Source organism: Ranitomeya variabilis, chromosome 4, assembly GCF_051348905.1.
Source record: "Ranitomeya variabilis isolate aRanVar5 chromosome 4, aRanVar5.hap1, whole genome shotgun sequence".
NCBI classification, from domain to species: Eukaryota; Metazoa; Chordata; class Amphibia; order Anura; family Dendrobatidae; genus Ranitomeya; species Ranitomeya variabilis.
In genome coordinates this window covers 37,344,580-37,476,719 of record NC_135235.1, presented here as the reverse complement: position 1 = coordinate 37,476,719, position 132,140 = coordinate 37,344,580, and the positions used below count along the sequence as shown (strand labels likewise).

The 132,140-nt window shown below is 43.8% G+C and overlaps 1 protein-coding gene across 2 annotated transcripts; it reads left to right on the top strand.

Annotated features, from left to right (window-relative positions):
• Positions 1 to 69,314: 69,314 nt before the first annotated feature.
• On the top strand, positions 69,315 to 120,275 carry CPN1 (carboxypeptidase N subunit 1). 2 transcript variants are annotated; one of them, XM_077258353.1, is made up of 10 exons: positions 69,315 to 69,750; positions 79,984 to 80,180; positions 88,898 to 89,053; positions 92,911 to 93,096; positions 100,184 to 100,295; positions 103,689 to 103,828; positions 115,092 to 115,191; positions 115,282 to 115,400; positions 117,150 to 119,003; positions 119,303 to 120,275. In XM_077258353.1, exons 1-9 carry the CDS (start codon positions 69,528 to 69,530, stop codon positions 117,279 to 117,281), a joined length of 1,365 nt encoding a protein of 454 aa, XP_077114468.1. In that variant the 5' UTR covers positions 69,315 to 69,527; the 3' UTR covers positions 117,282 to 119,003; positions 119,303 to 120,275. The 2 variants fall into 2 exon arrangements, with proteins under 2 accessions (XP_077114468.1, XP_077114470.1); XM_077258355.1 differs by lacking the exons at positions 115,092 to 115,191; positions 115,282 to 115,400; positions 117,150 to 119,003; positions 119,303 to 120,275 and adding an exon at positions 106,350 to 106,623 and having other exon boundaries at positions 69,383 to 69,750.
• The last annotated feature ends 11,865 nt before the right edge of the window (positions 120,276 to 132,140 follow it).

The following is a 132,140-nucleotide window of genomic DNA, read 5'->3' as shown; positions in this document are numbered from 1 at the left end:
TTTAAATAATACAATTGTTGCTGCCTTTAGCCGCCACTAGAGGGAGCTTACTGTATGCAATACTCAGAAATCACAAAAATGATATGCAGTAAGCTTTTACGCTCCCTCTAATGGTGACTATAATTTTATCCTGCTATGTTTAAGCAGGGGATTTGTAGGTTCGTATCAACTACAACTGAAAAATATATTCTGAGATTAATCGATAGAGGATCCAGGATCTAAAATTGATATGGTGTTAAAAAGTGAGCATCAAAATAATAAATCTTGTCAATATAGGGTCACAAAACTGCTCTCTGATACAACCACCAGGGGGCGCATGAAGACATAATTTGGATCCATGAGATAGGTCCTAGCTAGGCCGATGCCCACCTAGCGCACCGTTGTCTCCTCTCCACCCTAGTACCTTTTGTAGGTATGAGTCTGTCTGCACAGGAGATATCCCAAAGAGGGGGTTTCTTTCTTCTCCATGTATTGGAGATTCTCTTTAAGAAGACTGGGAGCTGATAATTTATTAATGGATTAAAGTCAATAATAATATTATAAGTAATGGGGTAAACCAGGAATGGTGTGACTGGTGACCACCAAGTGCTCCCAGCTGACGGAGGTCTTAGATCCCCTTCCACCTACCGTACAATCATGATCTCAGCTCGTTGAGTTGCCCAGTCTGGGGTCCTAGGGCACTTTACCCCCATTGCTGTATATGGCATATCCATCGGACCACCATGTCTGCTTTTCTGGGTCAGATTTTTTGTTTGATAGTAGCAAAAGACATGTAAGCCATCTTAAGGCAGGCTGGCTATAACACAGAGCCGATGGTCTCCTGCAGCCATGGTACATACACTGGTAATGGTGAGCATTGCTTGCAGGTATCACGCGGTGCTTCTGCAGAGCCGCGCTCATCACATTTCATGAGTATACAGCCCTATGACGTATAATACGGCTGCGCTCCGTACCTTACAAATGTCCGAGTGTTTGCAGCTATGTCTGGTCTGGGAGAGACTTGAAAAGGAAATTGGTTCTAAAAACAAGAAGAAATTAGTGTTTTATGTGCTTTATAAAATGTATGTAGTTCTATATGACATGAAATAAACATATCAGGTTTCTTAGTTTTTACTTCTTTATTATGTTTGTTTTATGCACTCTGAAACATACCGCCCGTATGATCCATCTCAGCCTGAAGCGATCATGTACTTAAATTTTACCAGGTTTCTGCTTGCCAATCTGAATGATTCCAGAGATGTATCACTTGCTGTAGTTTTATCTGCTGTAGCTCTGCTAGTCCTCTCAAGCACGATCTCTTACCCCGCCGACACCGTTGCGTGACAACTTTGTACCTATACTGTGTATAGACAGAAAGTTGTCAATCAGCTATAGGGTCTGGGGCTAGCCAGAGCTCATGAATATTAAGGATTGCTGAACAGGAGCTCATCACTGAGAAGACTAGCAGAGCTGCAGCAAATAGAGAAATGTTTTATAAAAACTACAGCCCTGTAAGTGACCCAGCAATAAAATTAGGGTTTCTGCTCTTACTTTTTGTTGCTCTCAGACTTGGCAGCATAATCCTTAATTGAAAGCTGAGTAGATGGATCCAATTTTTGCAGTTTTTAATGCAAATTTGCATAGGCTGCATCTCTTTGCATACTTTTTGTTAGGGCTTGTTCACACATTGCATTTTTGTCCTGCATTTTTGCCACTTAAAAAATGCAGCGTTTTTACGGTTCCAGCAAAGTGAACGAGATTTTTGAAATCTCCTGCACATTCTGCTTATTTTTTTCCTTGCAGAGTTGAACCTTCAAAGTGTTTTTTCCTATCTGCAGTGTGCCAGTTCGTTCAGCTTTTTTACAGTTTTTTTCACTTAATCAAATTAATCGGGGGGGAAGGAAGTCCACGTGCATGAAAAACGGATGTAAAAACGGGACAAAAATAGGCGTAAAAGTATTTTGAGCAACATTTTTCCTGACAACACAAAAACATAGTGTGAATCAGTCCTTGCTTTAGTAACACTTGTGATGTCATGTAATGCAGGATTATGTAAGAAGGACTGGTGATGTCGCAGAGCGAGAAAACAAATTATCTAAGGAGGGTTGGAGAAGTCAGATTGGGTTTTATGTCGATGATTCCCTTAAAGTGACACCGTCACCAGGTTTTTGCCATCTAATCTAAGAGCAACATAATGTAAAGACTTAGACCCTGATTCCAGTGATGTGTCACTTACTAGGCTGCTTGCTGTTGTTTTGATAAAAATCTGTTTTTTTTTAGAAGGAGATTATCACTAGAGTGCTAGTAAATCCACTGGCAGGTTGCCCTCCATACTCAGGAGCTCTTTGTAAATCCCGACCCTACCACTGATTGGCTGCTTCCTGCCTATTATGCACATTGTACACAAAAAAATAGCCAATCATTGGTGTGGGCGGGGTTATATAGAGCTCAGCATTCAGAGAACTGGTAGATCTGCAGCAGAGAAAGCAGTGATTTTATCAAAATGACCTCAAGCAGCCCAATAAGTGACATATTGCTGGAATCAAGGTCTCCGCCCCTACATTATTCTTCTCTCAGTTGGGCTAGTAAAAACTTAGTGACAGATTCTCTTGAATTCTGCACTTTATCCCGCTCCTGCTGCCATCAGATTCATGTCTGTTTTTGTTTACTATTGATCTGTTTTCATGTTACGCCGTAATGAATGTTTTTCGGTCTTCTGAGCGGCTGCAGATCCCATTTTTCTAACAAGTCTTAATCATTGCTTGTAGGTGATAGTCTCTAAACCTTGCTCTTGTAATGATACATGTTGCTGCTCCTCTCAGAGATGTGATCACGAAAGATAGAAAGCTTCTGATACCGAACTCCGCTTTATCATCTCAATTCTTGGTAAACAAACGTTCACTTAAAGGTACAGTTATCTGTAAAGTATGTTGAATATTATTGAGAAACACCTCTCACCTTATGTTAGTGTAAACATGTTTGTATATTCTAAAAGCCAACAAAAATATGGTAAGCAAAAATGTAAATAACATATTGTGTAAAAGCCATCCTGCCGCGACAAGGTGTTCCCAAAGCGGGATGGACCTAACCACTAGTATTAAATCCTTACCTTGTGTCAGCTGAACTCAATGTGAATAAGGGCAGAGCAGGATAGGAACCGAATATACAGACACCTGCCCATAGGAAGCTATATAAATAAAATGCCTAGCTCAGAAAGGGCCGTCCCGATCGGGTACACCTTGAGGCAGTGGGATGGCTTTTAAGCTTTCTTTGATCAAAATAGTATTAACTAAGTACCTTATGTTTTTTACATGTACTTTAACCGTTTACTTTCTTCAGAGTATTTGCTCATTTTGTTTTTTCTTGTTATTTTTTTTGCACTTATACCAACTTATACTCCGGCTCATTTCTTTGGTTTTACTGTTTTTATTTTGTAGTTTTTCCTTTTTAGATTACACTTACATTTATAGATGGACAGTTTACATAAAAAAAAAATCTGTTAATCGATATCAAATCTATCAGCTGAAACCCTCCGGAGCTAATCACAACAGCACCTGCACTCAGCTTTTTGGGATTTGCAACAATGTATCATGACGTTGAGCTCGCAGAGCATTGCCTAGAGCTGAACACAGAACTAGGTCTACAGTTTTGCCGCCTCTTTATGATCTGCTATGATACTTTGTATCAACTCTATGAACTGTGACTCGGACTATAAGCCCAGACTGGTTTATAGCACAGAACCAGATATGTCTGGTGTCTATGTACAAACAAAACCTTCACTTTTCATTTTTCCAAAATAGATGAATGGAAACTTTTCCCTCCATTGTTCTATACTTTCCTAAATGTGACGACCCTAGCAACTTAATCATCATACCCAGGACGGAGCATGTAACCATGTAGCGTCTTAGACTGGTATAGAAGCAGGGATTATGGATCAAAGTCCCATAAGGCTCCCGGTGTGGGGCCCGACTCGTGGCGACAGGTATCGAAGTGTTTATAACCAGTTACAACCAGTCCTGCGTTATACTAGCTGCTGTAGATGACTTTGCTATTAATCCCAACCCTCAGTTACCTGATGTGTCATACGCATTGATGAATGTTCCCGTTCTTAGAGAAGTTCTACAATTTTTCACTTTACACAATGACAAAGAATGCACCAGATTTTGTTTTGGAATTCGCAGATTTGGATCTCGTCATTTCACTATTTCATTCTATTTTGTTATTGCTTTTTTTTTTTTTTTTTTGCAATACCAGACTTACCAGACTTAGCCCATGTTCGAGGATGGCGCTGTTTCTGGAAAAAAAAATCAATCAGCCTTTTTATCACAATTCCATTAACCCTGTAATGATAGGAACGTGCAGATGAGCCAGTGTCTGTGGGGCCATATAATATATTACAGGAAGACTTGATGTATAATACAAGACTACCAAGAATTATTAATTAGAATGCAGTAGGAGAAATGATCATATAAAAGATAATACACTTTTATTTAATAATCACACCCTAAAAGGGTTAACATAATAAACATATAAGGTAGGGGACAAAGATATTCTTCACTACACCCATGCACAAACAAATGGGTAAGGGGCTGGATGTTTATAATATTCCTATAGGGCCCTAAATCTTAATAATCCTGGTAGCTAAGTCGCAGAGAATGGCGCCAACGCTCAAAGAGATAAACATCTGATTAAAGTCTATGTTACCGCTTCAATATGTTTTCCTATGGAATATAACGTTCATCAAGAGGCTCGGAGGTAGTGACTGTCGATAGGACAATATAAGGGCATCCCTCTATATTGCCTATGGATATTTACTACCTCCAAGCCTCCTGATGAACGTTATAGAACATGGGGAAAACGCGTCGAGGTGGTTACATAGAACACTGGTGGACACAGACAGACAAGGGCCCCTGTGCAAGAACATTATATGGCCCTTTCCAGCTAAATTGCACATGCTTTGGAGGTAGAAATGGGCCCCCTGTCCTCTTGGGCACTGATGATATTTCCGCCCCTGACATAGACTCTAAGCAGAAATGTAGGGTGGCAATGTAGTGCCCATTGTTAGAAAACTGGGTTTGCGTCCTAGCTCATGGGTTTTCCAGCAGGACAATGACCCCAAACATACTTCAAGAATCACCCAGAAATGGATGGAAACAAAGTGCTGGAGAGTTCTGAAGAGGCAGAAATGAGTCAGGATCTAAATCCCATTGAACACCTGTGGAGAGATCATAAAATTACTGTTGGGAGAAGATGCCTTCAAATATGAGAGACCTGGAGGAGTTTACAAAAGAAGAGTGTTCCAAAACTCCAGCTGAGAGGTGTAAGCTTGTCGATAGTTCTAGGAAGCGATTGATTGCAGTTATTTATTCCAAAGGGTGTGCAGCCAAATATTAAACTTGAGGGTGCCGACAATTTTGTCTGGCCCATTTTGGGGGTTTTGTGCACAATTATGCCCAATTTGCCTTTTTTTTTCCTCTGTTTTTATGTTGATGTTCCAATACACAGGAAATAAACGTGTGTATAACAAAACATGCAATTGAAATAATTTTCTGGGATAAATACCGGTAGTTTTCTGGAACAATTTAAAGTGTGCCCACACTTTCGGCCATGACTGTATCCATAGGAAATTCACTTTGCTGTTCATATAAGGAGGGTTTTTTTTTTAGCTTTCTTTTCCTGAAGAGTTTTCCTAACTTGACAATGTCAAATAAAAAAAGTTGCAAAAAAACATATCATGAAAAAAAATTCTTCCAAAACTCCTCAAAACTGCTTTAGGAAACCAAAAATGAACCTCCTCCAAAAACTCCCTCCAAAAAGGACAATTTCCTGTAGTGGTTTCAACTTGAAAAAATGTTGGTTTATGAACACCTAGAAAAATTCTGTCTAAATGTAGCCTAACATGCCCACCATTCACATGGCACTATGCCTTTTCCATTGTAGTATCCCACTGTATTTAGTATCTTGTATTCAGGAAGGCCGGAATTGCCAAAAAAGAAGAAGGAATCAAAATTGCTGAAGAATCAACAATCTTAAATACACAGAGGATAGGATATTGATAACAAGAAGTGTAGATGGGATGAAGGACTTATTATGGAGTGTCAAGATAGAAAGCTTGAACATGGGACTGCTACTCAATACAAAGAAGACAAAGATATTGACTACTACGAAGTATGACCAGGACACATTTGAGATTGACGGCAATGTACTTGTAGTTGTGAAATACTTTAACCTACTCAGATTGATCATAACTCAAGATGCATCGATGACACTGGAGGTCAATTGGAGAACAGCCATGGGCAAATCAACAAAGAAGTCACTGGACAAGGTCTTCAAATCGAGGAACATTTGACTGACGATGAAGACATGGCTCACATATAGTCTTTTCTGTGCTTACATACGGATGTGGAACCTGGATGACAAAGAAACAAGACAGAAGAAGAATCGACATCTTCAAAATGTGGTGCTGGAGAAAGATGTTATCAATACCATGGATGGCAAGAAGAACAAATCAATTTTCAAACAAATCAAACCAGACAGGTCACTCGAAGCAAGGATCATCAAATGATGACTTGCCTACTTTGGACACATCATATGAAGACAGAAATCACTGGAGAAGGACATCATGGACATATGAATAGAGCAACACGATAGCTTGATACCTATCAAGATAACGGCAGAGAATCATATAATCATAGAAAGGTATAGATGGAAGGGACCTCCTGGGTCATCGGGTCCAACCCCCTGCTCCATTAAATCATCTCAGACAGACCCAGCCTCTGTTTGAAGACTTCCATTAAAGGAGAACTCACCACCTCTCTTGGCAGCCTGTGTTAGGAGTCGAGTTTCCTCTGCTGCACAGGGGGAATCTTGATCTGTCTGCTGCGGTCTCCCATTCTGCATCAGCCGCAGTGGAGCCTGCTCAGCGGAGACGTCGGTCCCAGCGTCTCACTGAGACTGATACTGTGCAAAGGGTTACTGCTGCTTCTCCAGGCTCTGCTATTGTACCCTGCACTGATCTGCGGCGAGCAGGCTTTTCTGGGACTAAGTCCTGCTTTGCACACACTGAGCATGCCCAGGGTAATATCTCTCAGTGGAGATCAAGGGTCACATGCTCAGGTACTGCAGCCAAATCTATTGGTCCTTCTAGAAAGGTCCTGTAGGTGCGCAGGCTCTGTGGCAGCCTCTCATTGGTCCTTCTAGGAAGGTCCTGTACGTGCTGCAACCATTTAAGGCTCGCATGGCCGCACGGCCATGCGCTAGTATTGTTCTAAGTTATGTACTTTGCGCCAGTGTGGTCATGTGTTTGTATGTGTTCAGGGACCCGGCTGAAATAAGCCCCTAGAATGCTGGCACCTCCGGCGAGGAGTTTTGTGTGCGTGCATGACCACTGACTGCTCTCATTTGGGTAGTTAGCCTTTGCCTCTGTGAAAGTCTAACGGGGCACAGAGCTTTGCTTTCTCGGCCGCTCTGTGAAGCTAACAGAGCTGGTTCATACCGCCATATAGTGCCGCCATTTACTTAGCAGCAGATTCTTTCCTGCACGGTGGATCCCAGGTTGCGAACGCACCAATCCCATCTATTAATATATTCGGTGCGTTCCGCCAACCCTAACAGTATACTAGTGCCAGGATCTGGCTAAGTAATGGAGGATGAACAGCGATTGCAGGGGTACATCTAGCTGCTGGAGGGCCGGTTGGCGTCTCTTGAGCTTGCAACCTCGGCGGTGGATGTTACTGCAATAGCTGTTCAGGCTGCTAGCGTGGCTGCAGCAGCTTTACCCACTGCCACCTCTGTTCCGACCTTATCTAACCTCCCATTGCCTGAGAGATACTCTGGGGACAGTAAGTCCTGTAGGGGTTTCGTGAGCCAGTGTGGTATACACCTCGAGCTCCTGGCTGCACGTTTTCCCACAGAGCGGGCAAAGGTGGGATTCATAATCTCTCTCTTGTCGGACAGGGCGTTGGAGTGGGCTACGCCGCTGTGGGAGCGCAACGATCATGTGGTGCGGAGTGTTTCTCGGTTTCTGGACACTCTGAAACAGGTCTTTGTAGGACCTCAAGTCACCCATGATACAGCTGTCCAACTGCTGGCTTTGACTCAGGGTTCAACCATGGTCAGCCATTTTGCGGTTCACTTCCGGACATTAGCGTCTGAGTTGGAATGGCCAGATAAAACCCTCATTCCCGTATTTTGGAGGGGGCTGGCTGACCATGTGAAGGACTCTTTGGCTACTAGGGAGATTCCCGCTACACTGGAGGAGCTCATAGCTGTATCAACTCGCATAGACCTTCGTTTTCACGAGCGAAGGTTGGAGTGAGCCCAGTGTAGGCAGAGGTTTCGGCTGGCTCCCGCCTTCGCCAGACCTCTGGAATCTCCAGTCCAGGCGTCCGAGTCACATGAGGCCATAGAGGTGACACGAGCGGGACCCAAGTCCCAGTCCGCTCGTGCACATAAGGTCTGTCATGTTTGCCGGCAGTCAGGACATCTTGCCTCCAAGTGTCCTCAGCGGTCGGGGAAACGTCAGCGTCTAGTGGCAGTTGGAGGAGGTACACTAGACACGGCGACGTTTGCCTCAAAGTTGTCCTTCAAGGGGACAATTACCTTTGGCCCATCCACTCCTATGGTAGAGCTATGCGTGGACCCTTGGGCGGAGGGTAATTTTATGTCATCCGCTTTCGCCCAGCGTCACGCAATACCCCTGGTTATGCTCGCCAAACCAGTAACCATTCGAGTGCTAAATGGGTCGACACTACCCTCTCAGATTACCCACCAATCCATTCCTATCACGCTTTCTGTGTCTCCATCACATCAGGAGATTATCTCCCTATTAGTCATTCCTGAGGGAATTGATGAAGTCCTGTTGGGGATACCATGGCTACGCTATCATTCTCCTCATATAGAGTGGTCCTCAGGGAGAATTTTGGGATGGAGTAAATTCTGCGAGGGTAGATGTCAGAGGGAGTGCGTTCAGGTTGCTACAACACAGGTACCCGCAGATCTTTCCTCTCTCCCCAAGCACTATTGGCCCTATGCAGACGTGTTCTCCAAAAGGGCTGCGGAGACCCTTCCGCCTCACCGCCCCTATGACTGTCCTATTGACCTCTTGCCTGGTGCTGAGCCTCCCCGGGGTCGAGTCTATCCGTTATCTCTCCCGGAGACGGAGGCAATGTCTCAGTACATCCAAGAGAATCTGGCAAGAGGATTTATTAGGAAGTCAGTGTCACCTGCAGGGGCTGGGTTCTTCTTCGTACAGAAGAAGACTGGAGACTTACGTCCATGCATAGACTACAGGGGTCTTAACGCCATCACCGTTAAGAACAAATACCGATTACCCCTGATATCTGAGCTTTTTGATAGGCTACGGGGAGCAAGGGTATTTACAAAATTGGATCTGCGGGGTGCTTACAACCTGATTTGCATCCGTGAGGGGGACGAATGGAAGACGGCTTTTAACACCAGGGATGGGCACTATGAATATCTGGTGATGCCCTTCGGGCTCTGTAATGCTCCAGCCGTTTTCCAAGACTTTGTGAACGACATTTTCCGGGATAAGCTCACCACCTCGGTCGTAGTCTATCTGGATGATATTCTCATCTACTCTCCAGATATTGACTCCCATCGGAGAGATGTTCGCAAAGTCTTTGACCTCTTACGGGCAAACTCCCTCTACGCCAAGTTGGAGAAGTGTGTGTTTGAGCAGGAGTCCTTGCCATTTCTTGGTTATATCATCTCTGCCCAGGGTTTGGCTATGGATCCTGCCAAGCTACAGGCTGTGATGGACTGGCAGGAACCCCATTCTCTTAAAGCGGTGCAGCGCTTTATGGGGTTCATTAACTACTATCGACAGTTCATTCCACACTTCTCAACTTTGGTAGCTCCCTTGGTTGCCCTCACCAAGAAGGGAGCAAATCCCAAGTTGTGGTCAGAGGAGGTCTCCAAGGCCTTTCTCTCGATTAAGTCACACTTCGCTAGCGCTCCCATCCTACATCGCCCCGATGTAGATAAGCCATTTATCTTGGAGGTGGATGCCTCATCCATTGGTGCTGGAGCAGTCCTTTTCCAAAAGGATGCTCAAGGTCGGAAGCATCCTTGCTTCTTCTTCTCCAAGATCTTCACACCAGCGGAGAGGAATTATTCCATCGGGGACAGGGAGTTGCTAGCCATGAAGTTGGCTTTTTCAGAGTGGAGACACCTCTTGGAGGGAGCTCGCTTTCCCTTCCAAGTGTTCACTGACCACAAGAACTTGGTATATATACAGACGGCCTAGCAGCTGAATTCTCACCAGGCTAGATAGTCCCTGTTCTTCTCCCGGTTCCATTTTACTCTCCATTTTCTCTCCGGGGAGAAGAACATTCGTGCCGACGCTCTCTCCCGCTCCGTAGTGTCATCTGAGGAGGAGGAGGAGGAGGAGCCTCGGCTTATTGTCCCTTCTGAGAGCCTGAGAACTGTGGCTCCGGTTTCGCTAGAGTCCGTGCCCCCGGGCAAGACTTTCGTACCAGCGAATTTGCGACCGGAGGTTCTCTCTTGGTCCCACTCATCCAGAGTGGGTGGACATTTTGGGACCAAGAGGACATCTGAGCTTTTGGCGAGGACGTACTGGTGGCCGCATATGGCCCGTGACGTCGGGGACTATATTCGGGCGTGTGTCTCCTGCCCCCAGAATCGGTCTCCTCGGCAACGGCCTGCTGGGTTACTTTACCCCATGCCGGTGGCAGACAGGCCCTGGGAGATGGTCGGGATGGACTTCGTGGTGGGCTTACCCAAGTCTCGTAGCTGCACCGTTATCTGGGTAGTCACCGATCATTTTTCTAAGATGGTGCATTTGGTGCCGCTTCCACGGTTACCTTCTGCACGGGCCTTGGCGGCGTTGTTCATAAAACATATTTTCCGCTTACATGGAATGCCTGATAAAATTGTCAGTGACCGGGGTCCCCAGTATGCGTCTCGGTTTTGGAGAGAGCTCTGCCGTTTACTCAGCATAGAGCTGAATCTCTCCTCTGCATATCATCCTGAGATGAATGGGTTGGTAGAGAGAACCAACCAGACTCTGGTGACATACTTGCGACATTTTGTCTCTGCTAGGCAGGATGACTGGGCATCTTTGCTACCTTGGGCGGAATTTGCCTTGAACAATGCCGTAGCCGATTCCACTGGTCAGACTCCTTTTCTCCTTAATTACGGCCAGCATCCGCGTGTCCTTGTGCCCATGCCCGTGTCATCCATCGATTCTAGGGTGGCAGACTGGGCGGTGGAGGCGCGTGACATCTGGGACTGCACACAGGATGCCATCCGGGCCTCCAAGGAGAGAATGAGGGTTTCGGCTGATACACACCGGCGCACCGCTCCGACCTTTGCTCCTGGCGACTTAGTGTGGCTCTCCGCCCATAACATCGCTCTGCGAGTTGAGTCCACTAAGTTTGCGCCTTGCTACATTGGCCCGTTCAAGGTTCTGGAACAGGTCAACCCTGTGGTCTACCGTTTGGCTATTCCTCCACGCCTTGGTATCACCGATACTTTTCACGTTTCCCTCTTAAAGCCTGTTCATTTGTCCCGGTTTTCTGAGTCATCTGCCGGGACATCGGGTTCATCCACGGATGAGTTTGAGGTGAATGCTATCGTGGGGTGCAAGGTTGTACGTGGCAAGAAATTTTATCTGGTGGACTGGAAGGGTCACGGTCCAGAGGATAGAACCTGGGAGCCTGTGAAGCACATTCGGGCTCCGCTGCTCATTGCAGCTTTTGAGCGTAACGAGGCTCAAGGAGGGGGGGTAATGTTAGGAGTCTAGTTTCCTCTGCTGCACAGGGGGAATCTCGATCCGTGTCTGCTGCGGTCTCCCATTCTGCATCGGCCGCAGTGGAGCCTGCTCAGCGGAGATGTCGGTCCCAGCGGCTCACTGAGACTGATACTGTGCAAAGGGTTACTGCTGCCTCTCCAGGCTCTGCTATTGTACCCTGCACTGATCTGCGGCGAGCAGGCTTTTCTGGGACTAAGTCCTGCTTTGCACACACTGAGCATGCCCAGGGTAAGATCTCTCAGTGGAGATCAAGGGTCACATGCTCAGGTACTGCAGCCAAATCTATTGGTCCTTCTAGGAAGGTCCTGTAGGTGCGCAGGCTCTGTGGCAGCCTCTCATTGGTCCTTCTAGGAAGGTCCTGTACGTGCTGCAGCTATTTAAGGCTCGCATGGCCGCACGGCCATGCGCTAGTATCTTCCTAAGTTATGTGCTTTGCACCAGTGTGGTCATGTGTTTGTATGTGTTCAGGAACCCGGCTGAAATAAGCCCCTAGAATGCTGGCACCTCCGGCGAGGAGTTTTGTGTGCATGCATGACCACTGACTGCTCTCATTTGGGTAGTTAGCCTGTGTCTCTGTGAAAGTCTAACAGGGCACAGAGCTTTGCTTTCTCGGCCGCTCTGTGAAGCTAACAGAGCTGGTTCATACCGCCATATAGTGCCGCCATTTACTTAGCAGCAGGTTCTTTCCTGCACGGTGGATCCCGGGTTTGCGAACACACCAATCCCATCTAATAAATATATTCGGTGCGTTCCGCCAACCCTAACAGCCTGTTCCACTCATTGATCACCCTGACTGTCAAAAAGTTTTTTTCTAATATCTAATCTGTATCATCTCCCTTTCAGTTTCATTCCATTTAATGCCATCACAGTGATGAAAAGCCAATAATTAGTATATCATCCCCCTGTGTCATCCCCTTAGTCAGATTAATTATTTTTTATTTTAGAATTTTTATTTCTTTCATTCTTTGCAGTTAGGATTAGGGTTGGGCTTAGGGTTAGGATTGGGCTTAGGGTTAGGGATCGGTTTAAGGTTACAGTTGGGTTTAGGGTTTGGGTTGGGCTTAAGGTTAGAGTTGGGGTTAAGGTTTTTTCAAAAGATAAAAAAAAATTATGTTGATATAATGACTAGTGTTGAGTGCAAGTGCTCACCACCTGGGTTTGCATTGGGTGCTCGGGTATGCACCGAGTATCTCAGGTGATTGGGTGACATGTTTAAATGTCTGACCCCTATGTTTTGCGGCTGTTAGACAGCTAGAAAAACATGCAGTGATTGCCTGCCATACACGTGCAATCCCTGCATGTTTTTTTGGGTGTCTAACAGCCGGGAAACAGTCGGGGCTGGGACTCGAGTATGACACTCGAGCACCCGCGATACTTGCTGCGTACGCGAGCACCCAATGCAAACTCGAGTAGCGAGCTGATGGAATATTAAATATTATTAAATATATGATGACCTAATGTTATCAAATTCGGTGTAGTTTATTTGATTTCAAAATGCACACTATACCCCTGGATAAAATTTTTGTGGGGTGTAGTTTCCAAAATGGGGTCAGTTGTGGAGGGATTTATGCTGTTTGAGCCCTGCAAATGCGACATGTCGCCCGCAATCTATTTCAGTCAATTTGTGTTCCAAAATACAAATATTGTTCCTTCCATTCCAAGCCCTGCCATTTGCCAAACAGAACATTTTGACTACATGTAGGGTATCGCCACTAGAGATGGCCAAACCCGACCAGTAAACTTCGGGGTCTGTACCGAACACCTACTGTTTGGACACGGACCCCGAACACGGACTTCACCAGGAAGTCTGTGTTAGGCTATGTGCACACGTTGCAGATTTTGCTGCGGATCTGCAGCTGCGGGTCCGCAGTAGCTTTCCATGCGTTTACAGTACAATGTAAACCTATGGAAAACGCAATCCGCAGTGCCCATGCTGCGGAAAAAACCCGCGCGGAATCGCTGCGGGTTACATTTCGCAGCATGTCAATTCTTTGTGCGGATTCCGCAGTGATTTACACCTGCTCCATAGGAAGGTGTAAAACCGCAGGTGGTATCCTCACAAAATCCACGGTAAATCCGCAGTAAATCCGCAGGTAAAACGCAGTGCCTTTTACCTGTGGATTTCTCAAATCCGCTGTGGAAAAATCCGCAGAGCTCAAAACTATGTGTGCACATACCCTTACTGTTTGAGCTCGGCACCTTGAACACTGGGTGTTTCTTGCGCTGTCATGTTCATGACGGCGCGACAAACACTGCCTCTGATTGGCGATAAAATCACTACTGCCAATCAGAGACCCGCTGTTCTTGCGCTGTCAAGTGACAGCGTGAGCCCCCAAATGTGATCAGATTTTAAAAGTTTACCCCCGGTCACTTATGTTGGCTGATGGGATACATCTGCTGCCGCTAGTAACAGCAAGAGTAGGTGGCGGCTAACGGGAGTATTCATCAGCCGGCGCCTGCACTCTAAATAAATAATTTTTTAAAAATAGCATGAATTCCCTTGTATTTTTGATAACCAGCCAGGCAAAACTGACAGCTGCGGGCTGCAACCCTCAGCTGTCAACTTTAGCAAGGTTGGTTATCAAGAATAGAGGGGTCCCCATATCACTTTTTAAACTTATTGAAATAAATAATTTTAAAAAAATGGCATGTGATCCCCTCCATTTTTGACAACCAGCAAATCTAAAGCAGACAGCTGGGGGTTGGTATTCTCAGGCTGGTAAGGGGCCATGGATATTGTTACCCCAACCTAAAAATAGCAGCCCCCAGATGCCCAGAAAAGGCGTATCTATGTGCCACTGACACAGGGCAAGTGGGATGAGCCGGGCAAAGCACCAGAATTCGTGCATCTAATAACCTTTTCTGGGTGGCTGAGGGCTGCTATTTTTAGACTGGGAGGGCCAATATTCATTGACCCTTGCCAGCCTGAAAATACCAGCCCCCAGATATTAAATAATTAAAAAAAATGGCGTGGGGACCACTCTATTCTTGATAACCAACTTTGCTAAAGCTGACAGCTGAGGGTTGCAGCTCGAAGCTGTCAGTTTTGCTTTGCTGGTTATCAAAATACAGGGGAACCCTCACACCTTTTTTTTAATTATAATTTATTTAGAGCGCTGGCTGATGAATACTCCCATCAGCCGCCACCTGCTCTCGCTGTTATTAGTGGCAGCAGGTGTAGGCTGATAGGAGTAGTAGTCGCATCTGCCGACGCAAGTGACTGGAGGAAAACTTTTTACCTCCAATCACAGCTGCGGGCTCACGGTGTCATTTGATAGTGTGGAAACTGCAGCTCTCTGACTGGCGGTAATGATTTTAATGCCGATCAGAAGCAGTGTTTGCCGTGCTGTCATGCACATGACAGCGTGGAAAAGACTGGATGTTCGGGCCCCCTATTCAAGTGAATGGGGTCCTGTCTCGGGTTCAGGCACTGTTCTAGTGCACGGACAGAACTTTTTTGACTGTTCGGCCAAACCAGCCAGATTTGAACATCCAGTGGTTTGCCCATCAGTAATCGTCATACTCATAAGAAAGTGAATAATAAACTGTGGGGTTCACTTTTTAGTGTTACCTCTTGCAAAAATTCGAAATTTCTGACTAAAGCAAGATTTTTGTGAAAAAAGTGAACTTTTTTAATATGACGACCTAATGTTATCAAATTCTGTGTTGTACCTGTGGGTTCAAAATACTTACTATACCCGGGTATAAATGTATAAAATCTCTTAGGGGTGTAGTTTCCAATATGAGGTCACTTGTAGGGGAGTGTTCACTGTTTAGGCACATCAGGGGCTCTACAAACGCGACATAGTGTCGGCTCCCAATTCCAGCTATTTTTACGGTCAAAAAGTCAAAAGGTGCGGCTTCCATTTCGAGCCCTGCTTTGTGCCCAAATAGTAGTTTTTTTTTTATTGATGTACTCAGGAGAAATTGAACAACAAATTTGGGACTTAATTTTCTCCTGCTACCCTTGTCAAAGTAAAAAAAATTGGGTGTAAAGTGACATTTTTGTTAAAAAAAAAAAAAGTAAAATGTTCATTTTTTCCTTCCACATTCCAATAATTCCTGTGAAGGACATGAAGGGTTAATATACTTCTTGAGGCCGGCGTCACACTCAGCGTATGAAAATACGGTCCGTTTTTTACGGCCGTAATACGCAGAAATGTTCCCAAAATAGTGATCCGTATGTCATCCGTAGGCAGGGTGTGGCAGCATATTTTGCGCATGTCATCCTCCGTATGTAATCCGTATGGCATCCATACTGCAATATTTTCTCGCAGGCTTGCAAAACTGACATCTAATGGATTTATGTGCTCAAATATTCGTTAAAACATATTTACAGTATCTATATATATATATATATATATATATATATATATATATATATATGTCATTGAGACACATATATATATATATATACACTCACTGGCCACTTTATTAGGTACACCTGTCCAACTTCTTGTTAACACTTAATTTCTAATCAGCCAATCACATGGCGGCAACTCAGTGCATTTAGGCATGTAGACATGGTCAAGACAATCTCCTGCAGTTCAAACCGAGCATCAGTATGGGGAAGAAAGGTGATTTGAGTGCCTTTGAACGTGGCATGGTTGTTGGTGCCAGAAGGGCTGGTCTGAGTATTTCAGAAACTGCTGATCTACTGGGATTTTCACGCACAACCATCTCTAGGGTTTACAGAGAATGGTCCGAAAAAGAAAAAAAATCCAGTGAGCGGCAGTTCTGTGGGCGGAAATGCCTTGTTGATGCCAGAGGTCAGAGGAGAATGGGCAGACTGGTTCGAGCTGATAGAAAGGCAACAGTGACTCAAATCGCCACCCGTTACAACCAAGGTAGGCCTAAGAGCATCTCTGAACGCACAGTGCGTCGAACTTTGAGGCAGATGGGCTACAGCAGCAGAAGACCACACCGGGTACCACTCCTTTCAGCTAAGAACAGGAAACTGAGGCTACAATTTGTACAAGCTCATCGAAATTGGACAGTAGAAGATTGGAAAAACGTTGCTTGGTCTGATGAGTCTCGATTTCTGCTGCGACATTCGGATGGTAGGGTCAGAATTTGGCGTAAACAACATGAAAGCATGGATCCATCCTGCCTTGTATGGAGCATCTTTGGGATGTGCAGCCGACAAATCTGCGGCAACTGTGTGATGCCATCATGTCAATATGGACCAAAATCTCTGAGGAATGCTTCCAGCACCTTGTTGAATCTATGCCACGAAGAATTGAGGCAGTTCTGAAGGCAAAAGGGGGTCCAACCCGTTACTAGCATGGTGTACCTAATAAGGTGGCCGGTGAGTGTACGTGTATATATATATATATATATATATATATATATATATATACTGTATTTATATTTAATTCAGCGCTAGATAGCATAAAAGCCGGTAATTCAATTGCCGGCTTTTGCTTTCTCCTTCCCAAACCCGACATGATATGAGACATGGTTTACATACAGTAAACCATCTCATATCCCTTTTTTTTGGCATATTCCACACTACTAATGTTAGTAGTGTGTATGTGCAAAATTTGTGCGCTCTAGCTATTAGATTAAAGGGTTAAATCACGGAAAAAATTGGCGTGGGCTCCCGCGCAATTTTCTCCGCCAGAGTGGTAAAGCCAGTGACTGAGGGCAGATATTAATAGCCTAGAGAGGGTCCATGGCTATTGGCCCCCCTGGCTAAAAACATCCCAGCCACCCCAGAAAAGGCACATCTGGAAGATGCGCCTATTCTGGCACTTGGCCACTCTCTTCCCACTCCCGTGTAGCGGTGGGATATGGGGTAATGAAGGGTTAATGTCACCTTGCTATTGTAAGGTGACATTAAGCCAGGTTAATACTGGAGAGGCGTCAATTATGACACCTATCCATTATTAATCCAATAGTACGAAATGGTTAATAAAACACACACACATTATTACAAAGTACTTTAATGAAATAAAGACACAGGGTGTTGTAATATTTTATTATTCTCTTAATCCTCCTGAAGACCCTCGTTCTGTAAAAAAGGAAAAATAAAAAATCAACAATATCCCATACCTTCCGTCGTTCTTTCACGTCCCACGATGTAAATCCATCTGAAGGGGTTAAATCATTTTACATCCAGGAGCTCTGCTAAAGCAGCTGTGCTCGTGGTTGTAAAAATACGGGGAATGAATGGAATGCAGGGGAATGTCCTGTAGTTACCTTGATTCGCGGTGATGCACCCTCTGCTGGATGTCCTCATATGAACTCGAGCCTGGGAATTTTTCAGTAAAATACGGCAGATAAGAGCAGGGCCATAGAGAATCATTGTACCGTATGCAATCCGTATTTTCTGCACCTCTCATACGTCCGTAAAACTCGCTAGTGTGACGCCGGCCTGAATATGGTTTTGAGCACCTAGAGGGGTGCAGTTTTTAGAATGTTGCAAAGTTTGAGAATGTTCTGTCATATAGACCCTCCAAAGTCACTTCAAATGTAATGTGGTCCATAAAAGAAAATGGTTTTGTAAATTTTGTTGGAAAAATGAGAAATTGCTGGTCAACTTAGAACAACTTCTAACTTCCTAACTAAAAAAAAAGATGTTTAAAAAAATTATGCAGATGTAAATTAGACATGTAGGAAATGTTATTTATTAATCATTTGTGTGGTATAGCTATCTGATTTAAGGGCATAAAAATGTAAAGTTTGAAAATGGCCACATGTTCAATTTTTTTTGTCGCATTTTAGATATTTTCATAAATATACACAAATCATATTGAGCAAATTTTATTGTGTCCTACTGTCTCAACGGAGTTAGATTGATTGCTAACGAGAGGGGAAAAAAAAAAGTGAGATCTAAGGGCTAGCCTTCTATAAATGTAGACATACTTTGGGGATGCATTCGTGCACTATTATTCGTGTACATTTATTGAAAGTACTTTTTTCTAAGTACTCGGCAGTTATAACATGGCAGTTAGACAGGGCAGGAGACAGGTAAGACAATCTAAATCTAGTCCCTATTCATTTGAAACAGAACAAATACTCACCATATGTATTTGTATAATCTATATCCTGGCTGCTGCGTTCACTCACATTCACCGCCCTTGCATAAACTCTTTACACTCCATCCATATCGGCCCCTCTGTACTTGCCTCTCCTATGTATAGCACTCATGCTCTGTTCACATTGCTTAACAGCGCAGATCCATTCAGTCCCACCATCCAACACAAGAGACGCTCTCACAAATCACAACCATCTGCTCACTCTTTCTATGCTCCTTCTCCTAGTTGCTGGAGACATCTCTCCCAACCCCGGCTCCCCATGTTATAGCCAGTCAAACCTCCCAATTGCTACACCCAGAAACCCCTCTAACCTTATTAATATTCCATGCATGCCTTCTGTCTCTTTCAATTGTGCCCTTTGGAATTCTCGCTCTGTGTGTAATAAACTCTCCTTCATCCTTCATCCATGACTTCTTCCTTTCTGATTCTCTTAATCTCCTGGCTCTTAATGAAACCTGGATCCAGCAGTCAGACACCACCGCTGCTGCTGCTCTTTCATATGGTGGACTACACTTTTCTCATACCCCAAGATCAGACAACTGAGCAGGTGGAGGCGTTGGTCTGCTCCTTTCACCCAAATGTACCTTCCAAGTTACCCCCAAGTACCCTCACTTGTATTCCCTTCCTTTGAGGTCCATGCTGTCAGACTCTACGTCCCCTTCTCCATGCAAGTGGCGGTGGTGTATCGTTCTCCCGGCCCCTCTCATCAGTTCCTGGATCACTTTGCCACCTGGCTTCCACACTTTCTCTCCTGTGACACCCCCACCCTTATCATAGGTGATTTCAACATCCCCATTGCTTCTCCCCTCTCCCCATCTGCTTCTCACCTTTTATCTCTAACCTCCTCTTTCGGCCTCTCGCAGCATACTAACTCTCCAATGCATGAAGATGGAAACTCCCTTGACTTGGTCTTCTCTCGGCTTTGCTCAGTGGACAATTTCACAAACTCCCCTCTCCCGCTCTCTGACCACAACCTTCTTTCATTCTCTATCAAGAACTGCCATCCTGCTCAGGTCACCCCCACTTTCCACACTTATAGAAACATACAGGACATTAAAACCCAGAAACTTATGAAGAACTTGCAGTCCTCATTGGCCCCAATCTCCCTCCATCTCATGTCCTGATTCTGCTCTGAAGCATTACAATGAAACCCTGCAAAGTGCCCTGGATGAAGCTGCACCTTATATACATAGAACAACTCAGCACAGACGGCGACAACCGTGGCACACGCTGCAAACACATTTCCTGCAGTGGTGCTCCAGGTGCGCCGAACGTCTGTGGAGAAAATCTAATCTACCTGAAGATATCATCCATTATAAGTTCCTGCTAAAAACATACAACTCTGCCTTTCACCTCTCCAAACAAACCTATTTCAACACCCTCACTGTCAAATAACCCTAAACGTCTCTGACACTTTCCAGTCCCTACTCAACCGAAGAGAGCAGGCCCCAACCATGGATCTCTGTGATGACGATCTGGCCAATTACTTCAAAGAAAAAATTGACCACATTCGACAGGGAATTATCTCCCAATCCCTTCATACCATGCACTGTCCTCCCTCCCCCACTGTTCACTCTCTGACTTTGAACCAGTTACAGAAGAAGAAGTAATCAGGCTCCTTGCATCTTCTCATCTGACCACTTGCACCACTGACCCCATTCCGTCACATCTCCTCCAGTCCCTTTCCCCGGCTGTCACTTCTCACCTAACAAAAATATTCAACCTTTCTCTCACTTCCGGTATTTTTCCCTCCTCATTTAAGCATGCCATCATACATCCATTACTTAAAAAACCATCCCTCGACCAAAACTGTGCCGCTAATTATAGACCTGTCTCTAATCTTCCCTTCATCTCTAAACTCCTCGAACACCTGGTCCACTCCCGTCTTACCCGCTATCAGATAACTCTCTTCTCGACCCTCTTCAATCTGGCTTCCGCTCTTTACACTCTACTGAAACTGTCCTCACTAAAGTCTCTAATGACCTACTAACAGCTAAATCTAATGGTCACTACTCTATGCTAATTCTCTTGGATCTCTCCGCAGCATTCAATACTGTGGATCATCAGCTCCTCCTCACTATGCTCCGCTCCATCGGCCTCAAGGACACCGTTCTCTCCTGGTTCTCCTCCTATCTCTCTGACCGCTCCTTCACTGTATGTTTTGCTGGTTCCTCCTCCTCTCACCTTCCCCTTACTGTTGGGGTTCCTCAAGGATCAGTCCTAGGCCCCCTTCTCTTCTCTTTGTATACTGCCCCTATTGGACAAACAATCAGTAGATTTGGTTTCCAGTACCATCTCTATGCTGACGACACCAATATACACTTCTGCTCCTGATATCACGCCTGCCTTTTTAGAAAACACCAGTGATTGTCTTACCGCTGTCTCTAACATCATGTCCTCCCTCTATCTGAAACTGAACCTGTCAAAAACTGAACTCCTCGTGTTCTCTCCCTCTACTAACCTACCTTTGCCTGACATTGCCATCTCCGTGTGTGGTTCCACCATTACTCCCAAGCAACATGCCCGCTGCCTTGGGGTCATCCTTGATTCCGAGCTTTCATTCACCCCCCACATCCAATCACTGGCTCGCTCTTCCTATCTGCATCTCAAAAACATTTCTAGAATTCGCCCTTTTCTTACTTTCCAAACTGCAAAAACTCTTACTGTTTCACTCATTCATTCTCGTCTGGACTATTGTAACTCTCTACTAATCGGCCTCCCTCTTACCAAACTCTCCCCGTTCCAATCTGTCCTGAATGCTGCTGCCAGGATCATATTCCTCACCAACCATTACACCGATGCCTCTAGCTTGTGCCAGTCATTACACTGGCTACCCATCCACTCCAGAATCCAGTACAAAACTATTGCCCTCATCCACAAAGCACTCCATGGCTCAGCACCACCCTACATCTCCTCTCTGGTCTCAGTCTACCACCCTACCCGTGCCCTCCACTCCGCTAATGACCTCAGGTTAGCATCCTCAATAATCAGAACCTCCCACTCCCGTCTCCAAGACTTTATACGTGCTGCGCCGATTCTTTGGAATGCACTACCCAGGTTAATACGATTAATCCCCAATCCCCACAGTTTTAAGCGTGCCCTAAAAACTCATTTGTTCAGACTGGCCTACCGCCTCAACGCATTAACCTAACGATCCCTGTGTGGCCTATTAAAAAAAACAAACAACAAACCATAATCAGGTTCCTCGCATCATGTTCTCATACACTTTATGCAGTTAATAGCCCTCTATGTCTGTACTGCTACATACTTAGGCAGTTAACTGGTTCATGCAGCTTTACATGAACACCCGAGCCTTACACTATGGCTGGTCCAAATAACTAAAGCAATTGTTACCATCCACCTCTCGTGTCTCCCCTTTTCCTCATAGTTTGTAAGCTTGCGAGCAGGGCCCTCATTCCTTCTGGTATCTGTTTTGAACTGTGATTTCTGTTATGCTGTAATGTCTATTGTCTGTACAAGTCCCCTCTATAATTTGTAAAGCGCTGCTGAATATGTTGGCGCTACATAAATAAAAAATATTATTATTATTATTATTATATTATTAATTTTACCACTAACATGAAGTACAATATATGCTGAAAAAAAAAAAAATCTGAGAATCACTGGGATACAAGAGTTCCAGAGTTATTACTACATAAAGTGACACTGGTCAGGTTTCAAAAATTTGGCCTACACCTTAAGATGCATCCTTATAGCCATGCCCCTGAAACTGGCATGAGTGCCACGGTGCATTCAAAGGTCAGAATCTGTAGATCTCTAAGTTTCTTCCCCTCTCTCCTTTACACTTTTGCTGATGTACTCTATTCCTTGTGGTTAGTGAATTTGCAAATGTGTCTTTTTTTTTTTCTCTTTACCTAAGCAAAAATTGTAAGGAAGTGGCCATCTGTGCTGTGCTAATCCCAGCATGGTCATGGATGGCAACACATGAAAACAAAGACTATAAACAAGGTGGTGTGCCACTCAAAGGGCACTCGGCAGCGGGCATCCTGATCATTCAGCGTGCTACGTATTTATTTTTTTTATTTTTTCATCGTTAAATTAAACTGTTAATTACATATGGACATAAAAACATTGTAAATATTTAAGTGAAATGTTGCAATGTAACAACCACTGTAATTGTTGCCCTAAACTGCAGCGCATGTCTAAGGCTACGTTCACATTTGCGGTCTGCGCCGCAGCGTCGGGCGCCGCAGCGTCGCCGCATGCGTCATGCGCCCCTATATTTAACATGGGGGCGCATGGACATGCGTCGCACTTGCGTTTTGCGCTGCATGCGTCACTGCGGCGCCCGTGTCCGGGCGCAGAGGTCGCAGCAAGTTGCATTTTTGCTGCTTCCAAAATCAATGAAAAAAAGGACGCATGCGGCGCAAAACGCAGCGTTGTGCATGCGTTTTGCTGCGTTTTTGTTTGCGTTGTGCGTTGCGGCACCGACGCTGCGGCGCACAACGCAAATGTGAACGTAGCCTAATATCACACATCACGGTATCGCCACCTCTTGGTCACAAGTGATCTTGCAGTATTGGTAAAATTTCTAACTTTTTAAACTTTTTACTTAAGGGGAAGGACCCTTGTGGTTAATATTCTGCAGCCTCTGAAGGATTTCCCAAAAGCGGATATCACAGTTGAATCTTACAAAGAATTTTAAAGACCTTTTATAATTAGAAGACATGAAGCCCAAAATACTGTCACATTTCCGCTTTCAGTTGCATCATGTATGTCACAATCATTGTGACATTTTGTCCTTGATCTTGTGTCCTGACATCTGGTGAACTCTTTTTTTAAACATATGTAGATCAGCAAAAATACTACTGCTAATCAAACTTAGGCGCAGGTATGGGGGCATGGTGGTCTCTTATGGGAACATGGCACTGTGGCGGGTCTGTTATAGAAGCTCTGTGGCTGATACCTTATAGAGGCTCTGCGGTAGGTGATGGTACGTAGGCAGTGTGACTGGCTGTTAATTTGACACCATGGCAAACCATGATATGGGGGCAGTGTGACTGTTATAAAGGCACTATGGCAGATCTGTTATAAGGCTCTATGACTGGCTGTTAATAGGACACTGTGGCAAATGATGACATGGGGGCACTGTGACAGGCTATGTTCTATGGCACTGTGGTAGGCTGTGTTACAAAGGCAGTGTGGCACTGGCTATTTTATGGAGGCACTGTGCCTGGCTATGTTATGGGAGCACTGTGCCTGACTATCCTATGGGAGCACTGTGCCTGGCTATGTTATGGGGCACTGTGGCAGGCTGTGTTAAAGAGGCTTTGTGGCAAGCTATGTTACAGAGGCACTGTGGCTGGCTATGTTATGCTGGCAGTGTCTTACGGGGCACTTGTTGACTATGTTTTCGAAGCACTTTAGTAGGCTGTATTACAGGCCACTATAGCAGCCTATGTTGTAGGAGCACTGTGCCTGGCTATGTTATGGGAGCACTGTGCCTGACTGTGTTATGGGAGCACTGTGGCTGGCTATGTTATGGGAGCACTTTGCCTGGCTATGTTATGGGAGCACTTTGCCTGGCTATGTTATGGGAGCACTGAGCCTGGCTATGTTATGGGAGCACTGTGCCTGACTATCCTATGGGAGCACTGTGCCTGGCTATGTTATGGGGCACTGTGCCTACTTATGTTATGAGGACACTGTGCCTGGCTGTGTTATGGGAGCACTGTGCCTAGCTGTATTAAGGGAGCGGTGTGCCTAGCTATGTTATGTTAGCAATGTGCCTGGCTATGTTATGGGAGCACTGTGCCTAGCTATGTTATGGGAGCACTGTGCCTAGCTATATTATGGGAGAACTGTGCCTAGCTATGTTATGGTGGCACTGTGCCTGACTATGTTATGGGAGCACTGTGTCTGGCTATGTTATGGGAGCACTGTGCCTAGCTATGTTATGGGAGCACTGTGCCTAGCTATGTTATGGGAGAACTGTGCCTAGCTATGTTATGGGAGCACTGTGCCTAGCTATGATATGGGAGAACTGTGCCTAGCTATTTTATAGGGGCACTGTGCCTGACTATGTTATGGGAACACTGTGTCTGGCTATGTTATGGGAGCACTGTGCCTAGCTATGTTATGGGAGCACTGTGCCTGGCTATGTTATGGGAGCACTGTGCCAAGCTATGTTATGGGAGCACTGTGCCTAGCTATGTTATGGGAGCACTGAGCTGTGCCTGTCTATGTTATGGGAGCTGTTGTGAATTTGCTTTTTGGCTCCCTCTAGTGGTTACTGGTTTTTTGACTCTGGTTTTTCTGTCATTCCTTTTATCCGCACCTGGGTCGTTAGTTAGGGGTGTTGCTATATAAGCTCCCTGGACCTTCAGTTCAATGCCTGGCAACGTAGTTATCAGAGCTAATCTGCTGTGCTCTTGTCTACTGATCCTGGTTCCGGTTATATCAGCTAAGTCTGCTATTTTGCTTTTTGCTATTTGTTTTGTTTTGTATTTTTGTCCAGCTTGTTCCAAATCTGTATCCTGATCTTTGCTGGAAGCTCTAGGGGGCTGGTATTCTCCCCCCGGACCGTTAGACGGTTCGGGGGTTCTTGAATTTCCAGTGTGGATTTTGATAGGGTTTTTGTTGACCATATAAGTTACCTTTCTTTATTCTGCTATTAGTAAGCGGGCCTCTCTGTGCTAAACCTGGTTCATTTCTGTGTTTGTCATTTCCTCTTACCTCACCGTTATTATTTGTGGGGGGCTTCTATCCTGCTTTGGGGTCCCTTTCTCTGGAGGCGAGAGAGGTCTTTGTTTTCTTCTACTAGGGGTAGTTAGATTCTCCGGCTGGCGCGTGTCATCTAGAATCAACGTAGGAATGATCCCTGGCTACTTCTAGTGTTGGCGTTAGGAGTAGATATATGGTCAACCCAGTTACCACTGCCCTATGAGCTGGATTTTTGTATCTTGCAGACTTCCACGTTCCTCTGAGACCCTCGCCATTGGGGTCATAACAGTTTGCCAGGCCAGTATTATATGTTTAATGCATTGCAAAAGAGGGATTACAAGAAAGAAGATTCTGAGTTTTTTTTTTTGTTTTTTTTTCCTCTCTTTCTCCTTCCCCTTTACCTCAGAGTGGCTATGCTTGCTGCAGACATGAATGTCCAGACCTTGATTACAAGTGTGGACCAGCTGGCTACTCGTGTGCAGGGCATACAAGATTATGTTATCAGAAATCCTAGGTCAGAACCTAAGATACCGATTCCTGAACTGTTTTCCGGAGACAGGTTTAAGTTTAGGAATTTCATGAATAATTGCAAATTGTTTTTGTCCCTGAGACCCTGTTCATCTGGAGACTCCGCTCAGCAAGTAAAAATTGTTATTTCGTTCTTACGGGGCGACCCTCAAGATTGGGCTTTTTCGCTGGCGCCTGGAGATCCGGCATTGGCTGATATTGATGCGTTTTTTCTGGCGCTCGGTTTACTTTATGAGGAACCCAATCTTGAGATTCAGGCAGAAAAGGCCTTGCTGGCTATGTCTCAGGGGCAAGACGAGGCTGAAGTGTATTGCCAAAAATTTCGGAAATGGTCCGTGCTGACACATTGGAACGAGTGTGCACTGGCCGCTAATTTTAGAAATGGCCTTTCTGATGCCATTAAGAATGTTATGGTGGGTTTTCCCATTCCCACAGGTCTGAATGATACTATGGCACTGGCTATTCAAATTGACCGGCGGTTGCGGGAGCGCAAAACCGCAAATTCCCTCATGGTGTTGTCTGAACAGACACCTAATTCGGTGCAATGTGATAGAAAAACCGCAAATTCCCTCATGGTGTTGTCTGAACAGACACCTGATTTAATGCAATGTGATAGAATCCTGACTAGAAATGAGCGGAAAATTCATAGACGCCGGAATGGCTTGTGTTACTACTGTGGTGATTCTACACATGTTATCTCAGCATGCTCTAAACGTATAGCTAAGGTTGTTAGTCCGGTCACCGTTGGTAATTTGCAACCTAAATTTATTCTGTCTGTAACTTTGATTTGCTCACTGTCATCTTATCCTGTCATGGCGTTTGTAGATTCAGGTGCTGCCCTGAGTCTTATGGATCTGTCATTTGCTAAGCACTGTGGTTTTATTCTTGAACCATTAGAAAATCCTATTCCTCTTAGGGGTATTGATGCTACGCCATTGGCAGCAAATAAACCGCAGTATTGGACACAGGTTACCATGTGCATGACTCCTGAACACCGCGAGGTGATACGTTTTCTTGTTTTACATAAAATGCATGATTTGGTTGTTTTAGGGCTGCCATGGTTACAGACCCATAATCCCGTCCTGGACTGGAAGGCTATGTCGGTGTCAAGTTGGGGCTGTCGTGGTATTCATGGGGATTCCCTGCCTGTGTCTATTGCTTCTTCTACGCCTTCGGAAGTTCCGGAGTATTTGTCTGATTATCAGGATGTCTTTAGCGAGTCCAGGTCCAGTGCATTGCCTCCTCATAGGGACTGTGACTGTGCTATAGATTTGATCCCAGGCAGTAAATTTCCTAAGGGAAGACTGTTTAATCTGTCGGTACCTGAACATACCGCTATGCGTTCGTATATCAAGGAGTCTCTGGAGAAAGGACATATTCGTCCTTCTTCTTCCCCTCTTGGGGCGGGATTCTTTTTTGTGGCTAAAAAGGACAGATCTTTGAGGCCTTGTATTGATTATCGGCTTTTAAATAAGATCACTGTCAAATTTCAGTATCCTTTGCCGCTGTTGTCTGACTTGTTTGCCCGGATTAAAGGTGCCAAGTGGTTCACCAAGATAGACCTTCGTGGTGCGTACAACCTTGTGCGCATTAAGCAAGGTGATGAATGGAAAACCGCATTCAATACGCCCGAAGGTCATTTTGAGTACTTGGTGATGCCTTTTGGGCTCTCCAATGCGCCTTCAGTTTTTCAGTCCTTTATGCATGACATTTTCCGGAAGTATCTGGATAAATTTTTGATAGTTTATCTGGATGATATTTTGGTTTTTTCAGATAATTGGGACTCGCATGTGGAGCAGGTCAGGTTGGTCTTTAAAATTTTGCGTGAAAATTCTTTGTTTGTCAAGGGCTCAAAGTGTCTCTTTGGTGTACAGAAGGTTCCCTTTTTGGGGTTCATTTTTTCCCCTTCTGCTGTGGAGATGGACCCAGTCAAGGTCCGAGCTATTCTTGATTGGACTCAGCCCTCGTCAGTTAAGAGTCTTCAGAAGTTCTTGGGTTTCGCTAACTTCTACCGTCGTTTTATCGCAAATTTTTCTAGCATTGTGAAACCTTTGACGGATATGACCAAGAAGGGCTCCGATGTAGCTAACTGGGCTCCTGCTGCCGTGGAGGCTTTCCAGGAGTTAAAACGCCGGTTTACTTCGGCGCCTGTTTTGTGCCAGCCCGATGTCTCACTTCCCTTTCAGGTTGAGGTGGATGCTTCAGAGATTGGAGCAGGGGCCGTTTTGTCGCAGAGAGGCCCTGGTTGCTCTGTTATGAAACCTTGTGCCTTTTTCTCTAGGAAATTTTCGCCTGCCGAGCGAAATTATGATGTGGGCAATCGGGAGTTGTTGGCCATGAAATGGGCATTTGAGGAGTGGCGTCATTGGCTCGAGGGTGCTAAGCATCGTGTGGTGGTCTTGACTGATCACAAAAATCTGATGTATCTCGAGTCTGCTAAACGCCTTAATCCGAGACAGGCCCGCTGGTCATTGTTTTTCTCCCGCTTTGATTTTGTTGTCTCGTATTTACCAGGTTCAAAGAATGTGAAGGCCGATGCTCTTTCTAGGAGCTTTGTGCCTGATGCTCCTGGAGTCGCTGATCCTGTTGGTATTCTTAAGGATGGAGTTATCTTGTCAGCTATTTCTCCGGATCTGCGACGTGTGTTGCAGAGATTTCAGGCTGATAGGCCTGAGTCTTGTCCACCTGACAGACTGTTTGTCCCGGATAAGTGGACCAGCAGAGTCATTTCCGAGGTTCATTCCTCGGTGTTGGCAGGTCACCCGGGAATTTTTGGCACCAGAGATCTGGTGGCCAGGTCCTTTTGGTGGCCTTCCTTGTCAAGGGATGTGCGGTCATTTGTGCAGTCCTGTGGTACTTGTGCTCGAGCTAAGCCTTGCTGTTCTCGTGCCAGCGGGTTGCTCTTGCCCTTGCCTGTCCCGAAGAGACCTTGGACACATATCTCCATGGATTTCATTTCTGATCTTCCGGTGTCTCAGGGCATGTCTGTCATCTGGGTGATATGTGATCGCTTCTCCAAGATGGTCCATTTGGTTCCTTTGCCTAAGCTGCCTTCCTCTTCCGATCTGGTTCCTGTGTTTTTCCAGAACGTGGTTCGTTTGCACGGCATCCCTGAGAATATTGTGTCAGACAGAGGATCCCAGTTCGTTTCTAGGTTCTGGCGATCCTTTTGTAGTAGGATGGGCATTGATTTGTCGTTTTCATCTGCTTTCCATCCTCAGACTAATGGACAGACGGAGCGAACCAATCAGACTTTGGAGGCTTATTTGAGGTGCTTTGTCTCTGCTGATCAGGACGATTGGGTGACATTCTTGCCGTTGGCTGAGTTTGCCCTTAATAATCGGGCTAGTTCCGCCACCTTGGTTTCGCCTTTTTTCTGCAACTCTGGTTTCCATCCTCGCTTTTCTTCGGGTCATGTGGAGCCTTCTGACTGTCCTGGGGTGGATTCTGTGGTGGATAGGTTGCAGCGGATCTGGAATCATGTGGTGGACAACTTGAAGTTGTCACAGGAGAGGGCTCAGCGCTTTGCCAACCGCCGCCGCGGTGTGGGTCCCCGACTACGCGTTGGGGATTTGGTGTGGCTTTCTTCTCGCTTTATTCCTATGAAGGTCTCCTCTCCAAAATTTAAACCTCGCTTCATTGGTCCTTACAAGATATTGGAAATCCTTAATCCTGTATCTTTTCGTCTGGATCTTCCTGTGTCGTTTGCTATTCACAATGTATTTCATAGGTCCTTGTTGCGGCGGTACGTTGTGCCTGTAGTTCCTTCTGCTGAGCCTCCTGCTCCGGTGTTGGTTGAGGGCGAGTTGGAGTACGTGGTGGAGAAGATCTTGGATTCGCGCCTCTCCAGGCGGAGGCTTCAGTACCTGGTCAAGTGGAAGGGCTATGGTCAGGAGGATAATTCCTGGGTGGTCGCCTCTGATGTTCATGCGGCCGATTTAGTTCGTGCCTTTCATGCCGCTCATCCTGATCGCCCTGGTGGTCGTGGTGAGGGTTCGGTGACCCCTCACTAAGGGGGGGGTACTGTTGTGAATTTGCTTTTTGGCTCCCTCTAGTGGTTACTGGTTTTTTGACTCTGGTTTTTCTGTCATTCCTTTTATCCGCACCTGGGTCGTTAGTTAGGGGTGTTGCTATATAAGCTCCCTGGACCTTCAGTTCAATGCCTGGCAACGTAGTTATCAGAGCTAATCTGCTGTGCTCTTGTCTACTGATCCTGGTTCCGGTTATATCAGCTAAGTCTGCTATTTTGCTTTTTGCTATTTGCTTTGTTTTGTATTTTTGTCCAGCTTGTTCCAAATCTGTATCCTGATCTTTGCTGGAAGCTCTAGGGGGCTGGTATTCTCCCCCCGGACCGTTAGACGGTTCGGGGGTTCTTGAATTTCCAGTGTGGATTTTGATAGGGTTTTTGTTGACCATATAAGTTACCTTTCTTTATTCTGCTATTAGTAAGCGGGCCTCTCTGTGCTAAACCTGGTTCATTTCTGTGTTTGTCATTTCCTCTTACCTCACCGTTATTATTTGTGGGGGGCTTCTATCCTGCTTTGGGGTCCCTTTCTCTGGAGGCGAGAGAGGTCTTTGTTTTCTTCTACTAGGGGTAGTTAGATTCTCCGGCTGGCGCGTGTCATCTAGAATCAACGTAGGAATGATCCCTGGCTACTTCTAGTGTTGGCGTTAGGAGTAGATATATGGTCAACCCAGTTACCACTGCCCTATGAGCTGGATTTTTGTATCTTGCAGACTTCCACGTTCCTCTGAGACCCTCGCCATTGGGGTCATAACAGGGAGCACTGAGCCTGGCTATGATATGGGAGCACTGTGCCTGGCTATGTCATGGGAGCACTGTGCCTGACTATGTTATGGGAGCACTGTGCCTGGCTATGTTATGGGAGAACTGTGCCTGGCTATGTTAGGGGAGCACTGTGCCTGACTATGTTATGGGAGCACTGTGCCTGACTATGTTATGGGAGCACTGAGCCTGGCTATGTTATGGGAGAACTGTGCCTGGCTATGTTATGGGAGCACTGTGTTGTGATCCTAATGGCAGAGGATCTCAGGGTCTACAGCAAAGTCTGCAAACATAAAAACTAGCTCTTAGGGAGGTGGTAACTGAGCTGACCACATACCTGATCCTAGCCCACAACTAATAGCAGCCGGGGAACGTACCTACGTTGGTTCTAGACGTCTCGCGCCAGCCGGAGATCTAACTAACCCTTTCAGAGAAAATACAGACCTCACTTGCCTCAAGAGAAAGGTACCCCAAAGTAGATACAGGCCCCCAACAAATAATAACGGTGAGGTAAGAGGAAAGGACAAACGTAAGTATGAACTAGATTCAGCAAAGAGAGGCCCACTAAATAATAGCAGAAATATAGAAAGCGGACTTATGTGGTCAGCGAAAAACCCTACAAAAATATCCACGCTGAATATCCAAGAACCCCCGTACCGACTAACGGTATGGGGGGAGAATATCAGCCCCCTTAGAGCTTCCAGCAAAATCAGGAATCACATTATGAACAAGCTGGACAAAAAACAGAATAATACAAATAACAAAAAAACAAGAAAGCAGGACTTAGCTTATGTTGCAAAAATCAGGACCAGTAGACAAGAGCAACCAGACAAGGACTGATTACATGGATGCCAGGCAATGGACTAAGACTCCAGGAAGTTTAAATAGAAACACCCAGAGTGTTAACGAACCAGGTGACTACCAACCTGGGGAAAGAGTATACAAGAGCCATACCGCGAGTGACCACAAGAGGGAGCCCAAAAGTATAGTTCATAACAGTACCCCCCCCCCTTTAAGGAGGGGTCACCGAACCCTCACTACGACCACCAGGGCGATCAGGATGGGCAGCGTGAAAGGCACGAACCAAATCGGCCGCATGAACATCAGAGGCGACCACCCAGGAATTATCCTCCTGACCATAGCCCTTCCATTTGACCAGATACTGAAGCCTCCGTCTAGAGAGACGAGAATCTAAGATCTTCTCCACCACATACTCCAACTCGCCCTCAACCAAGACCGGAGCAGGAGGGTCAACAGCAGGAACCACAGGCACAATGTACCGCCGCAACAAAGACCTATGGAACACATTGTGAATGGCAAACGACACAGGAAGATCCAAACGAAAAGACACCGGATTAAGGACTTCCAAAATTCTATAAGGACCAATAAAGCGAGGCTTAAACTTAGGAGAGGAAACCTTCAGAGGGACAAACCGAGAAGACAACCAAACCAAATCCCCAACACGAAGTCGGGGTCCCACACCGCGGCGGCGGTTGGCAAAACGCTGAGCCTTCTCCTGTGACAACTTCAAGTTGTCCACCACATGATTCCAAGTCCGCTGCAACCTATCAACCACGGAATCCACCCCAGGACAGTCAGAAGGCTCAACATGACCCGAGGAGAAACGAGGATGAAAACCAGAGTTGCAGAAAAATGGCGAAACCAAAGTAGCGGAACTAGCCCGATTATTGAGGGCAAACTCAGCCAATGGCAAGAAGGTCACCCAATCATCCTGATCCGCAGAAACAAAACATCTCAAATAAGCCTCCAGCGTCTGATTAGTTCGCTCCGTTTGGCCATTAGTCTGAGGATGAAAGGCAGACGAGAACGACAGATCAATGCCCATCTTAGCACAAAAAGATCGCCAGAATCTGGACACAAACTGGGATCCTCTGTCAGACACGATATTCTCAGGAATGCCGTGCAAACGAACCACATTCTGAAAAAACAAAGGAACCAGATCGGAAGAGGAAGGCAACTTAGGCAAGGGCACCAAATGGACCATCTTGGAAAAACGATCACACACCACCCAGATGACAGACATTCCCTGAGACACCGGAAGATCTGAAATGAAATCCATGGAAATGTGTGTCCAAGGCCTCTTCGGGACGGGCAAGGGCAAAAGCAACCCGCTGGCACGAGAACAGCAAGGCTTAGCCCGAGCACAAGTCCCACAGGACTGCACAAAAGAACGCACATCCTGTGACAAGGAAGGCCACCAAAAGGACCTAGCCACCAAATCTCTGGTACCAAAATTCCCAGGATGCCCTGCCAACACCGAGGAATGAACCTCGGAAATAACTCTGCTGGTCCATTTATCAGGAACAAACAGTCTATCAGGTGGACAAGAGTCAGGTCTACCAGCCTGAAATCTCTGCAACACACATCGCAAATCAGGAGAAATGGCCGACAAAATCACTCCCTCTTTAAGAATACCAGCCGGCTCTGAGACTCCAGGAGAGTCAGGCACAAAGCTCCTAGAGAGAGCATCAGCCTTCACATTTTTCGAACCAGGCAGGTATGAGACCACAAAGTCAAAACGGGAGAAAAACAATGACCAACGAGCCTGTCTAGGATTCAGGCGTTTAGCAGACTCAAGATACATCAGATTTTTGTGATCAGTCAAGACCACCACACGATGCTTAGCTCCCTCGAGCCAATGACGCCACTCCTCAAATGCCCACTTCATGGCCAACAACTCCCGATTACCAACATCATAGTTCCGCTCAGCCGGCGAAAACTTCCTGGAAAAGAAAGCACATGGTTTCATCACAGAGCAACCAGAGCCTCTCTGCGACAAAACAGCTCCTGCACCGATCTCAGAAGCATCCACTTCAACCTGAAAGGGAAGTGAGACATCAGGCTGGCACAAAACAGGCGCCGAAGTAAACCGGCGCTTCAGCTCCCGGAAGGCCTCAATGGCCGCAGGAGCCCAATTAGCGACATCAGAACCTTTCTTGGTCATATCCGTCAGAGGTTTAACAACGCTAGAAAAGTTAGCAATAAAACGACGGTAGAAATTAGCAAAACACAAAAACTTCTGAAGACTCTTAACAGACGTGGGTTGAGTCCAATCATGAATAGCTCGGACCTTGACTGGGTCCATCTCCACAGCAGAAGGGGAAAAAATAAAACCCAAAAAGGAAACCTTCTGCACTCCAAAGAGACACTTTGAGCCCTTCACAAACAAAGCATTATCACGCAAAACCTGAAACACCATCCTGACCTGCTTTACATGAGAATCCCAATCATCAGAAAAAACTAAAATGTCATCCAGATAAACAATCATAAATTTATCTAGATACTTCCGGAAGATGTCATGCATAAAGGATTGAAACACTGAAGGAGCATTAGAGAGCCCAAAAGGCATCACCAAGTACTCAAAATGACCTTCGGGCGTATTAAATGCAGTTTTCCATTCATCTCCCTGCCTAATGCGCACAAGGTTGTACGCACCACGAAGATCTATCTTGGTGAACCAACAGGCACCCTTAGTCCGAGCAAACAAGTCCGACAATAGTGGCAGAGGGTATTGAAATTTAACCGTGATTTTATTCAGAAGCCGATAGTCTATACAAGGTCTCAAAGATCCGTCTTTCTTGGCCACAAAAAAGAATCCCGCACCAAGAGGGGAAGAGGATTGACGAATATGTCCTTTCTCCAAAGACTCCTTTATATAAGAACGCATCGCGGCATGCTCAGGTACCGACAGATTAACCCCTTCCCGACATTTGACGTACTATCCCGTCGAGGTGGGGTGGGCCCGTATGACCGCCGACGGGATAGTACGTCATCACCGATCAGCGGCGCTCACGGGGGGAGCGCGGCCGATCGCAGCCGGGTGTCAGCTGCATATCGCAGCTGACATCCGGCACTATGTGCCAGGAGCGGTCACGGACCGCCCCCGGCACATTAACCCCCGGCACACCGTGATCAAACATGATCGCGGTGTACCGGCGGTATAGGGAAGCATCGCGCAGGGAGGGGGCTCCCTGCGGGCTTCCCTGAGACCCCCGGAGCAACGCGATGTGATCGCGTTGCTCTGAGGGTCTCCTACCTCCCTCCTCGCCGCAGGTCCCGGATCCAAGATGGCCGCGGCATCCGGGTCCTGCAGGGAGGGAGGTGGCTTACCGAGTGTCTGCTCAGAGCAGACACTTGGTAAGCCTGCAGCCCTGCACAGCAGATCGCAGATCTGGCAGAGTGCTGTGCACACTGCCAGATCAATGATCTGTGATGTCCCCCCTGGGACAAAGTAAAAAAGTTAAAAAAAATTCCCCACATGTGTGTAAAAAAAAAATAAAAAAAATATCCTAAATAAAGAAAAGAAAAAATATATTATTCCCATAAATACATTTCTTTAGCTAAATAAAATAAAAAAAACAATAAAAGTACACATATTTAGCATCGCCGCGTCCGTAACGACCCAACCTATAAAACTGCCCCACTAGTTAACCCCTTCAGTAAACACCGTAAGGAAAAAAAAAAAAAACGAGGCAAAAAACAACGCTTTATTATCATACCGCCAAACAAAAAGTGGAATAACACGCGATCAAAAAGACTGATATAAATAACCATGGTACCGCTGAAAACGTCATCTTGTCCCGCAAAAAACGAGCCACCATACAGCATCATCAGCAAAAAAATAAAAAAGTTATAGTCCTGAGAATAAAGCAATACCAAAATAATTATTTTTTCTATAAAATAGTTTTTATCGTATAAAAGCGCCAAAACATAAAAAAATTATATAAATGAGGTATCGCTGTAATCGTACTGGCCCGACGAATAAAACTGCTTTATCAATTTTACCAAACGCGGAACGGTATAAACGCCTCCCCAAAAAGAAATTCATGAATAGCTGGTTTTTGATCACTCTGCCTCACAAAAATCGGAATAAAAAGCGATCAAAAAATGTCACGTGTCCGAAAATGTTACCAATAAAAACGTCAACGCATCCCGCAAAAAACAAGATCTCACATGACTCTGTGGACTCAAATATGGAAAAATTACAGCTCTCAAAATGTGGTAACGCAAAAAATATTTTTTGCAATGAAAAGCGTCTTTCAGTGTGTGACGGCTGCCAATCATAAAAATCCGCTAAAAAACCCGCTATAAAAGTAAATCAAACCCCCCTTTATCACCCCCTTAGTTAGGGAAAAATAAAAAAATTAAAAAATGTATTTATTTCCATTTTCCCATTAGGGTTAGGGTTAGGGCTAGAGTTAGGACTAGAGTTAGGGCTAGGGTTATTGCTAGGGTTAGGGCTAGGGTTGGGGCTAGGGTTGGGGCTACAGTTAGGGTTGGGGCTAAAGATAGGGTTAGGGTTTGGATTACATTTACGGTTGGGAATAGGGTTGGGTGTGTCTGGGTTAGAGGAGTGGTTAGGGTTACTGTTGGGATTAGGGTAAGGGGTGTGTTTGGATTAGGGTTTCAGTTATAATTGGGGGGTTTCCACTGTTTAGGCACATCAGGGGCTCTCCAAACGGGACATGGCATCCGATCTGAATTCCAGCCAATTCTGCGTTGAAAAGGGAAAACAGTGCTCCTTCCCTTCAGAGCTCTCCCGTGTGCACAAAGAGGGGTTTACCCCAACATATGGGGTATCAGCGTACTCAGGACAAATTGCACATCATCTTTTGGGGTCCAATTTATCCTGCTACCCTTGGGAAAATACAAAACTGGGGGCCAAAAAATAAGTTTTGTGGGAAAAAAAAGATTTTTTATTTTCACGGCTCTGCGTTATAAACTGTAGTGAAACACTTGGGGGTTCAAAGTTCTCACAACACATCTAGATAAGTTCCTTGGGGGGTCTAGTTTCCAATATGGGGTCACTTGTGGGGGGTTTGTACTGTTTGGGTACATCAGGGGCTCTGCAAATGCAACGTGACGCCTGCAGACCAATCCATTTAAGTCAGCATTCCAAATGGCGCTCCTTCCCTTCTGAGCTCTGTCATGCGCCCAAACAGTGATTCCCCCCCACATATGGGGTATCAGCGTACTCAGGACAAATTGAACAACAACTTTTGGGGTCCAATTTATCCTGATACCCTTGTGAAAATACAAAACTGGGGGCTAAAAAATCATTTTTGTGAAAAAAAAAAGAAATTTTATTTTCACGGCTCTGCGTTATAAACTGTAGTGAAACACTTGGGGGTTCAAAGTTCTCACAACACATCTAGATAAGTTCCTTGGGGGGTCTAGTTTCCAATATGGGGTCACTTGTGGGGGGTTTGTACTGTTTGGGTACATCAGGGGCTCTGCAAATGCAACGTGACGCCTGCAGACCAATCCATTTAAGTCTGCATTCCAAATGGCGCTCCTTCCCTTCCAAGCTCTGTCATGCGCCCAAACAGTGATTCCCCCCCACATATGGGGTATCAGCGTACTCAGGACAAATTGGACAACAACGTTTGGGGTCCAATTTATCCTGATACCCTTGTGAAAATACAAAACTGGGGGCTAAAAATCATTTTTGTGAAAAAAAAAAAGAAATTTTATTTTCACGGCTCTGCGTTATAAACTGTAGTGAAACACTTGGGGGTTCAAAGCTATCAAAACACATCTAGATAAGTTCCTTAGGGGGTCTACTTTCCAAAATGGTGTCACTTGTGGGGGTTTTTAATGTTTAGGCACATCAGGGGCTCTCCAAACGCAACATGGCATCCCATCTTAATTCCAGTCAATTTTGCATTGAAAAGTAAAATAGCGCTCCTTCCCTTCCGAGCTCTGCTATGCACCCAAACAGTGGTTTACCCCCACATATGGGGTATCGTCGTACTCAGGACAAATTGCACAACAACTTTTGTGGTCTAATTTCTTCTCTTACCCTTGGGGAAATAAAAAAATGGGGGCAAAAAGATCATTTTTGTGAAAAAATATGATTTTTTATTTTTACGGCTCTGCATTATAAACTTCTGTGAAGCACTTGTTGGGTCAAAGTGCTCACCACACATCTAGATAAGATCCTTAGGGGGTCTACTTTCCAAAATGGTGTCACTTGTGGGGGTTTCAATGTTTAGGCACATCAGGGGCTCTCCAAATGCAACATGGCGTCCCATCTCAATTCCAGTCAATTTTGCATTGAAAAGTCAAATGGCGCTCCTTCCCTTCCGAGCTCTGCCCTGCGCCCAAACAATGGTTTACACCCACATATGGGGTATCAGTGTACTCAGGACAAATTGCACAACAATTTTTGGGGTCCAATTTCTTCTCTTACCCTTGGGAAAATAAAAAATTGGGGGCGAAAAATCATTTTTGTGAAAAAATATGATTTTTTATTTTTACGGCTCTGCATTATAAACTTCTGTGAAGCACTTGTTGGGTCAAAGTGCTCACCACACATCTAGATAAGATCCTTAGGGGGTCTACTTTCCAAAATGGTGTCACTTGTGGGGGGTTTCAATGTTTAGGCACATCAGGGGCTCTCCAAATGCAACATGGCGTCCCATCTCAATTCCAGTCAATTTTGCATTGAAAAGTCAAATGGCGCTCCTTTCCTTCCGAGCTCTGCCATGCGCCCAAACAGTGGTTTACCCCCACATTTGGGGTATCAGCGTACTCAGGACAAATTGTACAACAAATTTTGGGGTCTATTTTCTCCTGTTACCCTTGGTAAAATAAAACAAATTGGAGCTGAAATAAATTTTGTGTGAAAAAAAGTTAAATGTTTATTTTTATTTAAACATTCCAAAAATTCCTGTGAAACACCTGAAGGGTTAATAAACTTCTTGAAAGTGGTTTTGAGTACCTTGAGGGGTGCAGTTTTTAGAATGGTGTCACACTTGGGTATTTTCTATCATATAGAACCCTCAAAATGACTTCAAATGAGATGTGGTCCCTAAAAAAAAATGGTGTTGTAAAAATGAGAAATTGCTGGTCAACTTTTAACCCTTATAACTCCGTCACAAAAAAAAATTTTGGTTCCAAAATTGTGCTGATGTAAAGTAGACATGTGGGAAATGTTACTTATTAAGTATTTTGCGTGACATATGTCTGTGATTCAAGGGCATAAAAATTCAAAGTTGGAAAATTGCAAAATTTTCAAAATTTTCGCCAAATATTCGTTTTTTTCACAAATAAATGCAAGTTATATCGAAGAAATTTTACCACTATCATGAAGTACAATATGTCTCGAGAAAACAATGTCAGAATCGCCAAGATCCGTTGAAGCGTTCCAGAGTTATAACCTCATAAAGGGACAGTGGTCAGAATTGTAAAAATTGGCCCGGTCATTAACGTGCAAACCACCCTTGGGGGTGAAGGGGTTAAATAATCGTCCCTTAGGAAACTTACTACCAGGAATCAAATCTATAGCGCAGTCACAGTCCCTATGAGGAGGAAGAGCACTGGACCTGGACTCACTGAACACATCCTGATAGTCAAGCAAATACTCAGGAACTTCTGAAGGAGTAGAGGAAGCAATAGACACCGACGGGGAATTGCAATGAATTCCCTGACAACCCCAACTTGACACAGACATAGCCCTCCAATCCAGAACAGGATTATGAGCCTGTAACCATGGCAGACCCAAAACGACCAAATCATGCATCTTATGCAGAACAAGAAAACGAATCACCTCCCGATGTTCAGGAGTCATGCACATGGTCACTTGTGTCCAAAACTGCGGTTTATTCTCCGCCAATGGCGTAGCATCAATTCCTCTAAGAGGAATAGGATTTTCTAAAGGCTCCAGGACAAAACCACAGCGCCTGGCAAACGACAAGTCCATAAGACTCAGGGCAGCGCCTGAGTCCACAAACGCCATAACAGGGTAGGAAGACAATGAGCAAATTAAAGTCACAGACAAAATAAATTTAGGCTGCAAGTTACCAACGGCGACAGGACTAACAAACTTTGTTAGGCGTTTAGAGCATGCTGATATAACATGTGTAGAATCACCACAGTAAAAACACAACCCATTCTGACGTCTATGATTTTGCCGTTCAGTTCTAGTCTGAATTCTATCACATTGCATTAAATCAGGCGTCTATTCAGACAACACCGCCAAAGGATTAGCGGATTTGCGCTCCCGCAAACGCCGATCAATCTGAATGGCCAGCGTCATAGAATCATTCAGATTTGTAGGAATGGGAAAGCCCACCATCACATTCTTAATGGTTTCAGAAAGGCCATTTCTGAAATTTGCGGCCAGAGCACACTCATTCCACTGAGTAAGCACGGACCATTTCCGAAATTTTTGGCAATACGCTTCGGCTTCATCCTGGCCCTGAGAAATAGCCAGCAAAGCCTTCTCTGCCTGAATTTCAAGATTGGGCTCCTCATAAAGCAATCCGAGCGCCAGAAAAAACGCATCAATATTCGCCAATGCCGGATCTCCTGGCACCAATGAGAAAGCCCAATCCTGAGGGTCGCCCCGCAAGAAGGAGATAACAATTTTAACTTGCTGAGCTGAATCTCCAGACGAACGAGGTCTCAAAGATAGAAACAATTTACAATTATTCCTAAAATTCCTAAATTTAAATCGATCTCCAGAGAACAGCTCAGGAATAGGAATCTTAGGTTCTGACATAGGACTACTGGTAACAAAATCCTGAATGCCCTGCACACGAGCAGCAAGCTGATCCACACTAGTAATCAGAGTTTGCACATTCATGTCTGCAGCAGAGTTTCAAGCCATTCAGAGATAAAGGGGAAGGAAGAAAAAAAAAAAAAAAAAACTCAGAACTTCTTTTCTTTTAATCCCACTTCTGCAATGCATTAACTATTCACTGGCCTGGCATACTGTTGTGATCCTAATGGCAGAGGATCTCCGGGTCTACAGCAAAGTCTGCAAACATAAAAACTAGCTCTTAGGGAGGTGGTAACTGAGCTGACCACATACCTGATCCTAGCCCACAACTAATAGCAGCCGGGGAACGTACCTACGTTGGTTCTAGACGTTTCGCGCCAGCCGGAGATCTAACTAACCCTTTCAGAGAAAATACAGACCTCACGATACTGCCCTGACTGGCGTATGGGTCCCGATGACCAGAGGTTGCTAGGCAACCCCCATATGTACTTATGCTGGCTAACAGATGTAAATCACTCAGCTGCAGCAATAAAAACTAAATTTCCAAGCACTAAAAAATACTCGGAGGACCCCCGAGCGTGCTCGGAAAATCGTACTGACCCGGAGAATCAAGTTACCAGGTCATTTTTACCATACATTTAATGCCATAAAAGCAAAGCAAAAAAACCCCCAAAACAATAACAGAAATATTATAACTGAAACGCCTAATGGAAATAAAAAGGCCCTCATATGGTTTGACCCATGGAAAAAAAGTTGTGTCTATTGGAAGAAAAGAAGGAAAGTGTTAAGTTGGGCCACTTTGAGAAGTAGTTAAACGCAGCCATTTGTGGAAGACTTGCCCGCTTTGCCAGTGGGGCAGGAGATCTCTACTCTGGAATGACAAAAGTAAAAAAATATGAATTTGAAAAATAATGAATTAAAATGAAAAAATATTCAACCCCTCCTCACGCAACCCAACATGTGACTATCGTACTACCCTCAGCCTCCGCTTACTATCTCATACAGTGACTGTAAGTGTCAGATCGTTGAGTTCAGTAGGTGACATCAGGAATAAATAATTCTCTCGAACAAACAACGACTATTGAGAAATATTTGTTCCCTTTTAGTTGGATGAGCGTTGATGTTTGCTAGTGGCAATCTGGTGTGTTCAGCTGCCATCTACTGCTTCCTGGCAGTAACGTCAGTGTCTTACTACTATCTATTATTCAGCCTGAATGCCCGGGACTCGCACTTCCAATGACAGAGGATAACTCATCACGACCTGCTTATTTGTGCACAGCTTCATTCCTATATTTTTAGCAATATTTCATCCATTATGTGTATTTGGATCTGCCTGGTTTATTTGCATATGATATAGCATCACATACAGTATAAGTCAAAAGTTTGGACATCTGTTAATGCAATGTTTCTCCTTGTTCTTACTGAAATGTGCACATTGTAGAATCAGACTGAAGGCAGCGTGACAAAGTCACTAGTAAAGTGCTGGAGGGGAGATATGTGTCACTACGCTTAATGGCATCAGTGATATAAAACCCAGAGTTCTTTCCTCCAGCATACTAAGTGAGTTTAGTTAACCTATATAATGGGCTGGCTTTTATATGCACATCCATAGAGCATATTGTGGTCTGGGGCTTAAATAGCTGGGTTCCATAGGCAGTCTTGGTTCAGCATGGCTGGAGAGAGGATCTCCAGTGGTTTGTGTTCTGAGGAGAAAAAGACTGAACCTGTTTTGCTCCAGAGCCTTTCCCCGCAAATGTATGGACTGTGTACAGCATTTTTGTTGTGTTTGTTTTTTTCCTTTTTTTTGCCTGAAGGGCTGTGGTTTACTTTCCCCTTCTTGCTGGTTTATGCCGCCATATAATAAACCAACTGAAGATTTAAGAGAGTGTTTTCTACCTCCATGTACCGCTGAGTGAGTTGAACTATCACACATGGTGGAGTATTCGGGCAGGGATCCAGTAATATGAATAGAGGCTGTGGACACTCTGTATGTCCTGGGTAAAATCCGTCATCCTTTTGAAGTATCTGGTCCAGGTCCAAAAGCAGCATCAGCTGGCAAGTCAACAGCAGCAAATGGCGCAACAGGAAACAAATAAAGTGTTGGCACAGCAGCTCCAGCGACAGCAACAGGAGGTGCCAATGCAGCAAATGAAACTCCTTGCGGATGGCACTCGTATCTCCTCCCCAACTCCAGGTGATAACTCGTACATCCGGAAAGCGGTAAGACGAGCCATGAAAAAATTACCTCCGGGGATGATGTGGAAACTTTTCTGACTGTTTTCGAGAGGGTGGCTGAACGGGAGAAACTTCCGCCAGGGCAGTGGAAGGATGTGTTGGCCCCATATTTGTCAGGTGAACCTCAAAAGGCTAATTATGATTTAGCACTCCAGAATGCCAAAGAACATGCCAAATTAAAGAATGTAGTCTTGGCACGCCTGGGAGGAACTATGTCCGCTAGAGCTTAGCGAGACCTGTTGTGAATTTGCTTTTTGGCTCCCTCTAGTGGTTACTAGTTTTTTGACTCTGGTTTTTCTGTCATTCCTTTTATCCGCACCTGGGTCGTTAGTTAGGGGTGTTGCTATATAAGCTCCCTGGACCTTCAGTTCTATGCCTGGCAACGTAGTTATCAGAGCTAATCTGCTGTGCTCTTGTCTACTGATCCTGGTCCCGGTTATATCAGCTAAGTCTGCTATTTTGCTTTTTGCTATTTGTTTTGTTTTGTATTTTTGTCCAGCTTGTTCCTAATCTGTATCCTGATCTTTGCTGGAAGCTCTAGGGGGCTGGTGTTCTCCCCCCGGACCATTAGACGGTTCGGGGGTTCTTGAATTTCCAGTGTGGATTTTGATAGGGTTTTTGTTGACCATATAAGTTACCTTTCTTTATTCTGCTATTAGTAAGCGGGCCTCTCTGTGCTAAACCTGGTTCATTTCTGTGTTTGTCATTTCCTCTTACCTCACCGTTATTATTTGTGGGGGGCTTCTATCCTGCTTTGGGGTCCCTTTCTCTGGAGGCAAGAGAGGTCTTTGTTTTCTTCTACTAGGGGTAGTTAGATTCTCCGGCTGGTGCGTGTCATCTAGAATCAACGTAGGAATGATCCCCGGCTATTTCTAGTGTTGGCGTTAGGAGTAGATATATGGTCAACCCAGTTACCACTGCCCTATGAGCTGGATTTTTGTATCTAGCAGACTTCCACGTTCCTCTGAGACCCTCGCCATTGGGGTCATAACAGTTTGCCAGGCCTGTATTATATGTGTTATGCATTGCAAAAGAGGGATTACAAGAAAGAAGATTCTGAGTTTTTTTTTTCTCTCTCTCATTTTTTTTTTCTTCTTCCCCTTTACCTCAGAGTGGCTTAAGCTTGCTGCAGACATGAATGTCCAGACCTTGATTACAAGTGTGGACCAGCTGGCTACTCGTGTGCAGGGCTTACAAGACTATGTTATCAGAAGTCCTAGGTCAGAACCTAAGATACCGATTCCTGAACTGTTTTCCGGAGACAGGTTTAAGTTTAGGAATTTCATGAATAATTGCAAATTGTTTTTGTCCCTGAGACCCTGTTCATCTGGAGACTCCGCTCAGCAAGTAAAAATTGTTATTTCGTTCTTACGGGGCGACCCTCAAGATTGGGCTTTTTCGCTGGCGCCTGGAGATCCGGCATTGGCCGATATTGATGCGTTTTTTCTGGCGCTCGGTTTACTTTATGAGGAACCCAATCTTGAGATTCAGGCAGAGAAAGCCTTGCTGGCTATGTCTCAGGGGCAGGACGAGGCTGAAGTGTACTGCCAAAAATTTCGGAAATGGTCCGTGCTGACACATTGGAACGAGTGTGCACTGGCCGCTAATTTTAGAAATGGCCTTTCTGATGCCATTAAGAATGTTATGGTGGGTTTTCCCATTCCCACAGGTCTGAATGATACTATGGCACTGGCTATTCAAATTGACCGGCGGTTGCGGGAGCGCAAAACCGCAAATTCCCTCATGGTGTTGTCTGAACAGACACCTAATTCGGTGCAATGTGATAGAAAAACCGCAAATTCCCTCATGGTGTTGTCTGAACAGACACCTGATTTAATGCAATGTGATAGAATCCTGTCTAGAAATGAGCGGAAAATTCATAGACGCCGGAATGGCTTGTGTTACTACTGTGGTGATTCTACACATGTTATCTCAGCATGCTCTAAACGTATAGCTAAGGTTGTTAGTCCGGTCACCGTTGGTAATTTGCAACCTAAATTTATTCTGTCTGTAACTTTGATTTGCTCACTGTCATCTTATCCTGTCATGGCGTTTGTAGATTCAGGTGCTGCCCTGAGTCTTATGGATCTCTCATTTGCTAAGCACTGTGGTTTTATTCTTGAACCATTAGAAAATCCTATTCCTCTTAGGGGTATTGATGCTACGCCATTGGCAGAAAATAAACCGCAGTATTGGACACAGGTTACCATGTGCATGACTCCTGAACACCGCGAGGTGATACGTTTTCTTGTTTTACATAAAATGCATGATTTGGTTGTTTTAGGGCTGCCATGGTTACAGACCCATAATCCCGTCCTGGACTGGAAGGCTATGTCAGTCTCAAGTTGGGGCTGTCGTGGTATTCATGGGGATTCCCTGCCTGTGTCTATTGCTTCTTCTACGCCTTCGGAAGTTCCGGAGTATTTGTCTGATTATCAGGATGTCTTTAGCGAGTCCAGGTCCAGTGCATTGCCTCCTCATAGGGACTGTGACTGTGCTATAGATTTGATCCCAGGCAGTAAATTTCCTAAGGGAAGACTGTTTAATCTGTCGGTACCTGAACATACCGCTATGCGTTCGTATATCAAGGAGTCTCTGGAGAAAGGACATATTCGTCCTTCTTCTTCCCCTCTTGGGGCGGGATTCTTTTTTGTGGCTAAAAAGGACGGATCTTTGAGGCCTTGTATTGATTATCGGCTTTTAAATAAGATCACTGTCAAATTTCAGTATCCTTTGCCACTGTTGTCTGACTTGTTTGCCCGGATTAAAGGTGCCAAGTGGTTCACCAAGATAGACCTTCGTGGTGCGTACAACCTTGTGCGCATTAAGCAAGGTGATGAATGGAAAACCGCATTCAATACGCCCGAAGGTCATTTTGAGTACTTGGTGATGCCTTTTGGGCTCTCCAATGCGCCTTCAGTTTTTCAGTCCTTTATGCATGACATTTTCCGGAAGTATCTGGATAAATTTTTGATAGTTTATCTGGATGATATTTTGTTTTTTTCTGATAATTGGGACTCGCATGTGGAGCAGGTCAGGTTGGTCTTTAAAATTTTGCGTGAAAATTCTTTGTTTGTCAAGGGCTCAAAGTGTCTCTTTGGTGTACAGAAGGTTCCCTTTTTGGGGTTCATTTTTTCCCCTTCTGCTGTGGAGATGGACCCAGTCAAGGTCCGAGCTATTCTTGATTGGACTCAGCCCTCGTCAGTTAAGAGTCTTCAGAAGTTCTTGGGTTTCGCTAACTTCTACCGTCGTTTTATCGCAAATTTTTCTAGCATTGTGAAACCTTTGACGGATATGACCAAGAAGGGCTCCGATGTAGCTAACTGGGCTCCTGCTGCCGTGGAGGCTTTCCAGGAGTTAAAACGCCGGTTTACTTCGGCGCCTGTTTTGTGCCAGCCCGATATCTCACTTCCCTTTCAGGTTGAGGTGGATGCTTCAGAGATTGGAGCAGGGGCCGTTTTGTCGCAGAGAGGCCCTGGTTGCTCTGTTATGAAACCTTGTGCCTTTTTCTCTAGGAAATTTTCGCCTGCCGAGCGAAATTATGATGTGGGCAATCGGGAGTTGTTGGCCATGAAATGGGCATTTGAGGAGTGGCGTCATTGGCTCGAGGGTGCTAAGCATCGTGTGGTGGTCTTGACTGATCACAAAAATCTGATGTATCTCGAGTCTGCTAAACGCCTTAATCCGAGACAGGCCCGCTGGTCATTGTTTTTCTCCCGCTTTGATTTTGTTGTCTCGTATTTACCTGGTTCAAAGAATGTGAAGGCCGATGCTCTTTCTAGGAGCTTTGTGCCTGATGCTCCTGGAGTCGCTGATCCTGTTGGTATCCTTAAGGATGGAGTTATCTTGTCAGCTATTTCTCCGGATCTGCGACGTGTGTTGCAGAGATTTCAGGCTGATAGGCCTGAGTCTTGTCCACCTGACAGACTGTTTGTCCCGGATAAATGGACCAGCAGAGTCATTTCCGAGGTTCATTCCTCAGTGTTGGCAGGTCACCCGGGAATTTTTGGCACCAGAGATCTGGTGGCCAGGTCCTTTTGGTGGCCTTCCTTGTCAAGGGATGTGCGGTCATTTGTGCAGTCCTGTGGTACTTGTGCTCGAGCTAAGCCTTGCTGTTCTCGTGCCAGCGGGTTGCTCTTGCCCTTGCCTGTCCCGAAGAGACCTTGGACACATATCTCCATGGATTTCATTTCTGATCTTCCGGTGTCTCAGGGCATGTCTGTCATCTGGGTGATATGTGATCGCTTCTCCAAGATGGTCCATTTGGTTCCTTTGCCTAAGCTGCCTTCCTCTTCCGATCTGGTTCCTGTGTTTTTCCAGAACGTGGTTCGTTTGCACGGCATCCCTGAGAATATTGTGTCAGACAGAGGATCCCAGTTCGTTTCTAGGTTCTGGCGATCCTTTTGTAATAGGATGGGCATTGATTTGTCGTTTTCATCTGCTTTCCATCCTCAGACTAATGGACAGACGGAGCGAACCAACCAGACTTTGGAGGCTTATTTGAGGTGCTTTGTCTCTGCTGATCAGGACGATTGGGTGACATTCTTGCCGTTGGCTGAGTTTGCCCTTAATAATCGGGCTAGTTCCGCCACCTTGGTTTCGCCTTTTTTCTGCAACTCTGGTTTCCATCCTCGCTTTTCTTCGGGTCATGTGGAGCCTTCTGACTGTCCTGGGGTGGATTCTGTGGTGGATAGGTTGCAGCGGATCTGGAATCATGTGGTGGACAACTTGAAGTTGTCACAGGAGAGGGCTCAGCGCTTTGCCAACCGCCGCCGCGGTGTGGGTCCCCGACTACGCGTTGGGGATTTGGTGTGGCTTTCTTCTCGCTTTATTCCTATGAAGGTCTCCTCTCCAAAATTTAAACCTCGCTTCATTGGTCCTTACAAGATATTGGAAATCCTTAATCCTGTATCTTTTCGTCTGGATCTTCCTGTGTCGTTTGCTATTCACAATGTATTTCATAGGTCCTTGTTGCGGCGGTACGTTGTGCCTGTAGTTCCTTCTGCTGAGCCGCCTGCTCCGGTGTTGGTTGAGGGCGAGTTGGAGTACGTGGTGGAGAAGATCTTGGATTCGCGCCTCTCCAGGCGGAGGCTTCAGTACCTGGTCAAGTGGAAGGGCTATGGTCAGGAGGATAATTCCTGGGTGGTCGCCTCTGATGTTCATGCGGCCGATTTGGTTCGTGCCTTTCATGCCGCTCATCCTGATCGCCCTGGTGGTCGTGGTGAGGGTTCGGTGACCCCTCACTAAGGGGGGGGTACTGTTGTGAATTTGCTTTTTGGCTCCCTCTAGTGGTTACTAGTTTTTTGACTCTGGTTTTTCTGTCATTCCTTTTATCCGCACCTGGGTCGTTAGTTAGGGGTGTTGCTATATAAGCTCCCTGGACCTTCAGTTCTATGCCTGGCAACGTAGTTATCAGAGCTAATCTGCTGTGCTCTTGTCTACTGATCCTGGTCCCGGTTATATCAGCTAAGTCTGCTATTTTGCTTTTTGCTATTTGTTTTGTTTTGTATTTTTGTCCAGCTTGTTCCTAATCTGTATCCTGATCTTTGCTGGAAGCTCTAGGGGGCTGGTGTTCTCCCCCCGGACCGTTAGACGGTTCGGGGGTTCTTGAATTTCCAGTGTGGATTTTGATAGGGTTTTTGTTGACCATATAAGTTACCTTTCTTTATTCTGCTATTAGTAAGCGGGCCTCTCTGTGCTAAACCTGGTTCATTTCTGTGTTTGTCATTTCCTCTTACCTCACCGTTATTATTTGTGGGGGGCTTCTATCCTGCTTTGGGGTCCCTTTCTCTGGAGGCAAGAGAGGTCTTTGTTTTCTTCTACTAGGGGTAGTTAGATTCTCCGGCTGGTGCGTGTCATCTAGAATCAACGTAGGAATGATCCCCGGCTATTTCTAGTGTTGGCGTTAGGAGTAGATATATGGTCAACCCAGTTACCACTGCCCTATGAGCTGGATTTTTGTATCTAGCAGACTTCCACGTTCCTCTGAGACCCTCGCCATTGGGGTCATAACAGAGACCACCGCTGGGTGTATGCTGGCGACAAACCCCCTCGCAGATGTTTGATTTGTTGCACCTGGTACAAAAGTGGTTGCAGCCAAAGACGGAAGTCTCCTGCCCAGATGGTCAAGCGAGATAGACAGGTTTATCCACTCCCTTCCAAGGCCAATACAGATCTGGGTTGTCCAGGGTGACCCTCGGAATGCGGATGACCTGGTTTGCCTGGTGGAGAGATACCAGGTTGTTGAGAAATCCCTCGAGAAACCAGACATCTCCACTTCCCCGTTCTGGGATAACCAAAGGGGGTGGACTCACCACAGAGGGAGGTGTTATCTGCAGCATGCGCAAGTGCTAATCCAGCATTTCGGCATGCCCGAAAAATGCTTAAGTCTTCACGAATACATGTCACGCGGCTGTTGAACAGCCACTACACATAATAAATAATAATAATAATCTATATAGCGTCAACATATTCCACAGCACTTTACAAATTATAGAGGGGATTTGTACAGACAATAGACATGACGATGTGAGGAACCTGATAAAGGTTTAAGGTTTTTTTTTTGTTTGTTTTTTTGAATGGGCCACACAGGGATAGTTAGGTTAATGCGCTGAGGCGGTAGGCCAGTCTGAACAAATGCGTTTTTAGGGCACCCTTAAAACGGTGGGGATTGGGGATTAATCTTATTAACCTGGGTAGTGCATTCCAAAGAATTAGCGAAACACGTGAAAAGTCTTGGAGACAGGAGTGGGAGGTTCTGATTATTGAGGATGTTAACCTCAGGTCGTTAGCAGAACGGAGAGCACGGGTAGGGTGGTAGACTGAGACCAGGGAGGAGATGTAGGGTGGTGCTGAGCCATGGAGTGCTTTGAGGATGAGTATAATAGTTTTGTACTGGATTCTTGAGTGGATGGGTAACCAGTGTAATGACTGGCACAGGGTAGAGGCATCTCTACACATGCAGGGATTGCATAACACAGGATTCACCAGTGGCATTAGGTATTGTCACAGCTCACCTTCTAAACAGCTGATAACACAGGACCCACCACTCACAATAGGTGATGTCTCAAATAACAGCCAACAAACTCCAGCCATGCAGCGTAAGCTATTCTGACAATGAGTGCTAGCCAGGACCCAGATTATATAGGGGATGGGAGATACTAACAGTGCACAGCTGAGAGCCTTAATGCAGGAAAGCATTGCAAGAACTCTTAGGGTACTTTCACACTAGCGTTTTTTGAAATCCGTCGCAATGCGTCGTTTTGCCGAAAAAACGCATCCTGCAAAAGTGTTTGCAGGATGCGTTTTTTCCCCATAGCCTAATATTAGACGACGCATTGCGACGGATTTACACACGTCGCACCCGTCGTGCGACGGGTGCGTCGTGCAGTAGCGGACCGTCGGGGGCAAAAAAACGTTGCTTGCAACGTTTTTTGCTCCGTCGTAAACGTCTTTTCCGACCGCGCATGCGCGACCGGAACTCTGCCCCCACCTCCCCGCACCTCACAATGGGGCAGCGGATGCGCAGGAAAAATGCATCCGCTGCCCCCGTTGTGCGGCGGAGACCACGCCCGACGCTAGTGTGAAAGAAGCCTTAGCTGAGCAGCTAATAGAAACCTGCACCATTTAATATGAAGGTGAAGTGGTCGTAATCAGTGCAGGAGTAGGAGAAATCAGACGCTGTTGTCTTCTGGCTCCTCTCTGTCGTTTTAAACCGGTGACATATCCAATTGCAAAATTATTTACCCCCCAATGCAAAATGGATTTGTTTGCAAAATATACAAACTTTCCACTTATTGCAAATAAACCAAAAGAATGACAAACTCAGTGGGGGTTTAATCATTTTGATTGATACTGTATAAAGTCAAAATTATTTTATTATTTGAGCAGTGGTGCCAGTGATTGTTTGATATTCACTTTTAGGCTATGAGCACATTTTTTTTGCTGAAATTTTGGAGCAGAAACTCCAAGGTTTTGAGGAGCTTTGAGTTTTTGTGGAGCATCTCGAAAGTTCTCCCTCAGTTTCTGCTCCAAAAACAGTGGTGGTTTTGAGGCACTTTTGCAATAGTGTTCAAAGAGGAAAAAAAAATCTGCTTGAAAAAAGATATTATGTGCACATACCCTAAATCCTCAAAAATGTAAAACTCAAAAATGTGCTATTTCTGCTCCAAAAATTCAGTAAAAAGACTAGTATGCACATACCATTTGACGATTTTTTACCATTGTGGTAGATGATTGACTCCAAAGTCAGCTCCACATGGGGTTGTGTTCTTTCAGACCCTTGGAGAGGATCCTTTGGTGGGTTTTTCTGGTCCTGGTTTTCAACTTTGCACTGCTTTTAGATGGGGTGCTATAATGGTAGATTCACTCTGGCTATGGGGAACAGCCCTGGATCAGAACTATGAACCTGAGCCTTCATAGCCATATTTGTTGACTATGTTACATATTGTTCGGCTCTCGATGTGTTGCGGAGAAATGATAGAGATGGAGGTGATGGTATTAGAACCTGGTCTTGTTGGTTTTGCAGTGATAACTGGTGGCTAGGGTCATGATGAGCGAGCGTGCACAGATAAGGCTCGAGTGCTAATTGAACATTTCGGGGTGCTCGAAAAATATGCTTGAGTCGCCGCGGTTGCATGTTGCGCCGCTGTTTGACAGCCACAACACATGCAGGAATTGCCTTGTTTGTTAGGCCATCCCTACATGTGTTGTGGCTGTCGAACAGTGGCGTGACATGCTGCCATGGCGACTCGGGCATATTTTTCGAGCACACCGATTTTTCGAGCACAGATAACACCTTATCCGAGCATGCTCGCTCATCACTAAGGGGCAGTGATCTACCACCTAGCAGGTGCCCAGCTATTCCCCATCGATAGGGCAGTCTTCTGTCCAACAGATCTTTTTGTTGTAAGTAGCGTTTTTGGACTTAGCAGATGCTAACCAGAGTTTAAATATAAACTTTCACAGAAAACCGATGGAACGTGTCCATATTACATTACTGCATACAAAACAAAGCTGAGCGCGGGAGCCAAGTGCTGTGAGTCACCAATGCACCCCCTCTCCTTGCGGGGCTGCATCCCTCCCTCCCCCATCCATTCTGCCAGCTCATTTATAATAGTCATTTTCTCTACAGGTTACAAAATTCTAACACATTCTCTAAATGCTGATGTGTACGGAATAATCCAGCCCGGGCTCGTGAAAGCTTTGGTTATTAAGACTCAGAAGTAAGGTATGATGTATCTTAAAGAGCAAGTCACATCACATATTACAAGTAGTAGGATGCAGCATAAACTTCATGCCCTTTTTAGAATGGGAGGGTTTCCCCCTGTGTTCATGATCGCCCCCTGCTGAGTAGTCAACTTTATTGGTTAGGGGACTGGAGGAAAGGCGGTGACTACTGCTCAGAACATATTTCTGGTTCTCGGAAGCAGTTGTCACTTTTCAGTTTCTTTTTACTATTGCAATCTTGTTTTATTGTTAACAAGATGTTTTTATAAAACAAAAATCAATTAAATTATTTTATTAATAACACAAATAATAAAATATTTGTATAATATTTTATTAAGTTACTCCCAAAATAAAGTGTTACGAGAGCAGGAAGTGGCTAATTGTATTCCTTAAAGGAGTTTACCATCGCTAGGATATACCTTCGTATTTTGATCGATGGTGGTGATCTGGCCTTTGGGACACTCAACATGGGGTTATGACTTCATTTTATGAACCCTTTTACTCTTCTTGAAGATATGGTATTTGCTGTAGGCTATTGCCTGTCCATGAAATAGTATCTTATTGGTGGAGAATTGCACTATAGAAACCATCAGAAGGAGGTGAGGTTATGAGTAGACAGAGGTTGAAGGTTTCAAGAAGCAGATGAGGCCAAGGTCAAGATCATATAGCAGCTGAGATGTCACCATCCAGCAAAACTGTCAAGGATAAACACGTGAGGTCTCTGGGGAATTGTCAATGACTGTATGTCCAGCTTCTGTGTGAAGACTTCCATTGAAGGAGAACTCAGCACCTCTCATGGAAGCCTCTTCCACTCATTGATCATCCTCACTGTTAAAACTTTTTTCTAATATCTAACTGGACACAGTATTCCAGATGAGGCCTGTCCAAGGAGGAGTAGAAGGGGATAATTACTTGCCATGATCTAGACTCTATGCTTCTCATAATACATCCTAGAACTGTGTTTGTCTTTTTTTGCTGCTGCATCACACTGTTGACTCATGTGCAGTCTGTGATCTATTAGTATACCCAAGTTTTTTCACATGTGCTGTGTTAGGTGTCAAGTTCCTGCCGCTGCACAGGGGGAATCTCGAACCACGTCCGCTGCGGTCTCCCATTCTTCTCCTGCCGCAGTGGAGCCTGCTCAGCAGAGACGTCGGTCCCAGCATCTGGCTCAGGCAGATACTGTGCGCTTGTTTACTGCTGCCCTTCCAGGCTCAGCCATTGTAACCAGCACTGTTCAGCAGTGAGCAGATGCTCCGGGGACTAAGTCCTGCTTTTCCTCTACTGAGCATGCCCAAGGGAAGACCTCTCATTGGAGGTCAGGGGTCACATGCTCAGGTCCTGTAGCAGCTCCTATTGGACCACTAGGAAGGTCCCAAAGAGCTTCCTCTATTAAAGGTTTGCATGGCCGCACGGCCATGCGCTAGTATAAACTTGATAATGTGTGTGTGTGTCATGTGGGTACTGGGTAGACTACAGCTGATTACCTGGGCCCCTGCGATATCCCTCAGACTAGGGAAAACCCTGTCTGTCCCTCTCCCAGAATTTACACTGATGGTGTGCTTGTCTGGGCCGCCAGGCCTGACCCTGACTCCTGTTTCAGTCCTATGCTGAAACCTCCACCCGCCACCCAGTGATTAGACCACACACCAACCTCCATAGAAAGCACAGACAGGGAAAACTAAAAAAACGCACCACGCCGCATACTCACAGGAAAACACTATAATGTGCACAGGGCAAAACAAATACAAATATAGGAAGGAGAAATATGACAAAGGATAATACACCACCAGATACGATATTTCTTCTCCTAGACCACCACTCCAGACCGAGATCACCAGGCACAAGACACAAGCTATAATCGGCGACGCCCAAAGTCCAGAAAGACTATTTAAAGGCCACGGGCGTGACCCAGCCTCCAACCCGATTACCAGCTAGATTAACCCCGGACAACCTGGATAAAATCTAGCCGGCGCCACTGAGCGTATAGTGGACGAATGTGGAATTACCGATGTCTGTCGGACGCCCTAGTGTGAATAGCGTCCGACATGACAGTGTGTAGATGAATGACTGTCGCTCCTTAATCATTCCCCTTCCTAGTGTTGTTTACTGCTCGCGAATGGAGGATGCTATCTAGTACCCGACAGTGCTACCTGCACACCTAGCACACGTTACAGTGCCTTTTGCAGTGCCCGCTTATACGGCACCACCGTGCACAATCAGTGCGCTTTCCTGACAGCCTGTCAGTGTAGGGTGGGAATTCCCGCTTGGACTCTGCATCTGACTCGATGCGTCTTCAGGCGCGGGCTCAAAAGCCACCGAGGGTCAGAGCGAGTCCAATCACCAGATTAGTGGGGGAGATTCATAGGGATCCCACTAGTGTCTTGCAGCTGCACCCTGTGTCTGTTAACAGGGCGCAGCATACTTTGGCGGCTCTGTGAAGCAACAGAGTTCACTACTATTCACACGGGGTGAAGTCTAACCCACGTGTGAACAAGTGTCCATCCGCCATTACTCAGCAGCAGGTACCATCTCTGCACGGTGGACACCTCATATCTACCTCTTCATTATATGGTGTGTTCCGCTAGCCCTAACATGCTGTTGCTTAGTTCTATTCCTCCCATTCTGTAGATGTATTTTTTAGAGTTGATCCAACTCCTTTATCAGATACCATGCAGCAAGAGATAGATAATAATGTAGAGGTGTGACTTGAAGCTTCTGGTCTCTCAACTTTCCATATGCCACTTATAACACTGATGTCTTCCATTGTGGCAGAGGGTAGTTTTGAGCCCCCCAGTTTCCATAGCCGTGGTACCACTGGGCAATAGGCAGAGTGAGGTCAATAGTGAGCTCTTTCCATGTTACAGCTGACTGCAGCGGACAAAGAGTTGATGAAGCTGCAGACATGAAGCAATTATTAAGTGTTTTTCCCAAAATTGCAAGTTATCCCCTATTCATAGGGCAGAAGAAATCATCAGAGATCCCAAGAGTAGGGCTCCTGAACCCAGAAATCCCACCTTGTGTCTGATGTTTTCAAAAACGATATCACATTCCCCACCTGTGTGGCAACTGTACATACGACGTATATCAAGTTCTGCCAATAAATAAAAGAAATGTGTTTGTTAAAGGGAATTTTCCAAAATCACAAGTTATCCTATATCCGTAGGACAGGTGGGACCTCAGCGATCCCAAGAACGATGATCCAAAATCCGAGAACGTGCCCAATCTTCAATGAAGCGGAGGTGCCATGCTCAACCACAAGTTGATTCATTGACTATGGGACTGCCAGAAATATTTCTCCAGCAGTTCCGTAGAAAATGAATGTGACAGAGGTCGCGCATGACACTTCCACTCTATTAAAGATAGCTCTTTGCAGAGTCTTGTTCTTGAATTCCTGACCGCCGTTACTAGGATCACTTCAGTGGGCCATTTCCAATTGGCGGAGAGCCCAGTTACAACAAGCGTTTCTCGCTTTAGCAGACCCAGTATGTGTAGTTATTACATTGACAGCTATTCACTTGAAATCTGCTGCTTTCCCAAGAGCCTCAAATTAAAGGAATTGTCTGTGAGTAAACAAACCCTTTCAGAGGCTAAATTATATTATTACTGTAAATAATATTCACTCCTATTCCCCCCAAATAGGAGCCTTCACTTTAACAACTCCAAATCAGTTTCCGTATTTTTCCAGGAACAGCGCCACCCTGGTTTTGTCTGGAATTGCAGCTGACTTGAAGACTGTAATACCAGACACATCCTGTGGAAAGACGTGGCGCTACATAAAGGAAAAAAAAAAACCTATGTATTTTTTTTCCTTATTTCACACCAATCACTTTAATATTTTTAAATTGTCTAAGTGATCAGAATCCAAAAGTGGACAAATTATTTATTGCTACAACCATGCCAAAATAATCCTCGAGAGTAAATTGCTGGCTCAGACTGATGATAATTAGCTATAAAGTTGACAATCTAATTGGGGCCTGCCGTCAATTAATTCACGGGATTTTCAGAGACACACGCCCATTGTTAGGAAATGGTCTCTTGGATCGGTTCATTAACCTGTTGGCTCATTTATACACCATAGTGAGTTTGTTTTCTTTTTTTTTTTGTTCTTTCTGTTGAGTAAAATGCTGGTGATGCTCATCAGTTCATTGAAGGATGATTGTTGTTGTATACTTTTAGCTGTATGGGTATTGCTGGTTTTAGTAATTAATTGACGCGAAGAACAAAGACCCAACACTGCTGGACAGAGATCAAAGCCAAAAACTTCTGGGAAATGAGGTTCAAAGAGCCCATCAGCTGAACACCAAAGAGAGCAGGAGGCCGGAGCTTTTCTGTCCTTCAGTCCCAAACCTAGCGTGTGTATGTAGTCCTTCCGTAGTAGGATTCGCTTCTCTGTTTTCTCTTTTCCTTGTGCACATGAGCTAAGATTAGGTCAAAAGGTTTCTCCAACAATGTCCCCATCCAACCTCCTGCTATGGAATCTCCAAGGAGAGTAATCCATGAAAATATCTGAAGATTTAGGTTGAATGCCAGTCATACCTTGAATATATTTCCCAAGTGAAGAGGTTCTTCACATTAGACATTCCTTTTTTAAAAAAAAAGAAAAGTCCCAAAATGATAAGCTGGAATCAGAAGGAGCCGCTATAGGGATCCCCAGTGACTAATTGGGGGAAAACCATGTAGAAAGTGTCCATTCCCTCTGCAGTGCCTCTGAAGAAATGAAGGATCACATAATTACCATTCCAATTCTTAATGCACGGTCCACGTAATGCATTGTGCTGGGTCCTCTTTCTGTTCTGAATTAAGCCTTAAAGGGGAACTTGTCACCTGTCATTAATGCATTTTTTTCCACCTGGTGTAAATGCCGTTGTTCTCCCGAATCTGACGCTGTTTTTCTTTTGTTCATACTCATCTCCACTCCTGAGATATGGCCAACTCTTCACTGTATATAGCTCTAGTCTATTTAGTCAAGTGGGTGTGGCCCTCAAGAAGATACCCACTAAAGTAGAGTTGAGGTCCAGAAAGAGATTGCCGTATCTCGGGAACAGAGAGGTGTAGGAAGAAAAAAAAAGAAAAATCACACCAGAATCAGGAGAACAGCGGCATTTACACCAAGTAAAAAAAATAAATATGGTACCTATTTATTGCAAGTGACAGGTCCTCTTTAAGTCAGGGGATTAAACTCACATTGATGGCGGTGCAAAATTTGTGCCCATGTATAGCTTCTAATGGTGGCAATTATGGCATCGTCTTGGCATAGGAGATCCCTGAAGCATCAGTGCCGGATGCAAGTTTTTATCTGCAGCCCTTGAATATGTGTAATCAAAGAACATGTACACCATCACATATGAGTCCGTGTATAGACTACATCCAAGGACGCTCAGGACTATGTGATCATTTCACCTCTTGCAGACAAATAGAAGATGGAGATTGCCTATCACCATCATGGATACTTGTATAGCGGATACAAAATTTTGGAAGAATTATGCTATAGAGTAGATGTATTGGATCTTGGAAGTTGGGGCATAAATGAAGTGGGCCGATGCAGGTTTTGTAGTCGCTCACTATAGACTAGTTGGGCCCAAAAGGTCTCTTGTGAGGACTGATATTAGTATAGACCCAAAGTAGTTGGGGGCCTTTTTGGAGGTTTTACATTAGGGCTCCTGAACTTCTAGTTACGCCACTGCTGGGACGTCATACGCAGACTAAGGTTGGACCATCATCAACGTGTCTATGTTACGTCACGGCTAGGACAACATAAGCTGAGTAAGGTAGGACCATCATCAATGTGTCCATTTTATGCCATGGCTAGGACAACATAAGCGGAGTAAGGTAGGACCATCATCAATGTGTCCATTTTACACCACAGCTAGGACAACATAAGCGGAGTAAGGTAGGACCATCATCAATGTGTCCATTTTATGCCACGGCTAGGACAACATAAGCGGAGTAAGGTAGGACCATCATCAATGTGTCCATTTTACGCCACGGCTAGGACATCATAAGCGGACTAAGGTTGGACCATCATCAATGTGTCCATTTTACACCACAGCTAGGACAACATAAGCGGAGTAAGGTAGGACCATCATCAATGTGTCCATTTTACACCACAGCTAGGACATCATAAGCGGAATAAGGTAGGACCATCATCAATGTGTCCATTTTACGCCACGGCTAGGACAACATAAGCGGAGTAAGGTTGGACCATCATCAATGTGTCCATTTTACACCACGGCTAGGACAACATAAGCGGAGTAAGGTAGGACCATCATCAATGTGTCCATTTTACGCCACGGCTAGGACATCATAAGCGGACTAAGGTTGGACCATCATCAATGTGTCCATTTGACTATCTTGCAGAATCTCTTGTGAAATGGAAGATCCAACTAAAAATTAAATCTTAGACCAAGCCGGCAAAGTTGTAAAATTACAAAATAACAATCCTATAAGCTTCTTTGCCTTTTCATTAAATAATAAGATGAAATCATAGAAATTCAATGTTGTGAACAAACCTACATGAACCCACACAACACAGTTCCTGTAGGCTAACCCTGGTGCTGGAACTTGCTTCTCTCATTTTCCATTGTACATTGCACCTGCTATAATATGCATTGCGAAAAAAGGCCCATGTCTCTGGAACCATATGGCAGCAGAAATAAAATAGGAGCGAAAAGTGGCCACATATGACTTGGTGACAAGTCCTCTTTAAATAAAGTGATTTGCAGTTTGTCTACTATCTATCAAATGGATCAAGTTTTCTGAAAGTACAGAGATCATTGAATACCCAACCACTTCCTAAGTAAATTATCAGTTTTGCTTGCATTTTCTAGTCTTTAATTTCATAGCTGTAATATCATCATTTGCCACAGGAGGCTCCACTGTTCCATGTTAAGACCCTTCATACAAAGCTGCTTATGATGATACTCATTTTGTTACATTGCCAGTTACATTGTTCTTCTTTTTGTGTTTTGGGAAATACTAATTATAAATGAAACTCTTGTTACAATATTTACCCTGCACAACAGTGGCTACCAATCTGTAGTCCGCCAGCTGTTGTGAGACTACAATACGAAGCATGCTGGGAGTTGTAGTTTTGCAGCAGATGGAAAGGAACTGGTGTAGGACCATTTCTGTAGTGGGTCTAAATAAGCAAACTTGCATTCTATCACTGCTATCTCCAGACCTGTAGAGAGGGGCACTGAATGCACTAATGTAGACAATGTTGGGTGAGGCTTCATCTTTCCTCAAGAAGTCATGGTTCCGAGGCCCACCTTCCATCTATATGTGGGCTTGTCCATTTTTAAGTGATAAGTGACAGGTCTCCATGAGGTTGTCTTCTGCTGGACCTTTGGGTTTGTTATTGTGTCAGACCCTACGCTCATTGTAGGATACTCTTTTACCCTCTCATGTTTTAGGAGAAACTGGTGCTTAGAAGACCAATTCCCAACACGGGTCCACTGACGAAACCACTGACTGAAATCGTCCAGTCTACTTGACAGACTACTTTTGTCATATTCCTAACCACAGGAAGATTGGAAAGAAAGTATGATCCAAGGCAAGAGCAAAATGAGATTCCCTCCTGGTGGTTATTTATATTGTTTCTCCATCTGGGTACCATTAACGTGCTGCGTGTTGGTCCTTCTTATCTGGTCCTTCTGGGCTTCTTTCTCCTCCTGTTTTGGGCAATGTAGACATCCCTGTAGTGGATAAGTAGAGTACAGTTTCAGACTACAAGCCTTCTTCTTTCATGGACGCCATAGCAGTCATCTGGACAATTTCTATGACATTTACGCCCTTCGGTACTATGTATGGAACAGGCCAAAATTGTTTTTGAACCTTTGTGAACACTTTGCATTTCGTGTGAGCTAGAACTCCAAAATTTCCTTTATGTTATACTAGCATCCACCCAATGAAGCAAAAAAAAAAGATCTCCAGAAATGCACAGGGTACCAGCCTACTGAGCTATATTTCAACAGGGAAAAAATGGACCATGGACATCTGGCACCTGTGCATCTGCTCAACTAGGTCAGTAATTTTTTTCAGTAGAAGTGTTAAGTAAAGGTCATCTATTACTGTCCTAAATATAGGACAGAAGTGGCGAACCTTACAGCCCACTTTCTGGCAGATGCCCTCATGATGTATTCACCTGGTAACAGATCTGCTTCTGCAATGCCTTATGGACAGCAGTGCTGTAGTGAGTTCTGGCCAGGGCTCATTGTCCAGGTGGGTGGTCAAGCGGGCATTTTATCATTGTGTATGCTGAGCGGACAAGTTCATCTGAGGTCTCCAGGCTCTGCCAGTGCGGTTGTAGTGCAATATTTTCTCAGTAGCATCATTGTTCAAAAGCCAAGAAGAAGGTTGTGTCAGAAAGTTAAACTCATCAAGGTTTCCTGGAAAGGAGGACTGTATCGGCAGCAATGTTCACAGTATCCTTCAAATATTGCCAGCCATGTAATTACTGCCAGCATTATCAGAAATGACACAGCTGCAATGGTGGGACAAGTTCTCTTGGTACACATGGCTGGATTATTTTTTTTCCAAAGTGTCCCACTGCCCTTTCAGGACTTCAGAATGATAGATGTTAGATTGATCCTCAATCATAGTACCCGGATGCACTTTTTACTCAAAAAGTTTATTTATTTATTTTTTATCCATAGATTGTGACCCAATGGTGCACTTGGGAATTTTACTTTTGGATGAAGGTCATCTTGTTGGTCTATCCCATTCTAACAATAACCTGTGGAGGCCAAGAGAAAAAGATGTAGGACACAGCCAGCAATACTCATAATTCAGATAGCTAACCCTAAAATTAATTTGGGTCTCAGACCAGACCTCCTTGTCCCAACCCCTAAACCCAAACATAAATACAGAACATGGGCATTTACATACCACTCACTGCTCTCATGTCCTGTTTGGTGTTAGGATCCAGGGTGATGGCGCCTGGAAGAGAAAGGACCTTGGTCCAGAGACAATGTTATATTTTGGATTATGCAAATCAAATCTAATAAATATTGGTTACATTTCTTGAAAAAGAGTGCCTGGTGAATACAGACCCCTCCGGGTGGACCACTGTCATTATGTCTGCCCAGGTACATTTTCTAATATTTGTGATTGCTCTGCTGTTGTATGTGTCCTAATACTTTTGGACTATCTCCTGATATTACACATTCCACAGTTGGGAACCCTAGGAATAAACAACGCTGTGGTCTGTAGCAGTAAATGCCGTCAGCGCCGTTCCACTTATTATCTGAGCTAACAAAACACATGAATCATGCTGAGCTGAGGTGCTGCTCTGAATTATCCTAGAACTAAATGCCACTAAGTTAAAATGGTAAATTGTAAATTTCCTAACTTTTGTAATATGCCCCTGGATTGGAACATCCATAATAATTGTTTCTAATTTTCGCCTATTCAGTGAACCTGCTCGGTAGTTCTGTTATAACTAGGTGTACTCTATGAGTAGATGTGTAGCCACTAAGCTCTGTGTCTCAATACTGTCTGTAATCTATTGTATAACTACCAAGCTTTGTGCCCCAAATCCTAAGTGTAACTGACAAGCTCTCTACTTCAATTCTGAGGTGCAGCTGCCAAGCGTCATGACTCAACTGTGTGACCTCCAAGCTCTGTGCCTCAACTAAGAAGTGTGCCCTAACTCTGATGGGTAACTAACAAGTTCTGTGCCTCCATTGTGATATGTAACTGCCAACTTATGTGCCTCAACTCCATTGTGTAATCTCCACGCTCTGTCCTTCAATTCTGATTTGTAGCTACAGAGCTCTGTGTTTCAACTCCGATGTATAAGCTCCAAGCTTTGTTCCGCAAGTAACATGTGCAATTGACAAGCTTTATGCCTAAACACTGGCTTGTAACTGCCAAGCTCTATACCTTAGTTTTCAATTGTAGCTGCCAAGCATTGTGCCTCAAATAATGTGTAACCATTTTGTATCTTATCTTTGATGTGTAACCACCAAGCACTGAGTCTCAGCTAAAATGTGTAAGTTCCTAGTTGCATTGTGCCTCAAATAATGTGTAACCATTTTGTATCTTATCTTTGATGTGTAACCACCAAGCACTGAGTCTCAGCTAAAATGTGTAAGTTCCTAGTTCTGTGCCTCAACTGTGATGTGTAATCACCAAGCTCTGTGCCTCAGTTCTGATGTGTAACCACCAACCTCTGTGCCCCAACTCTGATGTTTAACCACCAAGCTCTGTGCCTCAGTTCTGATGTGTAACCACCAAGCTCTGTGCCTCAACTTTGAAGTGTAACCATCAAGCTCTGAACCTCAACTGTGATGCATAACCAAGCTCTGTGTCTTAACTCTGATGTTTAACCACCAAGTTCTGTGCCTCAACTCTGATGTTTAACCACCAAGCTCTATGCCTCAACTCTGATGTGTAGCCGCCAAGGTCCTTTCCACAACTCTGATGTGCAGCCATCAAGTTCTCAACTAATATATATTTAGAATTTAGAGTCCTCAGTAGTTGATACCTTTTAATGGTTAACTGAAAAGATGGTAACAAATTGCAAGCTTTCGAGACTACACAGGTCTCTTCATCAGGCATAGTAACCACCAAGCTCTGTGCCTTTAATCTGTTGTATTAACCACCAAGCTCTGTGCCTTTGTTCTGTTGTATTAACCACCATGCTCTGTGCCTCAACTCTGATGTATAACCACCAAGCTCCTCTGTGCCTTGATTCTGATGTATAACTACCAAACTCTGTGCCTTTATTCTGATGTAAAACCACCAAACTCTGTGCCTTTATTCTGTTGTATTAACCACCATGCTCTGTGCCTCAACTCATGTATAACCACCAAGCTCTGTGACTTTATTCTGCTGTATTAACCACCAAGCTCTGTGCCTTCAATCTGGTGTATTAACCACCAAGCTCTGTGCCTCAACTCTGATGTATAACCACCAAGCTCTGTGCCTTTATTCTGATGTATAACCACCAAGCTCTGTGCCTCAACTCTGATGTATAACCACCAAGCTCTGTGCCTTTATTCTGTTGTATTAGCCACCAAGCTCTGTGCCTTTATTCTGTTGTATTAACCACCAAGCTCTGTGCCTTTATTCTGTTGTATTAACCACCAAGCTCTGTGCCTTTATTGTTGTATTAGCCACCAAGCTCTGTGCCTTTTTTCTGTTGTATTAGCCACCAAGCTCTGTGCCTTTATTCTGTTGTATTAACCACCAAGCTCTGTGCCTTTATTCTGTTGTATTAGCCACCAAGCTATGTGCCTTTATTCTGTTGTATTAACCACCAAGCTCTGTGCCTTTATTCTGTTATATTAGCCACCAAGCTCTGTGCCTTTATTCTGTTGTATTAACCACCAAGCTCTGTGCCTTTATTCTGTTGTATTAGCCACCAAGCTCTGTGCCTTTATTCTTTTGTATTAGCCACCAAGCTCTGTGCCTTTATTCTGTTGTATTAACCACCAAGCTCTGTGCCTTTATTCTGTTGTATTAGCCACCAAGCTCTGTGCCTTTATTCTGTTGTATTAGCCACCAAGCACTGTGCCTTTATGCTGTTGTATTAACCACCAAGCTCTGTGCCTTTATTCTGTTGTATTAACCACCAAGCTCTGTGCCTTTATTCTGTTGTATTAACCACCAAGCTCTGTGCCTTTATTCTGTTGTATTAACCACCAAGCTCTGTGCCTTTATTCTGTTGTATTAGCCACCAAGCTCTATGCCTTTATTCTGTTGTATTAACCACCAAGCTCTGTGCCCTTATTCTGTTATATTAGCCACCAAGCTCTGTGCCTTTATTCTGTTGTATTAACCACCAAGCTCTGTGCCTTTATTCTGTTGTATTAACCACCAAGCTCTGTGCCTTTATTGTTGTATTAGCCACCAAGCTCTGTGCCTTTATTCTGTTATACTAGCCACCAAGCTCTGTGCCTTTATTCTGTTGTATTAACCACCAAGCTCTGTGCCTTTATGCTGTTGTATTAGCCACCAAGCTCTGTGCCTTTATTCTGTTGTATTAACCACCAAGCTCTGTGCCTTTATTCTGTTGTATTAGCCACCAAGCTCTGTGCCCTTATTCTGTTATATTAGCCACCAAGCTCTGTGCCTTTATTCTGTTGTATTAACCACCAAGCTCTGTGCCTTTATTCTGTTGTATTAACCACCAAGCTCTGTGCCTTTATTCTGTTATATTAGCCACCAAGCTCTGTGCCTTTATTCTGTTATACTAGCCACCAAGCTCTGTGCCTTTATTCTGTTATACTAGCCACCAAGCTCTGTGCCTTTATTCTGTTGTATTAACCACCAAGCTCTGTGCCTTTATGCTGTTGTATTAGCCACCAAGCTCTGTGCCTTTATTCTGTTGTATTAACCACCAAGCTCTGTGCCTTTATTCTGTTGTATTAGCCACCAAGCTCTGTGCCCTTATTCTGTTATATTAGCCACCAAGCTCTGTGCCTTTATTCTGTTGTATTAACCACCAAGCCCTGTGCCTTTATTCTGTTGTATTAACCACCAAGCCCTGTGCCTTTATTCTGTTGTATTAACCACCAAGCTCTGTGCCTTTATTCTGTTGTATTAACCACCAAGCTCTGTGCCTTTATTCTGTTATATTAGCCACCAAGCTCTGTGCCATTATTCTGTTGTATTAACCACCAAGCTCTGTGCCATTATTCTGTTGTATTAACCACCAAGCTCTGTGCCTTTATGCTGTTGTGTAACCGGCAAGCCGCGTGCTCTGTGCCTTGCTGCTGTATGTAATTTCCAAGATTGTGCCCTCATTAAGAGACTGACTGCTCACGAGATGCCTCATACTTTGTACACATCTATTCCAGTTGAATTATGAAATCACTGTGCCATCTTTGAGAGGAACCAAATTAAATGTCATAGACCACACACCCAGGACTGAAATACTAGACTTCATTAAGCATTTATAGGAGACATGGATTTCCCTACATGAAGGGGTTATGTAATTTCCGAGGAAGAACTGGAAAATTAAAAAAAAATGCAGATTTTCACAGCTTGCGCTATGTGGCAAATTTTTGGCCTTTTGCAGAACTGTTTATACCTGGTACCCTATATGTGGGAACAAAACAAAGCTATTAAGGTACTTTGAAATACCATGATGTGTAACATTCTGTCCAGCCATAGGAACGGAATGCTGAATTACACCAGAACATCATTGGGACACAGGATATGTAGGTCAAGGTAGGAGAACATGATGTGTGTCACTTCCCCTTACAGAACATATGTTTGTGGTTTAGGAAAAAACCCACAGATCACAAATGAAGTTCAGTATGATCGATGTCACAAAATCACAACAAAACAAACCCATCACAGATGTTATACCACATAAAAAAATGATCATGCATGCACCCTAAAGCAACAAACACAATAAATGTAAGAGATAAAAGAATATTTTTCTGATAACACCCTTTTTATATAAAGCTAGAAATACCCTTTAAAGGCTACATTCATCAGTAAAGATCTTCTGACCTTGAAGGCTAAGATAAGTTCACATTCAGCAGATTTATTGCACAAAGAGATGATCACTAGGGTTGAGCGAAACGGGTCGTTCATTTTCATAAGTCGCCGACTTTTGGCAAAGTCGGCGTCTCATGAAACCCGATCCGATCCCAGTGTGGGTCGGCCACGTGGAACGCGAACTTGGCGCCAAAGTCGCGTTTCGAATGACGCCTTCCCCGCCATTTTTTTGAGCCAATTAATTGTGGGCAGCGTGATGACATAGGTTCCGGCTCCTGCGGCATCATAGTGCTATGTTACGTTTTCGGACGTAGTAATTTCCGGAGTCAAAAAATAACATATGCCTTGCACGGAGGAGAGAGAGAGAGAGAGAGAGAGAGAGAGAGAGAGAGAGAGAGAGAGAGAGAGAGAGAGAGAGAGAGAGAGAGAGAGAGAGAGAGAGAGAGAGAGAGAGAGAGAGAGAGAGAGAGAGAGAGAGAGAGAGAGAGAGAGAGAGAGAGAGAGAGAGAGAGAGAGAGAGAGAGAGAGAGAGAGAGAGAGAGAGAGAGAAAAAAAAATAATTTCATTGACAAACATTGGGTTTCGTGTTCCAGTAGAATCGGCCGATTCCATACGATCCGACATCCGAGAAGGTCGGGTTTCACAAAACCCACCTCGATCCTAAAAAAGCTAAGGTCGCTCAACCCTAATGATCACTGCTTTATTCACTCAGGGAACTTTAGGACTTCCAGAATGGTGGGGAACCCTATATTCAGACTGTCAGAGATCATATATACTGTATATTACCCATCCCATGAATAAGTGATACATTTATTTAGTGCATATTTGTCAACTTTAGGTGGTTGGCATCCTGGAGAAGTCCAGCTGAGCATTAAAAGTTTTCATAATCAATTGTGCCCCTTTTTAATCCATTGCCCCTCCACGCCAATTCTCTTGCTGAAACCTGGGAGGTTTCAGCAGTACCCCAGTGATTTTCTGTCTCTTCCAGGAGATCACTCCTTTTTTTGGGACATTTGAGGAGATTTGGCAAATATGATTTAGTAGAAAAAATCCTTTAAAGCTTGAACTCAGGAGTAAACAAAAAATGCCCTTCATGCTCACCCCTTCGTTCAATCTATTGTTGTTTTTAGTTGGAAAAAATAAAACACCCACAAAAACTGCATGTCATGATTGCTTTTTTTTTTTTCTTCTTTGTTCCTACCCTTGGTCTATGCTCAGTATAACAGTATTTCCTTGACTTGGACTTACTGAAGCTCCAAACTGAAACCAAACATTGCGCAAAAGTTTGTGACTTGCAAAAATTGTTTCATGACTTCGCTCCTGTTTAAATTTCTCTCCATTTCCAAGATCTCCATTTTCTGTCAGCAAATGAAAATATTTACACTCTGAAGTTAGAAATTGGCACAAATCTAATATTTATTCATTACATTTTTTCCATTCTAGACAACTCTCTGTGAGTTAAACAGCCCGATTCCTATTTTACCAACAACCACTGATACATTGTTACAAAACTATCAGGACACCATAGATTGCTGCTATTATAAAAGGAGGGGAAAAAAAAATCTATTGTTCTATCAGTTGTGTTCCAGTTTTTTGTGTCCCATGATGTAAACAGACGAGTTTCGATCACTTTACAGCAAGCAGACATCTGAACAATTGAATTGAATCATAAAGTTTTTTAGAAAGTTGCAGAACTTTCAGGCTATGTGCACACGTCAGGATTTCTTGCAGAAATTTCCTGAACAAAACCGGACATTTTCTGCAAGAAATCCGCATGCGTTTTTCTCGCTTTTTTTGCGGATTTTTTGTGTTTTTTTCCGGAGGTTCCCAATGCAATAATATAGTGGGAAATCCGCAAAAAATCTGCAAAATTAATGAACATGCTTCGTTTTTTACCGCGATGCGTTTGTTTTGCTTAAAAAAAACGCAACATATGCACGAAAATTGCAGAATGCATTATAAATGATGGGATGCATATGTTTGCATTTTTTAAGCGTTTTTAGCACATTTTTATAGTGAAAAAACCCCCAAAAACCTTGAAAATTCCTGAAGGTGTGCACATAGCCTTAAGTGTGCAATGAAATATCCCTTGTGGCATCATCTCTGTCATACGAGGAGCAGATTCAATCTAATGGGATCCAAGGCATTTTTGCTGCTCCTATGAAAATTACCATGGGTCTTGGATAATTGTTCTCTGAGTATTTGTGACTGCTCGGAGATTTCGTTTTTGTTGACTCAGCTGAATGATTTACAGCTGGTAGCCAGCCTGAGTACATGTGGGGTTGCCTGGTTGCTAGGTAAATCGTGCACTTGCGGCGACGAAAACTAAATCTCCGAGCAGTTATAAATACTCGGAGACCACCCAAGCGTGCTTGGGAAAACCCGAGCAATGAGTTTATTCGCTCATCACTACTGACGAGTGATGGTAGCAACTCTTTCCACTACTAGACAAGTTATTGGGGAACTCACAGTGAGCGTATGGTATATACACCTCCAACTCCAATGAATGGAATATATATATATCCCCCAATAGGATTACTGCCAGCTCCACAATAATCAAAGGGACCACTACTAGCTGCTACCACCAATCATTTATACAGGCTGATTGGATACCCGTTATAGGTAGCGTATGGCTTCAGGGGTGCGGTTTACAGAGCAAGAGGAGCAAAGCTATTCAATTTTATATATTTAATACAAAAAGTTAGACACCGTTTATAAAAAAATATACAAAGATGATACAAAATGGGAACAAAACGATACAGTATAAACAATCACATAAAATAAAAGGGATGACAAATGAAAAGTACTAAACCTGTGTCACAGAAATGGCTCAGAGCTTAGCGGAGGGAGGTACTGCTTTTTAGGAAAATGGACAGAACCAGAGCAAGTTGTCTTCCAGGACTGACAAATGACAAAAACCCGAACTCTGCTTTTTATTAGATCGAGGTTATGCCCACATACCTCCCTTGATAAGCTCTTCTGAGGGGCTGGTCGTAGGATGTGTTAGGTCTTTTAGAAGTTTATGAGATCCTTAACTTTCAGGATATCTTCACATCTGGAGGTTCCAGGCAGGAGATATTGTTGTCATGATTCCTATCACGATTGTACCATTCTATAGAGATGAAACATGGCATGGATAGCATCATCCATCTGGCTGATATTAAGTTGGATGTGTTCGGCTGGCTTTAATGTGATGTGAGTGAATGCCTTATGTTCATACCTCTGCTACAATGCTGAAAATATACTTCCCGTAAATATCGTATCGATGCAAACCCCAATATTCATCACTGACCACTGGCTCTAGAGTGTCTGAGATAATTCCTTTGAAAAGAGGAAGCCGCTGTAAATCTCAACATATGAGTAAACGAATCCTAGACTTGTTGGCTGGTTCTCAGCAGATTCCTTGTTGTAAAAACTCATTCGTGGCAGAAGGTCCTACATCAATGGAGGTTGAATTGTCAGCTCTTACTTCCCCAGTAATAATTAATCCCATGATATGTCAATTTTCCAGAGATGTCTTTATGGATTTTATAATTTTTCTCTACAACATTTTGTATACTTTTTTTGTGTGCTGTCTTTTAGCTGTATTTTTGTAATGTTGCTGAAATACAGATGGTAAAAAAAAAATTATAATACGTCCATGTGAACATTTGGTGAAACTGATGTATAGGAAATAAAACGTCTCCATGATACAGTAATATGAATGAGCCCTTATGCTACTTTTCTTTCCTATAACAGTCAATGGGAGAAAAAGAGGTGCTTAAAAATAATTGTCGCTGTTTATTGCTCCTAAAATCTGAAGACGTGGATGTAAAACATGTGTTAAACACGATTACATAGTAGCAAACAGTCAGATACAGTGTGGTAAACCATACCGACAGTGAAAACGTGACGGTTTAATCATTTAGCCTCGCTAGTTAATTAACTGTTTGCACACTGGTTAATAAATGAGCAGAGGTCAGTGGTGCTTGGTCTACCTGGTGGGGGCCACAGAGAGGAGGAGGAGGAGAGCAGAGGGGAAGGAGGGGGTTTCCACAATCTACTGCTGTAAGTCACTCTGTAGGATGCTGTCTAGGGAGGAGTTCTGCAAAAGTCACTTTTTTCCCCCTTAGTCCACCTCACACACTTCCATCCACTGGGCTGCAGTCTGCAGTGGGCTGGCACTAGTCTATGAAATAGGAGCAGGCTGGGTGCAGTTCACACTGGTAGAGGGGCAGGACAGGAGCGCTCTGTTCCCTATCCTATGGAAACTTCAGGGAGAAAGCTGAAAGAATGAGTGTGAAGTTGTGCGCTGTCCTTCTCCTTGTCCTCCTGTGTAAGGTGGCAGTGCCAGTCAGCTTCCATTACCACCGCTACCAGGAGCTGATCCAGGCTCTGTATGACGTTCACCATGCCTGCCCTTATATCACCAAGATCTACAGTATTGGCAGAAGCCACCAAGGGAGGCACCTATATGTCATCGAGTTCAGCGACAACCCGGGCACCCACGAACTGCGTGAGTATCGGGGCATGGGGACGTCTGGTCGCGACTTACTGTATATTGTGAGATATAACTTGTATTTTTTAGATCAGATTCAAGAAAATGTAAGTAATATGTCATCGTAATATACTATGTTATAACAATAATGATGATAATAATAAGAGTTAATAAGAAGAATATACCATGTAATACACAATGATAATATACCATATATTCTATTATTATTACTCATGTGTGCTACAACTAATCATATGACTGTCAGGAGCAGAAATCAATTTTTAAGGAAACTAATAATAAAATATCTATCTACAATCTATTATCTATTTATTATCTATCCGTCTATTATCTATCTATCATCTATCTATTCTCTGTCTGTTATCTATAGAAAAATATATGGGCCCTTTGCAGCCCAAGAGCTAATAAAAAATTCTAAATTGCACCTACTTTGGAGGTATAAATGGACCCCCTTACCTCTTGGTTCCCTGTTTGGCGGCACGGGTTGCACCAACAATATGTCTGTCTGTCTGTCTATCTATCTATCATCTATCTATTATCTATCTATTTATTATCTATCTTTGTATATATACTGTATTTCTATCTATTATCTATTTATCTTTTATCTATCTATCTATCTATCTATCTATTATCTATCTCTTTCTATCTATCTTTTATCTATTTATCTTCTATCTTTCTATTATCTATCTATCTATTATCTATTTATCTTCTATCTATTTATCTTCTATCTATCTATTATCTATCTATCTATCTATCTATCTATCATCTATCTGTTATCTATCTATCTATCTATCTATCTATCTATCTATCTATCTATCTATCTATCTATCTATCTATCTATCTATCTCTGCCTATAGTATGCCATTCACATGAGATGACTGGGTCGATCTCATGTGCATCCTGAGCTGCTGACGGAGGGTTCTTTGGGCAGACAGCTATCTTTCCCAATCCCACATACATGAGTGCCCGGGTTAGCTGAGTGTTCATATGTTCATCAGATCCGGAAGAATTTGGTGGGTTTTGCTGCCTTCCATCTAATATATGGAGGCTGTTAGTGAATCTGCAGATCTCTCTGATAGTTATTTATTGGTGCAGCCTTTGGCACTTTCTTACCCTTCACCCATCTGCTCGTATCTTGAATACATTTTGAGGTAAAGTTTCACCTTACGAGACACTTCACAAACTTTACTTCCTGCAAATTTTTAGGCCCCTAATTCATCAAGACCGGTGATTGGTATGTCGATCTCAATGAACAGCCCCTGGAATAAGATACACCATACTGATTAAGCATCCTGGACCTCATAAGGAACTTGGCACATCTTTCAGCTGCCGCGTGCCACCTAAATATATGTACGTCAGTCATAGGCATGCATTATAATGCACTATAAATGAAAATTTGGCAGCATTGTAAGCAGTTTTACACCAGAAGAGTGGCGTACACTGCACCTTCTATTCTAATTGAATTATTCCTATATAAGGCTTTGTTCACACATTGCGTTTTTGCAGCAGTTTTTTTTTAATGATTTTTTTTTTTCTGCAAATTTTCAGCTGTGTTTCACAGTACCGGCAAAGTTTATGAGATTTCAGAACTCTCATGCACACACCTTGATTTTTTAACTGACTGTTTTGTCAAAGAGCTGTGTGTCACTTTTTTCAGCATTTTTGCAGCATTTTTCACCCATTGAAAGCACTGGGTAGTGCAGAAAATGCTGCAAAAACTCTGGAAAAAACGTAGGTACCGGATTTTGCTGCGTTTTTGGTGTCAAAACCTGATGAAGGTTGACGTTGCTTCTTTACTGCAAAGAGAGCAGGTTTTGCATGTGTGAAAAAATACATCAAAGATGCAATGTGTGAACATAGACTAAGAAGGAGAGAATTATGTCATTGACAAAAAATAAGCAGAGGGGACAATGAAACCCCTGTGCCTGCCCCATATAGACCCTGGGTGACAGCAGAAGCCTCCAAATGAGATGTCACCTGTTACCTAACATGTAGGCTTTATGTAACGACACCGTATGTTGTCGGGATGGGGTGCACAGAAGTGTTACACGCTGTCCATCTACATTGATCGCAGTGTGGATTGTTTACATTCTGACATGGACAATTGTCCCATATAATTGCTCGCATTGTGCTCTGGATTGCCCAGAGGCTTATCGCTTCAGCTGTTTTATTACATGTCCCGCGTATCAGCATGGCCTGCACAGGTTCCACATTGTAAAACGTTTCATAGCAGCAATTAGCAATTGCCGAGAATGCAGAGAATCAGATATTATATAATTATATGATATGATACATAAGTATAAGTTCCATTATATATATATATATATATATATATATATATATATATATATATATACAGTATATATATGTCTGTATACAGTTGTGGCCAAAAGTTTTGAGTCGGACACAAATTTGAGTTTTCACAAAGTTTGTTGCTTCGGTGTTCTTAGATCTTGTAGTCAGATGTTTTTCTAATTATTGAAGGACAATTATCAGCATTTCTTAAGTTTTTAAAACTTTTATTGATCATTTATGCAAAGACTCAATATTTAAAGTGTTGACCCTTATTTTCAAGACTTCTGCCCTTCGCTATGGCAGCTGGATATCACCATCAGGGCCAAATCCTAACTGATGACAACTAGTGTTGAACGATACCTTCCGATATGCAAAGGTATCGGTATCGGATTGGATCGGCCGATACCCAAAAAGTATCTGATATCGCCGATACCGATACCCGATACCAATGCATATCAATGGGACACAAAATATCGGAATGGTTCCCAGGGTCTGAAGGAGAGGAAACTCTCCTTCAGGCCCTGGGATCCATATTCATGTATAAAATAAAGAATAAAAATAAAAAATATTGATATACTCACCCCTCGGACGGCCCCTGGCTCTCACCGGTCCAAGAGTCTGCCTCCGTTCCTAAGAATGCTGAGTAAAGGACCTTCGATGACGTCGCGGCTTGTGATTGGTCGCGTGACCGCTCATGTGACCGCTCACGTGACCAATCACAAGCCGTGACGTCATCGCAGGTCCTAAACTCGCTGCATTCTTAGGAACGGAGGCTGCCAGTTACACCGCTAAGGTCCAGGCTCCGCCGGAGGGGTGAGTATATCCATATTTTTTATTTTTATTCTTTATTTTTTACATCAATATGGATCCCAGGGCCTGAAGGAGAGTCTCCTCTCCTCCAGACCCTGGGAACCATACACTGGGAACTTCCGATTCCGATTTCCGATATCACAAAAATATCAGAACTCGGTATCGGAATTCCGATACCGCAAATATCGGCCGATACCCGATACTTGCGGTATCGGAATGCTAAACACTAATGACAAACCATTCTTACCTAATTATTCCTTGGAGTTTATCACAATTTCTGTTTTTTGATTGTCCACTCACTTTTTGCAAATTGACCATAGGTTGTCAACGGGATTGAGATCTGAAAATTGCAGCCATAGACCCCAAATTTTAATGGTTTGTTCACCGAGCCACTTAGTTATCATTTTTGACTCGTAACATGGTCTCCCTCATTCCGGAAAAAAACACTGTGCATCACCAAACTGCTCCTGCATGGCTGGGAGAACTTGCTCTTGCATGATCTGTACATTTCATTCTTTTATTCATGGCAGTGTTATTAAATAACATTGTGAGTGAGCCCCCTCAATGGATGAAAAGCCCCCACATATCAATTATCTCAGGATGTTTTATTGATGGCAGGACACAGGACTCATGGCACCTTTTCTTCTCCGTGCAATCATTTTTTCATATGTTCCAAACAGCCTTGATCAAAGAAAATAACTTTACCCCAGTCCTCTACAGTCCAACAAAGATATTTTAGGCAGGTGTGGAAGAAATGCTGCAAAGTAAGACCAAATCATATCAAATCAAACCGATCAAATAAATCAATATTTGGTGTGAGCAACCTTTGCCTTCAAAACAGCATCAATTCTTCTAGGATCACTTGCACTAAAACTGGGATTTTGTAGGATCCTAGTCAGGTATGAGTAACAATTATATGAAAAAGGTGATAATGATCATGATTTTCATTAGTAGGCTAAACCATCGTCATTAACTGATACAGAAACAGCCGTGTAGGAGGCTTAAAACTGGATAAGAAACAGCCAAACTCTGCTGCAAAGGTCGGGTTGTGTAAAACAATTTCAAGTCACAGGTTACACTAATGCAAAACTGAGTACAGCAACCAGACACAACGTGGTTACACAAGTGTTATGACCCCAGTGGACAGGGTCTCAGAGGAACGTGTAAGTCTGCAAGATACAAAAATCCAGCTCATAGGGCTGTGGCAACTGGGTTGACCAAATAGCTACTCCTAACGCCAACACTAGAAGTAGCCGGGGATCATGCCTACGGTGATCGCTAGATGACTCGCGCCAGCCGGAGAATCTAACTACCCCTAGGAGAAGAAAACAAAGACCTCTCTTGCCTCCAGAGAAAGGGACCCCAAAGCAAGATACAAGCCCCCCACAAATAATAACGGTGAGGTAAGAGGAAATGACAAACACAGAAATGAACCAGGTTCAGCAAAGAGAGGCCAGCTTACTAATAGCAGAATATAGCAAGATAACTTATCTGGTCAACAAAAACCCTATAAAAATCCACGCTGGAGATTCAAGAACCCCCGAACCGTCTAACGGTCCGGGGGGAGAACACCAGCCCCCTAGAGCTTCCAGCAAAGGTCAGGATACAGATAGGAACAAGCTGGACAAAAATACCAAACAAAACAAAAGCAAAAAGCAAAGAAGCAGACTTAGCTTGAAAAACAGGAACCAGGATCAGAGGACAAGAGCACAACAGATTAGCTCTGATTTCAACGATGCCAGGCATTGAACTGAAGGTCCAGGGAGCTTATATAGCAACGCCCCTGAACTAACGGCCCAGGTGAGGATATAGAAAAAGACAGACGCTCCAGAGTCAAATCACTAATGACCACTAGAGGGAGCAAAAAGCAAAATCACAACACACAAGGTAGTTATACTGCATCAGCAAGGTCTTCCTCAGGCAGAGATTCCAGAACAGGCTGGGGTGTCAAGATGTGATGTTCAAGTTCTTTTGAAGAAGCAGTAAGAAATGGACAATGTTGAGGATTGTAGACACGGTGGTTGGCCAAGGAAAAAGAGTGCCGCAGATGAGAGACACATCATTCTTACTGTCCTTTGAAATCGGAAGATGTGCGGCAGTGCTATCAGTTCAGTACTGGACAGCAACCATTGGGACCCAGTTGCACCCATCTACTGTTCAGAGAAGATGTTTTTGGAACAACCTCCTGTTGAGTTCCTTCAAAAACTGTGTGCAAGTTTAACTAGAAGTGATGCTTTCATGCTGTTTTGTAAGCATTCTTAGTTTGCAGCATTTTTTCCACACCTGCCTAAAAATTCTATACAGAAATGTATATACAGGTGCTTCTCACTAGATTAGAATATCATCAAAAAGTTAATTTATTTCAGTTCTTTAATACAAAAAGTGAAACTCATATATTATATAGAGTCATTACAAACAGAGTGATCTATTTCACTTGCTTATTTCTATTAATGTTGATGATTATGGCTTACAGACAATGAAAACCCAAAAGTCATTATCTCAGTAAATTAGAATACTTTATAACACCAACTTGAAAAATGATTTTAAAATCCGAAATGTTGGCCTACTGAAATGTATGTTCAGTAAATGCACTCAATACTTGGTCGGGGCTCCTCTTCCATCAATTACTGCATCAATGCGGTGTGGCATGGAGGCGATCAGCCTGTGGCACTGCTGAGGGGTTATGGAAGCCCAGGTTGCTTTGATAGCAGCCTTCAGCTTGTCTGCATTGTTGGGTCTGGTGTCTCTCATCTTCCTCTTACAATACCAAGGTCAGGCGAGTTTGCTGCCAATCAAGCACAGTGATACTATTGTTTTTACACCAGGTATTGGTACTTTTGGCAGTGTGGACAGGGGCCAAGTCCTGCTGGAGAATGAAATATCCATCTCCAAAAAGCATGTCGACAGAGGGAAGCATGAAGTGCTCTAAAATGTCCTGGTAGACGGCTGCGCTGACTTTGGTTTTGATAAAACACAGTGGACCTACACCAGCAGATGAAATGGCTCCCCAAACCATCCCTGATTGTGGAAACTTCACACTAGACCTCCAGCAGCTTGGATTGTGGCCTCTGCACTCTTCCTCCAGACTCTGGGATCTCGATTTGCAAATGAAATGCAAAATTTACCTTCATCTGAAAACAACACCTTGGGCCACTGACAACAGTCCAGTTCTTTTTCTCCTTGGCCCAGGTAAGACGCTCCTGGTATTGTCTATTGGTCATGATGAGTGGCTGACACAAGGAATGCGACACTTGCAGCCCATGTCCTGGATACGTCTGTTTGTGGTGGCTCTTGAAGCAATGACTCCAGCAGCAGTCCACTTCTTGTGAATCTCCACAAATTTTTAAATGGCCTTTTCTTAACAATCCTTTCAAGGCTGTGGTTATCCTGGTTGCTTGTGCACCTTTTTCTACCACAGCTTGGATACAGCACTCTGTGAGCAGCCAGCTTCTTTAGCAATGACCTTTTGTGGCTTACCCTCCTTGTGGAGTGTGGCAATGACTGCCTTCTGGACATCTGTCAGGTCAGCAGTCTTCTCCATGATTGTGGAGACTAAGGGACCTTTATAAACGCTTAGGAAGCCTTTGCAGGTGTTTTTTTTTAATTTATTATTCTTATTTCCTGAGATAATGACCTTTGGGTTTTCATTGGCTGTAAGCCATAATCATCAACATTAACAGAAATAAACACATGAAATAGATCATGCTGTTTGTAATGAATCTATATAATATGAGTTTCACTTTTTCACGGTAGTACATGAAGATTTACCTTCCCAGTAGGCGCTCTGCTAAGTTGTTAGAAATATTAATAATGACTAGCTCGTCAATTGTTCGAACATTGTAAATAAAGCTCTGGAGTATTATAGAGGATGCAACTCAGGATCAGTACAGGATCAGTAATGTAATGTATGTACACAGTGACTGCACCAGCAGAATAGTGAGTGCAGCTCTGGAGTATAATACAGGATGTAACTCAGGATCAGTGCAGGATCAGTAATGTAATGTATGTACACAGTGACTGCACCACCAGAATAGTGAGTGTAGCTCTGGGGTATAATACAGGATGTAACTCAGGATCAGTAATGTAATGTATGTACACAGTGACTGCACCAGCAGAATAGTGAGTGTAGCTCTGGAGTATAATACAGGATGTAAATCAGGATCAGTGCAGGATCAGTAATGTAATGTATGTACACAGTGACTGCACCAGCAGAATAGTGAGTGTAGCTCTGGAGTATAATACAGGATGTAACTCAGGATCAGTAATGTAATGTATGTACACAGTGACTGCACCAGCAGAATAGTGAGTGTAGCTCTGGGGTATAATACAGGATGTAACTCAGGATCAGTACAGGATCAGTAATGTAATATATGTACACAGTGACCCCACCAACAGAATAGTGAGTGTAGCTCTGGAGTATAATACAGGATGTAACTCAGGATCAGTGCAGGATCAGTAATGTAATGTATGTACACAGTGACTGCACCAGCAGAATAGTGAGTGTCAGTGGCGTAACTACAAAGTTATGGGCCCCGGTGCGAACTTCCAAATGGGCCCCCCCCCTACCTCCGTGACGCCCCCCCACCCCCTTCCCCTAGATACGCCTCGGACTGTTGCAGGAATCTCCTGCACTGCAACATGGTGTTGGGTGCCAGCACAGCCCGCACAGTGGTATATCCAGCACAGCCCGCACAGTGGTATATCCAGCACAGCCCGCACAGTGGTATATCCAGCACAGCCCGCACAGTGGTATATCCAGCACAGCCCGCACAGTGGTATATCCAGCACAGCCCGCACAGTGGTATATCCAGCACAGCCCGCACAGTGGTATATACAGCACAGCCCGCACAGTGGTATGTACAGCACAACCCGCACAGTGGTATATACAGCACAGCCCGCACAGTGGTATATACAGCACAGCCCGCACAGGGGTAAATACAGCACAGCCCGCACAGGGGTATATACAGCACAGCCCGCACAGGGGTATATACAGCACAGCCCGCACAGGGGTATATACAGCACAGCCCGCACAGGGGTATATACAGCACAGCCCGCACAGGGATATATACAGCAGAGCCCGCACAGGGGTATATACAGCACAGCCCGCACAGTGGTACATACAGCACAGCCGGCACAGGGGTACATACAGCACAGCCGGCACAGGGGTATATACAGCACAGCCAGCACAGGGGTATATACAGCACAGCCCGCACAGTGGTATATACAGCACAGCCAGCACAGGGGTATATAGAGCACAGCCCGCACAGGGGTATATACAGCACAGCCAGCACAGGGATACATACAGCAGAGCCCGCACAGGGGTATATAGAGCACAGCCCGCACAGGGGTATATACAGCACAGCCCGCACAGGGGTATATAGAGCACAGCCCGCACAGGGGTATATACAGCAGAGCCCACACAGGGGTATATACAGCAGAGCCCGCACAGGGGTATATGCAGCACAGCCAGCACAGGGGTATATAGAGCACAGCCAGCACAGGGGTATATACAGCACAGCCCGCACAGGGGTATATAGAGCACAGCCCGCACAGGGGTATATACAGCAGAGCCCACACAGGGGTATATACAGCAGAGCCCGCACAGGGGTATATGCAGCACAGCCAGCACAGGGGTATATAGAGCACAGCCAGCACAGGGGTATATAGAGCACAGCCCGCATCTCATCTCTCCCCCCCCCCCCCCCCCGATAATGGCCCCACAGTCCGGTGAAAAAGAAAAAAAAAAACTCTCCTCACCTTTCCTTTTGCCCGCGCTGCTCCTGGTGGCTGCAGTCTGCCCAGGACACTGCAGGTGCGCGATGATATGACATCATCGCGCACCCGCAGTGTACTGTCAGAGGCAGAGCGGGGAATGATGGGAGAGGGGGCGTCAGGTGACGCTCTCCTCCATCATTGCATTGAACTATACCGGTGTCATAGACGCCGGTATAGTTAAATGCGGCGGCGGCGGCGGGGGGGGGGGGGGAGGAACAGTGCAGCGGCCCACTACTGGCATCGGCTCTTCTGGCATTTGCCAGAAGTGCCCGATGTCCAGCCCGGCCCTGCCCTGACCTGCCGGCCCGGGGCCCCTGACCTGCGGGGCCCGGTCGCAATGGCGACCGCTGCGACCGCGGTCGTTACGCCCCTGGTGAGTGTAGCTCTGGAGTATAATACAGGATGTAACTCAGGATCAGTGCAGGATCAGTAATGTAATGTATGTACACAGTGACTGCACCAGCAGAATAGTGAGTGCAGCTCTGGGGTATAATACAGGATGTAACTCAGGATCAGTAATGTAATGTATGTACACAGTGACTGCACCAGCAGAATAGTGAGTGCAGCTCTGGGGTATAATACAGGATGTAACCCAGGATCAGTAATGTAATGTATGTACACAGTGACTGCACCAGCAGAATAGTGAGTGTAGCTCTGGGGTATAATATAGGATGTAACTTGGGATCAATAATGCAATGTATGTACACAGTGACTGCACCAGCAGAATAGTGAGTGTAGCTCTCGAGTATCATACAGGATGTACCGTAACTCAGGATCAGTAATGTAATGTATGTACACAGTGACTGCACCAGCAGAATAGTGAGTGTAGCTCTGGGGTATAATACAGGATGTAACTCGGGATCAGTAATGTAATGTATGTACACAGTGACTGCACCAGCAGAATAGTGATTGCAGCTCTGGAGTATTATAGAGGATGTAACTCAGGATTAGTACAGGACAAGTAATTTAATTTTACTACACACTGACTACGCCAGGAGAATATTGAGTTCAGCTCTGCAGTACAATATAGGATGTATATTTTATGCAATGTAATATTTTAAAAAAGTGACTCAACTTTCTATGTATATTACATCTATATATATAATTGTCTAAGGGGTACTTCCGTCTGTCTGTTGCGGAAATCCCGGGTCGCTGATTGGTCGCGGCCGACTGGCCGATGCGTTAGAATCGGGCCACCATCTAGTATTTTTATAAAAGCGATTGTGCCAATTATTTTTTCTTTATCCAAGCTAATAGAGCAGCTCCTTCCCCAATGCATTTGTCTAGATATAACCCATTATGTTAGCTCCTCAGATTCTTAAATATAAAAAATATCTTCCATTTTCTTTATAGTGGAGCCGGAATTTAAGTATATTGCAAACATGCATGGAAATGAGATCCTGGGAAGGGAGCTGCTCATTCAGCTTTCCGAATTTCTATGTGAGGAATATCGAAATGGCAATCAGAGGATCATTGACCTAATCCAGAAGACAAGGATACATATCATGCCTTCTATGAATCCAGATGGATATGAAGTAGCAGCCAACCAGGTATGGATTACAGATCTCTACCTCTCATCCATGACAGAATGTTTCCCTTTGCTTTTATCCTGCTGGGTATTGTGGAAAATGAAAAAATTCTGGTTGCAAAATACTTCAAAGGAGCAGCGGAAGTAATATCTGTCACTTGGTGTAAAATGTGTCAGCACAGGTTGTCATCAATCAAGTCAAAGTGTCCTCCAGGTGTTGAGCAGGCTGTCAAACAATATGTCCTTCTTTGTTCCTATACCGCCAGTGCAAATTAAAAACTGTGATGCCCCCCAGGACTTTTCTTCTGTTCCGCAGTCCTGTTTCAATATCTAATATCAGGGGCAACACCATAGGGTTGGAAAGTGGGAAGAAGCTAGACAAAGACCGATTGAAGCATTGGAAGGACACACAAAATCCATGCACATATTGGCTGTAGTGTGCTTTATCCCCCTAGGATACCAGATCATACTAAATCTGGCAAAATCAGCCGAGCACCCTGATGTACATATGCGGAGGTCCGGTTGATAGTGGGTCTTTATAGAGGAAGAAAGTATGCAGTATGTCCTCCCCCAGAAGTAAGGAGTGCCAACCGTAGGGCAAGTAAGCAGAATTTGTATTGCAGCTTTAGATGTGAATGGAAAATAATCCAAGATATGACTCAAGATCAAATAAAGTGTAACCATCCTTAAAAGATAAAGATTTCCCGATGCAGAAGTGTATCTCAATAGCTATCTAACTATCTACGGTAGTTCTTTAGTTCTAGGCTATATTAACAGAAGTCTAGATCACATGAAGTACCGTAATTATCCCCCTCTACTCCTCCTTGGCCTGATCATCTGGAGTACTGCGTTCAGTTCTGGGCACCACATTTTAAAAAAGACATTAAAAAACTGGAGCAAGTTCAGAGGAGAGCGACCAGGATGGTGAGCGGACTGCAAAGTATGTCCTACGAGGAACAATTAAAGGATCTGGGAATGTTTAGCTTGCAAAAAAAAGAAGGTTAAGAAGAGACTTAATAGCGGTCTACAAATATCTGGAGGGCTGTCACAGTGTAGAGGGATCATCATTATTTTCATTTACACATGGAAACAGAAGCAATAGAATGAAACTAAAAGAGAAAAGATACAGATTAGATATTAGAAAAAAATTTTTGACAGTGAGGGTGATCAATGAGTGTAACAGGCTGCCATGAGAGGTGGTGAGTTCTCCTTCAATGGAAGTCTTCAGGCAGAGCCTGGACAGACATCTGTCTGAGATGGTTTAGTGAATCCTGTATTGAGCAGGGGGTTGGACACAATGACCCTGGAGGTCCCTTCCAACTCTAACATTCTATGATTCTAGTTTAAAGGGGTATTCTCAAGTTTGAAAGTTATCCCCTATCCAGTAAATAGGGACTAATTTCCCAAATTGCTGGGGTCCCACCGCTGCAACCACCACAAATCCTAAAAACCGGGGCCGTGAAGACACTTGGCTGAATGGAGCAGTGGTCAAACAAGTAAACTGCTGCTCCATTTATTCTTATGGGAGTTCCGAACAGCAGCCGAATGCAGTGTTTGACTATCTCTATCGGACCCCCCCTCTGGTTCTCAGGATCGCCATGGATAAGTGATAACTTCCCAACCTGAGACTATCCCTTTAAGCAATGCTACATCTGTATGCATATTTTTTATATCGTATCAATGAATTTGCATGGTGGGTTTAGCATTTAATAATAATTTCAGTAGTCAATGTTTGACTTTCATAGCTGAAATTAAAGGGAAGGTTTAGTAATATGTCAAAAGACAGTTCTCTGCCACAGCACTAATCTTATTCCTAGTTTCCCATAGACTACAATTGAATTGTAATTTATTGCAATGAATGGTAGATTCTGGTGATTGATGAAGGGGGGTACTGTTTGGAGGAACGCCTCAGCCTCTTCATTTTAGTTATTGGTAGTGGTCTCAGGGCACCCAACCCCACCATTGTCATCTTATAGCAACCCACATGGTGGCATGACGTAAAGAAGCCAATGAAAGAATCTATGTGTCATGTACCATCTCCTCAGGCCCTGTTATAGGCCTCATTTATCAAAACAGTAAGAGTCTTTTTGTTGCCCATAGCAACCAATCAGAGCTCAGGTTTCATTTTCCCAGAGCAGTTTCAGAAATTAAAGCTGATTTCTGATTGGTTGCTAAGGGAAACAAGGATACATGATAATTTGGGCCTGTCTGTTTTTCCTGAAGTGTTCCTTTAATACTCCTCCGTCTTCACGGCACTTGCCATCTTCTTACCCCTTGTGCATGCAACAGATACAGAGAATAAGGACATGATTCCATAACGAGAATACAAAAAGCAAATCCAGTGTCTTAGCGATGGAATAAATCACTCCATGTTTATGAATAGCAATAAAAAGTCTCAAAATAGCGATGTCTATTCTGCCATACATGGTATAATTGTGTGTTAATACGCACGGCATAGGGAACATATTAGGATTTAATGTGGAAATTCCATTGGCGGAAGACGTACTAATGTATTTCTCTGCTACCAGAAACCTCGCTCCAGCCGTATTGTTTTCCATGGGATGGAATATTTTACTTGCTAGGATTGTGACAAAAATGAGTCCAGCGCAGTATTTTACCATAAAACTAAGTGCCATAAAATTCTTTTGGATTATCAAATTCAGCATTTGATAATCCAGGCAGTATAACCTAACTCTCACAGTAAAATTGTAATTTCGGCATGCGCTGAACCTAATGGGTGCAAACTATAAAGTATTCTGGATGATCAGATGGATGTTAACAAACTACTGAAAAGATAAAAAAAAAAAAGCGAAAATTGCCTGAAAACGTTAACAAAAATGTTTTAGTACAATACTATACCAATTTATATACATCCTTTCATGTTCCATGACATATATATATATCTGCACTGATGGACACAGATCACAAAGGGCCCCTGAACAATATATGGGCCCATTGCAGTCTAATTTCTCATCATAATGCACAATCACACCTGCTTTGGAGGTGGAAATAGGCCCTCTTGCCCCTTGGTCCATTGTGCGACTGCACAGGTTGCACAAATGATATGTCCGCTCCTTATACCTGTCTTGGAGCAAGTCGGGATGTGTAGAACGGGCCCAGGAGAGGACAGGTGCCGTCCATAGTATACATCTATTATCTGCCTCTAACAGGAGCAACGTGGGTCAGCTTCAATTGCCATTGTTTAACACCGTAAATGCCGCTGTTGATCTAAGTCGTATCATCCTGGTGGTGCATCAGATTGGTTGCCCACTGGCCCCCATGACTTTCCAGGATTGCAGTGGCCCCTTGCGCTGCCACCTTGGTGCTCCTGTGAGACTGAACCACAGGCTGGGCTTCATTGGAGACAGTGATTTGTGCTATTTACTGAAATACTAAAATATTGTAGTATATGTATCCAGAAAAAAGGGGAAGTACAAGACCAAAGGTAAAAATTAAGATATTTTATTCAAAATAGGTTAAAATTAAGGGAATCAAACAAGGCAGAGTGAGCTCCAAGCAACCCACAAAATAATTAGTAGTAAAAATAACCACATACAAAGTCAAAGAGACAATATACCTCAAGTAGGTCAATATACCTCAAGTAGGACCCCCCAGGAAGAAGTGACAAGTGAAATGCGCATTGGGGTTTTCTCCTCCTAGCAATTCCCCCAACGCAGGTAAAAGACAGCATGGTGTTACTGCCTTTGTATTCTAGACTCTGGTGTTTAATAAGGCTATGATGTATTCAGACTGATTTAACAATTATGCACTCGTATAAGTCATTTCTAGTCTCTGTAGGATATTTTCCTTCCGACATTATGCATTTGGATATGTTTACAGGTCATGCACTTGCACTTTAGCACCACATGGACCTTTTTTGTGATTCATTCTAACATTCCAGGGCTTGCTGTTGCACCTGTTTTTTTATGTCTAAAAACCACTAAACACTTTGACCTACTTGAGGTATACCGTCTCTTTGACTTTGTATGTGGTTATTTTTACTACTGCGGTAATTATTTTGTGGGTTGCTTGGAGCTCACTCTGCCTTGTTTGATTCCCTTATGTATACTGTTGATCCTTAATTTTAACCTATTTTGAATAAAATATCTTAATTTTACCTTTGGTCTTGTATTTCCCCTTTTTTCTGGATATATCTATTTTAGGAAGTGTACCAAATTATAGTTTTTCTCCTTTCATTTTGGGTATTTTATTGTAGTATATTGTACAAGCGATCAAACTATTTCAAGTTCTCAATTTGGACTGAAAGTGTAAAAGAAAATAAAGTTTTTAAAAATATAAAAACCATAAAAATGTGAATAATCTCGGTTTTCCTCAATAATAAAAAAAGAGCTGTACATTTGGTGCTACAGCTATTGTAGGAGTCCTTTTATGGAAATATTAAATTATTTAACATATAAGACGAACAGTGTAAAGAAAAATGATGGACATACCAACATGTTTGTTTTTTTGGTTCCTGGGCTTCACCACAAAAATGCAATAGAAAGCTATGAAAACATTGTATATGGCCCAAAATAGTATCAATAACTCAGTTATAAAACTTCATTGAACCGAAAAATAAAAAAGAAAGTTAAGATGATTTGCAAAGTTCTGAATTTTTTGTAAGCCACTAAAATAATGTACGACAACTTCACATGCATTGGTGAATTTGTACCAACCTGGAGAATGCTGCCAGGTAATTTTTACAGCACAATGAACAATGTAAAGGTAAAAGCCCAAAACTACTGTGTAATTTTATTTATTTTTCACCTCACTTTTTTTCTTCAGTACATTATATGGTAAAGTGAGTGGTGAGGAACTCGCCATGCAAAAGATAAAGCCCTCATGCAGCTATGTCTGCAGGAAAATCGAAACATTTGGGTTCTTGGAGGAAAAAATGAAAAGCAAAAGTGAAAATTGCTTGCACTCATTGGCTGATGTAGCATTAATGAGGTCAGATAGGAGTATTGGAAATTCTGTATAATTGGATGTCTTGTTTTTAGTGGCAAAACTAGAGTCTGATGGCCCCAGTGCAAGATTTGGACTGCCCCCCCGATATATCTGTATTCCATCCTTGTACATATGTCCCTTATCTTGGACCCCATACTGGTGTGTATATATATATCCCCCATCCTCGTATATCGACAGTATATATCCCATTCTGCTGCTGGGCTTTAAGGTATAGAAAAAAGTAAACCATTATACTCATCAGATGTGAACATAGAAGTCACGGGGCTCCATAGCAGAAGAATAATAGGCCTTCACATAGTGTAATGCACTTCTCATAGACCTTCATGTAGTATAATTTACTCCTCATAGTCCTCCAAATAATATAATGCTCCTTCCATAATCCTTCATACAGTATAATGCGCCCCCCCATAGTCCTCCAAACAATATAATGCACAGCCCATAGTTATCCATGTAGTATAATACACAGCCCATAGCCTTCCATATAGTATAATGCACAGCCCATCCTGGTATGTGTTCCTCATCCTGGTATATGGACCCCATTCTATTATATGGCCCCTATCCTAGTATATGGCCCTCATCTTGGTATATGGCCACCATGCTGGTATATGGCTCTAATCCTTGTATATGGCCCCATCCTGGTATAAGGCCCCCATCCTGGTATATTGCCCCATCCTGGCATATGGCCCTCATCCTGGTATATAGCCCCCATCCTGATATATGGCCCCATTCTGTTATATGACCCCCATCCTGGTATATGGTCCCATTCTGTTATATGGCCCCATCCTGGTATATGGCCCCCATCCTGGTATATGGCCCCCATCCTGGTATATGGCCCTCATCCTGATATATGGCCCCCATTCTGTTATATGGCCCCCATCCTGGTATATAGCCAACATCCTGGTATATGGTCCCATCCTGGTATATGGCCCCCATCCTGGTATATAGCCCCCATCCTGGTATATAGCCCCCATCCTGGTATATGGTCCCATCCTGGTATATGGCCCCCATCCTGGTATATAGCCCCCATCCTGGTATATGGTCCCATCTGGTATATGGCCCCCATCCTGGTATATAGCCCCCATCCTGGTATATGGTCCCATCCTGGTATATGGCCCCCATCCTGGTATATAGCCCCCATCCTGGTATATGGTCCCATCTGGTATATGTCCCCATCCTGGTATATGGCCCCCTTCCTGGTATATAGCCCCATCCTGATATATGGCCCCCATTCTGTTATATGGCCCCTATCCTGGTATATAGCCCTCATCCTGATATATGGCCCCCATTCTGTTATATGGCCCCTATCCTGGTATATAGCCAACATCCTGGTATATGGTCCCATCCTGGTATATGGCCCCCATCCTGGTATATAGCCCCCATCCTGGTATATGGTTCCATCCTGGTATATGGCCCCCATCCTGGTATATAGCCCCCATCCTGGTATATGGCCCCCATCCTGGTATATAGCCCCATCCTGATATATGGCCCCCATTCTGTTATATGGCTCCATCCTGGTATATGGCCCCCATCTTGGTATATGGCCCCCATCCTGGTATATGGCCCTCATCCTGATATATGGCCCCCATTCTGTTATATGGCCCCCATCCTGGTATATAGCCAACATCCTGGTATATGGTCCCATCCTGGTATATGGCCCCCATCCTGGTATATAGCCCCCATCCTGGTATATGGTCCCATCCTGGTATATGGCCCCCATCCTGGTATATAGCCCCCATCCTGGTATATGGTCCCATCTGGTATATGGCCCCCATCCTGGTATATAGCCCCCATCCTGGTATATGGTCCCATCTGGTATATGGCCCCGATCCTGGTATATAGCCCCCATCCTGGTATATAGCCCCCATCCTGGTATATGGTCCCATCCTGGTATATGGCCCCCATCCTGGTTTATGGCCATCATCCTGGTATATGGCCCTGCTATTGTTCAGTACACAGAAAAAAATAAACTCACCTTCCCAGCGCTGCCACGCTGCACGGCCTTCCCTTCTGAAGCCGGCAGCTGACTTTGGTGTGCGATGGGTGCACATGACAGTACTGCCATGTGTCCCTGGTCATGTGCACACCGACGTCAGCTGCTGGCCTCTGATTGGTTGGCAGCATGTATTGCACAGGATCTGTTTGCCGCAATACACTACACGGACGCACATTCAGCTGAAGTAGGGGCTGGCCTCAGTGGGCCCCCTCATCCTCCGAACTGTAGTCATTACACCCTTGCTTGTTTCTTTCTGTTTCTGTGCTTGTGAAATTTTTCAGCTGACTCTTGTTTCAACAAACTTTGCATCATTCAATAGCACAGGCAAATATGAAACTTTGTAACATACAGTATTTTAGTGGAGAAATCTGATTCCTTTTCCACTTCACAACGTTCTTGTCGTTTCTGTTAACATTGGGGTCTATAGTTAAAAAAATACCATCTAAATTGTATCACCTAGAGCAACTGCGTACTTTACGGATAGAGCATGAAATGGTCCTTTGGGATAGGGGGCCAGCTCTGGTTGGTCTAATTTCCTTTTTTGTTTCATGCAAAGCATATTTGCCAACTTGAGTTGGCGTTCCGAGAGGTCCCTGAGTGTTTTCCTAAAAGTCCTTGTCCCTAACCGTACACCTCTTCCAGGTTCTGAATATGTAATTGGATTTCATGGCTCCATATTATGACAGAGCAAAATCCCAGAGTTATTCACAAGAAACCTTCCAGAAGCAATGTTCTTTTGGAAAGTTTCAGGAGGTGCACAGAGCATTTGCAAAGTCTTTTGGGTGTCTTGAAAGTCTCCCCTTTTTCTCAGCACACCTCGAACATTTTGGAAAATTGGCATGTACAGTATGGAAAACTAGTGCAAGAGGAAGTGTGTTTTAAATTTTTTGCTAAATACTTCATCATTATGGGAACACCGTTATTTTTGCTATAGTTCCCCCTTTCTTTGTTTTGGTAGAGGTAGGGCATGAAGTGTTTTTGGTAGAAAAATCATCACAAATGCCAAAAAAAGCTTGAAAACGCTAAAATTCTTCTTATTGTGACCTAAATAGGACATTTTGCTACATGCATACCTACTGTGTATTGTCAGACTCATCAGTAAACTAGTTTGAGACTTCTTATTCTTTCTTGGTGACGGGGTAAGAGGCGTTTTCTCCCCTGATGAGAAGGATCTCTGTAATTCTATATATAGAAGCATCGCTTAACTCCTTAGGTCACTGCTTCCTGGTGTCTTCCTGTTCTTTTTATGTCTTGCAGCATAAAACTTCAATCTGCAGCATTAAAATTGCAACACCAAGAAGGAAAAGTTGTAGAATTATGGTATTCATGGACACGTTAATGAGCTGCAAATTATGAAATAATGGAAACATAATTTCAAAATATCTTGATTTATTCAGTACGGACTCTAAGCACCACATGTAGAGTTCCCCGCACTTACAAGTCTTGGCTGCTATAAATGAGGTTATAAATGGTTGTCTAAGGAATGTTCTGCCACTAGGGAAAATCATCAACATCAGCTGCTGGCAGCTCCCTTTGCAATTGGCAACCAATGACGTCCTGGATGTGCTTGATACGAGACAAGTCTGGAGACGCTGCAGGCCGTGGAAACACATTTATGCCACGCAGGCTGCTCACAGTATTGATTCTGTAATTTCAGTAATTCCACAATTTTACCTTTTTTGGTTTTCCGATATCAGAGTTGAGGAGTGTATATAAAAACCTCTATACCCATCGAAAAATATTTGATGCCATCTATTAAACAACTGTCTTCTTCACAGGGGCCAGACACTAATGGATATCTAACTGGGAGAAATAACTTCAATGATGTAGATTTGAACCGAAATTTTCCTGATCTTAATATGGTCTTCTCTTACAATGAAAAACATGGAGGGCCTTGTGACCACTTACCACTTCCTGACAATTGGAAGGAACAGGTAGGTTTGTATTTCATACATGCTTAGCAGGGATGTAACTACAGGTGGTGCCGATATTGCAGACACACCTGTAAGAGGCCTGATCTGATAGGAGGACTCTAGTATTAGGCTAGGTCTACCCGAAGACTTTGATCGTGTGTAGTGTTGAGGAAAATGATCCTAGTATTGTGCAAAACATTGATACTCGGTGGAAGCCAGACCAGGGCAGTTTGAACTTCCGCGGCTGGCTTTCTGCGCAGCTCTTGTAATTACTAGACTTCTGGTCTCTGGTCTTTCCAGAGTCCAAGTCACATAATTGTAAGGTGCCCAAGCGAGGTGGTCATGGGCGAGCTTCTGTTCCCACTCGCTTTGGCATCCTACAGACAACTCGTGTCCCAGTCCTGGTATGCTGCTGTGTGTGAGGTGCATCACACTTACTTTAGGGCTGCAGACCTCTTCTTCTGACTCCAGGAATCCCTCTTCTGGAACCAGGGCAGCAATTACCGTAACCAGGAGACACAAGAATCATAAAAACAACCAAAATTTTTACTTGGTGAATGGCAGTATTTTTAGCATTTACAGACAGATGTAGAGGTTAAGGCCCTACGGATTGTCATCTTTCCCACAGGTACCGGAGAAACTTCAGCCCTGGTTCTTGGTATAGGTAGAATGTCCCTCTCAGTGGCTTCTCTAACCCTAGGGAATCTTCTCCACAACTAACAGTATATTTGGATTGCAATACCTTCCATCCCATGTAGTCTGAGCCTATCTTTTCCTGTAGCTTCACAGCTGAGTGCACCCCAGGCCCCCGACATCCATCTCGAGGTTGCCCTAGTTCACTAGACAGAATCACACAGAAGGGTATTTTCAGCAAATCCACTGCCCCGAGTATTAGGCCCATGCTGTCCCTAGCAGCCCCTGACTTTGGCCTGCTGCTTCCCTCACTGCTCTCCACACACTGATTAACTCTGTAAAATCCTGGACTTGCCACTATCTCTCAGCTCCGGCTCCCAAACTGGTCATTATAGTTAACCCTGTCTAAGCTAATTGCAGCCCCAGTGGGTATCATCCTTTTATAACATATATTGTAGGTCCACTGTGATTTATCAAGACCAAAGTCAGCGCAGCCGTCTACCAGGAAATTTTAGAGCAGTTCACACTTCCCTCTGCCGACAACCTTTTTGGAGATGGAAATTTCATTTTCCAGCAGGACTTGGCACCTGTCCACACTGCCAAAAGTGCCAATACCTGGTTTATAAACAACAGTATCACTGTGCTTGATTGGCCAGCAAACTCACCTGACCTTAACCCCATAGAGAAAGATGAGAGAGACCAGACCCAACAATGCAGAAAACTGCGGTCAAAGCAACCTGGGCTTCCATAACACCTCAGCAGTGGCACAGGCTGATCGCCTCCATGCCACGCCGCACTGATGCAGTAATTGATGCAGAAGGAGCCCCGACCAAGTATTGAGTGCATTTACTGAACATACATTTCAGTAGGCCAGCATTTTGGATTTTAAAATCATTTTTCAAGCTGGTGTTATAAAGTATTTTAATTTATTGAGATAATGACTTTTGGGTTTTCATTGGCTGTAAGCCATAATCATCAACATTAACAGAAATAAACACGTGAAATAGATCACTCTGTTTGTAATGACTCTATATAATATACGAGTTTCACTTTTTGTATTGAAGAACTGAAATAAATTACCGTATTTTCGGGTGTATAAGACGACTGGGTGTATGAAATGACCCCCAACATTTTCATATAAAATATGGAGTTTGGGATATACTCGCCGTATAAGACGGGGGGTCATCTTATACGCCTGGTGTCGTCTTATACGGCGTGTGCGGTCCGGATGGTTCCCAGGGTCTGGAGGAGAGGAGACTCTCCTTCAGGCCCTGGGATCCATATTCATGTAAAAAAAAAGAATAAAAATAAAAAATATGGATATACTTACCTTCCGACGGCCCCGGCTCTCAGCGGTGCAAGCGGCGGCCTCCGGTCCTTCGCGCAATGCATCCTTGGGAACGGAGGCCGCCGCTTGCACCGCTGAGAGTTGGGGGCCATCAGAAAGTAAGTATATTCATATCTTTTATTTTTATTCTTTTTTTTTTTTCATGAATATGGATCCCAGGGCCTGAAGGAGAGTCTCCTCTTCTCCAGACCCTGCGAACCATCCAGGACCGCTCCCTGCGCACGCCGTACCTGGCGTATAAGACGACCCCCGACTTTTGAGAAGATTTTTAGGGGTTAAAAAGTCGTCTTATACGCCGGAAAATACGGTAACTTTTTGATATGATATTTGATATTCTAATTTTGACAGAAGCAGCTGTATGTTTTTTTCCCTAAATAGCAACCCCCTCTGAAAAACGACTCCTTTTTCTAAACTTACACAACCCCAACCTCACCTCCTCCCACTCCTCTCAACTCTCTTTCCAAGGAATAAGTTGTGCAGTTTCAATATTTTCATCTCTTTATCACCAAACATAAGACAGTGGTAAGGATTTAGACAGTTGGTCTGCCGACTGTATGACTTTATCTGCCTTTGTACTTAATAAATCAGTTTATTTATTTAGTTGCTGCTTGCCAAATGTACCGGTCATTATCTTAACAGTTTAATGAGAAGGATTTGGCAAGATGACATTGCTTGCGAGGAAAAAGCAAGTGATGAAGCAGAAAATATTCGATCAAATGGAGGCATCATCCAGACGTATTTTTCCATACACGAATTCTTTTCATGTATTTTGCAGATGGAACATGTAACCATTATACTCTTTGGGGCTGTTCCCATTTCCTCAGTTTTTACAAATCGAGTGATCCTCAAAAGAAAATGGAGACTTGTGCATTTTTGATCAAACTCGCCAATGCAAATCTATGGATCTGTTTAAAGCGCGAATGCCATCTGTGCGCTGTCCATTTTTAACTTTGGTAGGAGAAGCTTTGCAATTTTTTCATTAGCATATGAGAAAATCACTGATGATATTCTCATGGTAAAAAGTGAAACACTGACGAAAATATGATCCGAAATTGGTCTGTTTTTTTGCGTACAAGAAAAATTAATGACGTCTGAATGAAGCCTAAGTCTTTAAGGCCATGCTCACCCTACTGGTTGATATAGACGCGTGGCCACCAGTCTGCAGCTTTCTGGCAGCTGGACGTTATAGTTTTACAACATAAAGTATTATGAAGATAGAAGTAATACTGTAGTTATTACCAACATTTACAGCAATCAATTATTCACAGAATGGGCAATGACTTGCGTATATATGGGGGTTTGAACACTGGGACCCCAACTGATTCAAAGGACAGGGATAGCCGAGTACATCACATACATATCAGAGCCCTTTTTTCCAGATCTGTGGGCGTCCCAGATGTCTATCTGCCACTGATGCAACAAATCCCCCCACATATCCTTTGGAAAGGTGATAGCTTTAAATGTTGAACATAACCCTTTAACTACAAATAAATAAATTATTTATTTCAGTCCCGTACATGTAACAAAATAACCAAAATGAAGGGATATAAAGGGATACAATTAGTTATTACCCTTCAATAAGATAGGTGATAACTGCTAGGTCAGTCAGGGTCACCAGGCTGAGGCCCCCGTGTCCCTTTTTGGAATGGAGTAGTGGTGCAACGTGGTCCATTCAAAGTGTATGGGACTGATGGAGAGAGCCAAGTGGTTGGCCATCTTCACCAGTCCTTTGGACTGTGAATGGAGTGGCAGAATGCATTCAATTCTAATAGTAGACACCCAATCTGGAGATCGATGGGGGTCCCAGCAGTCAGCCCTTCCACCAAAGTAGCTGTTAATACCTAGTTGTATATTAGTCCTCCTGTTATGCTTATTAATTGATATCTATTTTTTCCAGGTGGAACCAGAGACACTGGCCCTAATCTATTGGATGGATGAGATTAATTTTGTCCTTTCAGCAAATCTGCACGGAGGAGCCGTGGTGGCGAACTATCCATTTGATAAAACCAAGGACATTCGGAACAGAGGTTACCGCCGCATGACAAGCTATACCGCTACCCCTGATGACAAGCTGTTCAGATCGGTAATTAATCTAATGCTGGTCACAAATGTTCTAGAAGCATCTGGATGACATGAGGCCCCGCTCATATCCCGCACATGCACAAAATTATCCCATCTGAATACCAACAGGACCTGCAGTCAACTAATATTAAGATTAAAAAATAGATTTAAAAAGTCCAAACTTACAGCGTCAGCCCTGATAGAGGTTTACAATAAAAAGCTTTAAATATGTGATTGTATGTCAAAGGGCTTGTCAAGTTTGGATTACAGGGAGAGTGTCATTAGAATGTAACTTATTATTTAACTCAAGTTTTTATGTTAAATGTATATTTAAAAAATCTTGATTTTTTTTTATTTTCCTTATCACTATTTCCATTTCAGTAAGCCAAATATTAGTCTTCATGCCTGAAAAAAAACCCTTCTTTAGAAGTCGATTTTTAAAAAAATTTTTGGCATTTTAAATGCAATAGGAAACCTTTGCACATAAGAAATGAGCTAAAATTCTGCAGAAATGCTGCCGGAAGCTGGTGTCTGGCTATGCATCACATCTGCAGCAGGTCATAACAGCCAGAGGGCTTCTACTAAGTACTTAAGACACTTGTTATTAAGGGGTTGAATATTTCTGAGACTGCAGTAGCCAGTAGCATTTTGAAATGATTTTGGAGAAACCTTTTGTTATATTATTTGGATTCAGGTATTTACATTGTTGTGTTTTTATTGGTTTATTGCAAACAGCAGGACGTTTGTAAATTTTGCTAAACAAAATAATTTGCAATGGATTTTGAATAATTTTGATTGCAACTGTATGATTGTTTATTGTCATTGAATCAATCACTCATAGACTCATATTTGCAAAACTTGCTAGACATTAGCTTACTCAGAAGTCAATAACAAGAGCGCCACCATCTGCTTTTCCAAGTAAAGTGGTTGATCCTTCCTGACATCTGGTTTGGGGTTATTGAGTGTTTTTGGGCACATATGGTTTGGGGATTGACCTTTATGTACTCCTAGTGTGTAGTACGTGACATTTCTAGGCACATATGGGACTATGGTTGACCTGCACACTATATTTCAAAGATTAAACAAAGCAGTCTGAATAGTGGACTGTGAATAAAGCAACTGTATTGTATGAGTAGCGATTAGTAAAAAAAATGTGTAATTTTTTGGGGGAATGATCCATAAAAGATAAAGTGATCACAAGTGACCCCAGCAATTATCAGGGCAACCTAGCAGTAAGTGTTCAATTCTTCTACAACACCCCCACAGGAGAAATAGAGTATTGCACGGTGCATGGTCATCCAGAGAAAAGAGAGAGATGCTTTTTGTAACTATTCTCCACTATGCTTAATTAATAAAAGTTACACAAGTAACACAATATTTCAGATTTTTTTTTTTTAAAGCAAATGCCACTTGTAAAGAAAAAAGAATAAATGTTAATATTGGATAAAACAGGAATAAATATAAACAGTATAAAATAATAAAGAGGATCGACTGAACCTCAAGGGAAACAATAACGCACAGTTATCATTGTATCCATACATTTAGAAGAGGACTAACATAGGGACAGTAATATGTTGAGGTTGCATAGTTGGTCTGTGGAAACATAGGGAGGAAATTAACATGACTGGTTTTTGTGGCACACGCATATAGCACCATATGTGCACCACAAAGTCTACTTTTCAGGAGGTGTAAATGTTCCTTTACATACTTTACCTACTTTAATAATGTCAATTCTGATCATTTTGTTTATTGCTGAAGATTATCACCTTGCGTGTAAAGACTTTCAGTTGTCGAAATCACAGAGCTTCATCTAATGCTAAAACTTTTGTAAGATCTGCAAATTGGTGCGGTCACTCGATGGATTGGCCATGATATTAGGATTATGATTTCATCGCAAACACACATTGTGACTTTTTCAAAATCATTAGTGAATAGTCGTGCAAGATCTTGACCAACTGTAGACGTTTAACAAATGTGTAAAGTAAGTGTTTTGAAATTGAGGTTGCCTAATATTTATTTGCATAGGCATGCCACATTTCTGACTCCTAAATGTACCTCTTAAAATGGATCTCAGCATCATGTAAAGGGTTGGAGGCACGCTGCTTTGCACGAGGACCCCCCTCCTAACTTTACCAACTCTTCTAGGAGTCCAAGAGGTCTCTTCTTTTTCTGGGAGCCTCATGGATGTTCTGAGAACCTTGGCACATAAAGCAACCCCAACAATTGACTCTTTAAGAGACATGTTACAGGAGGTTGTTTCTTCTTCTCAGGGTGGTTTTAAGACTTTTGTGTAATATTTGTTTTTTTTTTATGTATACTGTGAAGGTAACTGATGGCATATAGGGGGTTATATATGGATGATGCAGCAAACAAAATTAGATTAGATTAGTGGGGGGTCTCACAATCAGTACCCCCTCGACTTAGCTGTTTAAAGAGGCTGTGGCACACATCAGACATTCAAGTTCTTGCAGCGCTCCTCTACTTGTTTCAACGCAAAAAAAAATGCTGATTGGAGGTGGACTACTGTCTATCTAGTATTGTTGACAGCAAATTTTTAAAGGATGAAATAACTCATCTATTTCTTCTACAGACACATCTTGTGGAGATGATATGAGTTGTCCAGCATGTGTGGGTCAAAACTCTGGTACCTGTACCTTCAAAATTGGGGGTCCCCTGACTTTTTTCACATAGGATGATACTGCTGCTATAATCAGGCAGAGAAAGAATTAAGCAATGGCAGCGCATGTGCAGTGCTTTCTCCACCTATCCCCCACTTATGGTATACCCTATGGATATAGAAACTAATTAAGCCGTAAACTTGCCAAACCCTTCATAATGGTCACAAAAACACATGTTTTCTATATGTATCATATCTATTGTGTTTTTTTCTGACTGGGCATGTGCTGTGCTTTGGTTTATCTATTTGGTCACTTGTGTTATGGTCTCAAGATATATATTGACCTTTGTTTTTTTGGGGGGGAGACATGGTTGATATCTGGTCACTTGTGTTGTCGTTGACATCTCCAGACATACGTTGGCCTTTGCTTTGTTTTTACTTTGGTTACTTACACAGGGGTCAACAGTTCCATACATATGTTGTCAGTGGGTCATTTTTTTTCCACACGGATGATCTCTGGTCACTTGTGTTGTGTTTGACATCTACAGACATATATTGGCCTTTGTTTTGTTTTTTTGGGCCACATGGATGATCTCTGGTATTTTTGTGTTGTGTTTGACATCTCCAGACATATATATTATTTTGTTTTTTGGCCACATGGTTGATGTCTACCAACTTGTGAAATGGTTTTCTCGAGTTTAACGTGTTGTGCTATGGTTGATCCCTATTTTATACTAGATGGTGGCCCAATTCTAACGCATCGGGTATTCTAGAATATGCATGTCCACGTAGGATATTGCACAGCCCACGTAATATATTGCCCAGTTAAGTAGTATATTGCCCAGTGACGTAGTATATTGCTCATTTACGTAGTATATTGCCCAGCCACGTAGTATATTGCTCATTTACGTAGTATATTGCCCAGTACGTAGTATATTGCCCAGTGACGTAGTATATAGCACAGTCACGTAGTATATTGCAGAGCGACGTAGTATATTTCCCAGTTACGTAGTATATTGCCCAGTGATGTGGTATACAGCACAGAGCCATGTAGTATATTGCACAGCGACGTAGTATACAGCACAGCTCACATAGTATATTGCCCAGCCACGTAGTATATTGCCCAGCCACGTAGTATATTGGCCAGTCACGTAGTATATTGCCCAGCAACGTAGTATATTGCCCAGCCACGTATGTCACAGGTTAAAAATTAAAAAATAAACATATACTCACCTTCCGAGGGCCCCTTGTAGTTCTGTCACCTGTATGCGTTGCAGGCGGCAGCTTCCGGTCCTAGGGTGTGATGACGTCGCGGTCACATGACTGTGACGTCATGGCAGGTCCTTCTCGCATACAATCCTTGCCACCAGAACCTGCCGCTTGCATGGAGCGGTCACCGGAGCGTCGCGAGGAGCGGGAAAGGCGGTGGAAGGTGAGTATATAATGATTTTTTATTTTTTTATTATTTTTAACATTAGATGTTTTTACTATTGAAGCTGCATAGGCAGCATCAATAGTAAAAAGTTGGTTAATAGCGGCAGTAACGAAGTGAGTTACCCGCGGCATAACGCGGTCCGATACCGCTGGCATTAACCCTGTGTGAGCGGTAACTGCGGGGAGTATGGAGCGGGCGCCAGGCACTGACTGCATGGGAGTAGGGAGGGACTAATCAGACTGTGGCCGTTGCTGATTGGTCGCGGCAGCCATGACAGGCAGCTGGCGAGACCAATCAGCGACTTGGATTCCATGACAGGCAGAGGCCGCGACCAATGAATATCCGTGACAGACAAGCAGACAGAAGGACAGACAGACGGAAGTGACCCTTAGACAATTATATAGTAGATATGTTGTATTCCAGTTTGTATCGCTAGACACATTTTTTTTTTCAGTGGTTGACGCCTATGTACATATGGTGAATACTGGATATTTTTCCAGATATACCGTATTTTGTATTACAGTTGATGCATATGCACAGTGTCAGGCTGGGGTGGCTACAGCCCACCGGTAACATTGACTCCAAGGGCCCACTTTAAAGTTTCATGCAAATGTTACACAATATGTATAATGTTCATAAATTTCCCTATGCTTCTATATCATAGTCAACTAGGCAGTTTACTGAGTGAGTGATAAAATGCTGTCTGTACGCGGCCAAATATATTATCCCAACTACTGCTCATGTTGGAGGGTTAGTGACTTACTCCTGCACATGGGCCCACCGGGGAATTCACCTGTACTCCTTTGGGCCAGTCCGGGCTGCATCTGGACATAGGTTCTACAGTGGTTTATCCTTCTTGGTATATGCCAATTTATTACTGCCTGAGGGTAAGCAAAACATTATGAAGTAGTCCACGAATATGCTTTTCCGAGTATTCTGTCTCAATTCATAAGACCCGATTTCAAACACTCTAATAGAAAATTCTGAGTTAATATCGGGGTCTTCATCCCTTGCCATGGTGAGTAGTGGTTAAAAGAGGGCCACTAACGCTGGAGAATCCATCCCATTCTCCGTTACGTAGACAGCCCATTGCTTTAAAAATCTAATGCTGATCACTGGTGGTCACTATATAATTGTCTAAGGGTCACTTCCGTCTGTCTGTCACGGATATTCATTGGTCGCGGCCTCTGTCTGTCATGGAATCCAAGTCGCTGATTGGTCTCGCCAGCTGCCTGTCATGGCTGCCGCGACCAATCAGCGACGGCCACAGTCCGATTAGTCCCTCCCTACTCCCCTGCAGTCAGTGCCCGGCGCCCGCTCCATACTCCCCACAGTCACCGCTCACACAGGGTTAATGCCAGCGGTAACGGACCGCGTTATGCCGCGGGTAACTCACTCCGTTAACGTCGCTATTAACCCTGTGTGACCAACTTTTTACTATTGATGCTGCCTATGCAGCTTCAATAGTAAAAACATCTAATGTTAAAAATAATAATAAAAAAAAAAATCATTATATAATCACCTTCCGCCGCCTTTCCCGCTCCTCGCGACGCTCCGGTGACCATGCAAGCGGCAGGTTCTGGTGCTAAGGATGGTATGCGAGAAGGACCTGCCATGACGTCACGGTCATGTGACCGCGACATCATCACAGGTCCTGCGCGCCTGCACGAGAAGGACCTGCCATGACGTCACGGTCATGGGACCGGAAGCTGCCGCCTGCACCGCACACAGGCGACAGAACTACAAGGGGCCCTTGAAAGGTGAGTATATGTTTATTTTTTATTTTTTAACCTGTGACATACGTGGCTGGGCAATATACTACGTAGCTGGGCAATATACTACGTGACTGGCCAATATACTACGTGGCTGGGCAATATACTACGTGGCTCTGTGCTGTATACTACATCGCTGGGCAATATACTACGTGGCTCTGTGCTGTATGCTACATCGCTGTGCAATATACTATGTGGCTCTGTGCTGTATACTACATCGCTGGGCAATATACTACGTGGCTCTGTGCTGTATGCTACATCGCTGTGCAATATACTATGTGGCTCTGTGCTGTATACTACATCGCTGGGCAATATACTATGTGGCTCTGTGCTGTATACTACATCGCTGTGCAATATACTACGTGGCTCTGTGCTGTATACTACATCGCTGTGCAATATACTATGTGGCTCTGTGCTGTATACTACATCGCTGGGCAATATACTACGTGGCTCTGTGCTGTATACTACGTGGCTCTGTGCAATATACTAGGTAACTGGGCAATATACTACGTGGCTGGGCAATATACTACGTCACTGGGCAATATACTACGTAACTGGGCAATATACTACGTGGCTGGGCAATATACTACGTGGCTGGGCAATATACTATGTCTATGTGGGCTGTGCAATATACTACGTGGACATGCATATTCTAGAATAACCGATGCGTTAGAATCGGGCCACCATCTAGTTGTATATACCCTTCTAACAATTTGGGGTAGTAAATGGACATTCATTTAAAGGGATTGTCCAGGACTGTGATATTGATGCATTATCCTTCCGTGTCCTCTGGAAGTACACAGTATATGGAGACATAACATTACATCTCCATGCAATGTGTAGTGACCAATCTTGTATAGTGCAACGTGGCAACCATTTACGATACATCAATAATAGCTGAGCTGCTACCCGAGAACGCCAGTACATAGGGTACGGAGCTGTGATGTTCTGCCTCCATACACTGTGTACTTCCAGCGGACACATAAGGGCATTGTAACAGATGATCGGAGGGGGTGCCGAGTGTTGGACCTTTATCAATCTACCATTGATGACCTAACATTAGCATAGGATAACCATATCATAATCATCGACCTGGCCCTAAGTAGCTAATGTCACGGAGACACGGACGCGTGAAAGAGGCCTAAAGCCCCTAGAGTTCTTATGAGTATTACATTGGAATATTTTTTTCAATTCTCTGTTTTTTTTGTAGGTTTATTACTGCTTTGGAAATATGTTATATTTTATAAGTTGATGTTTGACTGTTTTTTGTCTTCTCTTTCTACAGCTTGCAATGGCGTACTCGTACTCCCATGGCTGGATGCACCACGGGTGGAACTGTGGAGACTATTTCCCCAATGGAATCACTAATGGAGCTTCTTGGTATTCTCTTTCCAAAGGTGAGAACTAATTATCCCAAGTGCTCAGATCTTCTTATCCTGTGACTATATCTCATCATAGTTCTCAGAAGACCTTACCGAATTGGTGAATTGAAATGGTTCCTGTCTCGTTAAAAATGAGTTCTGATCCATGAGCAGCATGATATAGAATAACATATTCACTGTAAATAGTATTATTTTAATTTAATTTAGATCTCTGCTTAGGAGTCCAGTGGGCGGTCCAATTTGATGACTGACGGCCTATTTTATTAAAGGGGTTTTCCATTTTCAGAAAAAAACTCTTTCCCTTGGCTACAATTCTTTAAAAAAAAGTTTTACTCATCCTACCTAGTTCCAGCGCTGAGTCTCCACCGTCTGCTCCTGGTGTTTGTTATTGTCTGCAACGCTGCAGCCAATAAGAGAACTCAACTGCTTTGCCCAAGTTGAAAGGCACAAGCCTCTCAGAGCTGCTGAAGTCACAGATTGCCTGCAGCGCTGTTGTCATGATGACAGCCCTGCAAACAGCAAGGGACTCAGGTCTCAGTGGCAGAGACTCAGAGCTGGACCTGGGGAGAGTGAGTAAAGCCCAGTTTGTTTGGTTTTTTTTTTTTTTACAAACAAACTGTATTTGGGGAACTTGGGTTTCCCAAAACCTGAAAACCCTTTAACCCTTTAAGAACCAGGGGTATTTCCGCTTTGCTCTGTGGATCGAAAACGTGAAGCTTTATATCATCAAACTTCACTGTTTGAAGTCATTGACGGTTGAGCGGAACAAATATATATATATCTCCATATATACCGTACATCTCTGTGTTTCACCAATACTCAGATGGAGATCCCAGGGCTGTGGACATTTAACCAGAGCAATATACAAGTGCTTCTCACAAAATTAGAATATCATCAAAAAGTTAATTTATTTCAGTTCTTCAATATAAAAAGTGAAACTCATATATTATATAGAGTCATTACAAACAGAGTGATCTATTTCAAGTGTTTATTTCTGTTAATGTTGATGATTATGGCTTACAGCCAATGAAAACCCGAAAGTCATTATCTCAGTAAATTAGAATACTTTATAACACCAGCTTGAAAAATGATTTTAAAATCCGAAATATTGGCCTACTGAAATGTATGTTCAGTAAATGCACTCAATACTTGGTCGGGGCTCCTTTGGCATCAATTACTGCATCAATGCGGCGTGGCATGGAGGCGATCAGCCTGTGGCACTGCTGAGGGGTTATGGAAGCCCAGGTTGCTTTGATAGCAGCCTTCAGCTCGTCTGCATTGTTGGGTCTGTGGTCTCTCATCTTCCTCTTGACAATAATCCATAGATTCTCTATGGGGTTAAGGTCAGGCAAGTTTGCTGGCCAATCAAGCACAATGATACTGTTAATAATAATTTTTATTTATATAGCGCCAACATATTCCGCAGCGCTTTACAAATTATAGAGGGGACTTGTACAGACAATAGACATTACAGCATAACAGAAATCACAGTTCAAAATAGATACCAGGGGGAATGAGGGGGAAAGTCCTGCTGGAGAATTAAATTTCCATCTCCAAAAAGCTTGTCGGCAGAGGGAAACATGAAGTGCTGTAAAATTTCCTGGTAGACGGCTGCGCTGACTTTGCTCTTGATAAAACACAGAGGACCTACACCAGCAGATGACATGGCTCCCCAAACCATCACTGATTGTGGAGACTTCACACTAGACCTCCAGCAGCTTGAATTGTGGCCTCTGCACTCTTCCTCCAGACTCTGGGACCTCGATTTCCAAATGAAATGCAAAATTTACTTTCATCTGAAAACAACACCTTGGACCACTGAGCAACAGTCCAGTTGTTTTTCTCCTTGGCCCAGGTAAGACGCTTCTGGCATTGTCTATTGGTCATGAGTGGCTGACACAAGGAATGTGACACTTGTAGCCCATGCCCTGGATATGTCTGTGTGTGGTGACTCTTGAAGCAATGACTCCAGCAGCAGTCCACTCCTTGTGAATCTCCCCAAATTTTTGAATGGTCTTTTCTTAACAATCCTTTCAAGGCTGCGATTATCCCGGTTGCTTGTGCACCTTTTTCTACCACACTTTTTCCTTCCACTCAACTTTCCATTAATATGCTTGGATACAGCACTGTGTGAACAGCCGTCTTCTTTATCAATGACCTTTTGTGGCTTCCCCTCCTTGTGGAATGTGTCAATGACGCCTTCTGGACATCTGTCAAGTCAGCAGTCTTCCCCATGACTGAAACAGATGAAGGGACCTTTTCTAAATACTTAGGAAGCCTTTGCAGGTGTTTTTGTTAATTATTCTAATTTCCTGAGATAATGACGTTTGGGTTTTCATTGGCTGTAAGCCGTAATCATCAACATTAACAGAAATAAACACATGAAATAGATCACTCTGTTTGTAATGACTCTATATAATATATGAGTTTCTAATTATTGAGAAGCACCTGTATATTCATGCATTTGGGTTTCTCCTTCAGTCCCCTTGCTCCAGTGTATAACATCTGATCCTCCACTGTGCCATCTGCCTTTACTAACATGTGGCAGAGTGGCCAGTGGTGCGGAGCTCACTGATACCAGTGCGGTCCTCTAATAGAAGCCAGCGGGGTAACAAGTCTGTTTATGACATTTCTTAGTCCTAAATATTCCCCCATCGCCTGTGAGTGATACTTTTCAGAAGTGGAAGGAACTGCAGCAACTCAGCCACGAAGTTGAGACGCCGTAAGATTACAGAGCCGGGGGGCGAGTGCTGAGGAGGAGCAGAGCGCAGAAAAGTCACCAACGCTCTGCTGACTCCATAACTACAGAGTCCAGACCTCCTCTGATATAACATCAGCACAAACACTGTCGGGAGCTTCATGGCCAAGCAGCTGCATGCAGCCATACATCACCAAGCACAATGCCAAGTGTTGGATGGAGTGGTGTAAAACCGCCACCCCTGGACTCTGGAGGAGACGTGTTCTGTGCAGTGATGAATAAACGAATCAACTCTGGCAGTCTGATGGACGAGTCTCAGTATGGCGTGGTTAGGGGGGTTTGGTGTGGAAGAACATGAACGAAAATGGAGATTTTGAGTCCGGCTCCCTCCTCCAACATCAGTGTCTGACCTTACAAAATCTTGAAGAAATTATCGTAGAGTGGAAGCTGTTATAGCTGGAAGTGGGAGTCTGACTCCATATTAAAAGTATTTTGTCAGTAAATTTTTGCTATTTAATATCATAGCAGCAAGAGAGCAAGAGAGCCTGATTCCAGGGATGTGTCACTTACTAGGCTGTGTGTTGTACAATCAGTGTTTTATCAGCAGGAGATTATCACTGCCTGACTAGATCTCACATGCACAGCAGTCAGGCTAATCTATGTGACATTCCTGCTTTGCCTGAGTTCTGCTTTGTTCTTGTATTGTACAGGTATGCAAGATTTCAATTACCTTTACAAGAATTGCTTTGAAATTACACTGGAGTTGAGCTGCAACAAGTTTCCACGTGAGGAGGAGCTGGAAAGGGAATGGTTTGGAAACCGGGAAGCTCTGATCTCATTCATAGAACAGGTAATAATTGCTGGAAATTGGGACGTGTGCTGCCGTAACTGACGTCAGTGGTGAAGAACAGCAGCATCACAAAGGTGTCCTAGTGCTATTAACCCCAATAATCTGGTGTACCCTGTGACGGAACCTAGCAGAGTTTACTCAACCTCCCTGCAGCGCCTCCGCAGGACAAAATAAGCATTGCACAATTCTCATAAAATTCAATGGGATGTGAGTGTAACGCTTAGACATGACAGGTCCTCCAGAAAGACTCGCATTGTAGCCGCTCTCCACTTTGGCTAATAAATGAGGGTCTGGAATGAGGAAGCCCCTTTCATGAATCCAGAATAGTGTCCAGAATAGAATAATATCTAAACTCAGGTTTTCAAGCCAGACAGCTAAGTAATAATGTATTAGAGGAAGCTATTTTTCATCTATGGCAAATAATTTAGTGCCCCTCCACCACAAAGGAAAGTCCGCTTCTGCATTTTTGATGTCTGAGTGTCCCGACCTGACCATGGGTTTATTCTCCTGGTTACCACTATACACTTGTTATCTTCCGGTCATTTTTGACCGGACCTAATAAAGTCTTGATTTTTAGCTAATTTAAGTGTTTTAATTGAATAATTTTTGCAGTATTATATTGTATGTGAACCTGGTTGTTTCTAAACATTTGAAAAATGGAAAGAAAAACTTACTTTTTATTTTTTTGTGTATCAAAACATTTAACATGGCTTTATTGGAATATTTATGCATATTGCATATTTGGCACATAACTATACTGGAAGGTAATCCATCAGCAGTATTGTAATGAGAAAATGTATGTATGTGTAAATCTGCATGGACCAAAAGGACCTAAATAAATTGATAAATAGTAGTAGATGTAATATATAGTCCAAAATGAGATTATAGCTCCTTTATTTTTACTCATAAAATGGCTGGAGATCACTATAAAAGGCTATCGGTCATTTTTGACCGAAGAGTACAAGTGTATAAAAAATTGGGGAGCAAAAAGTAAACATAAAAAAAATATATATCAATACGCATAGTAAGAACCCCTCAAATGAGGATAAGTCAATCAACCACAAGTTTCAGAACCACATCTTGAATTTAAAAAATATTAAAGTTCAAAATCAGTCATTTTTGACTGAAGACAACAGCAGGGTTTTAAAGGAGTTTTCACTACTATGATATTCATGATCCATCATACCAGTGGGGAAGCTGATCTGCAGCACCAGTATGACGGGACGGTGGTTGTTATGATCCCAGTGGCTGAGGATCCGAAAACCTGACCTGCTAAGTACTAAACAATAGACCAGCTCTGGGGGGGTGGTAACTGGACTGACCGCATACCTGATCCTAACCACACACAACTATAGGTAGCCGTGGACCGTGCCTAAAATCCTAGACGTCTCTTCACGGCCTGAGAAACTGACTACTCCTAGAGAGAAAGCAAGACCTCCCTTGCCTCATAGAAATGACCCCAAAGATATAGAAAAGCCCCCCACAGATAATAACGGTGAGTTAAGGGGAAAGTACAAACACAGAGATGAATCAGATTTAGCAAAGGAGGCCCGCTAATACTAGATAGCAGAAAATAGAAAGGGATCTATGCGGTCAGTAAAAAACCCTCTAAAAATCCACTCAGAGAATGCGCGAGCCCCTCACACCAACTAACGGTGTGAGGGGAGCAAGTCTGAACCCCAGAGCTACCAGCAAGCAGAAAATCACATGTTAGCAAGCTGGATTAAACTCATCATACACAGAGCACATATTGATAACTGATGAGTAAAAAACTGAAAAGCAAAACTTAGCTTGTCTTGGAAAGACTGAGACCAAACGTAGTCAGATGAAATCAAAATAGGTCTGAACACATTGACAGCAGGCAACAAGTGAAGTTGCAGCTGAGCTAAATAGAAAACCTCACTGGAGGATAACGAGACAGCTGATCCAGGAGCCCAAAGACAAACTCACACAGTACCAGTTGTGACCACAAGAGGGAGCCCACTAACAGAGTTCACAACAGGTGGTGATCCAAGTCTTTATCCAGCTGATCTATGGGAGTGCCGGCTGTCGGACCCCCCCAATCTGATATTGATGACCTATCCTAACAATAGGGCACCAATATCATAAGCCTGGTTGACCCCTTTAATGACTGACTATATCATCAGGACCTCAGCTGTAAGTTGGGTGCACACATTTTAGTGGGATACTGGCAGAATACATCCTAATCCTTGTTAATATCGATTTGCATGGAAGGATGTTAAGTTTTGCTGCTCAGCACACCTTTGAACGCTTCCTCCTTGCAGACTCTATCTGCTTCTACAATGATATATATATATATATATATATCTAGGCCATATGGCGGAGCTTGTATAGCAGCACACAAATGCTGAATAGGGGCGCAGGGCAGGACTACTAAAGATTACAAAAACATTCTGCTCCGCTGAGTGTAGGCGAAAGCTCCAGGGTAATTTAGGGTTATGCAGGTCACCATATCCAGACACTCATGTGCGTGCCATAAATGAGCTGCTTTCATCCACAGACCCCTAACTTAAGGATATACCTAAAATACAAAACTGAAGTAACCTGGGAGAGGAAATGGAGAGAGGAAGAACCGAACACTAAGGCTACACACCATGGCTCCTGCTCGCCTGAGGCCACGCTCACTGCACACACTACGCACTTTGTTGGGTGTCCAGCTTCACCGTTAATATGATGTTTCCCGGCAAACATAGAACAGACACCGTTCAGTGATATATTTTGTGTTACAGGCCCCCAAAACTCGACAGCCTTTAGTTGTTGTAGCCATATAGGAGAGGAATAATTGTCCCTGTGTTCTTTGGGCCAAGCAGGAATTGGGGCATTTAAAAAAACACAGAGCGCTTTGTCCAAGGCTGGCCGATGTGTTTGTACATCTCGTTTTAAAAGCACGTAATTAAATGTGACACTTTGATTAGCAAATCATTTACTCTAAGGGTAAGATTCTAAAGAAACGTTCCACGAGCCCCCCGGCCAAGTCCGATCCCCCTACAAACGACTGTATGTACATTGACAAGATGAAAATCATTCTCCTTAGATGCTCATCTTGTACCAGTAAGGGCCATGTGCGACCAGAAAATGGTCAATGGTCTAAATCAAGTTTTTATGGTCTCATATTTTTAGATTATTTTTTTTTTAAATATTCTATATTAAATTCTAACTTAAAAGTGGGTCAATTCAGAAATCAGTGTGCAGAGATCAGTAGAAGGAAACGGTTATTTTGCCTGCGCCCACGTTTGCATGGGGAGGTAAGCATGGCCGGTGACGTCATATCTAATGATGCCTGTGGGAACACATGTGTGATCCACAGGTTTTGTGATGCCATCCTACACCCCCTTCCCTCTGTGATACACACAAGTATAAACTAGGACTAAATATTACCACCCTATTAATGACACTATTGGACAAGGTCCAAACAATACCGCCACACCATAACCTTTATCCTAACCAGTGACTGAATAATATCACCATATAACCACTACACAAAGATTGATATTACCGCCCTACAGTGACCATATAGTGGTATAGAGGCGGCAGTGACTACTGTACAGGTAAATCCAGGACAACATCCTTGATTGTAGACATTCACTCATTGTTTTCCTTCTGGCCCAGACCACCATGGCTGCTTCTTCCAGCTACAACTTGTCTGCAGAGTTTGTTGCTCAGAAATATCAGTCACCTTAATGTTTCAGCATCCTCCCTAGCTTTTCTCAACCTAGATAAACATCCAATCCTACTTACCGTAGATCCCCAATTCTGTCTTGTTACTGCCTTTGCCCTCAAATACTGTACTTCTGAAATAATGGTAGCATAACTATAATTACCTTACAAAAATGATGGTTACATTGACTGTGCCCTTTAAAACCATAGTGCCCCAGACAGTAATAGTGCACTAAACTATAAATGTGCCCCAAGAAATAATAGTGCCCCCATAGTTGCGGATTTCAGCTTTCAGCAGAATCATCAGTACACATAGACATTGTGGATGTTTCATAATTAATATATCCCCATATCAATCAGCATGTTTGCACCAGTAAAATAGCAATACCTCTTCTCACCTCTGGTGTTGGTGCTGTTCTCGCGGGGTCGGTACTTGTTCTCCCTAGGCTTCCATAAGATTGGGCGCATGGCTCACATGACATAACAACCAGTTCTGGCTTCACTCTTACCAGTCATATCTGGCGTCAGGAGGAAGCGAGCTGCCAGCCGCCGCTCTGACAGCCGCCGCTCTGACAGCCGCCGCTCTGACTTCCTCTTGATGTCCGATTCGTCCGAAGGCATGAAGAGTTTCTGGCTGCCGGTAGTTACCGCTAGGGGGAGCTTACTGCATACAGATTTATCATTGCGTGCAATGGGAGCCACATACACAACATGACTTTTTGCTTCTGTTATTTTCTATGTGATACATTTGGTATTGCAGTTCAGCTTCAGACACTGAAGTGGTTGGGCTGCAAAACCCGGCTCAATCAATGAATAAGGGTGGCGTTGGTTCCTGAAAATAAAAGCAGTCCATTTCCTAATTTCATACAACCCCATGCCTAATATGAATAGAAGGTCATATATATATATATATATATATATATATATATATATATATATATATATATATATATATTGTAACAAAACACTCCGGGATCGCCTTTGCTGGGGTCGAAGGTCACGTGGTTTGTACATTAAACTCTGAGGCGACAGCAGGTTTCCAAGTAGACTGACCTCAGGTCAGGTTTATTAAAGTGAAAGCAAATACAGAAAACAATACATAAAAATAAATCCTTGCCTGTCCGGCGCTAAGTATACAAATACGTTCCTATCTAACAACTGGGGGGCTTCTCCCACCCAGCTAACATTACACAGGTCACGAGCACAGCTCTCACTCACGTTGTCTCACACAGACAGGCATTCTGTGTGCCCCAGGCTGACACCTGAAACCTCCAGCTGGTCAGCCTTTATTCCTGCACTTATTAACCCCTCAGTATCCTGAAGATACTGAGCGGCCTAATTCACATAGGACAAATACCTGGGCGAGATATACCTGCCCCCGACTACCAGACCGACATGACTCTTACATATCCTCCCCCCCTGCTCAGACCACTCAGGTCGAGCAAGAATACTCTCGAAACAGTGTACTCGGGACAGGGCATCAGCATTCCCCATCTGCACCCCGGGGCGGTGCTCCACCGTGAATGAGTAAGCCTGCAGAGCAAGGAACCACCGGGTTACCCGACTATTACGGTCCTTGTGGAGATGCATCCACTTAAGAGGGGCATGGTCCGTGACCAGCCTAAACTTCCTACCTGCCAGGTAATATTTGAGGGAGTCGAGAGCCCATTTGATGGCTAGGCACTCTTTTTCAATCACGGCATACCTCTGCTCATGTACATTCAGTTTCCGACTGAGGTAGAGGACCGGGTGTTCGACTCCGTCCCTTACCTGGGAAAGTACAGCTCCGATACCAGTATCAGAAGCATCCGTTTGCACCACAAACTCGCTGCTGAAATCAGGAGTCACTAGTACGGGCTGAGAGCACAAAGCCCGTTTCAGACTGTGGAAGGCCTCTTCAGCCGCTGAGGTCCATTTTACCATGACGGAATCCCTCCCTTTGGTAAGATCCGTCAAGGGGGTAGCCATGGCCGCAAAGTTGGGTATGAACCGGCGATAATAGCCGGCAATGCCCAGGAAAGCTTGAACTTGTTTCTTGTTCACTGGTTGCGGCCAGCCCTGAATTGCCTGTATTTTGTCGATCTGGGGTTTAACCACTCCTTTGCCAATCACGTAGCCCAAGTATCGGGCTTCTTCAAGGCCGATGTGACATTTCTTAGGATTCGCCGTTAAGCCTGCGTCTCTCAGGTCATCAATCACCGCCTGTACCTTCCGGAGGTGAGCTTCCCAGTCCACGCTGTAAATTATGATGTCATCTAGGTAGGCAGAGGCGTACTGCCTGTGGGGCCTTAAGACTCGATCCATCAATCTCTGGAACGTTGCTGGGGCTCCGTGAAGTCCAAACGGCATGTAGATATACTGGAACAGCCCTTCCGGTGTAGCAAATGCCGTCTTCTCTCTGGCCGCCTCGGCCAGAGGGATCTGCCAGTACCCCTTTGTTAGATCCAGGGTCGTAATATATCGAGCTTTACCCAGCCGATCGATCAACTCATCGACCCAGGGCATAGGGTAGGCATCAAATTTAGAAACCGCATTCAGTTTCCGAAAGTCATTGCAAAACCGTATAGAGCCATCCGGCTTAGGTATCAACACGATTGGACTGGACCAGGCGCTGTGCGACTCTTCAATGACTCCTAAGTCCAACATGGCCTTCACCTCCCGGGAGACGGCTTCACGGCGTGCTTCCGGAATCCGGTATGGCTTCACATGAACTGTGACACCAGGGTCTGTGACAATCTCATGTTTCACTAGCCTAGTCTGGCCAGGTTTTTCCGAGAAAAACTGTTGGTTCTGTAACAAAAACTGCTTAACCTCAGATTTTTGTCGTTCAGAGAGAGTCTCGGCAATCTGCACCTCCGGTATGGTAGGTGAGCAAACCGGACGGGGCAGATCCGCTGTTAGGGCAGCGCGGTCTTTCCAGGGTTTTATCAGATTCACATGATAAATCTGCTCTGGTTTTCTCTTACCAGGCTGATGCACTTTATAGATCACTTCTCCAACTCGTTCCATGACCTCAAAGGGGCCCTGCCATTTCGCCAGAAATTTACTATCCACCGTAGGGATTAGGATCAACACCCTATCCCCGGGTGCAAACGTACGGACCTTGGCGCCTCTATCATAACTTTGCCTCTGGGCTCCCTGGGCCTGTAACATATGTTCCCTAACAAGGGGCATGACAGCAGCAATCCGGTCCTGCATTTGCGTTACATGGTCTATCACCGTTTTAAAGGGAGTGACTTGACCTTCCCAGGTTTCTTTTGCGACGTCCAACAGTCCACGGGGACGACGGGCATATAATAACTCGAAAGGCGAGAATCCTGTGGAAGACTGGGGAACTTCCCTAATGGTAAACAGCAAATAGTGTAACAAGTAATCCCAGTTCTTCTCATCTTTGTCTATCGCCTTCCGGAGCATCTGTTTTAAGGTTTTATTGAACCGCTCAACCAGGCCATCTGTTTGAGGGTGATAGACAGACGTACGCAACTGGTCTATTTGTAAGAGCCTGCAGAGCTCCTTCATCACCCTTGACATAAAGGGAGTCCCCTGGTCGGTGAGTATCTGTTTTGGAATTCCCACCCGACTAAACACTTGTACCAACTCTTTGGCGATCGTTTTGGTAGCAGTGTTACGCAAAGGGATGGCTTCTGGGTAACGAGTGGCATAGTCCATGATGACGAGGATATGTTGATGCCCACGTGCGGACCGGGGAAGGGGCCCAACCAAATCCATCCCATTTCTCTCAAACGGGACCCCAATAATAGGGAGGGGTACCAAAGGGCTACAGAACCGAGGTTTAGGTGCCGAGATTTGGCACTCTGGACAGGACTCACAATAGTTACGCACATCATTGTGTATTCCGGGCCACACAAAACAATGCAATATCCTTTCTGTGGTTTTTTGTACCCCCAGATGTCCCCCCATTATATGTCCGTGGGCCAGGTCCAGTACCTTCCGCCGATAAGGTTTGGGTACCACTAACTGTTGCACAGTGTCTTCCCCTTTTTTTTCTACCTGGTAGAGTAAATCATTCTCAAGAACCATGTACGGGTACGCTAGCCTAGTGTCAGGTTCTACGGGTACGCTATCTGTCACTTTTACATTTTTCCTAGCCTGAGTCAGGGTAGGATCTTTCATTTGTTCGCTGTGGAAGTCATCCAACTGAACTCCCAAATCGGGTAGGCAGGGTGCTGGATGGCTGTCTGCCTCCGCCTCTCGCTGAGTTTCCTCAGTTTCCCCCGCCATAACTGAGAAGGGGAACTGAAGGTTAGATTCAATAACCTCCCCAGCAACATCTTCCTGTGGGGTCTCGCCTAGGAACTCGGGACCTCCAGATGGCATGGGGGAAGGTTCACAGCTACCGTGAAGGAGCAACTGATTCTCCCACAACTGCCAGAAATGAGGAAAATCCCTGCCCAGGATTATATCATGTAACAATGCGGGAACGAGTCCCACTTTGTGTTGCACAGACCCATAGGGAGTGGAGATACATATGACCGCTGTAGGATATGAGCAGGTGTCACCATGCACACACGTTACAGAAAATTTATCAGACGGACCAGATGGAAGTGCCACCAGACTGGCTTTCACCAGAGTCACCACACTTCCAGAGTCTAGCAATGCCACAACATTTTTCCCATCTACAGACAATTCACGCAGGTGTTTCGCTGTATCATTTTGACCCACATTCACACTTACTAGCCGTGTAACCAAAGACATGCATTTCTTAGAGTCCGTAACGTCGCACTGCATGGGTTCAGTGGTAACAGGACAGTTCGCAGAAACATGGCCCTTCTCATGGCAACGGAAACACCTAACAGGCCCCCTATTGAAACCAGAGTCCGACACCCTTGATCTCGGGGTGCGAGCAGTCCCGTGTTCCTCCCCCACAGTTTTTGGCAATTTTCCTTCCCCCGCAGTCCCTGGAACAGTCTTACCGGTTCCACGAGGAGGAGGTACAGTTCGGGTAGTAGCGGTATCATCAGGAAGTCCTTCCGCCACGGAATAACGCTCCACCAAGTCCACCAATTGATCCGCTGTCGCGGGATTTCCTTGGCTCACCCACTTTTTCAGCTCCGGTGGTAGTACTCTCAGGTACTTGTCCAGAACGATCCGCTGGATTATCTCCGGAGTTGTCAGTACCTCGGGTTGCAGCCATTTCTTTATCAAGTAGATCAGGTCGAACATCTGCGATCGCGGCGGTTTATCTGGCTGATAGGTCCACTGATGTACCCTCTGTGCACGGACAGCCGTCGTCACACCCAGCCGGGCCAGGACCTCAGCTTTCAGCCTCTCAAAGTCCTGAGCGACTTCCGGGTCCAAGTCATGGTAAGCTTTTTGGGCCTCACCGGAGAGAAACGGAGCAATTAGATCGGCCCATCGTTCCTTCGGCCACTTCTCTCTCAACGCTGTCCGCTCAAACGTTGTCAGGTACGCCTCGACGTCATCTTCTGCGGTCAGCTTTTGCCAGTACCGACTCACATGGATTCTCCTGGACTCTGCTTCTGGGTTAGCCTCAGGCATGCTCACCAAGCGCTGCGCCACCTGTTGGAGAAGCTGGCGGTCTGCAGTCGTCACGTCCACCAACTCCTTCAGCTGTGCGGCCATCAAGCGGTTAGCTTCCTGCTGTACGGCAGCGGACTGTACTAGGGCTTTCACCACGTCTTCCATACTGTCGCCTGTGCCACGGAGTGCCCGCGTTCTCCACCACAATGTAACAAAACACTCCGGGATCGCCTTTGCTGGGGTCAAAGGTCACGTGGTTTGTGCATTAAACTCTGAGGCAACAGCAGGTTTCCAAGTAGACTGACCTCAGGTCAGGTTTATTAAAGTGAAAGCAAATACAGAAAACAAAACATAAAAATAAATCCTTGCCTGTCCGGCGCTAACTATACAAATACGTTCCTATCTAACAACTGGGGGGCTTCTCCCACCCAGCTAACATTACACAGGTCACGAGCACAGCTCTCACTCACGTTTGCCTCACACAGACAGGCATTCTGTGTGCCCCAGGCTGACACCTGAAACCTCCAGCTGGTCAGCCTTTATTCCTGCACTTATTAACCCCTCGGTATCCTGAAGATACTGAGCGGCCTAATTCACATAGGACAAATACCTGGGCGAGATATACCTGCCCCCGACTACCAGACCGACATGACTCTTACAATATATATATATATATATATATATATATATATATATATATATATATATATATATATATATATATATCAGTTACCCATAATTCTTTTGAACATTCTTACACTCTAAGAAACAATTCTTTAAATAAATACTATTCCACAGGGTCATTTTGGAAGCTATTTCTTTCCTGAACTCGGAGTGCCCCCTTTTAGGTTACAAGCTTTATAATATGCCGAGAAGTACAAGTACAATTACATATTTAATGAAGCAAATTCAAAATGGTTTTATTATGAATATTGTTTCAATAAGGATGATCTTTTCCCCATCCCTACTCTCCACGTTTATCTGATCAAACCTTCTCCTATGCCCTTTTCTCTCCTTCCCCTTCCCCTCTACCTTTCCTAACTTTTCCTTCCGCATTCTTTTCGTCTTGCATTAAAGGGAATCTGTCAACCCAAAAATCGTATATGAGCTAAGGCCGCCGGCATCAGGGGCTTATCTATAGCATTCTGTAATGCTGTAGATAAGCCCCCCGATGTATCCTGAGAGATGAGAAAAACAAGTTATATTATACTCACCCAGGGGCGGGCCCGGTCCGGTTCTGGTCCGATGGGCATCGCGGTCCGGTCCGGGGCCTCCCATCTTCTTACGATGATGTACTCTTCTTGTCTTCACGCTGCGGCTCCTGCGCAGGCGTACTTTGTCTACCCGGTTGAGGGCAAAGTACTGCAGTGCGCTGGGCCTCTCTGACCTTTCCCGGCGCCTGCGCACTGCAGTACTTTGCTCTGCCCTCAACAGGGTAGATAAAGTACGCCTGCGCCGGAGCCGCGGCAGGAAGACAGGAGGCGCCAGACCTGGACCGCGATGCCCATCTGACCGGACCGCAGTGGGACCACCCCTGGGTGAATATAATCTAACTTGTTTTTCTTATCTTTCATGATACATCGGGGGCTTATCTACAGCATTCCAGAATGCTGTAGATAAGCCCCTGATGCCGGTGGCCTTAGCTTATAGGCAAATTTTAGGGTGACAGATTCCCTTTAACCTTTTTTTCTCTGTTGATTCTTCTTTGAATATATCTTATTACTTGTTTAATGGAACCAGTTTTCGATCACTCTGTTATGTTTTATTACTCACCTTATTGACCATAACTATAATCCCCTTCCCAGAAATTGTTAAAATATCCCCCCAAATAGAAAGAATATTGTTGAAGATCAGTTATGATAATAAAACAACTACAAAAACAAGGTGCATGGCCACTTTTTGTAAACCTTGGAAAACATTGAATTATAGCAAATACAATGTGAAGCTTCCCTGCTGACAAGTCAGAGAATTATTACGGCACGGCTCGTTTCACATGTCGTTCTACAAGCCACAGTGTCGCGGTCACCCGGTTGAAAATGACCGTCAGCTACAATGGACTACAGTTGTTGGTATTTTTGCCTAGGTTCACAAAGGAATTAAAGGGATGGTGACAGATGAGAATAATAATGGCATAGCCAATGCTGTGATCTCAGTTGCAGGAATTAACCATAACATATTTTCAAGTAAGTAGAGACTCAGTTTTTTTTTTAATTCTTTGCCCTAAATCCAATTCTTAATGAAAATGACCAATGTATAATTGTATTTTTTTGTAGGTAAGGAAGGAGATTATTTCCGCCTTTTATTACCAGACACTTACACAATAACAGTGTCAGCACATGGCTACCATGCAAAGACCACAACTATAGTAGTTGGTCCAGATGAGCCCACCCTGGTGAGTTTTAGCAGGGGAACAGCTATGGAAGGTGCAATGATTGAAGTCTTACCTGGTCTCTGAAGTCTAAGAGGGCTCAGAGGTCTTCTGCCACATTGGAAGACATTAGTATCAGAAACTGGACATGGTGGAGGTCCATTTTGCAGATTTTTTAATTGGGGCTCCGGAGCTTCGCAGGTCCTTGGGGTTACATGGGTGCTCCGGAGCTTCGCAGGTCCTTGGGGGCTCCGGAGCTTCACCTTTTTAACCCTATGATGATGCAGCATTTTTCTAATTTTTAAACATTCATCCCTTCCCTTCTTCCAAAAGGCATAACATCTGAATTTTTCCGTATCAGGGTTTGTTTTGCAGGATGAGTTGCAGTTTTAAATCACACCATTCATTCATTTTAGCACATAATATACTGAAAAATGTTATTAGAAAATTCCAAGTGGGGCGAAACGGTGACAAACCATTTAGTTTATTTGGGTTTCGTTTATATGTCGTTCAGTATTCGGTAAAAATGACTTGTCAACATGATTCCTCACATTAGTGCAATTACAGAGATACCAAACATATACATATTTATTATTATTATTATTATTATTATTATTATTATTATTATTAGACTTAAAAACATTTTGAACTTTGAAAAAAACAAATTTTAATTAAAAAAATCAATTTTTTATCCTCTTGTCGATAGGCCTGTAGGAGGGCTTGTTTTCTGTGTGCTGAGCAGTAGTTTTCATAAGTACCGTATATTTTGGAATCAAAATATCATATCCACCCCAGAATTGTATCAGTAAAAACATGAGCTCAGGGCACAAAAAATAAGCTCTCACACGTTCCCATATCCTAAAAATTTTAAATGTTGCCGGTCTCGGAATATGGCACCATAAGCAAAAAAAAATTTTTAACTTCTGATTATTTTCTGCCATTTAAATAAAAGCAAAATAAAATGCATGATTGATATCTGCGTAATCGTCCTGACCTGGAGAATCATACTGCCGGCTCAGTTTTGCCATATAGCGAACATGGTAAATAAAAAAAACTAAAAATAAATGTGGAATCGCACTTTGTTTGCAATTGCTTGGAATTTTTTTAATGAACATTTTTTTTCCAGTGCATGACATGATTAAAATGAATGGTGTCACTCAAAAGTACAATTCATCCCACTAAAAAACAAGCCCTCATATGGCTATGTGGGCAGGAAAAATAAAAAAGTTTAAGCTCTTGGATGAAAAAACAAAAATGAAAAAACGGAACTTGGCCGTGGTATGAAGGTGAAGTCGAGCATTGGGCCAAGCTGTTCTTTCAATGTCAATGACGCTTGCTGAAACATTTAATAATGGTGCCAACAGTGGAGACTGCCAATGAATAAGCTAGTAAAGTTCTCAAAAATGTAATTTGCCCCCAATTTTTTTTACTAATGAGATATGTCCATGGATAATATAATGGAATTAAAGGGAACATGGACATCAGATTGCCAATGAACCATCACTTGACCATAATTTTCAGCCTCAAGAAGATGAATGTTCAGCCAGAAACACATTAGTTCACTAGAGTGGGGAAGATTGGTCGATGTCAAGATGTTTTTGATAAGATGTACTTGAATATCCAAAGAAAACCACTTTAGAATCCAACGTCAGTTGAAAGTCTGCCCGGGGTGTCAGTCTGTAGGATCTTGGTGGATCCCAAAAAATTGACAAAAATAGTCCCATCTATTTTCTGTTCCTACATACTTGACTAATCTTCCTTTTATATCCTCAGGTTAATTTCCAGTTAAAGAAGGAGAAAGTGTCCTCAAGCTCAAAGGAAAAGCTGTCTTCAAGAAGCTTAAACTCCAAGAACCATATAAGAAAGGTCGCTCCAAGATCTGCCAATAGAAGGAAAGGAAGTTGAATGCATCTCATGGATACGGAGTGGGGGTGGGGGGCTTCAGTCTGACTTTGTCACAAAACATATTTCCAGTTGTCACCAAATTTCACAATACAAACTGCATATATTATTGACTTCTTAGACCAGGTAAGACTGGTGTATTTACTTTGAAAATTCATGTCAGAAGGGCAGTATAATTCTGATATTAAATTGAACATTTTGTAAGTCCAGCTAAAGAGTGAGAGAGCTCTTGGGTCCAAATTTATTCCGTCTTCGCCTGCCCTGCCTGCCTAACTGTTGCAGCTTGTCTTGAGTAGTGTGATATCTCAGCAGCAGGGAGGAGAGGCACTGAGGAGCTGTCAATCAGATAACGATGGGTGGGACAGCAGCAGCACGGAAGAACAATACTGAGAATCTGCTGGGTGGAACAGATGCATAAAGGAGGGCCGCTGCAGGGAGATGCAACTGCAGGTAGGAGGGACGCTGCAGGAATGAGCAGCTGCAGGAAGGAGAGACACTGCAGGAAGGAGCAGCTGCAGGAAGGAGGGACACTGCAGGAAGGAGCAGCTGCAGGAAGGAGGGACACTGCAGGAAGGAGCAACTGCAGGAAGGAGGGAGACTGCAGGAAGGAGCAGCTGCAGGAAGGAGCAGCTGCAGGAAGGAGCAGCTGCAGGAAGGAGGGACACTGCAGGAAAGAGCAGCTGCAGGAAGGAGAGATACTGCAGGAAGGAGCAGCTGCAGGAAGGAGCAGCTGGAGGAAGGAGCAGCTGCAGGAGGGAGGGAGACTGCAGGAAGGAGCAGCTGCAGGAAGTAGGGACACTACAGGAAGGAGCAGCTGCAGGAAGGAGGGACACTGCAGGAAGGAGCAGCTGCAGGAAGGAGGGACACCGCAGGAAGGAGCAGCTACAGGAAGGAGCAGCTGCAGGAAGGAGCTGCAGCAGGAAGGAGGGATACTAAGCTTCAGTTAATCAGGCTAGGTTGGTGGATACTGAATTTTCATTAAAAAAATTATACAGCCATTTTGAAATAGATCTATAATGAGCGCACACCAGCCTCATCAGGTCTAAGAGATCTTTTTAATAATGTATGCAATTTGCGTTGTGAAATGTGGTGATAGGTCCGCATTAAAAGGAATTAAGGAGCAAGTAGAAAACATTTAAACCTACAACAGAAACTCTAAAATGATGCAGTATTAAAGTATTTTATAATATGTATTTATGTCAGAAGAAATATTACAAGATAGGTTTAATGATTCCAAAATGACATCACATCATCAATAGAGAAGAAATATTCCCAGTCTGTGCATATCACGCAGCTTATAGTATCACAAGGAATTGTAAGGGTAGTCATCGAGTCTTCCTCCTCTGCCAAGTTAGCTGGGTAACAGATTCCAAAATAAACGTTACATACACTTGCCAATTTCGGCAAAACTCACCAATCATCTAATGTGTCACAAAAGAAGGATCAGGCAAGTTAATCTAATCCTTTGTTCAATTAGAAGCACATGCACGCTTAGCCAAACTGAGCGTGCATCCCCTCCAGAAGAAGTACAATAATCTTAACTCCAACCTCATGGGCCACAATGCAAAATATGCTGCAACTATCACAGGTCTTTAATATTGGTTTTCTCATATGGGCCAAAGGAACTTTTTGGGCCCCCTAATCATCAGGGTTTGGGTACGATTGCAACCTCTGAACCTATTATTGTCACGCCCCTGAGATTCCCGGTACTTGCCCCTCATCAGTGTAAGGCTACATTCACATTAGCGTTGTGCGGCGCAGCGTCGGCGACGCAACGCACAACGCATGCAAAACGCATGCACAACGCAGCGTTTTATGAGGCATGCATTCATTTTTTGCATGATTTTTGGCGCAGAAAAAACTGCATCATGCAGCGTCCTCTGCGCCCTGACAGTTGCGCCAAAATGACGCATGCGTCACAAACCGCAAGACAACGCATGTCCATGCACCCCCTATGTTAAATATAGGGGCGCATGACGCATGCGTCGCCGCGGCTGCGCCGCACAACGCTAATGTGAACGTAGCCTAAAGCAGATGTTTCAGATATAGCTAATGTACGGCAAGTACTGGTTCTTCTTATAGAGACCAGAGTATGGACTTCACATAGAAAGTTATGTTAACTGGTAGTCATTAATTCACATTATTCATCTGCTATGAATAGTAAAAACAAAACAGCAGTTTAATAATGTGAGTCAATATACTAAAGGTGTGATCCAAGCAGAAAATTCCAATTTCGGATGAAGATGGGTCAATTAAATTTTTTTTAATACTTTTTCAGATATTTCAGCTCTACTGCTCATTCTTCCTTCACATTGACTTTTGCACATGCTCATTAGATGCTTCAATATAAAAGATAGGGTCTGAGTCAGGGTATTGCTGCTAATGTGTATGTGTTACTTCCTGAAACAACAGGAAGTTGGCATGTAAATAAGCCCCAGTGGCCAATGTGAAAATTTCAAGTTTTCTAATTTTCATTTGTCATACAGTTACGGAAAAATAGCCTGACAAAAAAAAAATGATTTAAACAATAGGTCATTTTTTTTATTACGGTTTCCCCAAAAAAACTTTTCCAAAAACTTGGCAGAAGATGAAAATTCAAGGTCGTTTGGAGATTTTTTTTCTAAGGAGCAAACACTTTTGGTGCATATTTATTTAGTTTTTACAAGGAGGCATTTGTTGGGTGCTGGGGGGATCAGAGTATTAATTACAGTATTTAATTACAAGGCTAGGGTTTGCCCCAGTGATGGAGCTTAGCTATGCCCCTGGGTCCTAATACTATTTATTGGAAATAATCGCAGGATATCATTCATTTATACGGTGCTGAACCTTAATCCATTGCATTTCCACATTCACTTGCATCTTCCATTACACAGATACAGACGGGTAATGAACCTTTTGCATGACTTTTTGAGTTTTTTTTGTATACAGGAACCGCTATGCAACATGTGCAGATCATTCCATATGTGTATAAATAAAAGTATATTGTTTTTTATTTAATTTCTAGTCTGTAGTCATATTTTAAAGATATTGTCTCAACTTTTTATATGGGTGAAATTGCAAAGTGCTTGCAAAAACAAGCAGCTTATGAGTGGTGGCCGGACTTCTAGGCACAAAGTGCAAGACTTATAAGGGCTTTGCTATAGAGCTTACAAGTGCGTAACCCAAAAACTGTCCAGATCACTAGATTGGGCATCTTCAGGTTAGCAGTCATTACAAATTGTGAATTGCAGATCTTCCATTAAGCCTGTGTGTTTTTTTCCTCATATTAAATGGACTTTATTTCCTTTGGTGCTGAAGAGGTTAATGAGACTCTCTGTATGCTGGCTAGAGATATGCAGCTGCATCTCACAACTGTTCCTGACCTGCTCATTTTCTCCCTCTAAAAATCCTGACCAGACCTTCTCATCCATGCCTGTGAAAGTTTACTTCCTGACTTGCTGGAGTTGGTGTGTTGAAGTTGGAGTTTGCAGTTGCTGCTGGAGATTGTTGTATGCTGATTTTGGGTGTATGCTTTCTCCATTATACTATTCCCATTTGGTTTGTACCTTCCTATCTTTCCCTTTATTTCTGTATACCCTTGGTGGGTGTTTTTGTATGTAAGTTACATTTTGTTATCCCTGTTTGTCTAAAGCTGGAGTTACACTAAACGACTTACCAACGATCACGACCAGCGATACGACCTGGCCGTGATCGTTGGTAAGTCGTTGTGTGGTCGCTGGGAAGCTGTCACACAGACAGCTCTCTCCAGCGACCAACGATCAGGGGAACGACTTCGGCATCGTTGAAACTGTCTTCAACGATGCCGAAGTCCCCCTGCAGCACCCGGGTAACCAGGGTAAACAACGGGTTACTAAGTGCAGGGCCACACTTAGTAACCCGATATTTACCCTGGTTACCATTGTAAAAGTAAAAAAAAAAACAGCACATACTCACATTCTGATGTCTGTCACGTCCCCTGACGTCCACAGGGTTAAAACTGCTTTCGGCAAGAGCGCTGCTAATATGCACGCGCTGCTGCCGAGAGCTTCCCTGCACTGACTGTGTCAGCGCCGGCAGTAACAGCGGTGACGTCACCGCTGTGCTCTGCTTTACGGCCGGCGCTGACACAGTCAGTGCAGGGAAGCTCTTGGCAGCAGCACGTGCATATTAGCAGCGCTCTTGCCGAAAGCAGTTTTAACCCTGTGGACGCCGGGGGACGTGACAGACATCAGAATGTGAGTATGTGCTGTTTTTTTTTTTACTTTTACAATGGTAACCAGGGTAAATAACGGGTTACTAAGCGCGGCCCTGCGCTTAGTAACCCGATATTTACCCTGGTTACAAGTGAACACATCGCTGGATCGGCGTTACACACGAAGATCCAGCGATGACAGCGGGTGATCAGCGACCAAAAAAAGGTCCTGATCATTCCCCAACGACCAACGATCTCCCAGCAGGGGCCTGATCGTTGGTCGCTGTCACACATAACGAGATAGTTAGCGGGATCGTTGCTACGTCACCAAAAGCATGACGTTGCAACGATAAAGTTAAAGATATTGTTATGTGTGACTCAGCCTTAAGATCGGAGACTCAGACCTCTCTAACTTCAAGAGGAGAGGGATAGTTAGGGTGCCAGTTCCAGGGACAGTTGAGGCCCCTTACCAAAGACCGTCATCGCATGAGAGGTGTGCTCCTGAAGAACGAAGATTTAAGCAATGCTTTAGGGTATGTGTCCACGTTCAGGATTGCATCAGGATTTGGTCAGGATTTTCCATCAGTATTTGTAAGCCAAAACCAGGAGTGGAACAATCAGAGGAAAAGTATAATAGAACCATATGCACCACTTCTGCATTTATCACCCACTCCTGGTTTTGGCTTACAAATACTGATGAAAAATCCTGACCAAATCCTGATGCAATCCTGAACGTGGACACATACCCATACCCTTATCGGTATAATATCTTTGCCTCCCCATCCTGAAGCTAAAAGGCTCCGTATTGGTACCAGTGGTAGACCCTTTTCTCCTTAAAACTGTCACTGGAGTGGGTAGGAAAATTACCTCCATTAACAGCTTTTAACATCCTGATGTCCTATTAGGGCATATTCATGTCATAGAGGGGGTCTTCCTGCTCCAGACCCCACTTATTCATTTGAATGGCCACCACGTAATTTTGGATAGACTCAACTTACGTAGCCACTATCAGTTTTTGCTGTTTTTATTTTCCTACATTGGGGCTTCTTGGGCCCACCAGAGGAAATTATTTTTGAGGTCCCCCATAATTTCGACTTAACATTTCCACTTTGTATTGAATGTTTTCTGTTATTGGACACATCTTCAGTAGGGCTAAATATGTTATTTCCGAGTTACGTTCAGCTCAGCATAGGTTGTAGCTCTCGGGGCATGATGAGAGTTGTAGTTTCACAACCGCTGAATTTCTTCAGGAGACCACTTTTCCATAGTCTCTAAATAGACAGGCGTTGTAGTCGTGTCCTGGATTGTGAAGATGATGCCTTTGCCTTCAGTGTGTATTTTAAGTGTGTTTTATATAGAAAGGGACAATTTTACAGTGCTGAGATCCCTATAATTAAGTGAGTTCTTGCATAAGATGCTCAGTCATTCACATTGTAGATATTTTGAAATACTCCGGTGAGTATAAGTGATTCAGCCATATCCATCGCACATAGGTGCATAAAATCAAGAATGCAACCTTGTCGTCAACTCCATAGAAGTATGGGTTAAACATAGCAGGGTTCTAGGATGCCACTTTTGCTGTAATTGCCGAGCAGTGGCAGATAAACATCTCTTGGACGATCTTGCGGCGCTCTTTTTTTAGTGCTTTTTTTATGTGCGGATCAAAAAAACGCTGCATTTTATAGTACCAGCAAAATGAATGAGACTTCTGAAATCTCAAGCACATGACGCTTTTTTCCCCTTACGTATTTTAACCATCACTGCATTTTTTTAAAAAAAATCTGCAGAATTTTTTAACGAAAACGCAAGTAAAAGCACATTAAAAATGCCGATATTTTACACTGCGTTTTTCATGCCAAGAGTTACATTTTTAGAAAAAAAAACACTGTAAAAGCTTAAGGTGTGAACATGCCGTTACTGCAATGCTGCAAACTGTCTCTAGAAGTGACAACAGTGCAAGGACTGTGCATCAGGATCTTTTCGGAAATGGGTTTCCATGGGTGAGCAGCTGTGCGCAAGCCTAAGATCACCATGCACAATGCCAAGCGGCTGCTGGAAAGTTGTATAGCTCATCGTCACTGGGCTGTCAGAAGGAACATGTTCTGTGCATTGATGAATCTTGGATCACCATCTTGCAGTCTGAATAATGTTGAGAGAATGTTTAATTTGGGTTTGGTGAAAGGTTAGAGAACCCTAACAATATAAAGTGCCAATATAATGAATACTGTAACATTTTGTAGGGGCGAACAATGGCACAGTGCTGCTTTTGTGAGCATAGCTCCTTATTTCAATTTGGTGAAGGCCTTTTCCTGTTCCAGCATGTCTGTGACGAGTGCAAGGTCCATAAACACATAGGGTGATTGTTACTCAACTGTCAGAGTTCCAGCACCAAACATTGCTCATCTTCTCTTGCCGATCTGGTCTCCTCTTCTGCCCAATGGTTTACTATGGCAACGCGATGTTCTCCTATGATATCATGCTGCTGAGTAATTTAACCCAACTCTCTTCAGTATTCTGGCAGTTGGTGTCCTGCCGCTTCTTTGTTCTGGGACATCTGTGGTACTTTAACCTCAATATTTCCATCTCTCCTACATCAACCAGCACTGTTCTAGATCGGCCTCACTAGTCATCGCTGTTCCAGCTCTGCTACACCAGTCATCGATATCCCATCTCCATAACATCAGTCATCTCTGTTCCAGCTTGGCTACACCAGTCATCGATATTCCACCTCTGTTACACCAATCATTGCTGTTTCAGCTCTGTTACTTTAGTCATCTCTGTTCCAGCTCTGCTCCATCAGTCATGGCTGGCCCAGCTCTGCTCCATCAGTCATGGCTGTTCCAGCTCTGCTCCATCAGTCATTGCTGTTCCAGCTCTGCTCCATCAGTCATTGCTGTTCCAGCTCTGCTCCATCAGTCATTGCTGTTCCAGCTCTGCTCCATCAGTCATTGCTGTTCCAGCTCTGCTCCATCAGTCATTGCTGTTCTCTATATTCTCAGGAAAATGGCTGCCGCGATCTCCATCTGCGCACGCGCGGAATCCCGCGGCCATTTTCCTGAAGCCCCAGGCAGCAGAGCATTCCATCTGCGCACGCGCGGCCACAGGAAAGATGGCCGCGCCCACCGGTAAACGGCTGAATTGCGCAGATCTCACTGTTTTTCATCTCCTGGGCAGTGGATATTCTCTTTGGACATGCGCACACCACTACGCCACCAACGGAATGATGAGCCTGATCTGGGGGAGAAACAGCGCTGTCACCACGCCCATAGGACCAGACTAGGGTGAGTGACAGCAGAAAACGTCGACTTTACAAAGGTATTTCGGCAGCATAGGTGGGTAATAAAGGCACACAAAGACACTAATGTAACGCCCAGCTCTGCCCCTATTTAACGCTATTTTTAGCTCATCTTAAAAAAACGGGGTGACAGGTTCCCTTTAATAGTGCATGAACTTCTGTCTCCAGCAATAATGTTATATTGGCAATAGAGCACTGTTAAAAAAAACAACAAAAAAACAGAGGTCCTGCTCACTCACTGAATGTGTGTAGCTGGAGCACACTTTACTTTCACTTTGCAAGCTGACAGACAAGATGCTAAGATCCTAAGCTATAAGAAATACCAGTTGTAAGCTGTGTTATCTTTGATCCTTAATAGTTATATATTCACTGTTGAACAGCTGGACAGTACTGGACAGTACAGAGATTAATTCACTGGCAACAACATCTCAATTATTCCAGCCCGGGTTGTTAGTACAGTTTTTTGCATCAGTCTGTAACACCTGTATCACCGCTGTTCCCAGCTCAGAAACCGGAGAATCCTCGCAGCGCACAGTGCATACACTGGGGGGATTCATAAGTCTGCGGTCACACAGAGTGAAATGGAGGGAGGGGAGCTTTTTTTTAGGACTTTTAATAGTGCTTTGCTGCTTCTAATGTCAGTTCTTGCATTGTTTCCTGCAAGGTCACAGTACTGAGCCCTTTGAAGTTTTCCTATGTAATTACACCCTCATCTGTCTGTGTAAACGTACAGGAAAGAATGATGGGAAAACCGGAAAACTCGTTTAGATTCCATAATTACAGTCTGTGCCTATGACCATGTTGTGTGGACATAGTAACTAGCATCAATTACAGGTCACATCGCCACAAGAAGACACTGTACGACGTACGGCCTCTTCTAAAGGTTTGGTGGAAATGTGTGGAATTTTCTAGGTCCATTTCACTTTTAAAGGACCAGTATATTCAATTAGCAGAGATGTGTGGAGTCACAAAACCTCTTCACAAGTAAAGTGCAAAACTATAGGACTGTACTAGATAACCTGATTGTACGGCACAGCGCATAGGACCAGGTACGGCCGGAGACGGCTCCGTACGCGTCAATGACTGTCACATTACATGTCTGTGTGCTGCAGGTGATCATTTAAATGACATTTTCAATATATCTATGTAGCTGGCAGAGCTACACATTCCCTACATAGACAAAATTAATAGTGATGAGTGAACGTGTTCGGGTAAGGTGTTATCTCAGCATGCTCAGGTGCTAATTAAATGTCTTTGGCGTGCTCAAAAAATATGTTCAGGTTCCCACGGCTGTTAGGCAATCACCGCATGTGTTGCGACTGTCGAACAACCGCGAGACATGAAGCCGCTGGGACTCGAACATATATTTTGAGCATGCTGAAGACACTTAGCACCCGAGCATGCTCAGTTAACACCCTATTCGAGCACGTTCACTAATCGCTAAAAATGAATCATTTACAGGACCAATTAGTTTCCTATGCTACAGACTTGCAATTTATTTTGTAAAAATTGGATGCTATAGTGTGGCTCTGTATGGCGTCCAGTTTTTTTCTCACCTAGTGGTGACTGTAGGCAATCATAACGGTATCATTTCTATCTGTGCAGTGCTCTGTAGACAGAGCTTACATCTGTGTGTACCAGAACCTGCATGGGTTAATACCAAACCACAGCTAATATATACGTAGATTTTTGCATGTTCATTTCCATAAAGCGGTATCAATCAAGTCCTCAATTCTCATGATCCTCCGATTCTGGCTCGGAGTTTAACTTTAATTGTTTTTGAGTGTTACATAATCCACCATTGACTGTTCCCATCTCTTATCTAAAGCAAATGTTTGCCGTGTTCAACCTCCACGAGTTCTGGCCGTCCAGTGGTGAAGGTTGAGTGGAGAGAACTGTGCCCGTTATGTATACTAGACTGGTTCCAAATCTAAAAAAAAAAAAAAGTATTGAACTGTATTTTGTTTGTGAATTATGGTAATGATAATGCAGTGCAGTCCTATGTAAAACAAAAAAGAACTCGTCAAAAGGCCAGTGGTGTCGTGCGGATTCGTAGTGCTTGGGGCAAGGTAATCATCGCACTCCCTAACCCAGTAATAATTCCCACTAAGTGCCCCCTTAACACAAATAATGCCCCCAAGTCTCTCTAGAGTGCACATGTTCATTATTTTTACACATTTTCACACAGATTCTGAGATGACCCTTCTAAAAAAAAAGATGCTGTGTGTGCATATTGCTCAAAAAAGCCTGAAAAAAAAAGCTTAAAACATGCTATTTATTTCTATTCTAAAATCATATTCCTGTTCAATCTGTGCCTTGAAAAAGTATTCCTACCTCATAAGCTTTTTCATATTTTTTCACATTACACCCACAAATTTAAACATTATTTTATTGGGATTTTATGTGATATAACGACACAAAGTAGCAAGAATTTATAAAGTTTAATGAAAATGATACAAGGTTTTCTTAATATTTTGCAAATATAAATCTGAAAATTGTGACTTGCATTTGTATTCAGCCCCCTGAGTAAATACTAGCAATACTACTATTAACAGCTTTGTACATTTAGAGGTGACATTTTTGCCCCTTTTTCTTTGCACATTCATTCACTCAGTGAGATTGGATGGAGATGTCTGAGAACTGCAATAATCAAGTCTTATCACAGGTTCTCAATGGGATTTCCGTCTGGACTGTAACTGGAACATGCTTTGATCTAAACCATCCATTGTAGCTCTGGCAGGATGTTTATGGTCGTTGTCCTGCTGAAAGTGTTGAACCCATGCCTCAGTCTCAAGTCTTTTACATTCTCTAACAGGTTTCCTCCAGGATTAGCCTGTATTTAGCTCTCCATCCATTTTTTCATTATCTCTGACCAGTTTCCCTGACTCTGCTTAAGAATAGCGTCCCCACAGCATGATGCTGCCACCACCATGTTTGACAGTGGGGATGGTGTTTTCACAGTAATGTGCATAAGCCATGTAAGAGACAAAATAGACCAAAATATAACTTTTTGGGGTTAAATGCAAAACACTATGTGAGGCCAAAAACTAACACTGCACATAACCCTGAAAACACCATAGACTTGAATGGCCGAGTTCGATCCGATCAGAGGCAAATCATGCATGCTGCGATTTTTTTCCTCAGACCACTCAGTCAAGGAAAAAAATCAGACATATGCATGGTCTCATTGAATAATATTGGTCAGAGTGAGATCCGATGCTTTGAAGAATCGCACTCGGACCAAAACTACAGCCATATCCAAGAGCCCTTACAGGGGTTTTCCCCATGATTGATAGGATAGGTGATAAATGTATGATTTGGGGTCCTACCACTGGTCTCTAGAATGGGTGGAGCATTGACAGTCCATTCACACAGGAAACACTGGACCCCATATTTGGGACTGATTTATCACCAATCATGTGGATTTTGAGGGACAGTCGCTTTTAAATGCATCACATTAGTAGTACAGCTCTTCAGCCATTAAATGTAAGCAATATTTGTATTCATTGACAGGAAGCAGAGAAGATGAAATTTATTTTAGAAAAGTGTGTGTGTTATTTCTCTTACTTCTTGCTACATGTACCAACAATATACCCATACTAGTTATACCCGTAATCAGGGTGTGATGCCGCCTGTATACTACAAGCCAGGTGTTCATTGGAATTACAGTGTATAGTAAATACTCCGCGTCTGAGAGTGATCTCCTTTGTCTGTAATTGCATGGAAATGAAGCTAGAAAAGCAAGACGTTACTTAATTACACTGTTAAAAATAGCTATGATCACCCAAAGTGCCGCCTGTGAGTCACTGCATAGAGGTGCATGGCAATATTGAGGACTGTTCACGTAGTGCCCCCTGGTGGCCAATGCATATGGGGAAGCGCTAAGAATTCCGGGAACAAAAGTGACAATCACATCATAATAATAATAATTATTAATAATACATCACCTACATGAGTATAAGGAGCAATATATCAGAGGCCAAAATGCATCAAAAAATTCAAGAATACCTATATCGAAATACACAAGGCTTAAGATCAATAAAAAATATATTATTTATTCAGTAACAAAATAAGAGAAAAGCATACAAATAGACATGCAAAAGTCAGACATATTACCAACCTTTAGTATTTACTGGCAATAGCAAAACTCCTTTGTGTGAATACTACAAATCAATACTGAATTATATTACCTGCGATCACAGTATTGAGGACGGATACTGAAAAAGTACAAACCAAAATAGCCAGTGCAGTATAAGTTAAAACATACAGAAAAGCAGGAAGGAAGTGATATCATATGAAAGTTCACATAGTGATGATAATGCACAGTGGCATGGAGTACACTTTACCTATCGAAGAAAATGCACCCAAAGCGTGTTTCGCATCAAGCTTTGTCTGACGAAGCTTGAGGAGAAAACCCCTGATGAAGCTTCATGCGAAACCCCCCTGATGAAGATTAATACATAAACCCCCTGATGAAGCTTGATACATAAACCCCCTGATGAAGCTTAATGCAAAATCTATAGAAGCTTATGGGAATATAACAAAAACAAATGTACTCCATGCTGTGTTTGAAAAAAAGAAGCCAAGAAGAACCCAAAAATGCATTGAGGCTATATACACACGTCAGGATTTCTTGCAGAAATTTCCTGAACAAAACCGGACATTTTCTGCAAGAAATGCGCATGCGTTTTTTTTTTTCCGCTTTTTTTCTCGCGTTTTTGACTCTTTTTTGTGAGTTTTTTGAACGTTTTTTTCCGGAGCTTCCCAATGCATTAAAATAGCGGGAAAAATCCGCAAACTTAATGAACATGTTGCGTTTTTTACCTCGATGCGTTTTTTTCGCAGAAAAAAACGCATCATGTGCACAGAAATTGCAGAATGCATTAAAAATGATGGGATGCTTATGTATGCATTTTTAAAGTGTCTTTCCCGTGGAAAACGGCCGAAAAACGCAAAAAATCCTGAATGTGTGCACATAGCCTAAAAGTGTGGTGTGAACTCCACCCCCCAACCCTGCTTGACAAAAGAAAAATGCACTGTATGTAAAGTGACTCCTATTTCCCTATTACTTCAAGTTAAAGGAGTTGAACAGAACTTTTTTTTTTACTACGGACCTAAAAGCTTACAGGCAGGTATTTGCTAACAGTGGCGACTATCTGCCTGTTCTACCCAGCACAGACTCAGAACAGTCACCGACTGCTCCTGCTGTTGATTCAGCTGCTCCACGACAACAGAGCAGCTCTTCTTCTTCCGGGCTGCTCTGTCGACAGAGAGTGACGTCTGATATCATGCAGATTGACAGCCAGCTTACCACAGGTAGGCAGTGGAGAGTAGGCTGTCAATCAGCATGAAGTCGGCGGTCATGCCCTGTGAACAGAGCAGGGAAGCCACAGGTCAGTCAACGTGACGTCAGCGGAAGCAGCAGAATTGCTGGCAGGAGTAGTCTGTGACCATTTTGTGCCAGCAGAGATCGGCACCAAGCAAAATAAGCAGGTAGTGGGCAACTACATGACTATTAGTTCTTAGGCACATTTTTAACAAACAATGGTTCTGGATAACCCCTTTAATATCTGAAAGAAGAGTTTTCTGCTCCAGAAATAAAAAGCATAAATAACCCCAACATTTTATAAAAACTTTGTGTTAAACCATTCTTACAAAGGCATGATGGCAGATAATGTATTCCTACTGTAAAACGGTGAGTAGGGGAATCATTGCAGAAAATGTTCCAGCTATTCTGAGAGAATCCACTGGGAAATCCACAGTATCAAATCTGCTTCTCCGTCCAGGTTCTCTCCTGACTTTTCTCTGGTCCTCTGATGATCCCTTCACCAGTCTCCTGGCTGCTGCAGATACATGTGACAAGATGTTTTTGTAAAAGGTAAGGTATACAGATGCACGGGGACGAGCAAGGGGTTTTTTTTGGTATCTTTTTTTTTTAACCTGTCACATTTCAGATTTATAAATCTACATGACAGGTCAATTTTCATGCATAAAATTTGACCAGTGTTTGAATAATATATTTGTTATAATCTCACCCATCTGCATTTTATTTTATTCCCCATCAGGTGTTTTTTTAAAAAAACTGAAAAGTCTTTCAGGCACTTTTTAAGAAATATATTTTTCTTTTGGGTGGGAGAGTGTTTTTTTTTTAAACTGACCTATTAAGAAAATCCTTAAAAAATTTCCCTTGAAACAAAGATCCCCCTATGAGTTTTTGGCGCTGCATATTTTCGCTTGTTATAAACGCAGCATCTTACATTTCCAGCAAAGCGGATGAGATTTATAGGAATCTGATGCCCAATGTACTTCTTTTGTATGCAGCGTAAACTGACCTGCTGTGGGTGTTTCAAATCTGCAAAATCTCAATTTCTCTTGTGAATATGCTGAGTTTTATGTACAGAATTTCCCTATGGAATTGCATTGGAAGCAGAAAATGTGCACGTTTTTGTGTCTTTCCGCTGCGGACACTCACTAATACCGCATGTAATCCGCACATGACAGACTATATCAATAAAGTTTTCTCAAAGTCAAATACCAGGAAGTATCAAAAACAAAGCAGCTTTATTTAAAACATGACACAACAAGAGACAAAAAAACCACAGCGTCAAAAGCGCATGTAAAAAACGCTCACTAAAATACAATGAAGTAAGCGCAAGTACCCAACATAGGATACAGTCCTGTAACAGTGTCCGACATACTGTAATAGTGTCTCCCATCATGGAATAATGTCCTCTGTCCTGTTATAATGTCCTCTGTCCTGGCTCCTTTCTGTAGCCATATTGCCCCGACCTGTCACCCATCCTGTAATATCTCCCCCCATCCTGGCACATTACTGAAATAATGTTTTCACATCCTGGCCCCTTTATTTAATAATGTCCCCCTTACTGGCCTCTTCCTGTAATAATATCTCCCATCCTGACCCCTTCCTGCAATATTGTCCTCGATCCTGGCCCAGTCCTGTAATAATGTCTTCCGTCCTGCTCCATTCTTATAATATTGTCCTCCATCCTAGGCCCTTTCTGTCATAATGTCTCCTGTCCTAGCCCCTTCCAGTAATAATGTCCCCGTCCTGACCCTCATCCTGTAATAATGTCCCCCATCCTGGTGCTCTTCCGCAATACATTTAAAAAAATTAATGAGTGATTTTCCTCACCTGTCCCTGCTCCCATGATTTCTACCGTTCTCTTCCTCTTCCACAGTCGGCACAGGGGGCTGGGCGTAGAGGGTAATGAATTCATGCACTGCTCTCAAGTTGTCCGTTGATATCATATGTCAGCTTTTGATTGATTGGTAGATTGTATATCTATTTTGGGGTGCAGGGAGCCAGTTGTTTTCTGCCCAGCAATAAATGGCATTGGTATTGTCAACTTTCTGGTGGTTCCCATCACCATTAGCC

Excerpts from the sequence above, each read along its gene's own strand:
- CPN1 (XM_077258353.1), top strand. The coding sequence starts at position 69,528 with ATGAGTGTGAAGTTGTGCGCTGTCCTTCTCCTTGTCCTCCTGTGTAAG. Across the intron at positions 80,181-88,897 it reads ATGAAGTAGCAGCCAACCAG|GGGCCAGACACTAATGGATA; the intron begins GTATGGATTACA and ends TCTTCTTCACAG. Across the intron at positions 115,192-115,281 it reads TAACCATAACATATTTTCAA|GTAAGGAAGGAGATTATTTC; the intron begins GTAAGTAGAGAC and ends ATTTTTTTGTAG.